Here is a 140906-nt window from a genome sequence, read left to right as displayed (position 1 = left end):
TCAGCCCGTAGGAAAATCGCTCTTCACTTGGAAACTTTTTCCATCGACCCGCCCTACTGAGCAGAGGTGAATAAAACTCAAAAGCTGTCACCTACGCAATGTCTAGCTGTCACCAATTTTTTTACAAGTCATCTTGAAACAGTAGATACCATATTTTTTTAGTTTTCTCATCACCTTTGTAGGCCTAATGAAATGAGGCCAGAATGTTAGAAAGAAACTGACCTTTCAAATTTCGGCCTCTGTGCATTACAATACATCACCACATTTCAGTGACACAACAACAACAACAAAAAATACTATCATCCAACTTACCTTACCTATAGGTCTGATCGTCTTCCTAGCTCGTCCTGGCTTCCTGATCCAGTTCAATCAGAACTCACGAAAGGATTGTCAGTCGTCACTTATTCACTTGCCTTCGCTTCAGTAGTCAGAACCAATTATCAACGCTCCTACCAAGTTTTCGGGACCGATGGTCATGGACCTCACCCCAGTTGTGGCCCAGATGTGACGTCCCCCGTCCCGTCGCTCGGTCCCTCCCTATCTCCGGCGGCGGCCAAGGCCGCGCCGGTCCCCGCCACCGCTCAACCGGCGACGAGCGGGGACGAGCTGTCGCGCTGTCGCCGTTTTTCCTGCGTTGTTATGGCGCTTCAGAACGCACCGGCTGTCGTACCGGCGGGATTTTTCAGCCGGAGCTGGCTACAAAGAGATGACGCTGTTAAATTTTTGTGCCGTGGTCCATAGTGGCCCTCTGTGGGAAGACAGCTCTGATTTTAGCGGAAACGGCCTAGTTATCTATTTTAAGTGCATCATCTGATATGCTCGAATTTGTCTCTTTATTCCTATGGCTGTCACCTACGCACGCAGGCGAGTAGCAGCTTTTTTTCACCTCTGTATCTGAGGTCACTGATACCAGGTCAGGTCACAGCGAGGTCAGGTCACCGGGGGTCACAATATGAATGTGTCGTGTGATACATGTTTTATGGTCCATTTTACATGACAAATGCGATTATGTGGGTTAGGCAGCCTTTGGGGCCAGCCTAGGTCACGTTTTTGTGAAGGTCAGGTCAAGGTCAGGTCAAATTAGGTCAAATTTCAAAGTTGATATTTTTGCATAAAATGGGTATCGATTCGATGCAGCTCGTCACGGGGAGTCTAATGGTGGTCTTCGTTTTGCTCTACGAGTTCTAGAATTGCCAAAAATTGAGTTTGAAAATTTGACGTCATCATTTTCGAACAGTTTTTTCGCTATAACTTGGCCAAAAAAAGAGGTATCGATCTGAAATTTGGTATGTAGATAGAAGACGGTAGGCACTATCACATATATTCCGGTTTTTTCGAAACTCAAAAACATTTTGGATTTTTTGGCGAATATATCCAAAAAAATGCTTTTTTATTTTTGGGGGTCAAAACTCAAAAATTTCAAAAATTCGAGATAGCAGTTTTGTAGCCCTGTCAATTCTACACCTTTTATGTCTTGATCATTTTTCTATATCTTCAAAGCTGTAGTCCTGACAGGTCTTCTCGTGAAGGTCTTTTTTCGGTCGAAAATGACAGAACATGACGTCACTCTGACGTCATTTGTGGCCAACCTATCATAGCCTCTGGAAAAATTTTTGGTCACAATGTGTAAAATTGATGCCCGGAGGGGTCCTGAAAGTTTGGTGGCAATATCTCCAGCCGTTTAGGAGATATCGACCGAAAAGGACAGGGGGGGCCGTTTCGGCCCCCCCTACGGGGCGCGGGTTAATTGGGACGCATAAAAATGAGGTATTGGGACAATATTTTTATCTCGAATTATTTATCTTTCTATGTCTAGGCAATCAATTGATAGGTAGTTGGAACTTATCTTCACACCATCTGCTTCGTTTAAGGCCGAGATTTTCTTTCACGATGATGATGTCCCCATAAAATGCACATTTTCTTACAAGAGTAAGACTTTTTGGTCTTAGGTTTGATGTATTTGTGGTGAGAGGATGTAGCTTCAACCCAATCCAAAATATTAAGGTAAAAACACATCTTTTTGCACCCATTTACCATTTTTACCACTTGGTGTCCCAATTCTCCCACAACACCGCCATATCAAATCACGCATTTTTTTGTCATTTATCAGTTACAGAGCGTGTTCATGCAAACTAGCAATCGCATAAAGACGGTGTTAACCCTATTAGTGGCAGGGGGGTTGTTTTCATCCACCCCTCAGGTTTTTCGGGAATATCTCCAAAACCGCTGAAGCTACGATGCTGAAATTTTCGGACTTTTCCTAAAACTAAATTGGGCACATTCCCTGAAAATTTCAAATTCATAACTTTACCAGGGGCGGCTCCAGAGCACTGGGAATTGGGGGGTCTTATTCGTGAAGCGAGTCATTTGGGCGAAGATCACGATGCTGATGTATTATAACTGTATGCACCAGTTTTACGAGCAGTGAATGAAAGGTAGGTATCATGTGATAACATATACAAAGTTATTGTGCATCCTCTTTTGACACGTTTTTGCTATAATAGGCGGATCCAGGCGTCCAAAAAGGGGGGTTATGTTTTACCTCCCAACATAGGTGCCCTGACACCGCCTATGCATGACCAATACCATTGTAGTCCTTCTCTCATAAGAAAATTGTAATATAACAAGACCATTACCACCCTTTTTAGAAACAGTACCAACAAAAACCTTATTTACTATACTTTTGTGTACCCCCAATCTCAATGATCTGTATCCGCCTATGATTTTTGAAAATGCATATTTTTAGGATCCATGTGAATTCCTGGTTCATTCTCTATCGATCGGCAAAAGTTGCGTTAAGATTGGTTCAGAAACCTGGCCGTGATAAACAGTCTAAAATGTATCTGCAATTTGCCCGTTTTTACCCCCCCCCCCCCTCTACCCCCCTATTGACATTTTTTTAATTTTTATTTTTTAGAAATGTAGATCCCGTTCAGCGAAATCGAATGCCGTTTGAATTTTGAAAATCGACCCGTTAGATCTCGAGATATCAAGGGGGGGTCGTAAACAGCCCCCCCCCGCCACTAATAGGGGTAGCCAGGAGCCTGCCACTAATAGGGTTAACCTGACCTTAGGTCACCGATATCGAAATTCTGAGATGAACATATTAGTGCATACATATTAGTCGCTTTCACGATGGTTTTGTTCGATTCGCCCCGGCTCCCGGTCCACACACTAGCTCTCGTGTCGGTCAACTGTATTGGCTCAGGAGGGGACGACCGGTCAGCCCCGGTGGCCGGCCGTGCCTCGGGCGATTAGAGTGGCCGAAATCAAACCCACAAGTCCGCACATAACACCTCCCCCCAGATAACTATCCCATCACCTCCCCCGCAAGACGTAAACACAGAGGTACAAAGTGATTAACGTCTAACGACATAGCAGGCACATAACGCCATTAACAGAAACAAAAAAAAAACTTCCAGAGGCGGAGGACGAGGTCTCCCGGCACCACGCAGGGTGTGGGATGACATATGTCGGACAGTAAGCGATGCTGTATCACGGTATCGTCTGGTATGACTTAGTGCCCCAGCTCACAGATAGATGTTTTGTGCGCTGGCGCTGCCGGTTGCTGCGTCGCGGCTCCGGTGCGTCCGCTGGTGCCGCGGGTGCGTCGGTGAGCGGTGCTGGGGGCTCTCCGACGCCGTCGACAGGCGGCAGCGGAGGCGCAGGCCGCGGGCTGCCGGCGGTCGCCTCTCCGTCCGGCCGGCGCGCTGGTGGTGGAGACTGGGGCTGCGGTGGCGGAGACTGGGAGGCGGCCACGCTCTGGGGTCGCAGGTATCGCCGATTCCGCCACATGAGTCGCCCGCTGGGCAGTCTGATGTTGAAGTCGCGCCTGCTCCCCACGCCGGTCACGGTGCCGGTACGGTCCCATACCTTCGTGATAGGGTCTTGCACTATGACCTTTTGTCCCACTCGGAGTGTTGGGTGTGCTCGCGCAGTCATGTTGTATCGCTCTTCGGTTTGGCTTCTCTGCTGTCGAGTTCTGGCATCACAGGTGTCCGCAGCCTCTTGCCACTGCGCCGCAAACGCGCGGTGGTGGGCCGGAACTGCCGACCTCAGCGGGTGGCCAAATAACACCTGCGCTGGAGAGCGTCCGTCCGCGCGCGGCGTATTCCGAAGCTCGAGCAGAGCGTGGACGAACTCGTCGGTGTCGAGATCACCGTGCTGCGTCGTTTTCTTGATGAGCCGCTTGACGTTCTTGACGGCGGCTTCTGCATGTCCGTTCGACTGTGGGAAGTGTGGCGTGGAGATTTGATGAATGACTCCCCATTTCTTCATGAACTCGCGGGTATGTCGCGCTGTGAACTGTCCTCCGCCGTCAGTTCTCAGTGTCTGTGGCACACCTGTGGCCGCAAACATCTTGCGGAGACATCTGGTGAGAGCTCTGGCTGATGCTTCTCCTCTGACGTGGTACACGGACGGCCAACCGGACAGTCTGTCGGCATAGACCAGGTAGGTCCGCCCGGCCCAGCTGAAGTAGTCGGCGGACACGGCTTGGAAGACGCGTGTCGGCAGCGGCTCCAGCATCAGCGGTTCCTTCTGCAGGCTCGGCAGGTGACGTTGACATCTGGAACAGGCTCCAACGAGGTCGCTGATGTGTTTGTCGATCTGTGGCCAGTAGACCACTTGTCTTGCTCGCCGCTTGGTCCTTTCGATCCCCTGATGGCTGGAGTGCAGACGCTCCAGCGTCACCCGTCTGAGTTGCTGTGGGATCACCAGTCTCTGGCCGCACAGGATGAGGCCGTTGTCGACAGTCAGTCGCTCACGACAGCCCCAGTAGGGCTGCAGTATCGGCTCCAGTTCTCTCCGATGGTCCGGGAAGCCGTGCATGATCGTGTGCTTCAGTGCAAGCAGCTCTGGGTCGCCGGTAGATGCAGCTCTTACTTCCTCTAGAGCGGCGTCCTTGAACGGGCTGGGGTCCGTTTCACTGTCTGAAGCGGTGAGGCTGCTTACTACGGACTGGACTCTCACGCTGATGTCGTGCTCAGCTGCTTCATCCTCTGCCGTCGGTCGCTCGACTGGGGCCCGAGACAGGGCATCGGGGATGGAGTGGAGCTTTCCCTGTCTCCAGCTGGTGACGAAGTTGTACGCGATGAGCTTTTCGCGCAGTCGCCGCAGGCGGGGATTGTCGATTTCTGCCAGTGTTTTCTTGTTCAAAACCGGAATCAGGGGCCGGTGGTCCAGAACCACTTCAAACGTCTGCATACCCCTGAGGTATGTGTCAGCTTTATAGCATGCCCACACGAGGGCCAGTAGTTCGAGTTCAATCACGGCGTAGCGGGTCTCGACATCAGTTAGAAATCGAGAGCCGCACTGTATCAGTCGCCAGTTGCCGTTCTCGTCTTGTTGTCTGAGGCAGAATCCCAGGCCTCCGAGACGTAATGCGTCAGTCTCCAGAACAGTTCTGCGCGTGGGATTGTAGAAGTCGAGAATGGGTGGCGACACCAGTGCCGTCTTCACCTTCTCGAACGCTGCGGTGTGCGCTGGTGTCCACAGCCATGCGTTGCGAGGTTTCAGCAGTTGGCGCAGTGGCTCAGCGGCCGACGCGATCTCATCTGAGAAGGCACCAAGTTGGTTTACCAAGCCTAGGAAGGCTCTTAGGTCTGTTATGTTGTTCGGCTGCGGGAAGTGCTTCACAGCTTGCACCTTCTTTTCATCCACGGTGTACCCATCTGAGCTGACTCTGTAGCCACAGAAGTCGACTGTCTTCATGGCGAATTGACACTTCGCTGGGTTTAAGGTGATGTTGTACTCGTCACATCTCTTCAGCAGCTTCCAGACGTGTAGCAGGTGGGTGGAGTAGTCGTCATCCCACGCTAGCATGTCGTCTACCACTTTCACTGTATTCGGGATGTCCCCCAGCGCTTGGTCACCGCGCCGGTTGTAAACGTCTCCCGAGTGGGTGATGCCCATCGGCATGCGCTTGTATCTGTACCTGCCCCACGGCGTGATGAAGCAGGTGAGATCACGGTCTTGTTCCCTCAGCGCCATCTGGTGGTATCCGGCTTTGCAGTCCAGTTTCGTGAAGAAGCTGGCACCAGTGGCGATCGATGACACGGCGTCTTGTGGTGTGCGACCAGGGTGCACTGGCCGCTTCACGAATCGGTTGAGTTTCGTGAAGTCCACTGTGATGCGGCATCCGACGGACTTGCCGTCAGGGTCTGTCTTGCCACAGGGCACAGTGGGTGACACCACTCTGTCGGATGTTCGACTGCTTCGATGACGTCATGTTGAAGAAGTTCGTCCAGCTGTCGGCGCACGTCGTCTCTCCAGTTGAATGGGATGTTGCGCGCGCTCGTCTGAGCGTACGGCGTCGCGTCATCCGTGAGCTCAATGGACATTGGCTCGCCGACCATCTCCCGTAGTCCTGATTCGATGTCAAACACCTTCGGGAATTCTGCCTTCAGAGCTGCGAAGTGTTGTTGACGGTGTTCATCCGGCGGTATGCCAGTGTGGCATCTCTTCATCTTGCTGATCCATGCCGGTGGCTGCCTCGTGGTTGCTGGGCTGGCTGAGCGGGGTCTGGCAGCGCGCGTGGGTGGCGCAGCAGCTGGCGAGCTCCGACTGCGCGCGCCTGCCGGCTCACTGTCCGGTCCTCCAGACGAGTGGTGGCTCTCCAGACGTCTGATCTGCCGAGGGAAACCAGACGGCAAGATGCCGAGCTTCACGCAGTCGTGCCACGACAGGAGAGGCGTGTGAAGTGACTCCATGACAGATATCTCGGCTAAGTGGCTGACGTCTCCAAGAAGCAGCGTCAGGTTACATGTCCCCATGCAGTGCATTTTCCGTCCATCAGCGGTCCACAGTGTCGTCTTCGACGGGCGCAGATCGTCCAGCTCGACGCCCAGAAGCCTGGCTTGGTCTCGTGATATGACCGAGACCTCTGCACCGGTATCAGGGGTCCAGGTGGTTGGAATCGGTCCCCGACCCCGATACACGGTCTCCAGTTCTATGCGTGGGGAGCGCTTCACGCTGCTGTTCTTCAGTCGCACATCTGAGACGTATACGTTCAACAGCGACGCTGCTGTTGAGTCTGCCTCTTCATCCTCCTCGCTTCCACTGACCAGATCTCCGTCTCCGCTGATGCCGGCCACCCGATTGCCGCCAGAGCTCCAGAACTGCTGGCGTCGCCGAGAGGTGGCGCTGGTTCTTCGAGCCTGATTACCATAGGTGGCGCTGTCGGCGCTTCTGGTTCCAGGGCCACGGCTGCGGCCACGCTCCGCGCGCGGGGGCGTGAGCTCGTCGCTCCGCGGTCGCTCATGGTCGTGGCGAATTCGCGGCAGACTGCTCCCCGTCGTGCGCCGCCCGCTGGCCCGGCCTCGGCAAGTGACCGCGAAGTGGTCGCGCTCACCGCAGCTGTTGCAAGCGCGGCCCAGAGCAGGACAGCGTCTGTCATCGCTGTGCTCCGCCGCGCCGCACCGGCGGCACCGGCTCAGCTGGATCGAGTCTTCACTGGCGAAACGTCGCCGGTTCTTCTCTTGACGGTAGCGAGATATCCGTCCGACCGTCCCTGACTGCGTGATCTCCTGATTGTTGTTGGTGGCGCATTCACAGGCACGACATATGTCCAGCGCTTTCTCAAATGTGAGGTCGGCTGTCTCTAGCATGCGCCTTCGCGCGTCACTGTCGATTGTGCCCACGACGATATGATCCCGGAATCGATCATCGGCACAGTGTTGGCAAAAGTCACAGCACGCTGCTATCTCTCTCAGGGCGCACACATACTCGTCGATGGATTCACCGGGCTGCTGTAGTCTGGCTGTGAAGTCCATGCGGTCGACTATGACGTTGCGTTGGCGACGCAAGTACTTCTGCATGGCCTCGAGGACGCTGTCCAGATCCGCGTCCGCGGGTAGCTGGAGCCCGAAGTCGACGATCCGTGTCCAGTCGTCGTCTAATACGGCGATGAGGGCGGCCTTCTGTTCCGCTGTTGTTAGCTCACGCACACGGGTGAGCAGACAGTATCCGTCGAATTTTCTTCTCCATGTGTCGAATTCGATGAGTGACGCTGATGAGTGCAGCCTGGGGACTGGCGTCCCAGTCGCCGGCAGGCAGATCCGTTGCCGGGAACCGACTGTAGGCGGCACAGCCGCCGCGGCGGCGACACTCTCTGTAACCGCGGCCGCCGCAGGCGCGCCGCCGCCGCCAGACGCCGTAGGCGCGCTGCCGCCACCCGCCGCCGCGGGCGGGCAACCGCCGCTCGCCGCCGCAAGCGCGCCGCTGCCGTCGACTGGTCGGGCGCCGGCAGCCGCGCCCTGCTGAATGTGTTGTAGAAGCATCGTTAGCTGCTCGCCACGCCTGGCCGCCAGCTCCAGCTGCTGCCCCAGAAGCCGAGTCAGCAGCTCTGTCGATGTCTCAGTCGCCGGTGCCGCGCCCGGCGGCTTGGCGTCTCGCTCCTCCTGCTCGCAGTCCGACATCGTCACACGTTAAACACTGAAACGCTTCACTCGGCAGCAAAGTACACACGTATCACACTTATCACATTAGTCCGAGTCAAATGAGAGAGCTGTGTCTCATATCGGTTCGCGTATCACTGCGACCGCGCCATGTTCGATTCGCCCCGGCTCCCGGTCCACACACTAGCTCTCGTGTCGGTCAACTGTATTGGCTCAGGAGGGGACGACCGGTCAGCCCCGGTGGCCGGCCGTGCCTCGGGCGATTAGAGTGGCCGAAATCAAACCCACAAGTCTGCACATAACAGGTTTATCTGGCTAATACACAAAGCTTGACCAAATCTCCACAAAACCATTTTATACCTAACAAATATCTTCATACTAGTTATATTATGAATTTATCTCGATGTTTTAATCGAAAATAACGTCTGGTATGTTGAAAAATCAGGTAGGTATTTAAGCAAATAGCCAAACCTAGCTGATAACAACTAAAAACACAATGGACCAACTTTCACCAAATCTGTATCAAATCTGCACCAAATGTGCACAAAGATACGTGAAAACGGCTATTGTCACTCCTGCCAATTGCTTAAAGTTTCAAAGCGATCCGTCCCTCGGTGTAGCTATACCTAAGCATTGAAATTTTTTCTTACATATGGTCACTTTACGTGACCTGGTGACCTAACTTTGCGAGACCTGGGTCTGAATTTGTACGTACATGTGCAAAAAATATATCCATGAAAATGGCGGCTACCGCACTGCTCCTTTTGAAATGTTCGCGAAAAAAAAAACGTAAGAAGGGGATGTTAAAACACGGCGTGGGTTATCTATAACACCATCAAGCATTCGGTATCCGGCCAGCCTCTGAAAAGTTGTCCCGCAATCATCTCTCTAGGTCGAAGTTGATCTGCCGGACCGTCCCAGACTTCCGACGCCCCGTGACGACTGGTCTGTAGATATGCATTGTTGCACGATCTGTTGTTCTTGCGGTATGCCAATAATAAGAGATCCCTGCTGGCCAGTGCAGTAGATGAAGCCTTCCTTCGCGGGAGGTATAGGTGATTGATAAAGTTGCCCTTGGATTCCATGAAGGCAGTCTCACCGAGTCACCTTATGATCAAAGATAGCCAAGGCAACACATCTCCCCTCCCCCTAACGTTGCGCCGAAAGGTGAGGGGTAAGTCCGGGAACTGCGGAGGGTGGTGATGGGAGGGGAGTGGGAGGGGAATGGGAGGGGAGTGGGAGGGGGATGGGAGGTGGTGGGAGGGGGCTGGGGATGACGGCCATATCGGTTCGTGGAAACGCAATGCATAAAGGGGGATCGCGTGTGTGCTCCTCATACCGTACGGCGTGTTTGGTCGTGGCTAAAAGGCCCAGCGCTGCAAATGTATGCAAAATACGCCAGCGATGCTTAGTCAAAGTCGTGGTTATTGATTAGTTGAGTCATAAAATGATGATTATGCCTAAATAAATGGTTCCGTCAAATGGAAATGCGGCAATAATTCCGGTTGATGGCATTGTTAATGAATACGTAACAACTGAAGCTCTCCATCGTTAGCAGAAATTTAAGTGTTGATAAAAAAGCAAAAGCATACCTGGGCCTAGACATAGGTACTTTGCAGTGTACCTACTAGAGATGTCAATCGGATACCAACTTTTTGGCATACCGATAACAAACCATTACCAACTTGGTATTTGGTATTTCAAGACTAAGGCATTCGGTATTTGGTTGGTATTATGAATTCTGACTAATGTAAACGAGGGTTTTGGTAAAAAGATGGTATTTTTCTCATTTTCTAAAGTCGGTTCTGTTCCGGTATTTTCTCATGGTTATTGTTGGTATTTTGTTTGGAATCGGTATCACGATTTTGCATCGCGGAAATTCATCTCCATGTGAAAACTTCCCTGGCACTGTGGGCGTTGCGAAGCTGCGACGTTTCAGGACCGTGCATAGGCTTACTTATGACGTCATTGGTCAGTGACCTGATCCGGCCTGAAAATGCAGTTGGTGTTGAAAGCTCCGGCTTGAATTAAAGATTAGGTATGCGAATTTTCAGCTCTATCGCAGGCGTGTTCCGAGCTATCGCAAAATTTTCCATATGGCGGGGGGCGGTGTACCCGCCTACTCCTCCCTCCCCCTCCGCTGGCGAGGTTTAAATGAACTTAGAAGGTGAACTTTAATTATTTAACCCATTAATGCCGCTTGGGTCATATATGACCCAAACGCAACATCTTAACATTTTTTCTAAATGGAGGCAAGTGGCACTTTGAGGAACTTGTGCGTGTGTTTAGTTGGATTTGTGGGTTCAGCGACGAGCGTCGGAGCCGCATAAAACTCGTGTGAGCTCGTCCACTGAAGTTTCTGGAGCCAAAGACGACGGGACTGCACAGCCGCCGGTCACTGGCAATGGCGCGCCGTCCCAAAAAGTAATATTATGTTATGTTTGCACTTTACTATCTATTGAATGATCGTCCACCTGGCATCTAAATTTGTCTGAAAAAGACATGATGTATATTTTTGCCCTTCTTGTCGCCATCGGATAACTTTTTTTCCTCGATAAATGTCCTTGGGTCATAAATGACCCAGCCGGCAATAGTGTTGTCAATTTTCTCGTATGTTGAATACAAGGGAAGCAATTGATGATTATACGATTATTTATTTCTGGGGGTTGTGATCAGATCACAGTGGCGGATCCAAAGGAGGGGGGGGGTCAAATGGGTCACTCATGACCTCCCCTGGCACCCGGGGGCACCACCGACCTATCAGGGGCACCACAGGCCTAGTGTTGCGATGTTGGGATATCATGAGCGGACCGGTTGTCCGGGGCCGTGACACGGGGCGGGCCGGCGACTCGGCCGGCCGAGGGGCACCACGGGCCTGTCAGGGGTACCACAGGCTTGTTAGGGGCACCACAGGCCTGCAGGAGCACCATCAGCCTAGCGAGAGCACCACAGGTCTGTCAGGGGGCACCACAGACCTGCCAGGGGCACCAGCCAGAGGCCTGCCAGGGGCACCATCGACCTCACAGGGGCACCATCAGCCTCGCACGTGCACCTTGGGCTTGTAAAGGGCTCCACGGGCCTGTCGGGGCACTTCAGGCTTGTCAGGGGCACCACAGTCCAGCCAGGACCCAGGGGCACCAGCGGCCTAGCAGGAGCACCACAGGCCCACCAGGGGCACCACAGGCCTGCCAGGGGCACCACAAACCTAGCAATGGCACCACAGACCTGTCAGGGGCTCCACAAGCCTGTCAGGGGCACCTCAGGCTTGTCAGGGCCCAGGGGCACCACAGTCCTTCCAGGGACACCACAGGCCCGTCAGGCCTATGGTGTCCCCTCTGGAGCACCAGAGGCCTAACAGGGGCACCACAGGCCTGCCAGCGGCACCAACGGCCTCGTCAATGAGACGTTGCAAAGCATTGCAATGCAGTGCCTCTTAATATTGTTTGGCTGAAACCGCTATACAGTATACACGATAAGGTATCTACTATCTAGCTAAATCGGTTTTCGTGATAACTCCTTATTTGTGACTATGCCAATGCCGGTTGGGTCATTTATGACCCACACTTATAACTTGAGAACCGATGGAACAATTTTTTTAAGCTTGCACAGTTTTCTTACTGGGGCCCGTGTGGCTAACATTTGTTAAGGGCAACTAAATAATCAAAAAATAAAAATTCCGGCATTAATGGGTTAATTAGTGGTTCATTCGATGCACATTGCCATGCTGAACTTGCTGGTTCTTTTAATTTTGATCTATCTTTATTACAACGAGCGTTATAAAATACAGACTAAATATTTAGCAGGGCCTCATGCGAAGTTTTTACATGCATGCCCCAACACTCCCCCAATTTACAGGGTGCGGCAGGTATATGAGGACAAAATAAGCACGATGCGAAAATCTCTTTTTTGTCCAAGAATATTAGAATAACAGAATGAAACTTTCTACACATGTTCTAACAACACTAACGTTCCGCTGATTTCACTAAATTCCCGTCATCAACGTTGACGGCCGCGTTACAGCTGCGGGAGTGACTGCACGCCCAGACCAGAAGTGCCTCTCGCAAATTACCCATCACGTGCACGATGACTGCGCCCAGGGACTCTTTGGTGTGGTGAGGATGTTCGTTAGCCTCTTTCTCAACAACGCCCTACGCCCATTCATCCATCAGGCGCAGGCCTGGGGAGATGGGTGGTCAATGTCCAGGGTCACGCGTGGCCGTTAGCAGTTTTGAGTAAGGACCTGGGTTAATTGGGCCCTGCGCACCGGCTACTGAGCCTCGCTGAATGACACATGACCTCTCGCGTGCTACGTATTCAATGCAGAATGTGATTCCATTCCCCATAAATACGATTGAGCCCACTTGTATTGATATTAGAATAGATACATTGGCGCTATAACGCAGATGCGACCGACGCGAGTTGACGAGAGGTGGAGCTCTGTCCCGTCACCTACGGTTCGTCGGTGGTGGTGTGTCGCACAGTTTGACCCGCGCCGTCCCCGGGAGCGCTCCCAGTCGGCAGACCCTGGCTTTGTGACTGGTCAGTCTGACCCGCGCCGTCCCCGGGAGCGCTGCCACTCAGAAGACTGCTCAGTCTGCCCCGCTCTGTCCTCGGATAGGCTGGCACTCATCAATACCCCTCTGCGATTGGTCAGTCTGACCCACACTGTCCCCGGGAGTGCTCCTCTGCCTCACAGGTCCCTCTGTGACACAGCGGCTCTAGCAGCCCGGTCTATTCCATTGTCCGCACTCACAGACTCATTAGACTCCGTCATTCAACTTTACCGGTTTAGGATCGCTCGATCCCTGGTGGCCTTCTAGATCTTGATCTCTTCTCAATCCCCAAAATCCGACAATCCTCACAATCCAGCAATCCTCACCCTCAATCCTTCCAGCCACCTAATCGGATCAACGTCCTAAGCTGTCGGACATTTCCGATCCACACAGCACGCTTAGACGAACCGGTTATCACCAGCTGAGGGGTCGTCAGGACCGGGCCGGCTGGGACCGTGGACCTAGTGCTCGAGAGGAGGTGCTGCGTGCGGCTGGTGACTGGGCTGGTGCCAGCTGAACGTCTGCACCAGGAAACTGCGACTGCCATCAACATTTAACAGGTAGGTATGTGTGTGTGTGCTTGGTAAACCGAAATGTTAGTATAATGGTCGGTGAAATTGTTTGCATTTTCTTAGGAATGGGCCGACAATACCGATTCCGCGAACCAATATTTAGGACACACATGTCTTCTGCGAACCCAACTTCCAAAGTTTGACTAAACGGTTATCATTCAACATGAGTAGCTCCTCAGCAGCACGTCCACGTGCGGTGGGGGTGACCGATTGCGCGACTGGGTGGTTTCGTGACTGAGCCTCTTGAGGCAGGCGCAGGCAGTAGGCAGCCACGACGGTGCACTACTGTCTTCGAGACACGTCGAGCGAATTAAACATAAAAAGTCAACTTATAAACTGCACAAGATGTTGACGTCATGACCAGACCAAAAACGGCCAAAACGCATCTCAGCGTCAATCGTTGAGCTGAAAATCAGCTGTCTCAATCGTTGAGCTGAACGTATTCAATGTGTTTTCATCGCCACAGCATGCCTCTACATCAAAAGCTATTGTCGAAACCTTGCTTATGATTTCAATTAATGATGGCTTTTTAAAACAAGCTCGGGGTAGGTATAATGTAAATCAAGGATGCAATCTTCTAATTCAATGTGCTCACTGCTCATATGAAACCAAAATTTTAGCGATGTTAAGATCGGGGCTAGAAGGTGTTTTGCTTAGCAGACATTACTTTCGTTTCAGTTTTTCCCACTGACGTAAAGGTCTTCGTAATTGACCTGGCTTTGGGTAACCAATATAATGTATTCAGAAACAACTTGCATCTTGTCACTCTGATCAAGCACCGAAATTTTCCAAGCCAGTCGTTTTCAGTCGATGTGGCAATGGCGAGCATTTATTTTTTCTCGAGATGAGGTCATTTGGCGTGATCTGGTGACCCGACATTAGATAACGTGGATCATATTTTTTATTGCCAGAAGGATAAACTTATTTCAAATTTTTGTCTAAAATGACGGTGCGCTGTTTCATTTTTGTCTGTAAAAAGAAACATTTAGGTCAGCTCAATAGCTTCTGTCATGGCGAAGAAGCTTGAAATGGAAAAGAAATATTCGTCTATCCTGTCAATGCGTGAGGTCATTTAAAGGTAGACTGCCACCTTTTTTCCACAAAACGGTTTTCACTAGAGCTGAGCCACCTATGTCCCAGACTGAAGTCGGTTTTCCGAAATTCGAACCCGTTTGCGAGAAATCGGAGACCAAAGTTCAGTTTGATGCCATTTTTTTAGTCCAAGAAAACCGACATCTCTACTGTTTATCGATAACTTTGAAACATGAATTTTCTTATCTTTTGGTAAATATATGCCAAAACTTTGATTGTTTCGAGATCAGAGAAGAATTTTGGAGTGTCAAAATAAAAGTTAAACTTATATATTCAGTAGTTCATTTTTTCCAAAAAAGTGTGGGAAATGGGGTTTAACATGGGCCAGACCCATTCCAAATGAGCCATGATTTTTTTAATGTTTTACGAACTTAAATGCAAAATAAATTAAACATGGCCAATTTCTCATGAAATCATATATTAGTAAATTATAAAATACCTTACTTTTTCAACTAAAATGATGATCTCTTATCACCTTGAAGTCTAGTGATGTGTAAACATTGTCGCTAGACATTAACCGATTGATAATTTTGTATGAAAATCGACAATTTTTTTCGCGATTCACGTGATGATACTTTGTCAGGTGAATTCTAAAATTTTGTTTTGTCCAGGGAATAAATCATAGGCCGATCTGAGAAAACTTTTTGAAGGTGGCAGTCTTCCTTTAAACCGGTTGCGGTTGTTATGCATTACAAGGTACGGAATTTACCGCCCAGGTAGGACTAAGGCCCCGCTCTGCCTTCACAGCTCGCGGACAGTTCTGACATTGCACCGCCAGGAGGGAAACAATGTCGAATAGCACGGCCCGACCGCCGCGCAGCGGGTACGACCTGCCCGTGTACGGGCTGGCCGACGGCCTGCTGCTCAACATCCACGTGCCGGCCATCCTGTGCATCACCATCAGCCTGCTGTGCGCCGTGGCCACCGTGGCCTGGTCGGTGCGCAGTCACTGGGTGCGCGGCCGCGGCGCGCGCTTCTTCGACTGGACCCAGGGCGAGCGCAACATCGTCTACCTGGCCGTGTGCGACGGCTGCTTCAACCTGGCGCACCTGTTCGACCACGCGCACTACCTGTTGCTGCGCGACCACGTGCGACCCGCCTGGCTGTGCCAGCTGTACGCGTTCGTCATCAGCGAGTTCATCTGCGCGCAGCACCTGCTGGTCAACCTGATCGCCGTCAGCGCGTGCGTCACCATCCACCGCGAGCGCATGGTGGAGTGGGGCGCGCGAGACTGGCGCCAGCTGCTCTATACGTTCGGCGGCTCGCTGCTCATCGACATCGGCTGTCTGGTGACCGGCGCGTACGGACCGACCGGCTCCTTCTGCTACTTCGACCCGGTGGCCGGCGTGGTGCCGCACCTGGTCTTCTCCGTGGCGCCCCTGGTGATCCTGTTCTCGATGAACGTGCTGCTGTACGTGCTCACGTTCCGTAAGATCCGCCAGGAGGAGCGCCGGACGCGTGCCGTGCTCGGCGCCACGTGCAAGCCCCAGGAGGCGGCGCCGCAGGCAGCGCGCACCGGCATGCTGTTCGTGTCGGCGTTCTTCATCCAGTGGTGGACGTCGGTGCTGTGGGGCCTGTGGCAGCTGTTCGAGCCGCCGCCGGTCCTCCTGCACCACCTGACCACCACCTTTTGCAACCTGGGCGGCGCGCTCAACTTCGGCGTGTTCTACATCCTGCGCCGGCGGCGTCGGCGGCGCCAACCGACCGACTCACTCCGTCAGCAGCGCAGCGAGGACCGCGGCGACAGCACGGCCGCGGCCGTGGCCGGCTGCCGGCCCAACTGGCTGAGAATCTGCAGCCACCAGCAGGGCGTCCTCTGCGGCGGCAAACCGTCGATTGCAGGCGAGCCGCTGCCTCCCCGCCGGACGACAGATGCTCCAGACGGCGCCAGACCAGCCGAGGCGCAGGTGGAGACCCCCGCACAACCAGCGAGCGCCACTCCGATGTCAGACACAACCCCACTGTCAGGCTCAGCCTCCTTGTCAGCCTCAACTCCTCTATCAGACACGGCCTTTCAGCCAACCACAGCCCCTATTCCTGCCGGAAACTCACAACCGACCAACGCTCCTCAGAAAAGAAAAAGCTTCTTGTCCAAAAAATCGCCTACTTCCTCGGCAGCCCGGTCGCCCGGCACCTCTCCTCCCAGACACACGTCGCCGCTGTTTGACGCCGTATCGAGATCGTCGACCACGCCGCTGTCCCCTGCAGAACTGCTGCTGGTGGCCCGCCGGCCGGACGCCTCCCGAAAGGTGTCGGTCGTCTCCCCGCGCTACGGCGGCCGGAAGGCGCCGCCACCCGAGACCTCGCCCCACAGTGAGGACGGGTCGAGCCCCGTCTGTGAGCGGGGCTGCGCTGGGGGCAGGCCGCACCGCCACACCCCGCCGCAGGTGATCATTAGTTCCGAGTGGGCCGGCGGCGATCAGGGCCGGGCACTAGGCAGGATCTGAGGCTACTTAACAGCTTCACCTAGCTTTGTTAAGCTTGAGGAGTTAGCAAAGTTGGGACAGGGCACAACACAGGATCTGAGGTTACCAAAGCAGGTTGTAATACTCTTTGTGAGGCTACCAGAGTGGGGCATATAATATGATCTCTGAGGTAGGATATTACATCGCAAGACCTGAGGCTACCGGTACAGGATATTACACAGGACCTGAGACCACCAGAGTAGGACATTGCACAGGGCCTGAGACCATCAGAACAGCGCAGAACACAAGACAGCAGGCAGGGGAAGGGCATCGCAAAAGACCTAAGGCTACCGGTGCAGGATTTTACACTGGACCTGAGACCACCAGAGCAGGGCATTACAATGCAGCACGTGTTACGTCTGCAATGTGTTCTGTAACATACAGTGCGGTACTTGATCACGCAGGATCCGAGGGGACCAGACCGGCGCATCTAGTAGGACCCGGGACATTTAGCGGGATTGAAGAATGAACCGATCCAATGATATTCATAGAGGAGAGATTTTGGAGCTTGAATGGGTTTGTAGCATGGCACTTCTTGTGGAAGCTTGACCTTGGCTTTTTTGTGTAAATTTGCTCGTTTATGGGATATGAATCATAATCTGTTTTCTTAATCTTGTTAGAATAACATGTGTGGCAGACGGAGTTAATTAGGTCTATATTTGACACCGAGCACATGTGTAATGTGTGTGCACGTACAAGATAATATCTATGGATCTTATCTCGGCAGATGATGTGTCCCTCTCACACGACTGACTTCGTCAGATAAACGTTCAACAGTGCAATAGTTTTCATAGCTTTTATTGTGTAAAAACCGTGAGCATTGTTCGTGGTGAGCCCAAAAGCTCAAGTGTTGTCTTGTTTCATCATAGCACAGTTTCTTAACACAATATGTCTCACATGAATGTAAACAATGCCTCATGTTTTACCAGAACTGGACGTTAGTTGCATTGCCGCAAATAAAGTCAGGGCACTATTTAAGTCCAAGAAAATCCAGCGCTGGCGAAATCACTGAAAACATCATTCAATCGCAGCTGGGTGGTCACCAAACATTATTGATTGATATAATGATTAAGTGCGAAATGTTGACTACAAAGTACAAGGCTATGATGTTCGGTTCAGTGAGCGCTGCAGTTTGCGATTCTATCGTTTATCTCAAAATCCCATGCGTCAGCCCATTTCCAGCCTGAGCGATAAGCTCAAGACGCGCATATTCCCGCTACTGTCACCCCACGTCCATACTCGTACATACATCACTAATACAGCGTGTCGGCGTCTTCAGCTCGTGTTTGCCGACCCTCTCTGATCTGCTTCGTGTCTCTGTCTGCGCACTATGCGTGTCGGCCTGTCGCCGTCGCGTGCAGACAGGGGTCGTCGAACACTGCTATGCTCCCGTGAGACCCGTGCGTGTCCCGAGCCCGTCTGATGGTCCCACTCGAAGGGTTCAGTCCGCTACTGGGACCACGTGGCGTCAGAGACGCAGGTAGAAATTCCACCCCGAAAGGAGGTCAATCTGCCGCATAACTTGGAGAACACACGATATGAGACTGTATGCAGATAATGATATAGCTTTTATTACGCTATTTTCAGTATTACGCTATTATCAGCCGTCGTGTAAAATCGGATTGGGTTTTGATGGCATAGATCAGTATTACCATAATAAATCATTATCATAATCATACTATCAGTAATATCATCTCTTATCATAATCAAATTAACTTCTAAGTGTTAAAACGTTACAGTAATTATTCCGATACAACCCAAATGCAGCCTCATAGCTCATTACCGATGGAGAACTCGGGGAGCAAATTACTATCAAAGCGATTCAAATTAAGACGGCAAGTTAATAACCATACTTCTGAGTGAATTATGGCTCATTTTGGCTTAAAATCAATCACTCAAGGAGGCCAACTCTAGTACCAGCCTCCGCGAGCAGGCTCGTCCAATATCCTAACCATTTGGCAGGTCAAGTGACACACCAAGGACGCCTGACGCAAAGCACGGAGGTGGGTGTAAAATAAATATCAGAAAAAAATTCGAATAATGATTATAGAAGAATGATCAACTCGATTCGTTTGGGTATAATACCTGCCTACATAAAAACGCATCTCAGATACATTGCGACATACAGCTTCATGTTTTCCATTGTAAGGCCTCGACATTCGCTAAGGTGATTTAAATATATATTTCGTAGACATTAAAACAGCAATAAAATATCACGAATGGCAGTCATCACTTGGGCGTACGGCTGTTGTGATGGCGGACGTACAGATGCTCGACAGCAAGGCCGACCACACTGGCGAGTGTAGCAGTCGCTAGGAAAACAAACGCTGAGAAGACGGACGACAGTGACAGGCCCTGGGGAGAGAAACGTAGAGCGGTGACAATAACAACACCACCAATCACCGGTGTGTCCAACCCGTCAGCCAGTCACATACACAGCACGCAATGGTCTGTCGTTTTAAAGACTGTCTTGCATTTATTTTTAAACAAAATATAAGATATATTCAGATGTGTCTTAAATAACGACCAGAGACGAATTGCGACGCATAACCATCACGATTTCGTTCAAGTGTTTAGGGGTCGACGAACGACCATCTTTAGTTAGCATGTCATTGCACATGTTCGTTGGTAAATATGCACTCAGGTTTGTACTACCTGTGAGTCGCTGCTCTTGCAGGCCTTTCTCGGCAAGCTTAGAAACCTTCCGTTCAGCTGATCCAGAATTCCCAGCTCCCGCATCCGTGCCAAACTGTCGAGGCGGGACGAGAAACGTTCGTTACTCAACTGCGAGCATCGGGTGTTTGAACAGCTGTTCGCTTCTGAGTGTATGTTGTCACGACTCACAAAAGAATGACTGGTCAAGAGTTTACGCGTGGGCATGCTTGCTTTAGCAAAAACATTGATTAAACCATTTGCTTCATTGTAAGTACAGTAGGTTTATTTGCATTTTGAGTTCAAAGAAAGATTATAGTGTGCAGCACCTGTCATGTTGCTGCGGTAGATATGTGCTCATAAGTAATTATCCAACAAATGCTCTCACAGACTTAATACCTACTGGCTTTATGTCAGCCGCCAACATTTAGAGACTCACTAGTAGTCAAAGAAAGCTCGGTAGGGCGAGTGCCGCTGAAGCGCCAGCGACGCCTGGCTGATCATGTAGTCATTACCGAGGTCGACCATGCTGCAGGGCTTATGGTTGGGGCCTGCAACGGTGCAACAAACGTGACAGCTGGATGCGCGCAGCGCAACAGAAGCTACGAAGTTGTACGATTTCACGACTTCACAAGTTAAAAAAACGAACAAAGTTCACAAGTTCTTATAAAGAAGACGCTGATTAAGATTGTTTGTTAGCATGCTTGTTTGATGGAGCCACCTACTGTGGACGTCAAACCGCGTGGGACGCGACTTTTTCGCAATAACTTTTGAATACGTTGCCTCTCAAGAACGAAACTTCGGCAATGGACATTTCAGACCCCGGCCTAATTTTTATTATTAAGGTTTTTTAATGTCAAATAAATATTTAGGGTACTTCCCGTTCACTCGTAATGCTAAGTGAAATATCAGCCCGGATGGCGGCTATCGTCAGGCTGCTCGCGAAGCCCCGCCTACTAACTACGAATTCCCTGCCATCTACCGTTCAGACACGACTGCCATCTGTCGGTCGATCCTCACTCAGAACCGGTTCTGCATGCTATGTGCGTCGGGTCTCAGATGGGCGGACATCTCGAAACAGAGATTGTTCAGTATGGCCTTTTACCAGGTTTTTTAATCCGAGAAAAAAACGAGATTGTTCAGTATGGCCCTTTACCAAATTAACTATACGAATTATTGACTTAGCAGCAGGGATGCAGAGCCTTGAACATTTGAGTCAGCTTCAGCCCCGGCTCCGGCTCCGAGTAAAATGGCAATACGGCTCCGGCTCCCACTCAGGGCAAAATATGACGGCTCCGGCGGATCCGGCTCCCCTCCGGCTATGCGTACCGGTGCATTACGGAAACATTTAAGTTGGGGCATATTGGGGCTTGGCAGGATAACACGAAGTGTACTAACGTTCCTGGCGGTTTGATATCTAGGTACAAGAACCTAAAATTAAAATGTTAATTAAAAAAATTAACTTGACTGTATAAATATATTATATTATTATGTATCTCATTTACGTAATTACGTTGACAAACTTATTAAATAATCATTTAATTATTTTCTGTTATTCTTAAATCATCGTAATATTTGGCGTACGCGTATAGTCTTCCTATCTGGGTGACATTCTTAGCGAGTCGAAGAAAATATTTCATTGATAGAAGAACGAACAGTCAACACTCGGTCCATTCTAAAAAGAATACTCTATGTTGGTAGATATTTGAGCCATCATTCGCCATGCACATTCGCCATGCATTCGCCGGGCAAGCATGAATAACGTACGCCATGCGGCTGGGTGTGTTGGCAGGAAGCACCGCGTACCAACCCCTACGGACCGCGACTGACCGGTCTCGGGTCAGGTAGCGCCTCAGGCAACGGCCAGCCGAGGCGGAGCTTAGCTCCAACGTCACACTATGGCTCCGCCCCTTGTGGAGTAGCCTCTGCTCACCGAGAGAGTTTCAGGAGCAAAATTTAACATTACGAGTGAACGGGAAGTGCCCTAAATATTGGTCGGACATTGAAAAACCTTAGTAATAAAAATTAGGCCGGGGTCTGAAACGTTCATTGCCGAAGGTTCGTTCTTGAGAGGCAACGCATTCAAAAGTTATTGCGAAAAAGTCGCGTCCCACGCGGTTTGACGTCCACAGTAGAGCTTGAGCCACGTAGGTCGACACTGCCTGACTGAGGGTGGCATAAGCAAAGACGTAGCAGTATCAACTGGCATAACACAAACCAGCCTGGGTTTCTGGCAAAGCAGGGCAGTATTTACCTAGCAGGATAGTAAGGATGCTCACCGAAGTATGTGGAGAAGACGGCAACGTTCTTTCCACTCAACAGCTGCTCCACACCATTAGTTACGGACCCCAACACAACTGAATGACTTCTGTAGACTTCCTGAAGAAGAGGCACTTGAGAATCCTGAAATGGGAATGAGGTGAGGTGAGCATTTCGGTGAATTCAGTATCACCTATTCAGGGATGATTCGCCAAATAATACAATTGTATCTCTTGCATCCACAATAAGCCTGTCCCGTAGCTCAGTTGGTAGAGCATTGGACTCCCGGTAGTGAGAGCCCGGGTTCGAGACGCTCCGGCGCTCGATATTTGAGACTCCTGACGGGGATGGTCTGCGGTTGGTGGGAGCAGCCGCAGCCAGTTGAAGTCAGTTGAGTGGGACAGGCCGTGTCCGGCTTTGAAGGGGACGTTAAACTTTGGTATCTAAATTCTCCCGTTACCCGGAATTGCGCGATCGGACGGTAGGGATCGGGGTCTACGCAACAAGCTCTGCTTAGCGTGGGCTCCGGCTCTGTCAATCCGTCCATTCAAACATTCGAGCTAAATTTATAAAAAAAAATAACACACTGGGACATTGGGCCAGCCTTTGGCGCATGATCTTGCCCTTCACACCCGCGGCTCAGTCGCCCGTGCGTAGAACAACTAGCATACCTTTGTGTTCTATATACTCTGGACATACCCTATCCCGCCTCACCTTGAAGAAATCGAGCAGTGCAGATGCGTCGGGCAGCACTAGTCGGTGTGTGTTGGTTCGTACCAGCCCGTGCAGGTCCTGGAAGGGCAGCGGGTACGTTCGTACCGCCAGCGAGGACACTAGTGTTGCCGAGTAGGCGGCTGACAGCGTCACCATCGTCATGTAGAACACCCAGAAGAAGAGCCGCGTGGCCAGCCCCGCCGGGGTGTCCTTTACACCTGTGACGTCATCAGTTCCGTCAGCTGTTCCGCCGTTGGGTTTTGACAGATGGACGTTGCTCATCAAACAAAAAGCATGTCAGAAATAGGAGCGTGAGACGTCACATCTACCCAAAGCTAGACACTTCATCACAATGTGCTTTACTCGAATGGTAAGAAAATACGCCCGGTTATATATGACAAGATATAACCGGTTTTTCCGCGACACTACGAGCGTCTTCTCTGGGGCGGCCCCGGAGCCGGGCCGACCTCTGCGAGCAGCGTTCGGCGGCAGGCGGGCGGCCGCCTGCGCCCCCGGGCGGCAAGGCCGCTAAGGCGGCGGCCTCCTCTGATTGGTGGAGCGACTCGTGTCACGTGACGGTGATGGCGCGGGGTTTGAGTGCATTTGCGTGGTCACTCTGTTCTAAGCCGCCCGGTCTGACGCAAGTCAGCAGTGTTCTCGCTCTGAAATGTTTTTGCGTTTACTGTGGTCGTGTTCAGTGGAAACTGGAAGACATCAAGGGAAGTATAAGTTCGGTTTTATATCAATGTTATATTGATTGACGAGGATGTTTTTTCCTTTCGGGGTTTTTATGTTTATTTTTTACTGGTTTGTTGTTTCTGTCTGATTTTTTTCCCATTTTCGGCATGAGGTTTGGTTATTTTTGTGCTTATGTTATGCTATCACGGTAAGAAGAGGGTCGATGAGCAAGGGGTCGGCAAATGCCCGGTATTATAGGTTCTTTGAAGGTTAGATGAAACAACGAAACTTGGACTGCTGGTAGAAATAGGTTTGGTGTGTTTTTCAGATTTTGGGAGATTGAGTGTAGGTATTTGCTAGGTGTAACATAGCTGTAACTGCTTTTTGTTTCTTCCCTGGAACGGAGCGCCGGACTTTGCCATTTACACTCCGTGTGAGTGAAATCAGCTCATGCTTTCTCGGTGTAGCAGCTCAGAGTGCACGGCCTGGCCGGCGTAGGGTTTGGTGGCCACGTGGTGTTGGCCGGTGGTTGTGCAGAGAGTTGGTAGAATTGCCGTTTGTGGTACCTGGTGTTGGTTGAACTGTGGTTCCCATACAGGTGAACGGTTACTGGCGTAAGGTGTGCCAGGTGGGCGTACCCCGTGGAGAATGAGCTGCTGGTGATGTTGGCTCTGTCCGAGCGTGTCCGAGCGGGGTCTTCATTAATGGGTTAGAGATTGTTGATAACAAGGGTACCAACTACCATAAAGGGTGAGACTTGAGAGGGTAAATGGAGTTCATTGTAAGGATAACCAATGCAATGGTATTTGTCTAAGATGGTATTGTTATCTGGTGTTGATAGGTTGGAATGAAAGGTTTAGTGGGTGATACAGAGATACAGAGGTGGTACAGTGGAACCCAGTTTGGGTATGATAAGTCTCGGCGGACTAGGATATTATGGATTAGATGGGGAATCATGTAAGGTGGTTTTGGGATGCATTAGCGATAGCCTAGGAAGTTACAGGCTATTACCCAGAGGAAGTTTTCACACCCATGTTTAACCCTCGCATGTGTAGGGGGGGGGGTCGGATGGACCCCCCCCATGGTTTTTCGCGAATAACTCGCGTAAAAAGCGGCCGATCGCGACGAAACTTTCAGTACCCTCGCATTGATCAATTTTACACCTACCCTGAAAATTTCATGACCCTGACCCAAATGACCTTTGACCTGTGACCTCTTTCCCGAGACCATGTTTGGCCGGAATCGCGATTTTGCGTATGTCGGCTCGCATTAGCCGCGCGTTTGCAAGCTTTTCGTGGTTTCAAACGTTCAAACATGTGATTTGATGTTGCTCCCATACATTAGGGTGGGTGTCAAGGTCACCTGAAGGTCAGGTCAGGTCATTGACCTTTGGTGACCTCGGGTGACCTCGGTTCACTTTTTCGAGTTTTACATGTTTATAGGCTAGTTTTTGGAGCTGAATTCGAATTTAGCAACCATTTGAACATTTACGAAGTAGTTTTGGTGACTTCGTAACATGTTACGAAGCTGTCAGAGGCGGTTGACACGTACTACGAATACCCGTCCCGACGCCTACTGGTTGACCTGACCTGACCTGACCCGACCTGGTCTAAATGCTTAAAGACATCATCTGTGATCAAAACTAACACAATATTCGTGATCAGCACCCCGAAAAACCCCTTAGCAGCCACACTTAACGACTTTCTAACAGGTCCCGATTTTCCCGATTTTGGGTCATTGACCTGACCTGGAAGGTCAACCAATGACCTAGGACCTTAAAATTGGGTATCATCGGCTTCCTCTCGTCACGGGCAACACGCTCGTTTTTTCCGCGAAGCTCTAGCTCAATCAGGGGCCAAACGGCAAGGGGGGGTCCAACCGACCCCCCCCCCCCTACACATTAGAAGCTGGAAAACGCCGCACACATGCGAGGGTTAAAGGCTGCAGTAGGTATGCCATTTTCTAGGATGCAGTTTGAGGGTAGCCCGGGATTGTGTGGCTCTCACTCTGCATTGAGGTACGAGTTAACTGAGTTTCGTTTTTTATGGTGTGGCGTTTGTAAATCGTTTTGTTTTTTTGCCAGAGTGAGGTGCCTTTCTTGTCGTTGGTCAATAGAGCATTGCCAAGGCATGCATAAGCGACATCTGCAATATGCATATCCTGCTGATATGTCATCACACGCATTGTCAGATAAATGGCTCCAGTATACTCGTATATAGCCCCTTTTGATACGAGATTTCGGCTAAAAATGGTTATGTGACACATTCTGTTTTTTTTTTCTTCCATGGCTTGGTGGTTGGCATCCGACTCTGAACGGCGACGGATCGGCACACTCGGCGGGGCCGGCCCGCTTTGCCAGTCTTCTTTGGCCGCTGGAGGATTCCTTCACAGCTCCCACGTCAGCTGGGGGAGTTCCGACCCCTCCCAGCTCATCTTGCTCCAGTGGTGCTGCCTAGCAGGTCTTACGGGACATCGTCAGGTATAGGCCAAGCTGGCCGGGGTTTTGAAAGGTACGTTATTCCATGTACGGGGCCCGATACATATCTGTTAATGGAGGTTCTAGGCGACCCGATAGGGTGGATAGTGAACGCTTGGGCATGGGCGATATCGGCATTTTTGAGGGGATATTTGGTTCCACCAATAGGGACATGAGGGCAATGCTGGTGGAAAGTAAGATACTAAGATAGTAATAAAATTGTGATAAAATCGTTAGGCGAAGTCCGGAGATAAAAATGAAATCTAGTCAACTCTAACGTTAGACGTGTTTTCAACCTTGGTTTGCTGCTGCTGCTGAGGGTTTTTAAATCGTCTGTAACTATCTTCAAAGCAGTCTATTTCTTAGCATATTATTTCTACTTAGAATATGATATGACCTTTCTCCTGCAAAACAGCGAATGAACATTGAACAATACAGGTCAGGTACTATCATCCTTAGCTAAAATGAAGTAAGTCAGTATGCGTTGTTAGGACTGGGAGTTCCCCTCAGTGTCCCAAAATTGTATTTTGGCTTGGGTGTCAAAGGAAAATTCCTAGGGGCCCGGGAACGATTTTCAAGGTGGGGGGGGGGGGGGGGCGAGCATATAAGATACCTCACATGATGCATATGAAACGGTGGCGTAGCTAGGGGTCTAAGGGGACGCGTACCCCACCTCCCCATCGGGTTCAAAGGGAGCCTCGGGTCCGAGGGGCCCTGTGGCGCCATTTGACCACTGGGGGTTAACAATGGCCATATAGAAGGGCCCCATGGGGCTCATTAGAGCACCTCATGGACCCTAAATTGTCACACTGATATCTCTTTAAGGGCCCCACGCCGGATTCTGAGGGCCTCTTGTGCCTTTTAAGGGCCCTTCAGTGGTCTCCAAAGGCCCCTTACTGGCCTCTGAAAGTTCTTACCGGCCTATGAGGGCCCAGTTCTAGGGGCATTTCCCGCCTGTGATGGTCCCGCAATTATTTTTCTGAGAGCCCTATAACGGCAACTGTGGGGGCCCTCGTCGGCGCTTATGAGGGCCCACACCGGTGTCTCTGAGGGTTTCACACCCCCAACTCTGAGTGCCTACACTAGTGCCTATTAATGCCCTATATCGGCGACTCTGAGAGTGAGGACCCGAATCCCTACCCAACACCGGCGCATCTAAAGGCCACCCACTGGTGACTTCTGAGGCCCCCCACACCGGTCCGGTGACTCTCAGGGCCCCACCGGCGTCTGATAGTACCATGCCGGTCTCTAAGGACCCCACAGAACTTCTTCTGCTGGCCTAAGGGCCTCTTGCCGGTCACTGAGAACCCCCTGCCGGCTTGTAGAGGGTTCGCGTCCGCAGCTCAGGCCCCACACCCGTCTGTAACGGCTCCACACCAGCGTCTATGAGGGCCCACAGCAACGCCTGTAAGGACCCTCACCGGCGCCTCTGAGAGAATCACACTAGCACCTCTTAGCGCCCACACCGGCACCTGCATGACATTCCCACACCAGTGCCTCTTAAGGCCCCTTACCGGCGGCTCTGAGGGCCCTACGCCGGTGATTCTGAGGATGCTAACGATAACCGAAGGCACCATACAAGCGCTTAGTGTCGCTGAGCTTTTAATCCCATACCGGCCTTCCAAGGGCGCCACGTCAGTGCACTCATTGCCCCACACCCCTTCCTTACACCCGGAGCGGGTAAACTGTGTACCTATAGCAACGATTTTACCACAGTTGTACGTTATGTATTTCTCAAAGTTGACTCAAGCTGGTGCAGTATAAAATCTGGCCTGCCAAACTTATGGCCAAGGTCAGGCCCAAACAAAAGCGGGATGACAACAGCAGATGTCAAATCGATACTGTAACAGCGGAAACCATTCAGATGGCAAGGGAAATGCCGTGTGTTTATGTTTAGATGTATAAAGGAAACAAGAAGTCCGGAAAAGGGAGGGAAGATCCTTTCTCGCTGCCTCAATGTTGAGGGGGCGCCGCCCCCTCGGCTCTCAGGTTGGGGGGGGGGCTGCCCCCTGTTTCCTGGGTCTATGAAAATTACTCACCAAATAAGGGATAAGGGTGGAAAATTGATGGTCAGATAAGGCCCAAAAGGAGTGGGAAAAGAATGTACAGCAAAATTTAATACAAGGCTGGTATGTGGAAAGTAAAATGGCTATCGATCCATGCAAATGTTTTTTCTTGGTAAAATTGGGAGTGGAAAATGGGCTTAGAAAATGGAGGCGAGTGAAAAGTCGTTTCCTACATAAATCAACAAATTTTGGGACACTGGAACGGGGAACCCCTCGCCAGCATCAGGGTTGACGTCACTCAGGACCTGCCTATGGTTGGTTGGTGGGTGAGTTACTGTACCTTCTATGGGTGACATTGAGCCAGCTCGGCGTTTGGAGGCAGTAAACACCTCCAAAACGTGTCGAACTAGGAAGCAACGGCAACCTTTATACCCATATTGGCCTGTTTACAGCGTCTGTATGCCGGTCATTTGGTCCCTGATCAATCCGGAGCTTCGCGGAAAGGCAAGCTTGTTGCCCGTGGCGGGTGATGCGGATGCTATCAGATTTCCAAAACGGGTATTTTTGGTATTCAGGTCGGGTAATTGCCCTGAACATTCGGAGAATCTTGGGATGCCCAATTCTGCAAGTCCCGGGTGAAGCTCGCTAGTCTGCCCGGGGGGTGTCCCCTTCTATACAACGACCCCGTGGCAGCTCGCTAGTCTGCCCGGGGGGTGTCCCCTTCCACAACGACCCCGGGGCAGCTCACTAGTCTGCTCGGTGGTGTCCCCTTCTACAACGACCCCGGGGCAGCTCGCTAGTCTGCCCGGGGGATGTCCCCTTCTACAACGACCCCGTGGCAGCTCGCTAGTCTGCCCGGGGGGTGTCCCCTTCCACAACGACGCCGGGGCAGCTCGCTAGTCTGCCCGGGGTGCCCCCTTCTACAACGACCCCGGGGCAGCTCGCTAGTCTGCCCGGGGGGTGTCCCCTTCTACAACGACCCCGGGGCAGCTCGCTAGTCTGCCCGGGGGCGGGAGGGGTGGCCTGTTTCTACAACGACCCCGGGGCAGCTCGCTAGTCTGCCCGGGGGTGTCCCCTTCTACAACGACCCCGGGGCAGCTCGCTAGTCTGCCTGGGGGTATCCCTTTCTACAACGACCCCGAGGCAGCTCGCTAGTCTGCCCGGGGGTGTCCTCTCCTACAACGGCCTCGGGGCAGCTCGCTAGTCTGCCCGGGGGCGTCACTTTCTACAACGGCCTCGGGGCAGCTGTCTGGTCTGCCGAGGACGTACTGGAGCTGGCTACCGCCAGGACGCCGGTACACTGTAAAAAAAATTCACTAGCTAATTTTGAAATTAGGCATTTTTTACGAGTGCCTCCCTTGCACCTCGTTACAACATATATGGACATTAGTAGTCAGAGTCATGCACGTTAACAATGCCCTTTGTGGAACAAATGCCTACGAGCGAGAGCATGTTCAGGAACCTAATTTTGCGCAATGTTAATGAACTACGCACAGCCTCACAGTGTTACCCGCCGTTGGCTTGTTCTCGGCCAGTTTTTGGCGTGTCCCTCAATTAGGTCATTTTGCTATTAGCTCAGCTGACGAGGCCCCGGCTGGCACCTACTAAACGGATAACCTTGCGTGCAACCCCGCTTGTTGTCACGAACGCCTGCAGCTGGTAAACGTGCTGGTAAGCTTGCGTGGTAAGCGGCTTCGGATGGCTATGAGGATGTGCCTCATAGCTATCCTCGTCGCATGTTACAACCTAGGAGTCTGTGGCTGCTTTCAGAAGGAGTCCCCCCCCCCGCATCCGGGAGCCGGCGTCCATTTTGTGTTGCGTCGCCATTACTGTGTGTGTCTGCCCAACTGCTCTTTGGCTTGATTGAAGGTGAGGCATCTTGTATCATTTGCTGTGTGCTCAACAAAAAGGTTGTCCATTTGTAAACAAAAGTTATTATGTTGTTGAGCTTCTTAGAAGATGTATAGTATCGCATAATGTTGCCCGTCGTTGGCAGAAGTGCGCCGGTATCGTCTATCCAAGTCAGAATAGCTATATGTTTGGGACTTACGCTAGCTTGTGGCAGGAATATATCACTTTATTCAACTTTAATTTTTAATCATTTTCCAGATTGGTATGCCTTATGATAATAATAATGTTAATATTGTTTTTTTTCACCCATTACAGATTTCTCTGGTAAAGAATGGGGCCATGTACATATGTCCTGGCCTACCTTCACCCCGCGACTGCCGCCGGTGCAGAGCTAATGAAAAATCACAAATGTTTGATTGTGGTTATTTAAGAAACCTGATTGCAAATTATTCAGTTAGTTGTTGTTGTTGTTGTTGTTGTTAAAGTTATAGTTATTGTCCTGGCGTTGTTATTGTTCTCGTTCTCGTTCTCGTGCCCGAATAAATGTGCTGCAGCGCTACTCAGTCTGTTTACTTGCGGGTGGCGGTCGAGAGTCGGGGGCACTGGGTTGACGGAATTCCGTCGACGGAATTCCGTCGACCAGTGCCCCCGACCCCGAAGGCCAGTAGTGGTACTAGTTAACTAGTGTCACTACTGGCCTTGAGCTAGTACCACTACTAGCCTTGGGGGCTAGTACAATTACTGGGTATGGATTAGTAGGCAGTGGCTAGTTGCCTTACCAGGCAGGGGCTATTATGACACCTAGTAGACGCACTACCCACGCTATTTACGTGCGTGTTGTCAAACTAGGTGGAGCACGGGGGTCGTATGCATACGAGGCACAGCCTTGTCGAACAAGCTTGTTACTCGGCAACTAGCCTAAAATTAGCCAAATTTACACGCTCCTGCAATGTTATTTTTGCGCTGAGAATTCCTCTACGAGGGGCTTGTAAGTTTTTTTTACAGTGTATAGCGCAGGCGTCATTCCGGAGGCTTAGAATGCTGATGCCGGCGCGCGCTGAGAGCTCTCCCCTTTTTACTGGTCGGCTATCTATGACCTGATTACCTATAGTCTCGTGGTCACTGTTTTAACCCCTTGCCAAGTTTTTAGGTAACATAAAACATTCATGGTCATCATTGCCACGTGTAGCACAGGGGCTAAGGTACTATTGGTCTCAAGATAAGGGTCCAGGCGGCCTGTAGGTTTGATGCGGTGAATACCCTCACCCTCGCCACAGCTGGAGTGGGGGTAGGGGAGGGGTTGCGTTCGGCCCGAGTCTGACAGCGGGGTCGCTCGCCACAGTGTGGTGTCCAGCGGTGCAGTCGGAATCAGGCGGCATTATGCCGGCGGCGGTAACCGGTCGAAGGGCCTGGCTCAGTCGCGTCTCGAGACGAGTTACCGAGCAGGGTGCCAGCGATAGATGAGAGGGGTGTGGTCAGGGCGCTGTTGGATCACCAAATCAGCATGCTGTCAGTGTGCTGGCGTTTCTCATCTTCTCATTGGTCATTGATAAACCACACGTGGTGTGTGCGATTGACCAATGAGAGACTAAGAGACGCCTGTAACTGGCTTCCATTATTGGAAAACCGACAGCAAGCAGAAACAACGACAGTGCACGGGGCGCACTAGCTTTGAAGGTCACTCCGCAAAAGCATAACTTTCCATGGTTGAGGTTGACGGGTGTTACCTACCCCAGACTTCTTGCGATTGCTCTCAACAAGGCAACCATAGAAAGCTGAAAATAGCACACCTGGCTTGATTCAAGCCGATTCTCTGGTGACACCAACGACCAATTACATTTTCAATTCTCGTCGAGTCACTGACCTTTGACGTCATAAAAGAATTCACTCGGTCCTAAAATATTGCGGCTTGGCAACTCCGTCATTGCTAGGTCAACTTTTGCAGATAAATAAAATTCACAGGACTTCATATTCTTCCGAGACCTTGCAACTTTTCTGTCTCGTAATTTTCTATAAAGTTCACGTAAATCTAGGTCAATGACGCGACCTCACCATCGTAATTCAACAACGAGCAAGGGACATATTAAAATTTGTTTTGATGATAAAAATGATTTATAAGACTATCGTTTGCATATGGAGTCGTGCTCGTATCGCTTCATTCCGTGCAAGAGAGATGCTCAACTTTGCGTTTTGAACCATGTGCAACGTCATAAACGACATTATAAAGATATTGAAGCTTTTTTGTCATTAATTACCGTTCCAACTGAAATACAGGGTGACTATATATTAAACCGCGAGTAGGTAGAACAAATCTTTTAAACGTCTCGCCTAACGGCTCGACGTTTAAAAGATTTTTTTTTTTCCCATCTATGAGCGGTTTAAAAAAAATTATCCCGTGCCGCCGATATCTTTCGGGTGCTTAATGGTAAAGAATTCATTTTGAATAAAAAATACGACATATTTCAGACTAGACGAAATGTCTACTCGACGTTTAACAGTTTGTTAATCCTCTAGACGTTTAACAAATCAGTTACACGACATCTGATAATTTTCTCTCTTTACACGTAAAGCAATTGTAAACGCTGTCTACGGTATCTTAGAGATGTCAATCGAATACCAACTTTTTGGCATACCGATACCAAACCGATACCAACTTGGTATTTGGCGTTTCGAGGCTAACACATTTGGTATTTTGTTGGTAGGTATTGTGAGTCCTCGCTAATGTAAAAGAGACTGTGACTTTGGTAAAAAGTTGGCATTTCCCTGATATTCCCAAGTCGGTTCGGTTTCGGTATTTTCCCACGGTTCCTGTTGGTATTTGGTTTGGTATCGGTATCACGACTTTCTGTAATTGACATCAGTAGTCCATATATTTAAAAACGCCTTCCCAGGGTTTCTTAATCCATTGCGGACGTGAATACTGGACAGATTATTAAAGAATTGCTAGACTCTCATCACATTCCAGCAACTGAACAAGATCCCAGCACCCCTGGTCACTCTGCAGTCTGGATTTTTCCTGCGTGGACTTCACCGTTTAACCTCAAGCAACTCAAGTTGCGGAGCGAATTCAAGAACCAAAGACCCTTGATGAACTGAACGCTGCCGTGTGTCGTCGAAGGCCTCGTCTGCACGATGGCCGGCGATCATTTGGGGCTCCAGCGGGGGCTTATTATTCGCTAATGAACACCCTGCACCTGTGCACGTGACCTGACCTCAGAGGTCACATGTAGCTCTGACACTTCTAACTTGATTGTGAATCGCTGGGTGTTGTTTTTGTTTGCAAGGCTTTTAGCTTAATTATGGGTGAAACGGCGGCGGGGGTCCAGCACCCCCCCCACACACACACACACTCTAGACCCCTCTCGGTATTCAGAAAGCCGATAGGTCCGTCGAGGAATAACGGATACAACGACAATGAGACACGTGCACTCTTGAAATATGTTTGTTCCGTGTAAATTTGATTTTTGAGAACGTTTCCTTGTCTTGTCTATAAGCTGAAATCGCCAATCAGCCTATATGCATTACCTAGCAGCATCGCTTCGAGTCCCATCGGTGGGAATGGCCAGAGGCGGATCCAGCTCAGAGTTTTTTTTTGGGTGGGGGGCAAACCATAACAATTTATCGATTCTTTCCATGCATCGTCCATAGGCGTAAAGTTAAAATTATGCCGTTTGGGGGGGGGGGCAAATGCCCATTTTGCCCCCCACCCCTGGATCCGCCACTGGCCGAATGGCTTCTATACTCTACACTATTAGTGCTTTCTTGGAATGATATCACGTTCGATAGAATTATAAAGCGAACACATAGCGAACGGGGCGAGAGTAACACTTAACATATTGTTTACTGGTTAACCCTGGCCGAAGCTTTTACAATGCAGCTATTGAAATGAACTGTTCAACAGTTGTTCAGCGCAATAAATGAAATTATATGAAACAACTTGGGAAATTAAAAGTTATGAAGGTTGAAATATGCAACCGTCAAGATAATGATATAAATAGTGATAAGTGACGTTGTCGGCGGTATGCCGATCATGACAACATTAATTGCTACGTCCTAAACAAACTGCCACGTCTTGCAATCTAAGGTGAAGCTGCAATGAATGACGTGTGAGCTACATGGTCCGGCATAAGTTGTATCCTCTTAAAAAATGTTCTCTCTAAGCTGCTACAAAGGGGACAGCGATTCGATCTTTACCGTTCAGTTTATTTCCCACGAACAGGGACTTACATACGAACGCAAATTTGCATGCTGGTAACTAGGTTGTGCAGTAAATACGGCTGGATTTTTTATCATGCCCGTTTGAGCTGTAACGACAAGGCGCCGCGGCTGGCCGCCGGCTTCTGTTTGTCCAGGTTCTGCTGGACGATAGCCTGAAGTTCGTCGATCAGGATGAGGTCCGAATGGCAGCCGGCTAGCATCTCTTTCCTTCAGAAGTCTGATAAGTTAAATTCGCACCACCGCTAGCTAGGCCTTGGCAGAGTGATGAGCTGGCGCGTCGTCCTGATTGAAAATGCATGTCAACATGTCATTGACCATGCGTTGGCTTAGTATTGGGCCGAAGGTAGGTAATGAGCCTCGGAGAGCTTTTCCAATAGCGTCTCACGGTCCTGTTTGGAGATGTGATAGCGCTTCAGCGCGAGCCGCTTGGCCAATTTTGTCGCTAACTACTGGCCCCTCTTCCCGGCTGCCTTTTTCAATGCGATTTATGTAACGTTTGAAATGGTAGGCGCACGCCGGCAAACTGGAACGATCAGCAACACTGCCAGCAGCCGCGTGCGTATCCCACCAACACCGGACAGTGCAGACAGTTCGCCCATAATTAAGACTTGCAAACAAAAACAACAGGCAGATGTCCCAACCAATCAGCTATGACACGCTGTGTCATTTCGGCCTGGAGCATGCCGACTGTCTGGTTCAGCTCCCTTGATAAAAATTTCAGACCTTCATTTAGCGACGCAGCCGTTCAGGTCGACAATCTCTGTGAAACTGGCCATATCTCGGTGATCCGTGACCCGAGGTCCGTTCGTCACCTCATGTTCTGCGGCCAATGACCGTGCAATGCAGGAGTGCAGCCTGAATCGTCATCCCTCAGGTGTAGACACGATTAGGAACCGGAAAGTGTTGTCATAAGTAGTGGACTTAATTTTTGCCGAACCTTGTAGTGTCGTCCTCATGCAGTGTCTTTCATTGTCAGCGAGGCGCTACATGGAGTTAAAATGGCGAGCGGCCCTCCCGGCGGAATGGTGAGCGTCCTTCTCTGTCAAACGCGGCGCTAGTTTCCGCCTAAGCTCCGCTGGCCCGCTCAACTGCTATGTCATGCGGTACAGTCTACAAGTACAGGTGACCGGTCGCGAGATCGGAGCTCCGTAGCACCGAGCGAGTGTGGCGAAGGTGGGGGTATTCACCGCATCAAACCTACAGGTCGCCTGGACCCTTATCTTGAGACCAATAGTACACGTAACAGTAGCTGCGGCCTCTGTTTTCAGTTGCTTAACAACCAATGGGTTTCCATGTTTTTTAAGGGGCGGCGCTAAAATCATAACAATAATAACAATAATACAATAATAACAATAATTATTAACAATAACAATAACAATAATAAAAGAAAAAGCAGCTCGCTAGTCTGCCCGGGGAAGCCGTTTCTCATGGCCTCGGGTGCTGCCCGGGATGCTCCATTCTTCCACCTTCTACAACGGACATGGGGCGGCTCGCTTGTCTACCCGCAGGTGGCTGCCACTAGGACGCTCGGTAGCGCGGGTGTCCTTACGGCGGCTTAGAGCGCTGATTCCTGGAGCGAGCTGAGAGCCCTCCCCTTTTTTTGCTGGGCGGCTGTCAACGTCCTCCGTTGATACTGTTCTAATCCCTTCAAAAGTTCTGGGAAAATTAATGGTCGCGCTGACAGGCATGTGCATAGGGTTCAAGGTAAAGGAAAATACAGCTTCTGTTGTCAGATGCCTCAGAACTCATGGATGGTTTTTTTCGGCGGGTATATCGAGGGCCTTTAGTTGGTGGAGGCTATCATCGCAGTAGTGGCTAATGCTACTGGTTGTTCGTCCTGCTGTAAGGGCTTCGGTATAAATGGCGTAATATGGTTGTTCAATGGTGACCGCTGTATCGCTCACATCCATGTTGGCAGGTTTTAGGGATCGTGGCGTTTCTGGTAAGCTTCGGGCCAGGTTGAGAAAATAATTACCTACCTTCAACCAAGCACGTATTTGGGTGGGTTTCCGCCACTGGTCTCGACACTGGCGGCGACTATAGGTCTTTTGTGTTAATTTGTATCCCACATTCGGTCTGCTGGTCTCGGGAAGGGGGTGTTTTATTTTGGCGCATTGGTGTCTGGGTGGATGTATTGAATGGGTGGGGACACCATTGCGCCGCGCGGGGGGAGGGGTGGCGGCCCGTTGGCAGGGCAGTCTCGGTTGAGACATGTATACTTGCTATAGTATGTTTGTGTCGTGTTCATTTGGGCTGAATATACCAATAGCCCCTTTTTGTACAGCTACAGTGTTTTCCTGGAGGGAGTTGGTTGTGAGGTTTGCGCTGAGATTGGTTACGCATAGCATAGCTAATTGTCTCTATGTTTGCTGGCAGCTCGAAGGGGAAGCGGAAAATACGCCCGGTTATATATGACAAGATATAACCGGTTTTTCCGCGACACTACGAGCGTCTTCTCTGGGGCGGCCCCGGAGCCGGGCCGACCTCTGCGAGCAGCGTTCGGCGGCAGGCGGGCGGCCGCCTGCGCCCCCGGGCGGCAAGGCCGCTAAGGCGGCGGCCTCCTCTGATTGGTGGAGCGACTCGTGTCACGTGACGGTGATGGCGCGGGGTTTGAGTGCATTTGCGTGGTCACTCTGTTCTAAGCCGCCCGGTCTGACGCAAGTCAGCAGTGTTCTCGCTCTGAAATGTTTTTGCGTTTCCCACCCACCCACCACCATTTTGGGGCTTTTTTTTACACGCACCACACTCTTAAATAAAGATGGGTTTTTCCACAAAATGTGGTTTTTTCCCCAACTAGGTCCCCCGGTTTTTTTCTAGTTAGGACTTTTTCCGGGGGAGGACACACACGACAGGGTTTCTAGTTTGGGTGGGGACACCATTGCGCCGCGCGGGGGGAGGGGTGGCGGCCCGTTGGCAGGGCAGTCTCGGTTGAGACATGTATACTTGCTATAGTATGTTTGTGTCGTGTTCATTTGGGCTGAATATACCAATAGCCCCTTTTTGTACAGCTACAGTGTTTTCCTGGAGGGAGTTGGTTGTGAGGTTTGCGCTGAGATTGGTTACGCATAGCATAGCTAATTGTCTCTATGTTTGCTGGCAGCTCGAAGGGGAAGCGGAAAATAAACTTATGTTTTATATGGTACAGCATGGTTCAGGCGTTGAACAAGAGAAACATATAACGGTAAATTTTGTGTTTGTTTTGTTTTCTTTGGGTAGACCCTTTCGGTCCAATGAGACCATTGCAGAGCCGGGAGGATGATAGGAATTAGAGGGAGGCATTGGTCTCGGCAGGAACCCTAGTGAGTTTTCGGGGCTAAGCCCATCTAAATGAACAGGCCGACCAGCCTCCCAAGTGCTCACTGCACCCGGATACGGGTGGGCTTCCTCAGGAGCTGCGGTGCCGCTCCAATGGGAGCCGCCCACATGGCATAAAGTTGCTGTCCACTGGCCAGCCCGGATCAGGGGTTGCGGCGTAGAGGACATGGGTTTGGTATGAATATTCTGGAGATGGAAACGACGCGCAACGGGTAAACGGTTAATGTATAAATTGTTGAAGTTCTTTAATGAGGTTAGTGCTTGTGCGTGGAACATGTTTATAAATAGTAGAAAATGTAAAAACATGACCTTTTTCCCTCGATAGTTATCAAAACTAATGCTGTAAAAATATATACTTTATTTGAAAGAATGTAATATTTCGACCACAGGTCTTTTTCAAACAGTTTCAAACTAGAAAAGATATCATTTCCATTTGCCGCATTTCCAACTGCCTTTCAACAAAATTTTATAGCTGAATCGTGCCCACTGGCTCACTAGCACAACCCATGAAATATTTGGCTTGATTTGGATTTGGCCAAATCGGATTTTGGAATCGGATTTGGATCGATTTGGCCAAAGATTTGGCCAACTCGATTTGGCAGGTCTATCTGAGTTCATTGGTGGCTTTCCCGACTCGCTAGCTCAATTTGATCGGGAGTTATTGACGAAAAATTATTATGACCCAAGTGACGTCATGAATGACGTCATGCAAGGTCAACAATGCAAAAGTGAAGCATCGGACTGTGCAGGGAGTACATGAAATCATTATTCCGTGTGCTTGAAATAGTTTGAGATCGCTCCCGGCGCCAAAATAGCAGTTTTAATTTTTCCTCATTGACTTATAACGGAGAGGTCACGTGACCGACCTGACCTCATGTAACCTTTAGGAAAAATCCGAGGGGTACAGATTGTGAGACCTCACGAGGATACTACACCCTGTAAGTTTCATCTCCCTGTGAAAGTTTCCTGGCACTGAGTGCGTTGCGAAGTTGCGACAACTGAGGAGCGTGCAGAGGTTCGCCTATGATGTCATAGGTCAGTGACCTGGCCTGGCCTGAAAACGCAGTTGGTGTCGCAAGATGCGGCTTGGATCAAAGATCAGGTATGCCAAGTTTCAGCTCTCTATCGCCGGTGTGCTCGGAGCTATCGGGAGAAAAAAAAACTATGGTGGCGGTACCCCCTCGATCGGCGAGGGTAAAATACTGAGCCATGCGGCACAGCATGCGCCAGGCGCTTGACGCTAGAGACATCTACCGTTAAATATATGAAGTACCTTGAGTTTTACGACACAGCATGCGTCAGGCGCATAGCGCAGAGACATCTAGCGGTAAGGATATGAAATACTGAGCTCTGCGGCACAGCATGCGCCAGGCGCATGATGGCAGAGACATCTAGCGGGAAGGATATGAAATACTGCGCAGTGCGGCACAGCATGAGTCAGGCGTAAAGCGTCAGAGACATCTAGCGGTAGATATATGAAATACTGAGTTCTGCGGCGCAGCATGCGCCAGGCGCTCGACCCTAGAGACATCTAGCGATGAGGTTATGAAATGCTTAGCTTTGCGGCGCAGTATGTCTCAGGCGTTTGACGCTAGAGACATCTAGCGATAGGGAAACTAAGCATCGAGTTTTGCGGCACAGCATGTGTCAGGCGTTTGACGTCGGAGACATTTAGCGGCAGATACTCGTATATGAAATACTGAGCAGTGCGGTACAGCATGCGTCAGGCGCCTACCATGAAAGCCCTCCATGTTAGGGATATAGGCATAAGGCATGTAGGTACGTACACGACTAATAAAAATACGGCGCGTAGAGTAGGGGGAACAGTCCCGGTAATCAGCGGCGTGAGCAGATATCACACCGCACTGTTTGCCAATTAGCTGGCGACTTTATACAGACACCTGTCTATAATTAGGTAATGTGATTACCATCCACATGTTGCAGCCAGCACTAGCGGATGATTTCATAAAACGGCGTCAAATACGATTGAGGCAGTTTCCTCCAATTTTGCTGAACTTAACGTCCAAACTGCTTCATAAAGCAAAATGTGGAAGTGAACATATAATGCTATTAATTATAATTTAGGTAGTGCATGTCGTAAAATACGGTGCCAGACAAACGGAAGCATCCAACTGGCGCATAACACGCCCCCCCCCCCCCTTCCCTGATCCTAATACCCGCTTCTAAAGGGTACACTACCAAGCTTCATGAAATCGGCCGCAGGACGCCTTTAGCGTACCCTTACCCTGCTGGGAGAGAGCGGCGATGCAGAACAGGGCCGCGTCCCGCCAGTGGGTGCCTCCGTGAGGTCCGGCCAGGTGCGGCAGGTGGCGCTGCTCCAGCCGGCAGAGCAGCCCCATTGCGGCGCCACCGAGCAGCACGCAGCCCACCAGCGCCGCCCACAGCGGCGGCGAGAACACGGCCACGTAGGTGGTCCAGCTGTACTCGAGCGTGGACGACTGGCGCACAAACACCCGGTACCTGACGGCGGGCCGGGCCGGGCGAGAGCCGAGTAAACAGACAAAGCCGGCATCGATCGGAAGAGAGGCTGCTGCAATGTCTGGATAAGTGATTGGTTCATCCACGCTACGGGATTAAGTGAATTTGCAGTAGCATTTGGAACGCGTTTTGCTGCTCATTGAGCTTGATAAGAAATGTATGTATATGCGCGGAGATGCAGGCCGTTGATGTGAGCGAGGTAAATGTATTTGATTAGGCTTTCGCATGCTATTTCCTGAATGCCATTTTTTTAACCCGCGCCCCACTGGGGTCTGTGTATAACACGCCCTACTGGGGGGGGGGGGGGCTATTCATAGCCCCCCTCCTAACTCCGAAACTACTGGGCCGATCGTCAAAATTCAAACGGCGTCTGATAGCCCCGGAAAACCTGTCGAGGGAAACCTAATTTCATTGACCTCGAGGACCGAGGTCACCGATGACGTCACAGGTCAGGTCAAAGTAAAAATTATTAGCACTTTGGCTTGTTCACACTTTGGGCTCTGGCCGCCGTCTTACAAGTCAGATCAGGCTCATTTTTGGTTTCCACACTCGTGAACAGATGCTCTAGATACCTTGAGGGTACCAAACTTGTACTTTGATTTTCAGGTCAGGGTCAGGTCATCACAGGTCACGAAAATATTATATCATGCGTCGGTCACGTGACACATGTTTTATGGTCCATTTAGGCCATAGATTTCGAATTTGATGTCGTCTGTGTCATTCGAGGTCATTTTGAGTCGAATTTAGCTTAGGTCAGGTCACTTTCAGGTCAAAAAAGGTCAAATTTTGAAGTTAAAATTTTTCAACAAAAAAAAGGTGTCTATTGGATGCAGTTTGAGCTCAGGAACACGATGGTGCCATTTATATTGGTGTACGATGTCAAATACGTACTGAAAAAGTGATTTGAAAAATTAATAATTGTGATTTTTTTTGCAATAATGCGTATAACTTGGCCATTTTTGAAGATATTTAGCTAAAACTTGCTAGAGTTAGTCATAATAATGCGTTCTGTCACATATATTCCGGTTTTTTCGAAAAGTCAAAAACGTTTTGAAAAAAAATATAAAAATATAAATTTTGAATATTATTATATACAATTTTCGAAATTTTCAAAATTTTGAAAATCCGAGATAGCAGTTTGATAGCGCGGTCAATTCTGAGTCCTTTCATGCAAAGAAATTGGATCTAGCTTAAAAACTAAGTTCTTGGGAGCGATTGCCGTGGTTCAATGTTTTGCGTCGAAATCGGACGAACATGACGTCACTCTGACGTCATTTCCGGCCGACCTATGGTAGCTACGAAGTTCAAATTTTGACACAATGTGTCAAATTAATGCAGCCGAAGGTACTGAAAGTTTGGCGTCGATACGTCAAGCGGTTTGGAAGTTATTGCAGAAAAACGGGAGGGGGGCTATAAATAGCCCCCCCCCCAGTGGGGCGCGGGTTAAGCCATGCCTAGTCGTGATGCCGTTTTTCCTCCCTTCATTTACAAGAGAAATGTCGCGTGGGATGCTACCCACACTTCCGTGTCAGGAGTCCACACCTGAGTGTCAGCAGTCAGTACATGAGTGTCAGCAGTCCGCACCTGAGTGTCAGCAGTCCCCTGGTGAAGCTGATGACGCGCCGTCGGGGCGCGGTGGATATCAGCGTGGTGACGCCCACGTCCACCTCCTGTCGCTCCAGCATACCGATCACGCCGTTCCAGGAGCCGTTGCCCAGCTGGGAGCCCCACTGGCCGTCTACTGAGAGGCGCGTCGTGTAACTGCCCACGCGAGAACGGGACTCAGTCGGCCGCAGATCGACAGCGAGTGCGGGGCTTGTGCGGGGCTACCACACACAGCTGTTGGTGATATATGCAATCAGTGTAGCTTGGTGTGCGATGGTTTATCGGCTTATTTTAGCGCTTAAAATTCACCCAAACATAAATTGATTTTTCACATATAAGCACTTTGGTAGTATTGAATTACATGACCCTATAGGAGCAATTTTGAAAATGCTAACTTAATTGTTCAAAAACGTTACTTCAGTATAATGTACGAATATCACAACTGACTTGAAGCGCAGAATGTCTGCTAGAATCTTCCAGGCGGTCCCGACGTAACCACCAACGTCGTCAGGAGGGCCGGGCTCGAAACTTATCAACGGTGGATCCTGCAAACAGAGGCGGCAACAATCTTTGCAACTCCTTTCCTCTAAAAAGAAAAAAGGAAGCGTAACAATTGTCAAGCGCAAAACTAAAATGTCCTCTTGGCTTCCGCCGTTTGTAAGATCTTTCTTAGATAATCAACTATCAACAACTGTTTATCACAAATCAATGAGGCTAATACACAGCCCTTCTTCAATCCCAGTCTCCTTCATTTATATATTAGCCATCCCAGAGCCAGAAAAGATTTGCTGGAGCAGATGGTCAGGGCCCGCCTAACCTGCTATTTCACTGGTGGGGAGGTCGGCATTCGGCAATGGAAGGAGTCGGGGAAAGGAAAACGGCTGTAAATCCTGCCCATGCTCTCCGCTCTCTGTGCTGACTCTCTCTCTCTCTCTCTCTCTCTCTCTCTCTCTCTCTCTCTCTCTCTCTCTCTCTCTCTCTCTCCTCTCCTCTCCCTCCCCCACCTACCTGGTTGGTGGCCACCCGTAGTGTCAGACCGCTCCAGTCGCCGCGTCTCTCATACAGAGACTCTCCGGTCCAGTCCCAGAGACCAGCCGAGGCGCTCCACCGGCCCAGACGCAGCCACCGGACAGGGTGACTGACACTCAGACGGTAGGTCTCCAACAGGTCAGCGCGGTCCAGGCTTCCGTCCGAGCCCGGCCACAGCTCAGCCAGCACCAGCTGGAACGGAGCCGCAGCGATTGAAGAGAGTGTAGGTATTCACCCAGGAACGGAAAGGATTGCGAGACTAGCGACACTGAGTCCTGTTCTCCCCGATACATTGACCCCAACGACTCAATCTATAGTAGGTAGTCAAAACCTTAGCTTCCGCGGCCGGCGAGTACTAACTACTAGCACCGATAGTTGCTATAGCAATTCACGTCATATGTAGAGAGAAAACGATTTGGAATGTGCCTCACCACACCTGCAGACCGTTACCTTTCAGATTATACCGACTCAAAGCGTTACCTGATTGTTGATTGGAAGGTACCAATCGGCGAGGGCGGCGCGGTAGTCGGTCCCGTTGACCAGCATCAGCAACTGGAATGACTCGTCCAAGCGGTGACTCCCATTCAGCTGTGGAATGTGAGTCGTGTGTGGTGACGCGCCGAGTCAACAGTCAGCCCGTGGCCACTTCTGATCATGCGTATTTCTGTTTTAGTGAGGATATTGTGAATTGTATGCATCGAAAATAATCTAGAACCACATTTCGTTTTGAATGGGGCGGCAAAAGAAGAAGAAAAAAACTTCGACGCATTTGCTAAAAGCTATTTTGTTACGTGCAACATATCGCATATGAGGTCCCTTATATCATACTGACATTGATCAAATGTGACTCCATAGCCATCCCAAAACATTTCGCAGAGGTCATTACCATTTAGTGTTGTCAAGGCATTGCAGAATTATGACCGCATAAGCTGAGCTCTTACTGCATGACCTCTACAGTTGACCGCATTATGAGCGCATATGGTCATAATGCGACAAACGGGGTGCTCCCACAAACCACCCACGGAGCGCCACTGACCCTGACGATAAAGTCCAGGCTGGTGTCTGTGTCGGCGGCCAGCAGCACCATTGTCTGCCCCTGGTGGGAGGTCACGGCGCCGTCCAGTCGCTCCAGCGGTGCGGAGGTGCTCAGCACAGTCTGGTACACCCCCACCCGCCGCAGCTCTGACGACCAGGTCGAACAGGAGGGCCACAAGGCATCGGCTGCAACACGGGAGTCTTCAGCATGCAGCAGTATCGTGACCCCCGAAACATTAATCAGCGGCCGGACACGGGCACTCAGTACTCACGTCCGGTAAAGGTGCAGACAACAGGCACGCAGACTCGGCAGCTGCCCAGGTTCCCAGTATCGTGCATGGAAACAACTCATCGTGTTTGCGCCATTCACATTTCTTTTTAGCATTTGCTGCTGCGATGGAAAGCCCATTGAGGCCAGCTGTATTTGTTCGGTGAAGATGGACGACCACGCAACACTCAATGCTACCATAAGATCGCCTTTGTTTCCGTCAGGACGATGTGTCATGCATTGTTTTTGTAGAATTTATACGACTTTAGCAACAATGTCACAAAAATAGGTACGCACATTGTACTTACGAGCCAGGCCACGTCCTAAACGTACCACAGGATGTAAGTATAAGGGACATGCGACTGTTAAAGCGTATGTCCACATACGTTTAACAGCGCATGTTGCGTATGGCAAAGTGTACATATTGCAACAACGTGGGCAATATTCAGAGATCTACTAGTCGTTTCATGGCTTATTTAGACTGCACGGGCCCAAGAAGTGTTTTACAGTCCTATGACAAACATCTGCAATTGGCCGTAGACGCTCAATATATGTAGAGGCGGGAAATGAAGAACCTTCCCTCCAAATGTGTTATGTTGAAGTTATTCCAAATGACCTTCCTCCAAAGTTAACCTTCCCTCCAAATGAAATTGACGTCTTCAGAAACAAAGTATTGAACCTATAATACATATTATTATATTATATTATATTATATTATTATATTATACTATTATAGCCCACAATGACGTCAAATGGTTGATTGTTGCAAAACTTATGCAAGCAGCTAAATTTCAAAGTCACAAACGTAACCTTAACACCGTTGCCAAAAAAAGAGCTTAACCCGGCACCGCCTGGGCTATTTCCGTACCCACGACAGCCTGGGGGGGGTCGGATCCGACCCCCCCCCTGTTATCTCGAGAACCAATGGTCGTATCGAGCCCCGCGAGGCGGCGTTCGAAAGGTCTCTACGAGACCTTCCCAAAGCACTCTTAAGATTTTAAGATTGAGGTCAACTTTCGGGTCAAGGTCAGGTCAAAGGTCAAATTCAGGGGTTTTGCATGAATCGGCTTACGGACAGCGGAATCGATAGCTGCTGCTCGAAACTCACCAAAAATGACCTCAAAGGCCTAGTGAAGGTGCCATGTGCGTATAGGGGTCATACTAGGTACAGGTCAAGGTCAGGTCAGGTCACGAAAGGTCACGGTTTTCACTTTCTGCTACATGGGCGTGCGACACATGTTTTATGGCTTATTTTTCACGCCGAATCCGATGGTAATGGTTATATGTGACCCCAAGTCACTGTGCTGGTGATAAATGTGCATTGAAAGCATAAAAAATCGTTTATACTATACATAACTAAACGAGGGCTAAGAAAAAAGGTCAATTTTTCAACTTTTTATTTTTGACATAAAAATGCACTTTTCTAGACGAGCTTTGTCCCAGGAATCTAGTGGTGCCATTTGTTTTCACATGCGATGTTCAGAAGTGCCTCTAATTCACGAAAATGCCTATGACGTCACCATGCCCTATGCATGTTGGAGCTATTTTTTACAATTTGGGGGTCAAAAATCAAGATAGAAAGTTGAAATTTGGGACATCTAATGTTCTAATAGAGCTCTACAACATATATTCCGATTTTTTGGAAATTCCCAAAATTTTGGATTTTATTAGCTGTTTTCCAAAAAATATAGTTTTTTGAATTTTTAGGGGTTAAAAACGCATTTTATGGAAAATCCGAGATAGCCATTTTAAAGAACTCGTTGAGCTGCGTCTTTTGATGTCCTTAATTTGCAAATTGCTTCAAACCCTGATTTTTTGGCGATTTTTTAAACATTTACCACTTTTTGACTAAAAACGCCATGTAGTTACGTCACTAAAATCGATATATCTCAAAAATTTTTGGAAATTTTTTCTTAAAAATTGCACAGGAGACGTCAAATTGATGGGGGAGAAGGTATGCCAAGTTTCAAGTAGATAGCGAAAGTGGTTCATGAGTTATTCAAGAAAAACCGAGGGGGGGGGTCGGATCCGACCCCCCCCAGGCGGTCGCGGGTTAAGAGATCAAGACAAAATACAAACATGCATAGCAATTGAACCTGAGATCACTAAAAAGTAACCATTTGAAACATAACCCTCGCTGGCCGAGGGGGTGGGTGCCGCCCCCCCCCCCTAGTTTTTTTCCCCGATAGCTCCGAACACGCTGGCGATAGAGAGCTGAAACAATTAACCCGGCAGGCGGTGGGCCTCCCGGCCACCTTCCGCGCGGTGGAAGGGGGGGGGGCATTTTTTTGCCCCCCCCCCGTATCTCCGAAACTAACGGACGTGCACTTAGTTTCTGGAAAAAGATTGATCATCCGTATCTTTAAAACTATTAAGGCTATCAATACAAACTTTCGTATAGTGAATATTCATTCATTTGGGAATGAGCATGCCAAAATTCAGACCAAACCGACTATTTTTTTCATACAGAAAGGAGCTTACAACTAAGTCATGAACGCGGAAAAGAGTGGCGGAATTTTCACAAAAATAACAAAAATTCCATAGAAACAACTTCTCTTCCCACTGGCGCTTTCTAGGTATTGCTAGAAAGAAAGCTTGTGCCATTAGAGGAACGGCACGAGCACGGGGAAGTGCGTGGCACATGCACAGTGTGCAGGTGTGTTGAATTGTTGATTCGTGGCGAAAGTGCCCCAGCAGAAGAGGCTCGTTCTGGAAAAAGGTATTCACCATCTTGTGAGCGTTCCCGATACGCTTCCCGTCCTCCCGTTTTCCATGTTTGTAAGAAAAAATTTAAATTGTGATATTGTATACCAAAAAGGGTAGAGACACCATGATCCAGCACTCGGCAGCCGATAAAAGCAGCAGAGGAGCAATGAGACATGGATCTGTAAGCTATCATATAAATGCTGAGTGCACAGACGATTCAAGCAATCACCTGTGGATGCTGGAATTAGATCACCTAAAACGGAAATTTTATGCAATGAAGATGGGGTAAAACACTACCTCGAGAAGCAAACGTTCACAAAATGTGGAACCTTAGCCTGTTGACCACTTTTGACGCGATCTCCTGGTCAGTGGACCGCCATATCCCCACGTGCGGTATCCAATCATTATGTTAGCCCTATGTAGCCAATGCCGACGTCGATATCTTTTGACAGCAGTGATTAAATAAAGAAATTTTGTCACATTGGGAACATCACTGCCCGAGGAAAGTATATATGTCATGATCACACCACAATGCAGTCACTGTGCGCGCGGAGCGCTGGATCTACGGGACGGCGCACATGTACCGTTTGTGAGCCGCGAAGGGAATCTCCTTGGCATATCTCAACGGCGACCGAATGGGGACTTTTGAAGACGATATAGTACTAAGGAAGATGTTAAAGGGACTATCCCACCTTCTAAAATGTTGTTAAAACCAGTTAAATTGTGCCCGACTTTATAGATTGGATGACCAGGAACACGGTTCTGGCATTTATTTTTCATTAAACATCTTAGGCTTCCCATATTCCAAACACAAACTTTCAAATATGTGACGTCACAGCCCAAAATTACCTCCTTCCCCGGGCCACATTTCTGTCATAAAGCTGATTCTTTTTGCTCTGTAGGCACCACAACAAAGTTCAGACCAAGTTTAAAGCGATTTTTCAACGAACAAACCCATTTAAATCAGAATGACTAAACGAGGTGACGTCACACTAACGGTCGCTCTATGTTGAAGATAGGGCCTTGCACAAGGCCCATTTTCAAATGAAGGGAACGAATTTCTTCAACACCAAGAGGCCGCGGGGGTTGCAACCTAGATAGATAGTGGTTTCTGAACCTCGCCGCAAACTTGGCTATCTCAACTCAAACCCCATGTTAAAGGTGGGATAGTCCCTTTAACCCTCGCATGTGTGCGGCGTTTGCCAGCTTCTAATGTGTAGGGGGGGGGGTCGGTTGGACCCCCCCCCCCTTGCCGTTTGGCCCCTGATCAAGCTAGAGCTTCGCGGAAAAAACGAGCGTGTTGCCCGTAACGAGAGGAAGCCGATGATACCCAATTTTAAGGTCCTAGGTCATTGGTTGACCTTCCAGGTCAGGTCAATGACCCAAAGTCGGGAAAATCGGGACCTGTTAGAAAGTCGTAAAGTGTGGCTGCTAAGGGGTTTTTCGAGGTGCTAATCACGAATATCGTGTAAGTTTTGATCACAGATGATGTCTTGAAGCATTTAGACCAGGTCGGGTCAGGTCAGGTCAGGTCAACCAGTAGGCGTCGTGACGGGTATGCGTAGTACGTGTCAACCGCCTCTGACAGCTTCGTAACATGTTACGAAGTCACCAAAACTACTTCGTAAATGTTCAAATGGTTGCTAAATTCGAATTCAGCTCCAATAACTAGCCTAGAAACATGTAAAACTCGAAAAAGTGACCCGAGGTCACCCGAGGTCACCAAAGGTCAATGACCTGACCTGACCTTCAGGTGACCTTGACACACACGGGAGTAACATCAAATCACATGTTTGAACGTTTGAAACCACGAAAAGCTTGCAAACACGCGGCTAGTGCGAGCCGACATACGCGAAATCGCGATTCCGGCCAAACATGGTCTCGGAAAAGAGGTCACAGGTCAAAGGTCATTTGGGTCAGGGTCATGAAATTTTCAGGGTAGGTGTAAAATTGATCAATGCGAGGGTACTGAAAGTTTCGTCGCAATCGGCCGCTTTTTACGCGAGTTATTCGCGAAAAACCATGGGGGGGTCCATCCGACCCCCCCCCCCCTACACATGCGAGGGTTAAGTGCATATTAGCCGTTTTCACGACGGAACTTTCGCAGAGGAATTTATTTGATACCTGAAAAGTACCTACTCTTTGAGGCCTTAACATCCCTCAAACTGAAATATTTTATGTTCAAAATAATTTTAGAAGTTTAAATCCGGGCATTCTTTGCCCTCAAATCACTTATTTATTTACAAACACAGCAATTTTCGGTTCTAGTAGCCCACCTTTCGACTATGAGGTATCAAATCAGCGTGGCAACTTGCTCCCTCTTTGCTCCCTCGGGTATCTAATTCCGGAATTCTTAAAAACAATGAAAGTATTTATCGAGTTCTCTTTTATACCTATTCAGTTATGTTTTAATGGTGATTAAAATATGACAAATTTTTTAATTAGGGTAAGGTGCCTAATTAGCGACCCTTTCCGATTTGCGACCTACCTCCCTACAGAAAAACTGGCAGGAGAAAACGGGGTAAAAACATCGTCAAAAGGTCAGCCAAACTTTGGTTATCAAATTAAATTACTTTCCGGTCGTCGATGTTTCTGGTGGGACGTTTCAGGTGAGTTTAAATAAAAATGACCAGTTTCTTATCCAAAACGTGTGTGTTTGGGCCCTCTGATGAAAAGCGATGCACATTAGGATGATGCACCCTTTTTATTCTGAATCGACATTCCTTTTTCAATGGATTGCCGTTTTCCCATAGTGAATCGCTCAACTGTGCACAGCATGGCGGTTAAAAATGTGTCGCAACTCATATTTCCTATTTGCGCCTGACATGGTCGCAAATAGCTCAAGAAGGGAAAGAAAGGGAAAAGAGAGAAATGAAAATGAGGTGTTGCTGAAGCTTGCAATGTGTGGCAGGGGATGCCAAATGTCGTCACCGACTGCGGCGGTGCCGAATTCAGCGCGGACCTCGAATATCATGCGAGATAGACCGCAAAATTTGGGTTTCCGCCTTCTTTTCGCCTTCGGTGCATTACGTGATCAGTTTTTACTTACGCAAATGTGTTGGATAAACGTCCCTGTTCGAGTGATTGAGTGCTTTGCGTAGTAGGTTACCTTTTTGAGATCATATTTTATCTTTTCAGGCGTCGCATTTTTTGCCATTTTTAATATGGGGAAACCCATAGACTTATTAGCGACCCTCCCCGGTCGCTAATCGGGAAGAGTTCCCTATTAGCGTTTTTTGCAATGGTTTGCCAAAATGCTCACTACAAATAAGTTAGTGAATATTGGGGCAGAAAATGACTATATCTTAATGGAAAAATGAACGATCTCTCCGAAAATCAAGCCAGTAATACAGTGGCACCCACAGAGCGTGAGCAATGACGGTTCAAATTAAGGGGGTCGCTAATTAGGCACCTTACCCTACATTTCACATAAGAAAAACACGCAAAACAATGAAACAAAAATAACTACGGTGGAAATAACCAATCAGCACCTCAGTAGGATATGACGTCATACAAGAATGGTGTTGAAGGCCGTTTGCAGTCCCGGCCGGTAGGTCACGTGACCGCCGGGAGCCTCGGGTCACGCGGCGGTCGGGAGTCGGACGCGGGACGTGGTCGCGGGTGGACGCGCGGGGCATCATGCTTTGCTTTGCTTGCTTTGTCAACTTAATATAACTTACGATCGCATACGTGTGAAACCCAAACACTGCTCAGTGCCCTTAGAAATTGAGTTTTGGAAAGCTCAAGTCCCTATAGCTCCTCAGGTCGGCAACAGTTGAAGCCTCATCTGGACTAGTGAAAAAAGCGAGGGTAAGGAACCTTGTGTTGCTTTTTCTTTTACCGTTATAATTATCTCAAACCATCACAATTTTGAGTTGCCACATTGTCTGGTTCACTACATTCGTGTAAAACTTGGTGAAGGCTGGTGGCTCAAAGAAAGGTGAAGATATTTCTTTAAGTGCCTAATCCGTGAAATATCCCGGCTTTACAAATCTACACTTTTCATTTTTTCCACGATACATTTTTTAAAATTGTTAAAATTTATTCAACATTTGTTAAAAGGGGCTTTGGTTTTGTGTAAACTAGATCATAAAGTTTACTATAGTTTTGTGCAAAACCTGGTGGCTGAAGAAAATAGTAATTTTGCTAAAATGATGTGCGGAAATTTGTTGCTTTCCAATTTCCAAATCAAATTACTCATACCTATATTTCATTCAAAATTAGGAGGCATTATTACTGTTTTTTCTTGCAACATGAACTGAGTTTGGGTACAGTGCTCCGGAAACGTTGTGGAACTTTAAGCTAGCTAGAGCAGTTTCCATAAAAATTGTTTAGATAGTTGACATGGCATGTTGACAACGGTTTTGCTGTTTCTAAAAAAGTGAAAAATATTTTCCTGCATTAAACAGACACTGCATGTTATTCTCATAAGCTATCGAATGTGTGTGCGTGTGTGTGTTTTTTTAAGCTGTCAATTGTAACTTCAGTTACTTCACTTTAGAACATATTGCCCAGAATGCGTCACTGATCATGAGCTGGTATATCATATCATATGTAGCAAGTACATAAATGGGAATAGTGTGTCATGAATTTTTGTGCATGCTTCTGGATCATCTGTAAATACATCAAAGGCTCGGCTCAAGAGTGTCCTGCCGACCAGCTTATGCCCAACCCTTTCTGTCCGCAGAACGTCTTCCGTCGCCTGCGACTCCCGCACGCCGTTTGCGCCCCGGCCGTCCGTACCGGTCTTCGCGCTGCGAGCCGCGCTGCTGGAGTTCGCGGCGGCGTCGTGGAGCTCCCATCGGGACAACGTGTGATGCCCGCGTCGAGCTTATAAGCCGTGAGCTTCGATTGGCGGCTCACGCGGTCACCAGCTGTATGTACAGCCTCGGCCCCGACGACCCCGCTAATGGCCGAGACCGGCATACCCCCTGCATGGGTCCGCTGTCCGGCGCAGCGCTGGCCGCCCGCATGTTACGTTCGGCCGTATCGCTGCCCAGCGGGAGCGCGCTCCACGCTGCGGTAGAGGTACACGTTGCGACCCGACTGAGGACCGCAACCGGATGGTGAGACGTCGGCCTCTGCGCCCTGGCCGGGGTAGGCGTGACCGACGTCACAGTGGAGGAACACCCAAACAAGACCAGCCCACCGTCGGAGCAGCATGGAAATATCATGTTCTGCCTGGACGTCGGACCCGGCGGCCGCAGAGCACCTGCACACGTGCGGAGAGGGGCGCTGGAGGCGCGGCTTCTGACATCCCGCGGCGCGGCTGCTGGCAATACCTGACAACGGCGGCAATGGAGGCGGTTGGGAACAGCTGCAGCAATGGTGATGGCGGTGATGGCGACATGGCGGTTTGGGACTTCATCTCAGCGCGGCCGCCGCCCAGGCGCCGCTGCGCCCGGCTGCTCAGCCACCTACCGGATGGCGGGGTGGCCCTTACGGCCCTCACGCCCGTTCGGTCTGCGGCCTCGTTCTGGGGTGGCGGTCGCGGGGTTAGCGGCGTTGGACTTCGTCCTTTATCCAGACTGCACCGTACCATCTGAACGGATGGATCTGCCAAGAAAGATGACATCCAAGGCGGCTATGAGGCGATCACAAAGCTTCAGCAAGGGCTTCTCCTTCATGGGGCCGGCCGGCCGTTAAGTCGCAACACCGGCTGCCGAGTGCCAACAGCTGCGTGCGCTGGCGCCGACGCGTCGTGGGCCGCGCTGCTGACGCTCAAGCTGCGATATCAACCATCTATGAATAAGTGGCAGCGGTGGCGGCTTGTCAGTTGTTAACGTGCCTTTGCAGACGTTGTGAATAGCCCGCGTTGGAATCGCATGGTTGGCAACACCACGCAAGCTAAAATGGGCTTCCTTGATGAACCTACTTTTTAAGCATTGTAGCCTTTGTAATTTTTTATGTTTTGCTGTAGGTATTATTTTCTACATATATACTATATAGGCACTCACGTGCTTTGAATCGCGCAATGCAATTGAACCATGGTAAAGACAATGATAAATGAACTGAGAGCTGACATGCCCCATGCTTTGTGTGTGTGTGTGTTTTTTTTTTTTTTTTTTGGCGAGTCGATAAAAGTGGTTTTGGACACTGGATGAGTTTTTAGGGGTGTGGTGAGGGGGAATGTAATTCCACAGACCTTTTGTCAGATTCACCAATGCAGTAGGTCTGTGCGGTATTTAGATATCGGAGCATTCTTTGAAAGTCGTGAATAGGGCAACTGAGTACCTACCTATAGCCGTGATATTCCCTCACAAAAACTTCTTTTAAATAACCGGGGATAAGTACATAAGCAGAGTAATTGCTATTACGAACACCTAGGTATCACAATGCTGAGCGAATAGGAAAATCTATAGATGGAGAATTGTGCCGCGTTACGGGTGCTCGGGCGCAGCCAATCCAGCGTTACCCCAGCGGTGACCTTGACCCGCATCGTCTGTCTCGGCTCCAAAGCCAAACCGGCGTGGAATGGGGAGCGCTCGAGCACTCATGGTCCAGCGCAATTATCCACCTGAATCCATTCCTGATACACATTTGCTTGCTCATAGTCATGTAACCCCGGTAAATTCATCTAACTTTCATATTGGTCGCTCCATAGACAGATGGCCACAGATATCAACTTAAAAGGCCATTGTTGCATTCATTTAGTGGAGATCATTAAAGAGCCGTGATAGGCCACAAGTCGCGTGACATCATACGTGTAACAACCAATGACGTCGGCCTGCAAAACCCAATGGAAGCGGCTAGCAGCGTGCAATAAAACAGGGCGCTGCTTTCTAAATGTCTGTCGTGCGCCATAAATGAATATATCTTTTGTAGTGTGGCAACTCAGTATCTTTTTTTAACTATTGTACTAGTATTTAATAATTTTCATAATTTTATAATTGTGCTTACGCTTTATGTTGATGTTAGTTACGGAGCGAGCGAAGCGAGCGGAGTCTCATTACGGAGCGAGCGAAGCGAGCGTAGTCTTTCCTTAGATTAACGGAAATTTCTGAGTATGAGCGGCCGGCCGGCCGGCCGGCCGGCCGTGGTCACGCTTTTGCGAGGCTTATATCTCAGCAACCACTTGACCGATTTACACGCGGTAATTTTTCTAGGGTAGCTTCATTCCTTCTACCAAGTATTGGACTATTCCCGATGCATGTGGGTGACCCCTTATGCACGTGCCACGTGCAAAACGAAGAGGTGTCACTTTTGTAATTGTTGCAATATCTCCGTAACTACTTGGCCGATTGCGCTGAAAGTTGGCATGTAGGTAGGCACCCACTAGGCAATGTATATCCATGTGCCAGAGTTGGGGTGCTGCTGCACGTGCGCACGTGCAGGGGTCGATTCCAGATCTCGAGAACGGCTGGACCGATGGCGCTCAAATTTGGTACATGGTTAGGGACCGGTTAGTAGGGTGCCGTGCAAAAGTCAGTTGGGACCCATTTTGCACGTGCGCACGTGCAGGGTGCCGCTTCGAGATCTCGAGAACGGCTGGGCCGATTGTGCTCAAATTCGGCAAATCGCTAGAGACCGGTTAGTAGGGTGCCGTGCACAAGTCAACTGGAGGTACCCCTCGAAATTTCGCACGTGCAAGGCTCACCCTCTCGCTCGCTCCGTTAGTCGCCCCAAAAGGCGTTATACTGGTACTGAATTAAGGGAAAATCCTGAGTATGAGCGGCCGGCCGGCCGGCCGGCCGTGGGGACGCTCTTCAAAAGCTAATATCTTAGGAACGGGACATCCGATTGACAAGCGGTCTTCTTTACTGAATGTCACTTGGACGTAAAAGTTCTGTGGTGTGATGGCCACCATGCGTTCTTGCCAACCACCGCACGTGGCGCGTGGTAAAGTTGGACATTTTTTAAGAACCCCCAAAATTGCAACCTCAATAACGGCACAACGGCTGGGCCGATTGAATTGAAACTCGGTACACAGTTAGGTCTCCATCAGATAATTCATCTGCATGTGTTAAGGTTGGGGTGCTGCTGCACGTGCGCACGTGCAGGGGTCGTTTCCAGATCTCGAGAACGGCTGGACCGATGGCGCTCAAATTTGGTACACGGTTAGGGACCAGTTAGTAGGGTGCCGTGCACAAGTCAGTTGGGACCCATTTTGCACGTGCGCACGTGCAGGGTGCCGCTTCCAGATCTCGAGAACGGCTGGGCCGATTGTGCTCAAATTTGGCACATCGCTAGAGACCGGTTAGTAGGGTGCCGTGCACAAGTCAGTTGGAGGTACCCCCTCGAAATTTCGCACGTGCAAGGCCCACCCTCTCGCTCGCTCCGTTAGTCGCCCCATAAGGCGTTATACTGGTGATAAATCCTTAGATAAAGTAAATCGATGTGATATTTAATAGAAAAATAGCAAACTAACGTGCCATTCATTCGAAAGCTGGTAAACCTACTAAAAAGAACTACTAAAATTCCTGAGGAACCAAAGGATTAAATTGGTATCAAATAGATGCCTGCTATTCCGTCGTGAAAACGGCCATTAGCGGATCTATTTGAAGTCCATAACCCGCTAGCCATCGCCACACCTGAACCCGGAGATGCCGCGCAATTTCAACAGGGAGCGTCTGTATAGCACGTGGGCTGTAGACCGCCTGGGAGGAGAGAGCGCCTAATTCTTTTGACAACTCTTAACTATTGCTGCAATTTATATATGTGCCAAATATCATCTTAATCCAAGTTCAAACACTAAAGTTAAGGCAGCACAAACTTTTTCCAGAAACTAAGTGCACACCCGTTACTGGACGGATCCGGAAAATTCAAACGGTGTTCGATAGCCCTGTCAAATTTGTCGAGATAAACCAAATTTCATTGACCACGGAGACACCTATGACGTCACAGGTCAGGTAAAAGATAAAATTTTCGTATATCGTTGAGAGCTGCTGCGAGGAGCATGATAAATGTAGGAAGTATCATTAGAATATATGACCTTATTACGAGCGAGCGAGCGCAGCGAGCGAAGTGAGTCTTTTCAATATAACGGAAAAATCTCAGTATGAGCGGCCCGGCCCGGCCCGGCCCGGCCTGTAACGCTTTTGAGAGGCTTATATCTCAGCAACCGCTGGACCGATTGGCCTGCGGTCTTTTTTGTTGGGTAGCACCATCCCTTCTACCCCGTAATTGACTACTTTTGATACATCTCAGTGACCGTCGTGGCACGTGCCACGTGAAAAGTCAAGGGTGTTCCAGCTGTTTTGCAAAAGTAGTGATTTTGAGAGGCTCATATCTCAGCAGCCGCTTGGGCGATTGACTTGCGGTAATTTTTGTAGGGTAGCAGCATCCCTTCTACCAAAAATAGGATACTCTCGATGTATGTGGGTCACCCCCATTGCACGTGCAAAATACAACAATAAGAGGTGCCAAATTTGTTCCCATTTCAGTAACTCGGTAATTACTGGGGCGATTTCGCTGAAACTTGGCATACAGGTAGGCACCCACCAGGCAATGCATTCCCATGTGTTGCGGTTAGGGTGCTACTGCACGTGCGCACGTGCAGGGGGCGTTTCCAGATCTCGAGAACGGCTGGGCCGATTGCGCTCAAATTTGGTACACGGTTGGGGACCAGTTAGTAGGGTGCCGTGCAAAAGTCATTTTGGACCCCGTTTGCACGTGCGCACGTGCAGAATGCCGCTTCCAGATCTCAGGAACGGCTGGGCCGATTGCGTTCAAATTTGGCACACCGCTAGCGACCAGTTAGAAGGGTGCTTTGCACAAGCCCGTTGGAAGTACCCTCTCGCCCTTCCGCACGTGCAGGGCTCACTATCTCGCTCGCTCGTTCTTCGCCCAAAAGGCGTTTTACTGGTATGATATATATGATATCTTAGGGGAGAGTGGGGTGGGTTGTATCAGTTTTTACTCCGAGACCCATAACCTCGTAACTATCCGTGATAAACTCATTATTTCCTTACTATCTCCTTCCTTGATTCTTCTGCTTTTTTGTGCAAAGTAACTTTTTCGCTACCTCTACCAGTTTTTCTTCTACGGTCTGCCGAATAAAACAATGTTTTTGATACAACTTGCCCCATGGCTTGGGTGAGTTGTATCACATGGTGGGGTAATTTGTATCACTAGGTATTTCACGTTTCAGGGAGTGTGCTTGCTACTGGCTTTGAACATAACAACAACATTAAATGGGGTTAATACAATGTATATGCTCAAAGGCTTCACTTTTATTAGACCAAACTTAGGTCAATGCAATCCGAACGAAACATCGAAACGAACGAAACATCAACAGACTAGATGCAAAAGTGTCCCGTTAAGAGCAAAGAAGCCAACACATTGTGCCGAAATGGAACGAGTATTGACTAGCTACCTACAAACGCGAGACAGGGCTTAGCTTTCGCGATCAAAAGCAACGTACTCATGCATACATACCTACATGTTACAACATACCCCACCCGGCTCTGATACAACATGTACCTCGCCGCCATCTTGGAAAAAACATCTTCGTGCTCAAAAACAGCGGACAGCTGGAGAAATCCATTTTCACTAACGCAGCCTTAGAACCTACCCTCACCACCGTTACAGAGATCTTTCAAATTCGTGCACATCTAAATGCCCAAAACACACATTTTCTTGCAACTCATTTTTTTAGAATGGCATTAAAAAAAAAAACATAAAATCGGCTCTCACCTCGAGACGCGTCCACCCAGCCACACGACAGAACAGGGAAAGATGGCGCCCGGAAAACCTCGTCGGCTGGTCGTGTCACGAGCGCTATCTATTGGATAAGTTTGGCACAATTCGCCCTGATACAACTTGGACATGATACAACTCTCCCCGCTCTCCCCTATATGAATATATGATATATGTCTTTTGCCTTGTACGATTTAACGAATTCGATTTAGACGAAGGTCTGTGACCGAAATATTATCAATTCATCAATAAATAATCATTCTCATTCATTTGGTCATTTTTCGAGGAGAAGGTCATATATTCTAATGATACTTCCTAAAAGATAAAATGTTTCACCGTTCACGGGGTTTCTAGGGAAAGCGCTATAACACCGAGTAAAACGCATTTTGTCGAAAATCAGCGATAGGGCGTCAGTTGTCTAGTACAAATGTTGCTATTAGAGGTCACTGGTCATACCAGGTCAGGTCACAGGTCAGGTCACCAAAGGTCACCAAGGGTCACCACATGAACCCACCTTTACTAAGGTTGTGCGATGCATGTTTTATGGCCAGTGTTTCATTTCCAACTCGATGGTGTTGGTTATAAGACCATCAGGTACGGTTTGGGTCACTTTCTGGTGGAGGTCAGGTCAAGGTCAGGTCAAAAAAGGTCAAATTTCAAAGTTGATATTTATGCATAAAAATAAATGGGTATTGATTCGATGCAGCTCGTCACGGGGAGTCTAATGGTGGTCTTTGTTTTGCGCTACGAGGTCTAGAATTGCTAAAAAATTGAGTTTGAAAATTTGACGTCATTAATTTTGAACAGTTTTTTCGCTATAACTTAGCCTAAAAAGAGGTATCGATCTCAAATTTGGTATGTAGATAGAGGTCGGTAGGAACTATCACATATCTTCCGGATTTTTTTTCGAAATTCAAAAATCTTTTTGGATTTTTCGGCTATTATATTCAAAATCTATTTTTATTTTTGGGGGTCAAAATCAATAAAATTTCAAAAATCCAAGATAGCAGTTTTGTAGCCCTGTAAATTCTACACCTTTTAGGTATGTCTGAAACATTTTTCTGTATCTCTAAAGTTGTAGGTCTGACAGCTCTTCTCGCGAAACCTTTTTTTGGGGTCGAAAATGGCAGAAATGACGTCACTCTTACGTCATTAGCGTCCAACCTATCAAAGCCTTTGGAAAAATTTTTGGTTACAATTTGCAATAGCTATTCACGGGAGGGTACTGAAAGTTTGGTGACGATCGGCTCAGCGGTTCTCGAGATATCAAAAAAACTAAAGGGGGGGCAAAAAAATGCCCCCCCCCCCACCGCCTGGAAGGCTAATATACCTGACCTTTAATTCAAGCCGAATCTTCTGACACCAACCGCATTTTCGAGTCAGGTCAGGTCACTGACCTATGACGTCATAAGTGAACCTCTGCACGGTCTTCAGATGTCGCAACTTCGCAACGCCCTCACTGTCAGAGGAGCTTTCACAAGGAAATGAAACCTGCAGGACCTATTATCCATTAGGAGTCTCACAACTAACATATCTCGGATTTTTCTTAAAGGTCATATGAGGTCAGGTCATTTTCGTGACCTCACCCTTAAGTCATTGGGGAAAAATGAAAACTGCTATTCTGGCGCCGGAAACGATCTCCAAATATTTCAAGCACACAGAATCATGATTTCATGCACTCCTTGCAAGATTCCATGCGTCACTTTTGCAATGTTGACCTTGTTTGACGTCATTTATGACGTCATTAGGGCCGTATTAGTTTTTCGTTAATAACTCCCGATCAAATTGAGCTACCGAGTCGGAAAAGCCACCAATCGACTCAGAGAGACCTGCCGAATCGAATCATATGCGACATGACCTCCTTCGATCAATTTCGTGACCTGGAGGCGCTGACCTGACCGTGACACGAGGTCAACGCAATAAGTTGACCTCACCCAAGCAAAAAGTAGGTACCGTAAACCGGGGTGAGTTGATATGGATTTTGAGGTTATTCTAGATTTCTTTAAAAGCCACATTCATTTACGGAATTCTTTTTGTGACAGTTTCATGGCACATGCCTTGGGGAGGCAATCAGCAAAAATGAATAAAAAATGTATATATTAAGCCCCTTTTTTAAAACGCCAAAGTTCATATCAACTCACCACCCCCTAGGGGGTGAGTTGATATGATTTTGGATTTTTCAAAATTTCTCGGCTAAAGAAGCTCAGAGGTGAGTTGATAAAATGCCAGTGTTTAAAAAAAGGATGAGAGAACACATCCTGAAAGAAACCATTAGAAAAATGATAGTAGTTTGGCAGCAGACCTCACATTCATGAAAACGCAATCATGTCCAACACAGCGCTATAAAAATGGCTTGATTTTAGCAGCATCATTTTTTCGCTTTATGATACTTAGTTTTACTTAGAACATTCTGAACTTGGCTAGTCACGTGTCCTCAAGCCAACGGTATCAAAACTGGCAATATATTTTGGAATTACAAGTGTACTTTCTTGTAATTAAAACACATTGTCAGTTGCGGGTCAAGGTTGATATGCCGCTGACAGAAATAATGGATTAAAATGAAAGAATACATATACTTCTAAGCTTTTGTGGACTGGTAGTCAACAAAATATTTATGAAGTGATTTGAAGCGAATCTAATTCGGACTGTATTCTATCAGGTGAAATAAGCGACATAAAACAGAATTCGGCATCAAAAGCCAAAATTAACCCTCGCACTTTTAGGCGGGCGAACGGACCACCTCGGCTTTTCGCACATAACTCGCGCAAAAAGCGGCCGATCGCGACGAAACTTTCAGTGCCTCTCGAGTTTATCATTTTTACACATGTTCTTAAGATTTCATGACCCTGACTCAAATGGTTTTTGACTTGTGACCTGATTCTCGAGACCATGCTTGGCCGGAATCGCGATTTGGCGTAGTCGGCTCACATTATCCGCGCATTTCCTGTATTTTTGTGATTGTAACGTCCAAACATGTAAATGATGTTGGTCCCATGCAGTATTGTGGGTGTTAACTGTCAAGGTCACCTGAAGGTCAGGTCATTGACCTTTGGTGACCTCGGCTCACTTTTGGAGTTTTACATGTTTCTAGGGTAGTTTTTTTCGGGCCGATGTCGAATTTAACATGCATTTGATCATTTACGAAGTAGTTTTAGTGCCTTCGTAACATGTTACAACACCGTCAGTGGTAGTTGACACCTGACACACTCCCTATGGATAGCCGGCAGGACACCTACTGGTTGACCTGACCTGACCTGGCCTGGCCTAAATGTACGAAGACACATGTGATCAAAACAAACATGACATTCGTGATCAGTAACAGCCAAAAAATAATAACCTCGCTTTACGAACTTCAAATAACCCCTTATTTTCCCGACTTCTGGGTAATTGACCTGGCCTGGAAGGTTAACCAATGACCTAGGACCTTAAAGTTGGTTATCATCGGCTTCCTCGCGTCTCGGGCAACACGCTCGTTTTTTCCTCGAAGCTCTAGCTCCACCAGGGGCCAAACGACGATGGGATTCCAACGGACCCCCCCCCCCCCCCTTATACGTTAAACGCTGACAAAACACGAATACAGGCGAGGGCTAAAACACCAGTCAATTTCTTTATATTGTTTGTTCCATTTCATTTTGCCACTCATTCTCGGTTGGCAACTGCCCAGCAGGAAAACTAATAAGTTTCACGAGATCAGAATTCCCGCGCTGTTAGCCATACAGAAACGACAGTTCTGTCATTTTCGAAACCACGAATAATAAAACTTTTTTTTAATCTGTATGTATATAGGTGTTCTATAGTGTTCCTTTGTAGCTTGTAGGGAGCCATCTTGAGACTTGACAGGGAGTTGTGCTGACTGCTGTGCCTTTTTCATGTTAGGTATGTCCACAGAAAAAAAAACTTTGGGGTCGCTGATGTTAGTTGTCGGACCTTCGTCCCCGTCTTGAGTTGAGAATTGAGATGTTAGTTTCAAACGTTTCGGCCAGTTACTCTCCGGCCGTCGTCACTCGTCAGGTGTTCTTAGAAGGACCTGGATGTTGGTGGCGTTGCGCCGTACGCGTCCAACCGTTCGAAAGCTCCTGTAGTCAGCGGGAATCGAACTCGGGTTTTCCCGGTGATGGTCCACGGTTCTAACCACTCCACTATCGAGGCAGATTTGACTATGGCGGGAGAAGTTACTTGCTGAAACGTTGTGAAACTAACATCTCAACTCAAGACGGGGACAAAAGTCCGACAACTAACATCAGTGATACTAACAGGCCTCGTCTCAAGCATCCAGAAAAAAAAAAAACTAAAGCTTTTGGGGGTTGATGGAATGATGTGGGGAGAGAAAAGGAGAAGAGTTGGTCTAATTGACTTTGTCTTACTTGCAGACCCATATTTCATGCTAATTTGCATGCATACCAGCCTGGTATCAGCTTTTATCATGCATATCAACTCACCACTTGATGGCATATCAACTCACCACCTGTCACTTTTCTTAAAATTATAAAAAAGCGTTGTTATAGGTGAAACCCAAAACTACCTGGGATCAACAGTAAATTGATGGTAGTTTCTTTCCCAGTGCATGTTGTTCCATGAATATCCACCGTCTTTGCTGTAGGGTGGGGACTTTTCCTTAGTTTCAAAATCAGAAGAAAAAAAGGACTTTGAAAAAAGTAATGTGTTAAGAAGGCACTGCACCACATGCATGCCTTTCTCAGCTCAATGCATCCCTTATTGGATGCTTCACTTCACAGAGAAATAAAACTAAAAATTGGTTTACAAATGGATGAGCAGCACACATTTTAACATTTTTCGAGCAATTTATATCAACTCACCACCCCATATCAACTCACCCCGGTTTACGGTATATCATTCCACGCGCCTGAGCGAGGCGAACACGATACTGCCAAAATCGTGGCTCTGCGACCATTTTTTGCGAAGTTATTCACCAACAACGGAACCGTACATACCTTGGGGCACTTGACTTGACCTCAGAGGTCACCGGCTGACCTAGGCCTTAAAATCGGGTATCAATCTCTGCGTCTCGTAACGGCGCACACGCTCATTATCTTTTCGCGACGCGCTGGCTCCACCACGGGCGAAACGGTGAGGGGGTCGTAACCGCCCACTCCCCCCTCGGCCGACGCGTACGTAGAAAACCAATAGGTCCGGCGAGGGTTAATATCTGAATGGAATATTGAAAATAAAGTGTGTTCACTACTACTCGACCTCGACCCTGAGTTAGCAATATAAATGGACGTGGTCACCATACTTTTAGCTACGTTAGAAATGTTTCCTGACAAACATTCCTATAATGAGCTGTTTTCCATGACTTCTTTAATTACTTAGTTAGACGAAAAGCTAAAAGAGCCCCCTCTTCGGGCCCTGGTGATCGGGATTGCTCCCGTGCTCAGCGGGGCTAGCGGTAAATAAAACTTTAGAAAGGTTATGGAGCATTAGTGGTGACTGAAGGCTCTTTGGCGGGTGGTGGACAGTGGTGACTGCTAGATGGTGATTCGCTGGCGTGACCGGCGGGTGGTGACTGGTGACTCACCGGCTGGTGATGAACGGTTGCGACTGGTGACTCACCGACTGGTGATCGGTCGTGCACCAGCACCAGGTGAGACGCGTCCTGGGCGCTCAGAAGGTCCCACACCAGTTGCTGCACGCCGCTCCAGGCGGAGCCGCACGCCGCTACTCCGGTCAGCAGAGAGCAGAGCAGGAGCGGCTGGCAGAGCCACACAGCGGCCGTCATACCGCCCAGCTCAGACCGGGTGCCGCCGGCAGCAATCAGTCGTTACTTATTATGGCGAATTCGCAGCAGTGCCCAGAAAGGGAGCTGGAAACTGAAAGGGTCCAGTAAAAAAAGTATGTTTTAACGCAACAAATATACAACTTAATGTTAAAAAATCATGTTCACATTAGCAAAGGCCCAAACCATTGCTGACGTGGTACAGTATGTTTGCTGTTTAAATAGGTACCATTGCTGTACCAGGTACCTATATATCTGTGTTTCACCAATTTGCCGGTATTTTGCCTCCTCGAGTATTTTCAGTAGATATCTCCGAAATGTCTATTACTGTTCTCTATTTCTATTTGCCTAGTTCACCAAAAATGATATCTGAGGCCAGATTTACCAACAGAAAAATAGCCGCCTGCCGGAATTTTTTGCCTGAAGACCGCTTCACATACGGAGCGTAAGCGCTGGGCCCGTAAGCGGATAGGGCTTCACCGTTTACGCTCCGTATGTGAAACAGTTTTTAGGCCAAAAATTCCAGCAGGCGGCTATTTTTCTGTTGGTAAAACTGGCCTCTGATCTCGGTGGTTCATGGATATATTTTTCTATAGACGATAGCCTTCGCCAGTCTCACCTTTTCACCTTGGATGGAGCAGCAATTCTGGATGGAGCTGGATGGATTGCGATGGGCGCCCACCGCTCGGTGGCGGGCTGCGCTCTGAGGGCCGTCAGCCCAACTGGTCGGGTGCCGGTCGGCCGACGGGCCGACGGGCGGCTGGCCGATGACTAGGGGGGGGGGGGGAGCCGTGCAAACGGCCGCTCCCAGGGCACCAGGCTTGGGGCTGGCCTTCTCTTCTTCGTGAGAGTCTCCAGCGGCGTCGCGTAGTGGTGTTCATACAGCCTTTGGTCATCGGCAGTTTTCATATGTGCTGCTGAGCATCGAAGCCCAATCATGCATCTCGTGGCATAATACAAGTAGGTTTTCGCGCTATTCCCCCGTGATTTGTAAATTTTGAAGACAAAAAAATGTTGTCATATATCGAAACGTAATGTCAAATCTGGAAAAATATGTTATCTGACTATACCTACATACTATTGTTAAAATTAATCAAAGTGCTGGCGAGTGTTTTGCTGCGATGTTGTCGTTCAGTTAGTTTCACCTCAGGCTCTAATAAGTCAAATGGTTCAAAAATGTCAAATCAGGAAATTTTGAACTTGTCTACTTTCAGAGCCCTTTGATCTGAGCCCCAAGAATGGCAATAGTACAGGTCTTGCGCGTTTTAGCGGTAGGTTTTGCACCTATAAAATTGAGTGTACTTCAGGCTATATCTTCGTCGTCTTAAGCTTTTAAGTGTTGAAGATGCGATCGACTTGTTAAGTAACAAGCCGGCCATGATCGTGTAAAATGGCTTCATCGTAGATCGATTAGTTTCTGAGATATAACCGGAAATGTAAAAGTGCAAAACTTACCGCTTAATCTATGTACTTACGTCCTCGGTAATCTTCCAGATTTCGGAACATTGTTAGCCGCTGGACGACATGCGTGGGGGCCGGGTCAGGTCAGGGAGTGGATGCCGAATTAGGTCCCCGTGCAATGTTCCAGCACACGCTCACGCCTCGAGTTGTTACGATGTTGCACCGTCACGGCGCCGGAAGAGGGGGCTAAATTCCGTGCTGCGAACTGATTCAAATGTCTGCGACCACTCCCGCGGCTCCTCGGCTCTGCTACAGATGCCTCGCTGGCACAAAATGACCTACATGCAGATATTGGAAATTGATCGATTTAAAGATCCACGACTAACACCACTTAGGTACCTACCTACTTCCCAATGTTCAGGCACCGCATTTTTTTTAGTATGTGCTTACAAATACTACTCAGACGCAGCTCCTTCATCTCCATCGCATCACTTTGTCGCTTTGCACGTGCGTCGTTTTATGTGTCGGAAAGTCTCAGACCTTGTGTTTGTATGTACACAAGACTTATCGCAGCGCGCCGCTCCTCGCAGTGAATGCCGAATTAGGGCCCCCATTCAATGTTCCTGGGTGCCTCTAAGTGGTATTATTGTAACTTGCATGAGCTGCTCATCGGACGTTTACCGTTTTCGTTTATGAGGGCCATAAATCAATATTGCCATGGATCCTCATCGTAGAGTAGATAGGCCTTGTGTTTTCAAGGCATCCAGGCACCTATGTAGATATACATCAATTTTATTCTTCGCGCCGGACCTATCGAATTTCGAGAAGGAGGGTGTGGAAATCTCTTGCCGTGTCATCCTATCGAGCAGGAGGCTCGCGGAAAGAAAACATGTGTATACGCTTGTTAGCGACACATATATGTACCGTTATGAGCCGGGCGATTGCTTTGCGAATTTAAGATCTAAGGTCAGCTGGTGAATTCTGAGGTCAGGTCAAGTTGTTATTTAGTAGGTGTTCGGTTTTGGTAGATATTCTCACCACAAAAGGTGGCAGAGCCGCTTTTTTGGCCGAAACAGAGCCACGCAGAGACCATCGTGTATGTACTTCACGTCCTGGCGCGTCGAATGCTAAATTTTTAGCTTGGGTGAGGTCAAGTTAGAGTGCTGACCTCGGGTCAAAGTCAGGTCAAAGTCACTCAGGCCACAAAATTGGTCGAAAGCGATTATGTTGCGTATCAAATGGGGAGGCCATGTCCTCCTGGCCTACTCCGGATACACCACTCCCTCAAGCATTTTGGTTTCGGGGGACGTGTCCCCTCCGACCTCCGACCCCGCGGTGGTCGGAGGTCGGAATGGGAATTCCATGGGAATGGCGCGTGTGATTGTGAGCATTCGTCAGTACACTCTCGTTGATATAGCGAAAGAGAAAATAGCTGTCGATATGGACGTCTAAAAGAAAACTGAAATCCGTGGCGTCCAAAACAGTAAAAAGACCCCAAAACAGGGTTGTATACCAATCAAGTCGATTGAATTGATTGATTTGATTCAACGCGTATTTTGAGTTGATTGGATTGAGTCGATTGACTTTTCAAGATGACTGGTTGACTGACTCGTTTGACTTTAGCGACTGGTTGACTGATTTGATTCCCGAAAATTAGAGTGACTCGTATGATTGAGTCGATTGAATGGAAAGTTCAAATAAGTTTTAGTTACGAAAAATAATGACACCAATTGATGACATCAAAGATCACAAAACTACACTGAAAACTGCTTGTCATCACAAGTGCAATATGGGGTAGATGGCCAAATAAAGAACAGGGCCTAAACATGAACAGCCAACTTTGACTTTCAACTGCAATAACTGCTCCAATCCTGGTGACAGAACCTGGTGATGCACCTACCTACCTTTCTGCACTCAGCAGGAAACGTTTTTTTTTAATCCAGATGATAAAGTGCAAGGCCCTATATACTAATAAAGTGTGATTAATTAATAATTCACATCTCCACATCTCCTCAGAAACAACCCACTGAACTCTATAAATATCTGAAACCCACGTTCGTATAATTGCATGCAGATTGATATCAATCTCGTACATGCAGATTCCGGACAATTTCAAATCGGCTCAAAATGGGCATATAGACCAAACAGGATACGCTGATCACGAATCCGAAGTCCGTTCCGCGGCACATATGAAACTTTTCCCGGAATTTCCGAATCCCGAATCTGCATGCGGATTCCGGACAATTTCAAATCGGCTCAAAATGGGCATATAGACCAAACAGGATACGCTGATCACGAATCCGAAGTCCGTTCCGCGGCACATATGAAACTTTTCCCGGAATTTCCGAATTCCGAATCTGCATGCAGATTCCGGACAATTTCAAATCGGCTCAAAATGGGCATATAGACCAAACAGGATACGCTGATCACGAATCCGAAGTCCGTTCCGCGACACATATGAAACTTTTCCCGGAATTTCCGAATCCCGAATCTGCATGCGGATTCCGGACAATTTCAAATCGGCTCAAAATGGGCATATAGACCAAACAGGATACGCTGATCACGAATCCGAAGTCCGTTCCGCGGCACATATGAAACTTTTCCCGGAATTTCCGAATCCCGAATCTGCATGCGGATTCCGGACAATTTCAAATCGGCTCAAAATGGGCATATAGACCAAACAGGATACGCTGATCACGAATCCGAAGTCCGTTCCGCGGCACATATGAAACTTTTCCCGGAATTTCCGAATCCCGAATCTGCATGCAGATTCCGGACAATTTCAAATCGGCTCAAAATGGGCATATAGACCAAACAGGATACGCTGATCACGAATCCGAAGTCCGTTCCGCGGCACATATGAAACTTTTCCCGGAATTTCCGAATTCCGAATCTGCATGCAGATTCCGGACAATTTCAAATCGGCTCAAAATGGGCATATAGACCAAACAGGATACGCTGATCACGAATCCGAAGTCCGTTCCGCGGCACATATGAAACTTTTCCCGGAATTTCCGAATTCCGAATCTGCATGCAGATTCCGGACAATTTCAAATCGGCTCAAAATGGGCATATAGACCAAACAGGATACGCTGATCACGAATCCGAAGTCCGTTCCGCGGCACATATGAAACTTTTCCCGGAATTTCCGAATCCCGAATCTGCATGCGGATTCCGGACAATTTCAAATCGGCTCAAAATGGGCATATAGACCAAACAGGATACGCTGATCACGAATCCGAAGTCCGTTCCGCGGCACATATGAAACTTTTCCCGGAATTTCCGAATTCCGAATCTGCATGCAGATTCCGGACAATTTCAAATCGGCTCAAAATGGGCATATAGACCAAACAGGATACGCTGATCACGAATCCGAAGTCCGTTCCGCGGCACATATGAAACTTTTCCCGGAATTTCCGAATCCCGAATCTGCATGCGGATTCCGGACAATTTCAAATCGGCTCAAAATGGGCATATAGACCAAACAGGATACGCTGATCACGAATCCGAAGTCCGTTCCGCGGCACATATGAAACTTTTCCCGGAATTTCCGAATTCCGAATCTGCATGCAGATTCCGGACAATTTCAAATCGGCTCAAAATGGGCATATAGACCAAACAGGATACGCTGATCACGAATCCGAAGTCCGTTCCGCGGCACATATGAAACTTTTCCCGGAATTTCCGAATCCCGAATCTGCATGCGGATTCCGGACAATTTCAAATCGGCTCAAAATGGGCATATAGACCAAACAGGATACGCTGATCACGAATCCGAAGTCTGTTCCGCGGCACATATGAAACTTTTCCCGGAATTTCCGAATTCCGAATCTGCATGCAGATTCCGGACAATTTCAAATCGGCTCAAAATGGGCATATAGACCAAACAGGATACGCTGATCACGAATCCGAAGTCCGTTCCGCGGCACATATGAAACTTTTCCCGGAATTTCCGAATCCCGAATCTGCATGCGGATTCCGGACAATTTCAAATCGGCTCAAAATGGGCATATAGACCAAACAGGATACGCTGATCACGAATCCGAAGTCTGTTCCGCGGCACATATGAAACTTTTCCCGGAATTTCCGAATTCCGAATCTGCATGCAGATTCCGGGCAATTTCAAATCGGCTCAAAATGGGCATATAGACCAAACAGGATACGCTGATCACGAATCCGAAGTCCGTTCCGCGGCACATATGAAACTTTTCCCGGAATTTCCGAATCCCGAATCTGCATGCAGATTCCGGACAATTTCAAATCGGCTCAAAATGGGCATATAGACCAAACAGGATACGCTGATCACGAATCCCAAGTCCGTTCCGCGGCACATATGAAACTTTTCCCGGAATTTCCGAATTCCGAATCTGCATGCAGATTCCGGACAATTTCAAATCGGCTCAAAATGGGCATATAGACCAAACAGGATACGCTGATCACGAATCCGAAGTCCGTTCCGCGGCACATATGAAACTTTTCCCGGAATTTCCGAATTCCGAATCTGCATGCGGATTCCGGACAATTTCAAATCGGTTAAAAATGGGCATATAGACCAAACAGGATACGCTGATCACGAATCCGAAGTCCGTTCCGCGGCACATATGAAACTTTTCCCGGAATTTCCGAATTCTGAATCTGCATGCGGATTCCGGACAATTTCAAATCGGCTCAAAATGGGCATATAGACCAAACAGGATACGCTGATCACGAATCCGAAGTCCGTTCCGCGGCACATATGAAACTTTTCCCGGAATTTCCGAATTCCGAATCTGCATGCAGATGGATGGACGGACTTCGGATTCGTGATCAGCGTATCCTGTTTGGTCTATATGCCCATTTTTAACCGATTTGAAATTGTCCGGAATCCGCATGCAGATTCGGAATTCGGAAATTCCGGGAAAAGTTTCATATGTGCCGCGGAACGGACTTCGGAGTTGTGATCAGCGTATCCTGTTTGGTCTATATGCCCATTTTGAGCCGATTTGATATTGTCCGGAATCCGCATGCAGATTCGGAATTCGGAAATTCCGGGAAAAGTTTCATATGTGCCGCGGAACGGACTTCGGATTCGTGATCAGCGTATCCTGTTTGGTCTATATGCCCATTTTGAGCCGATTTGAAATTGTCCGGAATCTGCATGCAGATTCGGGATTCGGAAATTCCGGGAAAAGTTTCATATGTGCCGCGGAACGGACTTCGGATTCGTGATCAGCGTATCCTGTTTGGTCTATATGCCCATTTTGAGCCGATTTGAAATTGTCCGGAATCTGCATGCAGATTCGGAATTCGGAAATTCCGGGAAAAGTTTCGTATGTGCCGCGGAACGGACTTCGGATTCGTGATCAGCGTATCCTGTTTGGTCTATATGCCCATTTTGAGCCGATTTGAAATTGTCCGGAATCTGCATGCAGTTTCGGGATTCGGAAATTCCGGGAAAAGTTTCATATGTGCCGCGGAACGGACTTCGGATTCGTGATCAGCGTATCCTGTTTGGTCTATATGCCCATTTTGAGCCGATTTGAAATTGTCCGGAATCTGCATGCAGATTCGGGATTCGGAAATTCCGGGAAAAGTTTCATATGTGCCGCGGAACGGACTTCGGATTCGTGATCAGCGTATCCTGTTTGGTCTATATGCCCATTTTGAGCCGATTTGAAATTGTCCGGAATCCGCATGCAGATTCGGAATTCGGAAATTCCGGGAAAAGTTTCATATGTGCCGCGGAACGGACTTCGGATTCGTGATCAGCGTATCCTGTTTGGTCTATATGCCCATTTTGAGCCGATTTGAAATTGTCCGGAATCTGCATGCAGATTCGGAATTCGGAAATTCCGGGAAAAGTTTCATATGTGCCGCGGAACGGACTTCGGATTCGTGATCAGCGTATCCTGTTTGGTCTATATGCCCATTTTGAGCCGATTTGAAATTGTCCGGAATCTGCATGCAGATTCGGGATTCGGAAATTCCGGGTAAAGTTTCATATGTGCCGCGGAACGGACTTCGGATTCGTGATCAGCGTATCCTGTTTGGTCTATATGCCCATTTTGAGCCGATTTGAAATTGTCCGGAATCTGCATGCAGATTCGGAATTCGGAAATTCCGGGAAAATTTTCATATGTGCCGCGGAACGGACTTCGGATTCGTGATCAGCGTATCCTGTTTGGTCTATATGCCCATTTTGAGCCGATTTGAAATTGTCCGGAATCTGCATGCAGATTCGGAATTCGGAAATTCCGGGAAAAGTTTCATATGTGCCGCGGAACGGACTTCGGATTCGTGATCAGCGTATCCTGTTTGGTCTATATGCCCATTTTGAGCCGATTTGAAATTGTCCGGAATCTGCATGTACGAGATTGATATCAATCTGCATGCAATTATACGAACGTCTGAAACCCCTACAAAAATAACTGAAACAAAAGCGCCGTTTTCGTCTCGCTAATTACGTTTACTAATTTGCTGCATTGTTTAATTTGCAGCAGAACGTTTGTTGATCCTTTTCTCCTGAGAGCCTAAGCATAACATATTTAATACATTTCATTTTCCTTAAAATATTTTACCGAATATTATTAAGTGGTTCAATTTCAAATGAAATAATAATTAAAACGAAATTGGTGTTGTACAACCGATTTATTTTATGATGATCTACCATACTACATGATAATCAATGACGTCATCTTACCAAAAAATCAAAAGACGTAGAATAAGGATTTATAAAAGCTTAGCATACTTATTGGCGAAACGTTTTCTTTGTATTTTTTTCGCAGTCGCACCGTGCCGTTTTCGCGTTTTAATTTTCTTTTTTCTTCTTCCTTTGTCCTTAACTTATCCTGTGGTTCCAGAGTCCCTGTCCTCTCCATTTCCTTTTAAATATATTTTTGATGCTCATCCCTATCCCCCAGTCCTAACAGTTTCAAATTGTATTGCAATAAAATGTTTTGAATTCTTCACACATAACCTATCTACCTTCGTTGGTACTGTTGGTAGCCGGTGACACATCTAGGGGGTAAGTAGGTACCTACCTGCTTTCCGGCTGTCTTCATAAAGCATACCTAATGAAGTCAAATTTGTAGCACATTGACATTTTCAACACCTTCATATGGTGTCAGTGTGGCGTGAAACCTAGCTAGGTTCATTATGTTCAGGGTTCAATTCAGAGGAGCTCCGCATAACTCACATAAGAGGCAGACAGGGGCTTTACATGGGGTAGATGGCCTGATGACTTAGCTGGAATATGGCCAAAATTAAATTGACAACTTTTAGGTGAAAGGTGGTCATTTGGGTTAAGGGGCGTTCAGTTTGTTGAAGTCAACTTAAACTACTGGGTTATTTTGCACCCATTAAATGAAACTTCTGCTCCAGCCTCCAATTCTACCCATTGAACCTCAATATCATGATCCACCTGTCCATCACTAGGTATCCTTCCTTATTACATAGAAACTTTGAATGGCATGGCAATTTATAATTTTAAATGGCAATATTTTTATGTTTCTTCTGTAGGTAGGTAGGCAGGTAGGTAGGTACACCAGACTGCTATGGACACTTTTCCAAGTTGGTGGGGCAAAAACCTAATGTATGTCTTGGTTTGAGTCGTTTGATTGAGTTGATTGATTCCTTTCATTGTCGCGTTTGAGTCGATTGAATCAATTCCCGAAAACTGCTCTGACTTGATTGATTTGATTGGTTTCCCAAATTTGTCGTGATTGAATTGATTGCTATTGATTGAATCGTATACAACCCTGCCCCAAAAGCACAGCTAAGATAAAACCACCGACAACATATTTCGCGTTACGATCAGTATTTCTTTCTTTGGATAATTTATGCACCTTCCCTCTGTTTTCGATGTTAGAAAGCCGAATTGATTCCCCTACCTAGAGCGGATTATGGGGGGGGGGGGACAAGAAACAGTACGTCCCCCAGCATTTTAGTTGGATGGGAGGGGGACACGTTGGCAGATTCCTTGCTGACTTCTGTTTGTGCGATGCTAAATGCCTAAGATCATTCTAACGATGGACGTTTTATGTGTTAAAACATACAGACATTATGATATGGTGTACAGATATTATATATACACATGCTTCCCGCTGGGCTAGTTTTTTGGTCATTCTTTATTGATCACCCATATCACCGCAACCGATCAATAAGAAGCCTCCGACACATAGTGATAGCTTGAACGATGAGAAGCTGAGGACCAAGGCCCAGGAGCTCCAACCCTGCAGCTCCCACACCGGTGCTAGACGGTGCGGTGCTGCCGTGTGTACAAGAAGCGGGCAGCGTCTGGCGATGGCCGTCACCAGAGTCGCCGGATGGCGGCCGCCTCCTATGGTCGCCCCGGGGACATCCGGAGCGGCCCAGGTACACCCGGTGTAGGTGTTACGGCGGCGGCACGGGTGTCGCGTGGTTCAGATCCGAGTGACAAGGAGGCATCACAACAAGTCTTTGTGAAGGTGGAGGAACGTGTTACTGATCTGAAAAGCATATCATCACACAAAGAGCATGCACGCACATTTACTATAAGCCAAATGCGTCGCATCATGCCACCTTTGAAAGCAATGTTCACACGGGGACGGTTTCTATGTCCTTTGCTGGGCTGCACTCTGGTGGCGACATTGGCAGGTGAAAGTGTGCCACGTACGCCGACAGGAGGCACCAAGCCAAGAAGAAAATGAAGCAGGCAACACCAGTTTGAGCGTAGATGACGGGAAACAGGAGGCCGATGAAACAGTTGGACACCCAGATCGCAGCTGAGCCGGCGGAGACGGCTAGCGCCCGCGGACCCTGCTCGAACAGCTCTGAAAACAGGAAACTTTATATCAGGGGCATAACGTGAAGCACAGCGAAGTGAAGTATTTAGATTCTTTAATATATAATAAAAGGACTCATTATATAAGATGACTTTAAAGTCCCACTATTTAGATTCTATATTTATTGACACAAGAAAAAGTGTAAACAAAAATTCGGGCCACTGTGCTTCTGGCCAAAAACGGCCATCGAGTAATCGGGAGCGAAACGCCCGCTCTCCCTTTTTGTCGATTACTTCTAAAGTATTGTAGATATCGTTACCAAACTTTCAGAACACATCCGGGCATCAATTTTGCGCCTTGCGGTCAAAAACGTTTCCAGAGACTTCGATAGCTTTGCCACAAATGACGTCAGAATGACGTCATGTTCTGCCTTTTTTCAATAAAAAAAAAGGTTTTGCAGGAAGAACTCTTAGCACTTACAGCTTTGAAGATACAAAAAAAATGCATCATTAAAAAAGGTGTAAAATTAGCAGGGCTACTAAAGTTATCTATCAAATATTAGGAAATTTTGGTATTTGATCCCCTCCCCCAAAATAAATTATTTGTTTGACATAATATCCTAAGCATACCAATTTTTCAAACTCTTGCAAAAAAAAAATCAGAATATATGTTATAGAACCCAAGGGCATCCATCGGTCACCGATTGTTTATATTATCGTTTGTATGGCACGTAAGGGCAGCATGTTCAAATTACCCCACGGTGGAGCAATTTGAACACACCGTGACTTGGTAAAGAAGTGAGGCTATACTATTCAAGATATGCTCGGCTCGTCCAAAAATGAGGTATGCATGTGGTTAAAGCAAGCAACATTTGCGCTACTGGAACAGTTTTCCTTCATCCAGGGCTGAGCTGGAATTTGGTACGACGGAGAAAACTTAAAGATATGATGTTCAAATTACCCCACCCTACCCTTGCCATCAAGATCACCACACAGCCGATGGCGAAAGGACCCGAGGCTTTGCCCTTAGGCTAACTGAACATGGACGCCTTTGTCGGCTGACCTACCGGTGCCGAGCATCCAAGGAATGGTGCCAAATCCGGAGGCGAACGACATGACGAACGCGATGAGGAAGATGACGGCACAGGCGGCCGCCCAGTTGTACCACTCCTGTGAACGGTCAGCAGCGGGACTCAGTGGGCGGAACGTTTGAAGAACTTAATTTGAAGAAGTCGTGCTTGCAGAATGAGTGTGAAGTTACGCACTTAGCTTTGCTTCTGTTTAATTGATTTGTTGTGGATATATGGATCCTGAGAAGAAAGAAATTCAGCCTGAGAAGAGTAGCCTTTCCTTGGGAGAGTCAAATGAATAAACGGCATGTCTTCACATGCTATTACCTACTTGCTGCTACTGAACACTGAACAGCCGTGTGCATAGCATGGAAAAATATTAAATAGTATCTAGGTATACTGATTGGTGCCCTTGCAAAGAGCTTAGTTCTAAAAATAGGAATAAAACCGAATAAATTCATTGACTTTTCCCCCAAAAGTTTATTAACGAAACTAATTAATTCGAACAACACCCAGCTTTTGGTTGTAACAAAGATAATTATCACAAACACTTAAGAGTGGTTTTTGAAGAACTTATCACGGATTGGTGTCTTACAACCAGTGAGAGATAGGAACAGAAGCCGCGACTGGGCATGCAGCTGCGCTCGGCAGGCGCAGCGTCCACTGACCATAAGGCGGAGCGCTCCAGCGAAGGCGGCCAGGCAGACGGCGGAGCCGAGGCAGCTGGCCGTCAGCAGACGCTTCAGCGGCACGCGCGCCACGCCCAGGCCGAGCAGCAGCGTCAGCGCCACATTCGCCACGCCGTAGCCCACCGCGGCGAGCGCCGCCTGCGACTGGCTCAGGCCGGCCCGCTGGAAAATGGCCGTGGAAAAGAAGAACACCTGCCGACAAATTAGGGCTAGTCAGAGGCGTTCAGGGGTATCGTGGCAGTACTTAACCCGCGCCCCACTGGGGTCTGCGTATAACACGCCCTACTGGGGGGGGGGGCTCTTCATAGCCCCCCCCCCTCCTAACTCCGAAACTACTGGGCCGATCGTAAAAATTCAAACGGCGTCTGATAGCCCCGGAAAAACTGTCGAGCCAAACCTAATTTCATTGACCTCGAGGTCACCAATGACGTCACAGGTCAGGTCAAAGTAAAAATTATTAGCATTTTGGCTTGTTCACGTTTTGGGCTCTGGCCGCCGTCTTACAAGTCAGATCAGGCTCATTTCTGGTTACCACACTCTTGAACAGATGCTCTAGATACCCTGCGGGTACCAAACTTGTACTTTGATTTTCAGGTCAAGGTCAGGTCATCACAGGTCACGAAAATATTGCATCATGCGTCGGTCACGTGACACATGTTTTATGGTCCATTTAGGCCAAAGATTTCGAATTTGATGTCGTCTGTGTCATTCGAGGTCATTTTGAGTCGAATTTAGCTTAGGTCAGGTCACTTTCAGGTCAAAAAGGTCAAATTTTGAAGTTAATATTTTTCAACAAAAAAGGTGTCTATTGGATGCAGTTTGAGCTCAGGAACACGATGGTGCTATTTATATAGGCATACGATGTCAAATACGTGCTGAAAAATTGATTTGAAAAATTAATAATTGTGAGTTTTTGCAATAATGCGTATAACTTGGCCATTTTTGAAGATATGTAGCTAAAACTTGCTGGAGTTAGTCATAATAATGCGTTCTATCACATATATTCCGGTGTTTTCGAAAAGTCGAAAAAAATGAAAAAAAATGTAAAAATATAAATTTTGAATTTTATTATAAAGAATTTTCGAAATTTACAAGATTTCGAAAATCCGAGATAACAGTTTGATAGCGCAGTCTATTATGAGTCCTCTCATGCAAAGAAATTGGATCTAGCTTAAAAACTGAGCTCTTGGGAGCGATTGCCGTGGTTCAATGTTTTGCGTCGAAATCGGCCGAACATGACGTCACTCTGACGTCATTTCCGGCCGACCTATGGTAGCTAAGAAGTTCAAAGTTTGACACAACGTTTCAAATTGATGCAGTCGAAGGTACTGAAAGTTTGGCGTCGATACGTCAAGCCATAGACCACTATATATCACCACCAGATATATATTGACCAGATATATATTGACCAGACCAGATATATAGTGGTCTATGGTCAAGCGGTTTGGAAGTTATTGCAGAAAAACTGGAGGGGGGGGGGCTATGAATAGCCCCCCCCCCCAGTGGGGCGCGGGTTAACTACTTACAGCACGAGGAGGGCCCGTGGTAATATGATACCTTAGTCGCGGAGGCGATTGGCCTGCCCAGATCGCCTCCGCGACACCTCGGAAATCCACCGTCCCCCAGCTGGGTCGCCTCCCCCCCCCCTCGGCCGGACTCACGGCCGTGATGCCGGATGAGGGCTGGCCGACGCAGATGACCAGCAGCGCCAGGAGCCGGCGCCGGCACACGGCGTCGGCCAGCAGTGCCCGCAGCGTCCAGCGCGGCGTCTCTGCCGTCAGCTTGGCCTCGGCCTGGTGGTCGCTCAGCTCGGAGGACAGCGCATGAGGCGGCAGCCCGCGCAGACGGCTCAGCGCTGCCGGAACGGGGGTGGTCGGCCGCTCGACAGATTGTACAGTCGCGTACAGATTGATTCATAGGTACTCTATACCCACTACCCACTGGGTCAGATTGTACAATCGCGTACAGATTGATCGATAAGTATTATAAACCCATCGGGTACTTGTCGCCCCATCAGGCGCATTACTGGTAGTTTTGGTTCATGGACTTCATGGTTGTAAGGTCATACACAGTTGGGCTGATCTTAGAGGGGTGTTCGAAAGAGAGTGTTCAAGACCTCCCCTAACAAGGCGTAGAAATCCAGGAGGCTCAGCGGGGCTAAAGGTAAGACAGACTGATGAATTCACGTGATGTGATCATGGTACATATTAGTGGTGTCAATCGGAACTTGAAACTTCGGAATTCCGATTTTGTCCAATATGTCCAATTCGGAATTCGGTTGGACAATGACAGCAGGCTTTGGACATCTTTGGACAATCGCTTGCTACACCTCAACATTTTTATTAATTAATCATGTTCAACATTGATTGGCTATTAGAAAGCTCTGTTTTCGATATGATAACACTTTTGAGCTGGTAACGGTACATTAAAAGCAAATTAAACATCAGTGTTGAGCGTAAACTATTACTTAGGTGTCGGACATCTTTGGACAAATGGCTGGCTTGGGCATTTTTGGACGGACAGTCGACGTAAGTGCTGGACATTGGACAGATATTGGACACACGTTTTCTGAAATTGACACCACTAGTACATATACATACTGACGGCCTGAGCCCATGCACCCACAGCGAGGCAAACAGCCGAGCCGACCCTATACAGCTCAATGCCTGCGCGAGGCCCTGTTCACCGAATTGGCGCGGCCAGTCAGTGGCAGCGTCAGTTCTGCCCACCTGAGAGCGCGTCCGGCTCGCTTCCTTTGTTGACGAGCAGGTACTTGGGGCTCTCGGGGCAGAAGGGCAGGAGTGCGGCGGCGCCGAGTGTGGGGATCAGAAACGCCACCAGCAGGTACTGCACCGTGTCCGGGCGGCCTGACGGGTAAGATAAGATAAGAGAGTACCTACATGAGAGCATTTCATCCTTTTCGCATGTCACATAGCAATCATTGCGCCTTGGGATGGCCGTAGCCAAACCGCGTTTAACCCTATTCCTGGCGGGGGGGCCTCAGGAGCCCCCCCCCCCCCGAGGTTTTTTGGCTATTTCTCCCAAACGCTTTGAGCTAGGAAGCTCAAATTTTCTGACTTTTCTCAAAAGGCTTTTACGCAACATTTCTAAAAAATTTGAGTTGATCTGACCTCAGGTCAGGTCACCAGAGGTGGTTTAGTGACCCTACCTCAGAAAAGTTTGCAATCACGCCACAGCTAGAGTTTTTGACCGATCAATTTCTTCTCTTCAGGCTTTAGTTAGGGTACCAGTATGTGCAATTTGTATCTCTCAGAATTTTCATATCTGTGACCTGAGGTCAGGCCAGACTCGTGACCTTTACATTGCAAGCCTATGGGAAAATATTGAAACGCCTCCTGCTTCGTGTAAACGAGTCAAAACCACCCAATTCTTTCAGTATTATGGAAGATTATCTCATCGGTGATGATCCTGGTGCCGCTAATTGACAGGGGCACCGGCAAAGGTCATCTGAGGTAATGTGACGTCATAAATCGTTTTTCTGTCAATAAATCACGACATGATGGTGCTAAAGACTTGTAAGTGGTACCAAACTGCTCGCCTGGTCAAGGCGCGTCGTTTGGTATGCAGCATGACCGACCATACCCCACAACTTCATTGATGAATGACCTGACCTTGACCTCAGGTCAAATTTCAAATTGACCTGTGAAGGTCATCACATACTTATTTCGCATCGCCTCGGCGAGAGCAACAAAAAATGTATTGGTTTTATGTCTCTATGTTTCTTAGTTTAAAAGTTATATAGGTAACTAGTTCCAAAACATTTTATCGTTGATGACCTCTGGTGACCTCAATATTGACCTGACCTGAAAATGTTTTATGTAAGAGTTGTAGATCTTTAAACGACCTATCAAATGCCGTTCACCGTTTGTCGCTGCGATGTGTAGTTTTTGAGATCTGAAGGGAGGCCGAATCGCCAACCCCCCCCCCCCGCCAGTTTCTTGTCCCGGCGGAGCCCGCCAGGAATAGGGTTAAACAAATGAATGTTTGAGGCAGTTACAACTTCTGTTGGGAGGCTATTCAACAGTTCAACACATCGTCGGGAAAGAATCGCTCAGGCAGATATAAGCGATTTTTCGCTTATCGCTCCGAGCGATTAGAGAAAAGAGCGCAAAACTTTTAGTAGCGAAAGCAGCACGATTGTACTTCCGTGCTTCAGCGTCTCTCATTCTCTCTCTCTCTCTCTCTCTCTCTCTCTCTCTCTCTCTCTCTCTCTCTCTCTCTCTCTCTCTCTCTCTCTCTCTCTCTCTCTCTCTCTCTCTCTCTCTCTCTCTCTCTCTCTCTCCCTCCCTCTCTCTCTCTCTCTCTCTCTCTCCCTCCCTCTCTCTCTCTCTCTCTCTCTCCCTCCCTCTCTCTCTCCCTCTAGCCGTCTACCTGGAAAGCTTGGTTTCTCTCCTACATTTCTCCGTTCCACAAGTGTACAGGGACCCCTCGCCCTTCCCTGACCTACCGAGCACTTCGGGCAGTCCCAGAACCTGCGCCAGCAGGAAGCCCATGCAGAAGCCCAGGTTGGTCACGATGCCGAGCACACTGCGCAGCCGCGGAGGCGCCACCTCATGCACGTACAGCGGACAGACAGATGACGTCAGACCTGCCGGTACAAAGCGATGACGTCAGCGGGGCTCAGTCTGGCGCTTAGTGACCCAGTAAACATGCCGACGTCGGCCCGACATCGGCTGGACGTCGGATATGCCCGCATGTTCCGACGTCCAGCCGAAGTCCAGCCGACGTCGAGCCGACGTCGGGCCGAGATCGTTTGCCGAGGTTGACGAGATCGTTTGTCGTTGGACCGACGGGGCCGACGTCGGCATGTTTATCGGGACAACGCGCCAAAAATATCAACCGGCGGCGGGATTCAAGCCCCCAGTCGCCCACGTCGGCATGTTTACTGGGACAACACGCCAAAAGCATCAGCCGGCGATGAGATTCGAACCCCGTGTCATTCGAAAGCCAGGTTAGTGCGCTAACCACTACACCACGCAGCCAGCTGACGATTTCGGTTTGTTTTGTTGGGTTATGCCCTTTCGGTCTGACAAGACCATTTCAGAGCCGGAAGGATCATAGGATGGAGACATTGGTCTCCTTCTTGGCGAGCACCCTGGGTCCAGTTCATATAGAGTCCCTGGTCCCATTGCTGTTACGTGACACTTATTGGAAAGGGCGACACCACAATGGATTCATATAGCCACTCTTACACACCTGCACCAACGTTTCCCAAAGTGTCCCTTGGCACTTTGGCAAAGTGACACTTGCCGACTGGCCTTTCTATATGAACTGGGCCCGGCCCTGGTGAGTTGCCGGGGCTGAGCCTGACCAAAGGAGCCCCCAAGCACTCACCGCACCCGGCTACAGGCGAGCTCGGCTTACGGGCAATCCCAAATGGGATAAAGTTTCCCGTCCAGTCCGGATCAGGGGGTTGCGGCGTGGAGGAAGATTTGAGTTTCCTGAGGATATTTTGAATAGGTACAGAAGTTCTTTATGAAACATGAAACATGCATTTTATATTATTTAACGGTCAAAACAGCGGGGGCATTCCACGATAGATCGTATCACTTTTTTCCAATTTGACACCCTCATCTCTCGGAATTTGACGAGAATTGGTCTCAGGGGTAATCAGGGGCTCTGAATCCACCTGTAACAATTTCAGGCTTATCAGATAAGTATTTTTTGAGTTATGGTGTATAACATTTTTTGGATCTTGCTTTGCAGCGCTCAGTTTGGCGGGCTGTAACTCTAAGACGGATTATTCAAATGCCAAATGTTATATAACATTGAACTTGCAATGAAACAGAGATTAACATGTATTTTTGAAATTTCGAAAAATACGTTATTTTTGATATATGACATATCGAGTTTTCTTTCATTTGTATTTTTTGGACTTTGGGACCACATTTTTTTGAATTCTTATTTCTTTAAAAAAATACTTGGCTCATTGTTAAGAGGTATGCAAAAAATTAGGAAGGTGTTCTTTCTATAAATGTATTTATTTTACGTCACGATAACGGTTTCGAATAGTGATTTCGGGAGGGAGCTTACAAATGGCGTGGTAAAGCTGCCTAGTGACATCACGGGTTACTGAAATTTCAATTGAAGTCTGAGTCATCTGAAAAAAAAAAGTGAAAAGAGGGTTCATCCAACCCTCTTTCCTATAAGCGCGAGGGCGAAAAAGGCTGTTTGGTTCTGACATTGTTTTGGACGCCAATGACCATAGCTGTCCGAGATGAAAGTTACAGGACGCATACATGGTGTCCTCCAGAGGTCTCACAACTTGTATATCTGGGATTTTTTACGGTTACATGAGGTCAGGTCGGTCACGTGACATCACTGTTGTAAGTCAATGGGGAAATATAAAAAACTGTTATTTTGGCGCCGACAATGATCTAAAACTATCTCATGTACATGGTATCGTGATTTCATGCACTCTTTGCAAAGTCCAATGCTTCACTTTTGCATTGTTAGCCTTGCGTGACGTCATTGATGATGTCACTAGGGTCGTACGAGTTTTTCATCAATAACTCCCGATCAAATGGAGCTAGAGAGTCGGGAAAGCCACCAATGGACTCGGGAAGACCTTCCAAATCGAATGATATGCCATATGATACCCTTTGCCCAGCTTCGTGACCTGAGGGGCTCTGACCTGACCTTGACCCGAGGTCAACTACTTAAGTTGACCTCACCCTAGCAAAAAGTATACTATTCGATGCGCCTGAGCTAGGCGAACACAATGATGCCAAAATCGCGGCTCTGCGGCCATTTTTGCGAAGTTATTTACTAAAAACCGAACCCGTAACTTCAGTCACTTGACCTGACCTCAGACCCTACCGGTTAACCTGAGACCTTAAAATCGGGTACCAATCGCTGCGACTTGTAATGGCACACACGCTCGTTTTTTTCCGCGAGGCTCTAGCTCTATTAGAAGCGAAACGGTGTGCTGGGGTCGTATCAACCCCTCCGAAACCCATTTTGTTTGCGGGAAAATGAGGAACTTATAGGAAAGAACACCTTTCTAATTTTTTGCATGTCGATTTGCAATGACATGAAGTTTATTTTGAAAAAATAAAAATGTGAAAAATTTTGGTCCCAAAAGTCATTAGAGGCAAATGAAAAAAGATTAACGTTTTTGCTCAGCAATGAAAATTTTTCTTTGGAATTTTTAAAAAGTGATATTAATTTTTGATTCATCGCAAGCTTAGTGTTGTTTACTGTTTGTTGGTTGCTTAACACGCGCAGTGGAAGGGGGGGGGCGGATTTCGCCCACCCCTCCTGTTTTTCGCCAATAACTCGCGCCGCAAGCATAATATCAATGTGAAATTTCGGTTACCTGTCCAGAATTGAATTGCGGATCTTCTCGTGCAAGAAGTAAGAAAATCGGTTCACAACTTTTCTAGTAATAGCGGTGTAAAGTCAAACATCCTGCCGCCGCCGCGGCGCTGCGGCGCGGCGGCCGGCGCTAGCCGTTACGCGCCGCCTGAATTGTAGACTGTGCCGGGGCGGGACGGTTCCGTCTTTACATCGCGCTCCTTACCGCTGATTATATTAGATTCGCGTCAAATTCGGTGAGAAGACTGAGAAATGTACAAGCAATCATATGGTCAAAGAATTTTGAAAATCGGCCGGTAACAACTTGAGTTATGAGTGTGTAAACACAAAATTGTGATTGCCGCGTTTCCCGCGTCGGCCGATGCCGCTTCAGCCGGCGACATCTTACCCTTAGCAGGCTTCTAACTGCCATATTTATTGTTGGATTATCTAGAAATTCACCATACATACTCACAAATGTTTGCTCTTTCGTATAGTGAAAGTTTTAAAAAAATCGGCCGGTAACTTTTTGAGTTATCGGCGTGTAAACGCAAAAAAGTCGCTTATATGGCAGATTTGACCACATTTGACCTCATTTGACCTTGAAGATATTGACCTAGGGTCATGAAATTCACACACAACAGAGTTCCCCATGGCCCCCACCTACCCTCCAAATTTCGTCTTTCTAGCTCCAGTGGGAGCTGAGATCTTAGGGGGGGCGACATCCGCCCCCCCCCCTTCCACTGGGCGTAGTACTCGCAACCCTTCCACTGCGCGTGTTAACCCGTTCTTGAGTTATAGGCCATCAAACTCACCGTTACAAACCGAAGGTAAAAAAATGTAATGCAATATAACTCAAAAAGTTTTGATCTGAGAAGTCTGATATTTTGCCAGGCGTCTTTGGAGCCTATGATTACCCCTAGGACCGATTTTCATTAGAATCTGAGAGATAAGGGTGACGGGCCTGGTACGATCTATCGTGGAATGCCCCAGCGGTCAATGTCGGTCCGACGTCGCACCGACGTCGGCCCGACGTCGGCTGGACCTCGGCTGGACGTCGGAACATGCGGGCATATCCGACATCCAGCCGACGTCGTGCCGAGGTTGGACCGACGTCGGGCCGACGTCGGCATGCCGATGCCGAGTTGCCGACGTCACCCCGACGTCGGCCGACGTCGGGCCGACGTCGGCATGTTTACTGGGGACGTCAGCTGAAGTAGCTCTGGGAACAAGTTTTCAGGCTCCGGGAGCCGTGCAGTTTCAGGCTCCGAGAACGCAGTTTCAGGTTCCGGGGAAACACAGTGTCAGGCTCCGGAAACACAATGTCAGGCTCCGCGGGAACACAGTGTCAGGCTCCGGGGGAACACAGTTTCAGGCTCCGGGAACACATTGTCAGGCTCCGGGGAAACACAGTGTCAGGCTCCGGAAACACAGTGTCAGGCTCCGGGAACACAATGTCAGGCTCAGGGGGAAATGCAGTCTCGTTATGCGCCATCCGCGGCCATCGGTCAGGTGGTACCGCCTATTGGCTACTCTAGCAGATGAAAGTCGAGCTTTGAATGAAAGCCGCTCAATGTGGAGACCAAACTATCACTAGTCTATTATTTTTGGTATGTGGCCCTTGCAGACGTAAGAAGAGACCGAATCGCAATGTTTCGGGAGTTAACCCTCGCACGACCAGGCCATTTCTCATAACACGAACGACCAGGGGGGGGGGTTGTTACGACCCCCCCCTGGCGTTTCGAAACGGAAGGTCGTAGAGCTTAGCGGAAAAAACCAACGGATTGCTCTCAACGAGATCTCGCAATTGGTGGTATATTTTTTGGTCCTAGGTCAACATTTGACCTACCTTTGACCGGTCAAAGGTCAAATTTTCGGAAAAATAGACTTTTTTCAACTTTCGGTGGCGATAGCGGCAAAACGGTGGGAGATATCGACTTGAAACCTTCACTATCGTGTTCCTTGATCAATTCTCTATCGTTTGGTATGTATTTCGTTTCCCTAGCTCTAAAAATGGCGCGTTGGGAGCACCGGAAGTCGGCAAGGTCACAGTCGGCGGCAGAAATTCGAAAAATCAAAATTTAAATTTTTGAAATCTGATTGTATTTTTGGATTTGGGAGGTCCATTTGCTCCCTATAGAAGCTAATATTGCTGCATATTCCCATTGAGGTGACAAGAATTAGCAAAATAGTGGTTCGGGCGCTTTTCAAAAATAGTACCGGACGCTGTTCCTCTTGTGACGTCATAGCTCCGTGACCTGACCTGACCCGGTCAAATTTCTTATACCATATGATAGCCAATACTTGCTCCAACATGCATGGGAAGTTTCATCACGATCCATCAACTGATGTCCGTACCAACGGCAGGAAACCTCGGGCGTTGGCACTCAGTTTGTGAAAATCCGGCCGGAGGCTGTACCTCTTATGACGTCATAACTCCGTGACCTGACATGACCCGATCAATTTTTTTCGGCAAAAGATGCGCAAAGGTTGCCCCAGAGGGTATTGAAAATTTCAGCCCGCTACGACAAGCCGTTTAGCGTGCACTTTGAAAAAACCTCAGGGGGGGGTTGATACAACCCCCCCCCCCCCTAGGCGTTCTAGGGTTAAAACGTGCAACTCGAGACACGGAAGACGAAGACACCAAGCGGTCCGAGAGGCATCCCCCGATTCGTGCTCAAATTAGTAGGTAACCTACACCAGGAGAAAGGGTTTCAAATAAAATTAGTTCGAGTCAAAGTGGTGAAATCGCACAGAAGTAAATGTCCAGCAAATATGAAAAATGAAAGAAGTCCAAATGTTCCAAGATAGCTTTATGCATTATAACGTTTTACTTTTTGACATATTTAGTACAACACCATGTTTTTTGCTATTTGTACCTTCTGGCAGACAGCGATTGTCGCTCACCGGTCCCCAGGTAGAAGAAAGGGAAAAGGCACACATGCCTGAAGCAGTTATTGTATATGCGTATCTAACTTTGTTTGTATCTTACCTGTTGCGAAACCCCCGATGATTCTTCCCAGGAAGAACCAGTGGACGTGCTTCTTTTCGTACCCGATGAACAGCAGAATGCCCGAGGTGGCAAGCACTATTTCAATAACCACGATCGACAGCTTGCTGTAAAAGGAAAAAACATTATATGTGCCAAAAAGCCTTACACATCTAACCATGCTTATAAAATTGTACCACTCACGGGACCCATTCATCATCGTCATCATCATTCTTAATTATGTAGTTTGCACCACTTTTACAGCGACAAATACAATGTATTATGCCTATACATTTGTCTAAGCACAAGCAGAGAAGCTTTAGTAGTCGCTTTACAGGTTCCTTGAAGGACCAGCCGAATGCTGTCCTTCAAGCTGTCCTCCAACCGCGTAGCCCGCACACGGTCAAGGTCCATCGGCCCACCGGTCGCCGGCTCCATTACCGCTCGGAAGTCCCTGCTGTTCAGTTCATACACTTGTAGGGGAAGTGAACCCTCCAGGTCTCTGCGGCACATGGCCAGCTTCACTATATAGAAGTGATCATGGTCTGTTCAAAGCGATGCTCCGCTACCATCGCTGACTTGAGAGCAGAGAATATTGCACATTTCAACAATTGTCGAGCTGGTGCCAAACCGGCAGCCGCCAAGAGGGCATGGTGGTGTGCAAAGCGAGGCATCCCAAATACCACCTTCGCACATTCGACTTGAAGGGCTTGAACATTCGACTTGAATGCGGTCCACCTCGGCTGGGCGGAGAGGAGCTGTGCTACTCCCATACATCAGAGTAGGTAGAACAACGGCTTGCCCTAGGGGTAAGCTTTTTCTGCCGGGCTTAATGGCCAGTTGGTGCTAGGCCATAAAAGGCAATGGCCTGAATGGTCTGAATGGTCCGGTCATGACCTGAAAAGGCCATGCTGCACATCAATCGACGCGTCATGGTTGTTAGTGAAACACGCCTCTGATCTAGTCAGAGCAATGAAACTACCGCCAAAATAAGAGCTGTTTTTTCAGACACATAAGCTACCTGGTCCTTCTGCAATTATCAGAACACGCGTGAAGCGATTCAGCGCTCCCTGACGTTTGCTCAACTGATTACCGTCCGATACGATCTGCGACGGAGCCACCGACCATGGCGCCGACCGTGGCGCCGGCGAAAACCACGGTCACCACAGCCCCCCAGAGGAGGTCCAGAGAGCTGGCGTCCAGCACGACGCCGAAGTCCTCCGACACCGACGCGTTGGCCATCTTCATCAGAACCTGGGGTGTCAGCAAACACAACAGTGTGAGCATTTCACTGATGCCCAGCCAGCCCAGCCTCAAACGGGCTCCGCCCAATCTTACCAAATGCCGTGAATGCGCATTCACGGCATTTGGTAACATTCAGAACTATTCCACATTCACTTATTCATTCGTTCAGGAATCATTCACGCTATTAAAATCATTGGACAAGATTAGCTGGATGTAAATAAAAAGGATATCTTTGATATCAGTGCCGTAAACTCCGGCCAGTGCTGCCAAATCCTATTTACGGCATTGGTAAGATTGGGCCCTGCTGGAACCCAACACTGACCACCTGGGCTAGCGCAGGTTTTGAGGCCCTTATACTGTTTTTAGTCCCCAGGACAGCTTCAGATGGTCCATGTCATCTCCAAAGCCCCACCTTATTTACCTACCCGCGACCGCCTGGGGAAAAGGAGGTAGATCCGGCCCACTCTCGGTTTTTCTTGAAAAACTCACGAATCGTTAAAGGTAGTGTGCCAGCTTTCCTGGACCGTATGGAGTTAATGGCCCAGATAAGGAGAACCGGATTTTTAGAACTTATCCATACCTTCAAAACTCATGGAAACGTCTTAAATTCTTCAAATTTTGAGTACCCCAGTGCGAAATTCGCCCCGACGGGTTGTCGGTCGTACCCCAACCACATTTCACACCACTATGAACAATAAATGCACACACTGAAATCGCTATTACCGATATGCTCATCCAATCAAGTTTCGATAAACCCGTTCATCATCAGCTCCTGCGGTTTCGAACACGCCTGTTAGGCAGTGCGGTAGACCGCGCCCAAAGCCAGGGCCCCGGTAACGTGAGGTAGCCGAGTCAGGGCAGCGTGCGCTGACCCAAGCCGGAGCCGCGCGTCCTCCCGGTGTCATGTGATAGCCCGGGGCTGCCCGCGGGGATGCGGTAGACCGCGCCCAAAGCTGCGGCCCCGGCTTGAGTCAGCGCACGCTGCCCCAACTCGGCTACCTCACGTTACCGGGGCCCTGGCTTTGGGCGCGGCTTCTGCTCATACTTTGTGGTGCGGTGGTGGTGCGTCGGGCCGCGCGCTCTGACTTCGGCCAAGAAAAATGCGTCAGCTGATCATTGTCATTTCTGCCACTTGCGTGCGGTGAAATGGGGTCATAACTTATGAGACGTCTTTTTCATATTAATTATTTTACATAAAATCATATTTCAAACCATAAATAATGTTCGACAGCCAAATAAAAGAAACAATACCAATACAGGCTTACAGTTTAAGGCTCGACATTGTGTTGTCTACGATTAGACAGCTGATAGCTCATTCCCGTACGTCGTATGGTCGTAACACTATAATGACCTTTGCTTATTGTCACATGTGCGCCGCATTCGCGATTGTTGCCGACGCCTGTTTGCAGGTGAGCCCACTACAGTTGTTATACATATCTAAAAACCGATAAACTTTTAGGCGAAAAAGGCACTATTCCAGGCTCATTTTTGATTTTTTTTTTGCGATATTAGGTAAAAACAGAAGCTTCTTATCCTAGGAAAAATAAAATGGGAAATCTTTCAAAGGTGGCACACTACCTTTAAAGCTAGCAACATAAAACTTAACACGCATTCTTCAACATTAACCCGCGACCCGTAGGGGGGGGGGGCAAACGGCCCCCTGCCCTTTTCCGTCGATATCTCCTAAACGGCTGGAGATATCGCCACCAAACTTTCAGCACCCCTCCGGGCATCAATTTTACACATTATGACCAGACAATTTTCCAGATGCTATGATAGGTTGGCCACAAATGACGTCAGAACGACGTCATGTTTTGCCATTTTCGACCGAAAAAAAGATCTTCGCGCGAGAAGAGCTGTCAGGCCTACAGCTTTGAAGATACAGAAAAATATCCAGGCATAAAAGGTGTAAAATTGACAGGGCTACAACACTGCGATCTCGGATTTTTAACATTTTTGTGTTTTAACCCCCAAAAATAAAAAAAAAACATTGGTGTTATTTGGTTTGTATGCATGGTCAGAAACGTAATGAATATTGCCTTCAAAATGTTGACGCCTACCGACGAATAATCGACCAGATTGTAGAAACATATAACTTTGCCATTTTGAATAAGAAGTAGGCAAAAAGTTTTCTGGAACTATTAATATTTATGTGTTCTTTCATCGATAATTCGGGTTAAAAAACTAATAATGTAAAGAAAAAATGTAAATAAGAAGGTTGCAGCATATCACTCGACGTCATTTTCAGCCGTTCTGTTGGGGTGTCCGCATTTCGCTCTATCAGGATGTAGGTATGCAGAATTGATGCCCCGAAAAGGGTGTGCAAAGGTTGACGACCCTAACCAGCCTTCGTTTAGGAGATATGGAGGAAAGAAGGAGGGCGTTTCGCCCCGCACTACCCCTCTCCCACGGGGCGCGAGTTAGTCTCGTATGACCTCCAGCGCACGTTGTGATTTTGGTTTGAACAAGTCACAACGTGCTTGTTTTTGTTATTTTTGTACCTCCGACATAGTATTGTCGGAGCTGGTCAATTCCTTCTGTTTGTCGGTCTCACCTGCTGAGGGGCGTTCAGGACGACAATGCTGTACCCGCAGCTGACGAGACAGGCCAGTGCAACGGCCACACTGGACACCAATGTCGGCGTCCAGTCCCGCCCAGCGGTCTGAAAAATCGCCCGGGCATGGTACAGGCGGGCAGGGTCAGCGGGCGGCAGCAGATGTCAGCAGCACACGCGGCAATAATCGCGATAATACAATGCATAATTATATCACAGACATAAGTGCTTATTCGATTATGTCCTCGCTGACACTGAAAAACCGTTACCAATTCATAAAGTTTGTTAGCTCCTTGTGATACCGTAAAGATATTGGGTTCCAGTTTTTCCATGTGACGTCATTATAAAGAAAAATGCCAGTCACAATTTCTACGTAGGGTGGCAGGTGGGACACCCCCTGTGCTTATTCGCGAATATTTCATGAACAGCAACGCAAGACGTCGCTGTTTTTTCTTCTGTGTATCATACACCTTTTCTGCAAACGTTAAAGAAAAAATCCAAGTCAGGCTACTCAAGATCAGGTCACCAGGTCACGTGACCTTACGTTATAAAAAGTGTCAAGCTTAGCATAGCTATACACCTACTGACCAATTGATTTCAAAATTTTGGTGATTGATAAGAGAAGCAGTATTTATAGAGCCCTATCTCGGAATTTTTATAGCGGTGTCCGGTGATTTGTGATTTGTGAGGCCTGGTCAATTCTGCAACCAGCCGTCGCTAGTCAATGGGGAAAATTAACTGTGCTTCTTTTGAGAGAAAGTCATTGAAAGTCAAATCGACTGGTAATTACTCTTAAACATCCGGTTACAGATGAAAATGAAGTACTGAATATAAAAATCACGTCCGTGACCAATTTTTATGACCGTGAGATCATCTCGGGTCACGCAAGGCCCCAGGAGCTTTCAGCTATAAGTTTTGATAGTAACAAGGCAGAGCGATGAAAACACATATGGATGTGTTCAGGTCATCGATACGACTTAGCTGATATAATTAACTCTTCCAGTCAGGTCATGACCTTAACCTTAGATCAAATATTCAAGCTGGCCTTTTAACCCTAGAACGCCTAGGGGGGGGGGGTTGTATCAACCCCCCCTGAGGTTTTGTCGAAGTGCACGCTAAACGGCTTGTCGTAGCGGGCTGAAATTTTCAATACCCTCTGGGGCAACCTTTGCGCATCTTTTGCCGAAAAAAAATGATCGGGTCATGTCAGGTCACGGAGTTATGACGTCATAAGAGGTACAGCCTCCGGCCGACAGTTACCAAACGTGTGCGCCGAATCCCTAGGTTTTCTGCCGGTGATACCCACATTGTTTGATGGATCATGATGAAACTTCCCATGCATGTTGGGGCAAGCATTGGCTATCGTGTGGTGCAAGAAAATTGACCGGGTCAGGTCAGGTCACGGAGCTATGACGTCACAAGAGGAACAGCGTCCGGTACTATTTTTGAAAGGCGCCCGAACCACTATTTTGCTAATTCTTGTCACCTCAATGGGAATATGCAGCAATACTAGCTTCTATAGGGAGCAAATGGACCTCCGAAATCCAAAAATACAATCAGATTTCAAAAATTTAAATTTTGTTTTTTCGAATTTCTGCCGCCGACTGTGACCTTGCCGACTTCCGGCGCTCCCAACGCGCCATTTTTAGAGCTAGGGAAACGAAATACATACCAAACGATAGAGAATTGATCAAGGAACACGATAGTGAAGGTTTCAAGTCGATATCTCCCACCGTTTTGCCGCAATCGCCGCGGAAAGTTGAAAAAGTTTGATTTTTTCGGAAAATTTGACCTTTGACCGGTCATAAGTAGGTCAAATGTTGACCTAGGACCAAAACATATACCACCAATCGCGTGATCTCGTTGAGAGCAATCCGTTGGTTTTTTTCCGCTTAGCTCTACGACCTTCCGTTTCGAAACGCCAGGGGGGGGGGGTCGTAACAACCCCCCCCCCCCCCTGGTCGTTCGTGTTATGAGAAATGGCCTGGTCGTGCGAGGGTTAACCCGCGCGGGGCTGGAGGGTAAATTTTACCCCCCCCCCCTCGCGAATTTTTGCAATATCTCAAAAAAGGCGGCGCGCATCGCCGCCAAACTTTCAGTACCTTTTTTTACATCAATGTGAGGCCTTCCCTGAAAATTTGAGCGAAATCCGTTGGAAAATATTTGAGAAATTGACGTTTTAGTGACGTCATGTTCGCCATTTTCGCCTCAAAAACGGCAAAATTTCAAACGCCGCTAACATCTTCATTTTTAAAGGAATCAAGACGTATCAAAAAGGTTACACGTAATTCTACTTTGTCTATCCAATGGCTATCTCGGTTTTTTGAAAAGTTTGGATTTTGGCCCAATTTTTTTCTCAAAAAACTGACTTTTTTGGGAAAATAATTATAAAATCCAAAATTTTGAGTGTATTTAAAACGGAATATATGTCAGAGAAGTGGTCTATGTGCACCTACATACCAAATTTTAGAAGAATCAGTTCAAAAATGTGGGAGTTATTCAAAATTTTATGACGTCACGACACACAATTTTTTTTAAATGGATTTTTTTTTGGAAGTTCTAGACCTCGTACGGAAACAAAAATAGCACCATTCGATTCGCCGTGAAAAACTACATCAGATAGACAACTTTTTAGGCCTTAACAGCCACCTTCAAAATATGACCTCACTTGACCTGACCTTGACCTGACCTCGACCTGAAATTCATCCAGAGGTGGTCCATATCACTTATTGAGTGTGCCTATTGAATTATATGAGCAAAATGACCCATAAAACATGTGTCGCACATGCCCTTTTCTATATTTTGTTTTTGGTGACCTGACCTGACCTGACCTGACCTGGACCTTGACCTCTGAATGATATTGTATGCAACGAATATTGTCTTGGTAGCCTAAGAACACGTTTTGGGCAATCAGTCTCAGTCCATGACTCCATTCTTCGGCAACTACTGTGCAAGGCCGATACTGTAGAAACTTGCAATTTGTACCCTTGACCTGACCTTGACCTTGACCTCAGACTTTAAATTAAGTACATGTTTTAATTGTTCATGATGAGATCTTTCGATTGGCGTTTGAATTTTCCAAATCGGACCATTAGTTCGGGAGATAACAGGGGGGTAAAATTTACCCTCCACCCCCCCCCCCCCCCAGCCCCGCGCGTTCGGCTGGAGACCCCAGCCCCGCGCGGGTTAAGGTTAACTGTAGTTCATTCGACACCTTTTGACGAGAGAAACACGCTGTCGGTAAACGTAATACAGTGCAAGTTATTGCAGAAAAGCTATTTCCGCAAAAAGTCTTTTGGCAGCCTTTGCCCTCTGCAGGCTTAACCTTAGCTGAAATCTGAGGAAGGTGCACAGAGAAAACGTAGGGCTACCTATTATAATGTGCGTTTCTGCGTTGCTGTAGCTCTAATTGTTCAAGAGTTATTCGTCGCTTTGTTGAATATTGTCGAAATAGGCTAAACCTGACCTTGACGACCTCTGGCGAAGGCCTTTACTCCTGACTAAAAATGACCAATAAATTCGTCATGATGATATGTTAGCAAATGTGTTTCACTAGGCTGGACCTTATTTGTAAGAAGAATTTGAAAATTGAACATTTAAACGAGCGAAGTCCGAAATATGGGGTTAAACCATAAGGAAACACCTCCTGTTTAGTGTCAGATCGATCGGATATGTTTCAGAGCGCAGCAGCATGAAACAATTAAGCCGTTGCCGCGCGAGGGGCAATTGAACACTCCCCTGTGGTTTTTCGCAAATATCTCAAAAACAGCAGCGCGGAGCACCGTGTGGAGACTGGAGAAGGAAACGTAGGGCTCCCACTCCCCGATGGAGGTCCCAATTCCTTATCCCGCGCCCCACTGGGGGGGGGGGGGCTATTCATAGCCCCCCTCCCGTTTTTCTGCAATAACTTCCAAACCACTTGACGTATTGACGTCAAACTTTCAGTACGTACCTTGGGCTGCATCAATTTGACATCTTGTGTCAAAATTTGAGCTTAGTACCTACCATAGATCGGCCTGAAATGACGTCAGAGTGACGTCATGTTCGGCCGATTTTGACGCAAAACATTGAACCTTGGCAATCGCTCTCAAGAGCTCAGTTTTTAAGCTAGATCCAATTTCTTTGTATGGAAGGACTCAGAATTGATTGCGCTACCAAACTGCCATCTCGGAGTTTCAAAATTTTGAAAGTTGTGAAAATTTTATATAATAATATTCAAAATTTATGTTTTTTTATGTTTTCAATTTTTTTTTACTTTTCGAAAAAACCGGAACATCTGTGACAGAACGCATGCTTATGACTAACTCTAGCAAGTTTTAGCTAAATATCTTCAAACATGGCCAAGTTATACGCATTATTGCAAAAAACATTCACAATTATTAATTTTTCAAATCAATTTTTTCAGTACGTATTTGACATCGTACACTAATATAAATAGCACAATCGTGTTCCTGAGCTCAAACTGCATCGAATAGACATCTTTTTTGTTGAAAAATTTTAACTTCAAAATTTGACCTTTTTTTACCTGAAAGTGACCTGACCTAAGCTAAATTCGACTCAAAATGACCTCGAATGACACAGACGACATCAAATTCGAAATCTATGGCGTAAATCGATCATAAAACATGTGTCACATGACCGACGCATGATATAATATTTCCGTGACCTGTGATGACCTGACCCTGACCTGAAAATCAAAGTACAAGTTTGGTACCCTCAAGGTATCTAGAGCATCTGTTCACGAGTGTGTAAACCAAAAATGAGCCTGATCTGGCTTGTAAGACGGCGGCCAGAGCCCAAAATGTGAACAAGCCGAAATGCTAATAATTTTTACTTTGACCTGACCTGTGACGTCATCGATGACCTGGAGGTCAACGAAATTAGGTTTTGTTCGACAATTTTTCCGGGGCTATCAGACGCCGTTTGAAATTTGACGATCGGCCCAGTAGTTTCGGAGTTAGGAGGGGGGCTATGGAGAGCCCCCCCCCCCCCCCCCAGTAGGGCGTGTTATACGCAGACCCCAGTGGGGCGCGTGTTATCTCGTCTAGATCTCTTTTTACCCATCTGGTTTACTTTGCCTTCTGTCTGGGTGTCTCGGGCGCCCAGTAACACTGGGCCGTCGGCTCTTGGACGTCGGCCACCCGGTCACGTGACGGCGTCCCGACACCCCATAAAAACCTATGTTTCTGTGAATACACACGCTCACTTCTCTACCGACTGTATCGCCAACACGACCAGCGGACCACGGCTCCGACGAGGGCGGTCGAAATGGGCGGCCCACAGCCACCGTTTTGGCGCATCTCATTATACACCTTTTCCGCACTTGTTAAAATTTCAGACCAAGGTCACGGTCAGGTCACCAGGTCACGTCAAGTGACCTCACCTTATAAAACGTTCAAAGTGACCATCCCACCTTAACATTAGTTTTTAACCCGCGACCTGGTGGGGGGGGGCTATTTTTTGCCCCCCCCCTCCAGACTTTTCGATATATCTCCAGAACCGCTGCGCCCGATCGTCACCAAACTTTCAGTACCCTCCCGGACATCAATTTTACACATGGTGACCAAAAATTTTTCCAAAGGCTATGATAGGTTGGCCGGAAATGACGTCAGAGTGACGTCATGTTCTGCCGTTTTCGACCCAAAAAAGGGTCTCGCGGGAAGAGCTGTCAGGCCTATAGCTTTGCAAATACAGAAAAATGATAAAGACATAAAAGCTGTAGAATTGACAGGGCTACAAAACTGTTATCTCGGATTTTTAAAATTTTTGGATTTTGACCCCCAAAAACCAAAAAATAGATTTTTTGGATATAATGATCGACAAATCCAAAAAGTTTTTTGAATTTCGCAAAAACCGGAATATATGTGATAGTCCTTACCACCTTCCATCCACATACCAAATTTGAGATTGATACATACCTCTTTTTTTGGCGAAGTTATAGCGAAAAAAAAACTGTTCAAAATTGATGAAGTCACATTTTCAAACTCAATTTTTAGCAATTCTAGACCCCGTAGCGCAAAACAAAGACCACCATTAGACTCCCCGTGACGAGCTGCATCGAATCAATACCTTTTATATGCAAAACTATCAACTTTAAAATTTGACCTTTTTTGGCCTGACCTTGACCTGACCTTGACCTGAACTTCACCAGAAAGTGACCTAAGCCGTACCTGATAGCCTTATAACCAACACCATTGAGTTGGAAATGAAAAATTGGCCATAAAACATGCATCACACAACCTTAGTAAAGTTGGGCTCATGTGACCTGACCTGTAACCCTTGGTGACCTGACCTGTGACGTGACCTGGTATTGTCAGTGACCTCTAATAGCAACATATCTACTAGGCAACTGACGCCCTATCGCTGATTCTCGACAAAATGCGTTTTCCTCGGTGTTATAGCGCATTCCCTAGAAGACCCGTGAACGGTGAAACATTTCATCTTTGACCTGACCTGTGACGTCATCGGTGACCCCGAGGTCAATGAAATTTGGTTTCCTTCGACAAATTTGACAGGCCTTTCGAACGCCGTTTGAATTTTGCGGATCCGTCCAGTAGTTTCGGAGATACGAGGGGGGGCAAAAAATAGCCCCCCCCCCCCACCAGGTCGCGTTATAAACAGACCCCACTAGGGCGCGGGTTAATTGAAATAGCCAAAATGGGGTCCCTGGCTTGCACTTACCGGTCTGAGCACTCACAACATCGAGAAATGCATCAAATAGAAAATATATAATTTCAAAGTTGCAGCACTTTGAATTCAGAGGGGCTAATGCATTTGAATGCCCCCTCTGAATGTGTGACGTCAGCGCAGATCTAACGATTTTAAATCTTTTACTAAAACGTTTGGTAGCACGCGGTGGTATATGCTGCTTTGTGCGCAACGAGTACCGCACTTTCAGCTGCCAAACTATTGCTTCCAAATAAAGTCGCTAAGAACAGCTGAGATCCCAAAAAATAAAAAAGTAAAAGTCTAATATCTTGAAAACCGTGAATATTTTTCGGTGAAATTTAGTACATATTCCTTTTCGCTCTTTCTGAACCGAGCGACATCACCTTCATGCCAATTTATCAACTTTTGTAAAGTTGGGAGGGTCCCTTTAAATGCCTGCCATAGCTGAACCGAGTGACCGATTGCTTTGAAATTTTCAGCAATTGATCAGAGCAACAGTATGTCCAAAGAACATCGCGGAATTTTGATATCAGTGACCTAAGGTCAGGTCAATTTTGCGACCTCTCCATTATAAGCGAATGAGAGAAAATAGAAATTCTCCTCTTTTCGACGAACGTCATTTTTAAACACTTTCAAACACCCAGAAAACCTGACACATTGAAACGGAAAATGTTACCCGTGACCCCTCGTTATGTCCATGAGGTCACCACAGGTCACGAATGGGGTCAATGTGAAAACAATTTTTCGTTAATAGCTTCTGATAGATGCATGCTAGAGCGATGAAAACGCCTTAGATGAGTTCAGTTCGACAATACGGATCGACGAACATACTGCATGACCCTTTTCGGTCAGGTCATGACCTTGACCTAAGGTCAAATTTTCAAGAAGACCTGTTAAGGTCAAGTTATAGTTCATTCGACGCGTCTCAACGAGAGGAACACGATGCTGGCAAAATCAATGTCGTCTTCAGTCAAAAGTTATTACAGAAAAGCATTTTTCGTAAAAACAAGTAACAACTACTTTTCGGGTTTTTGCCCCTGGAGGCTAAACGTTGACCTGAGTTCAAATCTGAAGACAATAGTCAAAAAGGCCTGTGAAGGGGCTATCTAATGCGCTGTTCCGCGGTGCTGTATAGCTTTACTGGTTCCTTACTTATGTGCCGGTGATTCGAAAATGTTGACAGGCAAGCAGAGTGTGGGTTAAATTAGCTTTGGGGCACCCCTAAACTATTCCCGATTGATGTGAAAACTCACAGGAAGCGTTTTTGTATAGTTTCACACCATATCCATTATCCAGGCGTTTGCTGGTGATAAATCAAAGGTTAGAAAATAGGTAATGGCCACCCTAATGTTCACTCAAAATATGTTTAATCCGCGCCGGGCCGGTGCTCTGAGATTCCGCGCCGGGCCGGTGTCTGAACACCCCCTTCTAACTCGGCTCCTGGGCCACGTAGCGACACGCGGTAAGCGGCATTCGAAAGAACGTCCAAAATAAGGACGAATACATTTCGCTCATTTTATGGGTCAGGTCAAAGGTCAGGTCAGGTCACCAGAGGTCACCAAAGGTAAAATGTTGACTATTTCAACATTTTGGAGACTGCCAACGGTTATCTCGGGAACCGATAGAGCTACAGCGCCGCAGGAAAGCGTATTCGATAGCCCTTTTACAGACCTTTCTGATTAATGGTCTCAGATTTGACCTCAGGTCAACGGTTTAGCCTCCGCCCTCCAGAGGGCAAAAACTCCAAAAATAGCCGTTTTTACGAAAAGTGTTTTTTTTTTTTGGCAATAACTTTTGACTCAAAAGAGCCATGTCATTACTTTTACCAGCATCGTGTTCCTCTCGTCGAGACGCGTCGAATGAACTATAATTTGACTTTGAAAGGTCAACTTGAAAATTTGACCTCAGGTCAAGGTCATGACCTGACCGGAAAAGGTCATGTTGCATATCAGTCGATCCGCAAACGTCGAGCCGAACACATCTAAGGCGTTTTCAGCGCTCTAGCACGTCTCTATCAGAAGTTATTAGCGAAAAACTGTTAGATTCTGTTCGTGACCTAAGGTGACCTCGGGGACATAACGAGGGGTCACAGTTGCCATTTTCCGGTTCGGTGTGTCAATTTTACCTACATCTCGATGTTTGAGAGTGTCTAGAATAGCATTCGTGCAAAACAGACGCTTTTTAATTTTCTCTCATTGACTTATAATGGCGAGGCCGCAAAATTGACCTGACCTTAAGTCACCGATATCAAAATTCCGAGATATACATTTTATATATAACTGTTGCTCTAATAAATCGCTGAAAGTTTCAAGGCAATCTATCAATCGGTGTAGCTATGACGAGCATTCTTGTTTTTTCTGAGGTGAGGTCACTTGGCGTGACCTGGTGACCTGACCTATGGCGACCTGGGTCTGAAATTTTCACAACATGTGCGGAAAAGATGCACGAACAGGTGTGCCAAAAACGGCGGCGCTCCGCGCCGCCGTTTTTGAGATATCTGCGAAAAACCGCAGGGGGGGTGTTCAAACACCCCCCCGGCCCTGCGCGGGTTAAAATGTCCAGTTTCATCCCGACACCCACCGAGCACGTGTGCTGCATTTTCATGATGTCCGGTCGGTGCTGTTTGACGGCTGGCGTCGGCTGTTGTCTGCTGGTTTCGGCTGTTGATGTTCCTGGGCCGGTCCGGAGAGCTGCGCTGGTCCCATCGCAGCCTCGACTGACCCTCAGCCGTGTGCGCATCGGCTCGGCGCCTTATATCCGTGTCTCGCCAGCGGCGTCGCCAGGAGCGTCGGCGGGGTGACGGCCGACGGGGTCGGAGACGGACTGGCGGGGGGGGGGGGAGGGCGCCGGCCGAGGACGGACGGTTGGACAGCGTCTAACGACGGCCCAGTGCACCAGAGGGTGCTTTGAGGGCGGCTCAGTTGGACAGAGGGTGTTTGAGAAGATGGCTCAGTTGGACAGAGGGTGTTGTGGGGACGGTTCAGCTGGACGGAGGCTGTTGTAGGGACGGCTCAGTTGGACAGGAGATCTTTATCTTGCCTGAAACAAATATCTTGCCCTTGCGCGCCTCCAAGATCTTACATTGCAAATAGGACTTTATAGATAATTATGCATAACTATAAGCAGGTTGTGGCGCAGCCGTTGTCTTCTCATTTTTCGCTGGAAATGCTCGTCCAAAACAGAAATATTGCCTAAGCTTCGACAAAATCTTGTATGAAATAATCAATGAGATCAGCGCCTAATATTTTCAAGCAAACATGTGAGGGGTATGAATTTGAGCCATGCGAAAGTTACTCTGACCCCGGAGTCGTACCCTGGAAGATTTTGACGACTCCAACTCTGACTCCAACTTCAGGCAAAACTGTCGACTCTAACCGACTTCGACTCGGACTGTGCCACCCTGTCCCAGGGTGTTTGGGTCAAGTTCAAGGAAGGTTCAGTCCTATAAGTGTAAGCGTGTTTTCAAGGACATGCCATTCCTTGGCGGCCATCCGACCGCTGGTACACCTGCTGCTGCAATAATCGAGTGCGGGCACACAGACACACATTAAGACGGCACAATAAGGGGCCACCAGGGCCCACACAAGGTCGCACCACATGAACATCCCAGCGTATGTGGCAGCATACCCATTCGTGGTTCTGCGACCTTTGAAGCACTGACAACAGCGTCAGGAATCAGGATATCGATAACACACGTGCATTGCGTTGCATTGCATTATCTGTCCTGGCCCTGGGACCATTACTCTTATAGTGATTTGTTGTACTTTCTCAGTAACAGCAAATCACTATATGTGCGCAGGTGACGCCGCCGTTTTCCCAAATGCAGAAGACACTAGAGATGTCAATCGGATACCAACTTTTTGGTAATATACCGATACCAAACCGATACCAACTTGGTATTTGGTATTTCAATCCTAATGCTTTTGGTATTTTGTTGGTATTATGAATGCTCAGTAATGTATAAGAGGCTGTAAATTTGGTAAAAAGTTTGTATTTTCCTGGTATTCCCAACTTGGTTCGGTTTCGGTATTTTCCATGGTTTTGGTTGGTATTTGGTTTGGTATCGGTAACCTCACTTTCTGTAATTGACATCACTAGAAGACACTCAAGCCTTAGTGAGCGGCCGAATCGACGATCTCAGATAATTTATCTCTCGTATAGAAGCATCCCTCGCATCGATCAGTGATTGGTTTAGTCTTCACGCTCTCAAGCTAAACGGAAACAAAACACAGCTCGTGGTTTTTGGCAGCAGATAAAATTTTCGAAAAGTAGGTACCTGACTTCAGCGTCTCTCTTCATGACTCAGTGCCTGCTTGCTAACGGCCATGCAAGCAAGCGGCCTGTCCGGGGAAATACATGCGTCCGAGCTCAGTCGTCGGTGTACTTAACCCGCGCCCTGCTGGGGGGGGGGGGTGTTTGAACACCCCCCCCCCCCCCTTGTGGTTTTTCGCGAATATCTCAAAAACGGCGGCGCGGAGCGCCGCCGTTTTTGGTACACCTTATCATACATCAATTCTACACATGTTGTGAAAATTTCAGACCAAGGTCATTCAAGGTCACGTCACCAGGTCACTTGAAGTGACCTCACCTCATAAAAAGTTTCAATGTCTGTCATAGCTACACCGAGTGACCGATCGCTTTGAAACTTTCAGAGCTTGCTAAGAGCAACAGCATGTACAAAATGTATATCTCAGAATTTTGATATCGATGACCTAAGGTCAGGTCAATTTTGCGACCTCCCCATTATAAGTCAATGGGAGAAAATTGAAATGCGCCTCTTTTGGACGAAAGACATTATGAACACTCCCAAACACTGAATTACAAGTGGTTTAGACACACTGAACATGAAAATGGTGTCCGTGACCCCTTTTTATGCCCTGAGGTCATCTTAGGTCACGAATGGTATCTAACAGTTTTTCGCAAATAACTTTTGATAGAGGCATGCTAGAGCGATGAAAACGCCTTAGATGTGTTCAGCTCGACGATACGGATCGACTGATATGCAATATGACCTTTTCCGGTCAGGTCATGACCTTGACCTGAGGTCAAATTTTCAAGTTGACCTTTCAAGGTCAAGTTATAGTTCATTCGATGCGTCTTGACGAGAGGAACACGATGCCGGTAACAGTAAGCTCGTACAAGGCTTGGGTCAAAAGTTATTGCAGAAAAACTGTTTCCGAAAAAATCGGCTATTTTTGCAGTTTTTGCCCCCTGCAGGCAAAACCGTTGACGTTAGGTCAAATCTGAGAAAATTACTCAGAAAGGGCGTTAATAGGGCTATCGAATGCGCTTTTCCGCGGCGCTGTAGCTCTATTGGTTCCCGAGTTATGCTATGGCTTCTTGGAAATTGTCGACATTCGACCTGGAAATCAGCGAAATTTTGCCTTCAATGACCTCTGGTGACCTGACCTTTGACCTGAGCAAAAAAATGACCGAAGTGATTTCCTCATTATTTTTGACGCTCTTTCGAACGCCGCCTTTCGCGTATCGCTACGTGGCCCAGGAGCCGAGTTAGAAGGGGGGTGTTCAAACACCCCCCCCCCCCCAGCAGGGCGTGGAAATCCAGGACCCCCAGCCGGGCGCGGGTTAATTGTTGATCGGACAGTCTCATGCACGAGATTGTCTCCCGGACCGTGTAATTGAATATTCTCTTTCTCAAAACCACCTCTTTTGGACGAAAGTTATTCTAAACACTATAAAACACTGTACGTGACTTTGACACACTGAACATGAAAATAGCATCCGTGACCCTTTTTTATGCCCCTGAGGTCATCTCAGTTCACGAATGGTATCTAACAGTTTTTCGCGAATAACTTTTGAAAGAGGCATGCTAGAGCGATGAAAATACCTTAGTTGTGTTTGGTTCGACGATGCAGATCGACTGATATGCAACATGACAATTTCCGGTCAGATCATGACTTGAACCTGAGGTCGAATTTTCAAGTTGACCTTCAAGGTCAAATTGTAGTTAATTTGATGCGTCTTGACGAGAGGAACACGATGTCGGATAACAGAAAACGCTTGCATTGGGCCTTGGCTCGTGCAAGGCATGAGTCAAAAGTTATTGCAGAAAAACTGTTCCTCCAAAATCGTCTTTTTAGTAGTTTTTGCCTCTTGCAGACAAAACCGTTGACGTTAGGTCAAATCTAAGAGAAATAACCAGAAAGCATGCTAATATGGCTATCAAATGCGCTTTTCCGCGGTGCTGTAGCTCTAATTGGTTCCCGAGTTATGCGTCGGCATCTTGTTAACTGTCGATATTCGACCTGAAAATCGGCGAAATTTGGCCTTCACCATGATCTGACCTTTGACCTGACCAAAAAAGTGGCTGAAGTAATTTCGTCATTATCATTTTACGCTCTTTCGAACGAAGATGGATTATGGGGTGTAAAAAGATATGCTTGCCAATGTACAGTCCGCAGCAGAAGTAATGTGCGGTTTCAGTCATGGGTATGTTCTGCTTCTGAAGCTTAGGAACGATTAGTCAGACTACAATGAAACTTTGAATGTAGCCATGGGTGTCGATTTGTATACCTTTGGGGGTGCTGCAGCACCCCCAATGCTCAAATGAGCACCCCAATGGTTTTCCGGGCACCCCCAAATTTTCCAGTTTAGCATCCCCAATGATTTGGTCCCTCAAAAACTCCCACTAACTCTGCTTGAGGAAAATAATTGGTTCCGCAGTCTTTCACTACTAAAAATAAAACAATTACGCAATTTACAATGCATGAAGTAAAGATGTACTAGAAAGTAAAAGTTAGTCTAAAGAAGAAGGGCGTAAAAAGACGTTAAGTTGCAAAGACACTGGTGTGGGTCCGTCGTAGACGGGTGTCGGACCCTTAGAGCTGATGGCGTGTACCCTTTACAAGCCGGCAGGGGGCTCCAGAGACCGGCGACGGGCCCTCAGAGGCCGGCAAAGTGCCATCAGAGGCCGGTGGTACCTTCAGAAACCCTGTGGGGTCGTCTCTAGAGACCGGCACGGGCTCAGATGCCGATGGGGCCCTCAGAGTCGCCGGTGTGGGGCCTTCAAATGTCACCGGTGGGTGGCCATCACATGTGCACTTGTGGGGCCTTTAGAAGCGACGATGTTGGGCCCTCAAAGCCGCAGATATAGGGCCTTAAGAGGCACTAGTGTGGGGCCCTAATATATGGCAATGTATGGCCCTCACAGGCGCCGTTGTGGGGGCTCTCAGAGACACTGGTTTAGGGCCATCACAGGCGCGCGTGTGGCCCTCAGAACTGCTGTTACGGAACGGACCCTTCATAGGTCGACAAGAAGATATCAAGAGGTCACCGGTGCCATCAGGAGCCTTGTGGGGTTCTCAGAGACCGGCATGGCGCTCTCAGACGCCGCTGGGACCCTCCGAGTCACCTGTGTGGGACCGTCAGGGTCGCTGATAACTGACAAGGGCCCTCAGAACCGCCCATGTGGGTTTTTTAAATGCATTGGTGTGGGGCCTCAGAGTTAGGGGTGTGGGCCCTCAGAGACGCCGGTGTGGCGCTCAGAGGCGCCGGTGAGGGCCCTCACAGTCGCCGTTATAGGGGCCCTCAGAGAATGTGTAAAAATGCAAGTGTCAGCAAGGCCGTTCCGTCGCTCAATACGTTGTAAAAAAACACCTTAACTCCTCTGAGGGAATGTAGCCCTCAGAGAAATAGGTGTGGGGCTATTACAGGTGGGTGTGGAGCTCCCAGAGAGCTCCCAGAGCCCCCTAACCCAGCCAGCAATTTGGTTCGGCGCAAGTCCGTTTTGCCCCGGCAACTCCGACATGCCAGACTCGGGCCGGTATAAAAGGAACGCCGTCAGAGCCGGGGTTTGGGTCGATACGGCTCTATTCCGGTTAGCCAGTCTTGGCCGTAGCGCTCCCGGGTTGGTATGGTTCCGGACCGCCAAGTCTGGCTCAAGTCCGGCTCCCTGCCACGGCTCAAGTCCGGCTCCCTTACGACCAGTCCGGCTGCCTCATAGCTGCTCTGGCTTACTGTGGCTGAAGTACGGTGGAGGTACGGCACGGCTGATGCGGCATAAGTCCGGCTGTGGTGCGGGCGAGCTCCGGGATCGTGTCAGCTCCAGTAGAGCCCCAGACCTTGCCCGTACTTTAGCCGGAGCAAATGCCTGAGCTATCCAGAGTAAAACCAGCTACGGCCAAGGCCAAATTTGCTGGCTGGGAATAGGCCGGTTAGGACCCCCAGAGTCCAGCAAGTGGCCCTCCGAGGCCGGTAAGGGGCCCTCAGAGGCTGGCTTGGGCCCTTATGGAGATCTTATTGTTGATACTTGTGGACCCATGAGGTGTTTTTTACGAGCCCTGTGGGGCCCTTCTGAATCCAAATATGGTCAACATGGACCCTTATCGGCCAATTGGCGCCGCAGGGCCCCTCAGGCCCGAATAACCCGAGGGGACCCTGAACCTGATGGGGGGGGGCACGTGCCTCACGGGCCCACCTGGCTACGCCACTGAGGAAAATCGTAAACCTGTAAATATCCAAATGCGATCACCCTTCATTTTTTCAGCGATTATTGTGATCGTCTAATTACTGCCAGAGCATCGTAGCTACCGTTGTCTCCGCGCAATGTCCGCCCCTGCGGACCGCAGCGACTGCTGCACCGGTGCTAATCGCCCTCATCGGTTTCTGTCACCTTTTAACAGAGGTACCGGGGCTGCTGCCATACTGCCGGCAAATATACGACTTTTTCGGAAAGATGTTTATGTAATAAGGTAGCCAAGTACTAGGCCGAGCGGAATGATTTTCAAGAAGAACGTTCTGCCCTTGGGAAATATTAGTGGAAATCTCGGCATTATCAGTATTCAGTACCTTATGGGGATAACCAACCCTATACGGTTGTGCCTCATGGCAAAGCTGCAATCTTTCACCCGGTGCAGGGGTTGAGCACCCCCAACCATTTTGAAAAATCGACACCCCTGAATGTAGCTTATATGTATCGTCACTCTTGCAGCTGCAATTTTAGCTATTGACATCTTCTTTTCGATCACTCCGCATTAAACAATCTCCAGTCAAAGCCAATCGTTGAGATTGGTAAAACCCTACATTACTTTAGCGGTGGGCTGTACGCCTATGTTTTTGGATGGAAATTGAGGGTGCAGCTGCACACCGTGCACTCCCTCTTCCGCCGCCCCTGATTTCTTGCCACAATCGTCTTCAACCGCTCCCGAATGAAAGAATGTACGTTAATATTGATATATTCTCATTTTGTGGAGGTTGGGCAAAGCCTGACCACTAGGTACTGGGGCATTCCTCGACTCTACTGGGGCATTTGCCCCAGTAGTTAACATGTTAGCCGAGGCCCTGTTTTGAGGTCAGGTCAAAGTTCAGGTCACCAGAAATATTCAAAGGTAAATGTTGTATTTTAACTTTTTTCTCTCGGAAATCCGGCGAATAACTCGAGGACCAATAGTGCTAGAGCGCCAAAAAAGCGCATTCGATAGCCCTCTTAACCCGCGCACCGACGGGGGGCGGTTATCCCCCCCCCCCTGAGGTTTTTCGCGAATAGCGGGAAAACCGCGGCGCGTAGCGTCGCGAAATTTGATATGACTAGGTATTCTCTCATCAATTTTACACATGGTGTGCAAGTTTGAACCTCCTAACTCTTAGGGTCAGGTCACCAGATCACTTTAACCCGCGCCCCGTTGAGGTCTGGCAGGTTCCACGTCCTGTTGGGGGGGGGGGGGCAAAGGGCCCCAGTCGTATCTCCGGAACCAATAGCCGGGTCGGAACAATTCCAACGGCAATCGAAAGAGCTCATCGAGATGCACAAGATAAGATATCGATGACCTTGATATTTGACCTGTGACGTCACAGGGAGGTCAAATAAGGTCAAATCAGTCCAACTAACAATGACGAGAAGTCGGTCATAAAAATGAAATCGAAGTTTCCAAAATGAGTCCTGATATGATGTATATGATAGATCTGGCATGTGGATAGTCACCTGAGTGGATGATGATCTGTGACGTCACAACGGGGGTCAGCCTCGACCAATCAGAAAACACTCTGGTGAATCGTAAGGAAAGGCACAGGAAAGTCATGTTAAATTCTGAATATTCGAGTCTTTATGAAGACATGTCATATATATGCATCCACAGGAACATCCTTGGCCATTTTTTCTTGGACCTATGACGTCACAGGAAGGTCAAATAAGGTCAAATTGTACCGGTTTACAACGAAAAACATTTTTTTACGTACAAGTGATTTTAGTCACGCAAAGGAATAAGGATCATATTCAGTTAGCAAGAGGTCGATTAGAATCATAAATATTACCTACTCCTGACTGATTTCAAGCACAAATACCGAAAATGTTGTGACGTCATAAGAACAGTCGCTACTTTTTCAGTCATTCAAATGGCTGTATATCTTAGGCAGTTTTAGAGATATTTTGTTAATTTTTGACGTGTGTAAGGCCAGTAGGTAACGGGTTCTCTAACATACATTCCGGTTTTTTGAAAATTTCTCCAAATTTCAAAAATATCTCAAGAAATCTAAATTTTGAGTTAGAAAATCCCTAGATCTAGAGATTTCTATATATTGGAAATTTCAAGATAGCCATTTTGTTTGCCATACTTTTTTATACCTACGGTTCAATTTTTGAGTCGCTAAGTTGAAACCCTGACTTCCTGCGATTTTTCTCCGTGAACAACTTTTTCGACGAGAAATCGCCGAACATCACCTCAGTTTGACCTCTATAGCTCGTGACCTGAGATGACCTGGGACCTCATTTTTTCAGGGCTTGTGTAAAATTGATGCCCGGAGAGGTACTGAAAGTTTCAAGTCGAAATTCGTAGCCGTTTTTGAGTAATCTCCGAAAAACCACAGAGGGGCCCTTTGGGCCCTCACCCCCAACGGATCGCGGAGGTTGGGTCCGCGGGTCGCGGACCCAACCTCAAGTCACCTTTTTGCAACTTTGTCACCGTGTCAGAGCTACAGTAGATGACGGAGTCCTTTGAAAGTCGGAGGATGTTATTTGGTCGTTGGTAGCTACAATTTGTTTATCTCGGAATTTTGATATCGATGACCTAAGGTCAGGTCAATTTCTCGACCTTCCATTAATAAGTCAATGGGGGAAAAATCAACACCCTATTTTTCCACTAAAACCCGTCAGAATGGCCTCATATACCAAACATGACTTCATATACGATCAACCTTCACTACCTACCTACCTTGCGGCCTGTTTTGCTGATGGGCAGTTGTAAGGTCATGTGACGTCATCAAAGGTCACCGACGATTTTTTGCCAATAACTCCTTACAGGAACAAGATACAGCCGCGCAGATGAACTCATTGTGTTCAGCTCGTCAAGGCGCATCGAATGATATACATGATGATCTCGAGGTCTCGTGACCTGACGTCAACCTTTGACCTTGACCTTTCGAGGTCAACATATACCTATATGGTTCGATGCGGATTGACGAGAGGATCACGATGGTGCCCTTAGTTTGTTCCTAGCTTGACCAGTTCGAAAGTTATTCGAGAAAAACTCCATATCTAGCGCCGCCGTTTGGACTTTTTTGACCCCTGTGACGTCATCTTTGACCTGACCTGAAAATTACCTTTGCAAAAATTGTAGACGTTGTCCGTGCGTACCCCATGTCGTTTACCGCTTGTCGCTATCTTGCTTCGTTCTCGAGATCTCATGGGGGGGGGGCGGTCATTCGCCCCCTCCCCGTCGGTTCTATGTAAGTTGGCGCAGACCCTCGTCCCCTCGCCGGACCTATTGGTTTTCTACATACGCGCCGGCCGAGGGGGGAGCGGGTACGACCCCCCTCGCCGTTTCGCCCCTGGTAGAGCTAGCGCGTCGCAGAAAAAAACGTGCGTGTGCGCCGTTACGAGACGCAGAGATTGATACCCGATTTTAAGGTCCTAGGTCAACCGGTGACCTCTGAGGTCAGGTCAAGTGCCCCAAGGTACGGTTCAGTTTTTGGTGAATAACTTCGCCAAAAACGGTCGCAGAGCCGCGATTTTGGCAGTATCCTGTTTGCCTCGCTCAGGCGCGTCGAATGATACACTTTTTGTTTGGGTCAGGTTATTTTAGGGTGTTGATCTCAGGTCACGGTCAGGTCAGCGCCCTCAGGTCACGAAGTTGGTCGAAAGAGGTCATGTCGCATATCATTCGATTCGGCAGGTCTTCTTGAGTCCATTGGTGGCTTTCCCGACTCGCAAGCTCAATTTGATCGGGAGCTATTGACGAAAAACTAATATGACCTTGATGACGTCATAAATGACGTCACACAAGGTCAACATTGCAAAAGTGACGCATCTAACCTTGCAAGGAGTGCATCAAATCACGATTCTGTGTAGTTGAGATAGTTGGATATCGTTTCCGGCGCCAGAATAGCAGTTTTTATTTTTTCCCCTTGACTTATACCTAATGGTGAGGTCACGAAAATGTCCTGACCTCATATGACCTTTAGGAAAAATCCGAGATATACAAGTTGTGAGACTCGTAATGGATACTAGATCCTGCAAGTTTCATTTCCCTGTGAAAGTTCCTCTGGCAGTGAGGGCGTTGCGAAGTTGCGACATCTGAAGACCGTGCAGAGGTTCACTTATGACGTCATAGATCAGTGACCTGACCTGACTCGAAAATGCGGTTGGTGTCAAAAGATCCGGCTTGAATCAAAGGTCAGGTATGCCAAGTTTCAGCTCTCTATCGCCAGCGTGCTCGGAGCTATCGCGAAAAAAATATATGGGAGGCGGCCCCCAATAGGTTTTTAAGGACCCGATTTTGGGCCGAGGGGGCGGCGCCCCCCCCCCCCCCTCTCCGGCCGGCGAGGGTTAATCAGTCGGAAGAGCTCTACAGTGACCGCCTGAGGCCTCTCAAGAAACGATGGAAGAAGCTTGTGTAGTAGGTAAATGTGTAGCAAGATAAAAAAGGTGAAAATATTGCATTGGCAGCTGTAAATTTTTAACGGCATCTCCGTAGTGCGATATTACCCCTGGACGCTGCCCGTTCATATCGGAGACTGTCGAGCCCGGTTCGCTCGGTCATGGAACGTGTTGTGTCCTTACTCGCTGCGTTTATGCAGACATGCAATGTTGCATGAGTGTTCACTCATGCCCGTACGCAGCGCATCAGCTGCAATGTCTTTCAACTTAACACTACCGATATAAATGTGTTCATATTATTATTAGGCGCACTAAGCCACCATTCAGTCCCATACTTGATACTGCCCTGCGTTATAATCGTTCAGGTGACGGATGCGGTATTTTATTAGCATTGCCAGCTGTGCTCAAGCATGGAAGTGAACATGACATATGTCTCGTATGGAGTCCGCCTTTCTGTGCTCTGTCCGACGGTTCGAGACAAGTTTTCAGACGGTCCGAAGACCGGGAAAAGTCTTGAACTGGGGATGCCCGCTCGCAGGGTGCCGCAGTCTGGGACCCGGGGAGTGCGGCGTTCTCAGGCCCGGACACGGGGAGCGCGGCGTTCTCAGGCCCGGAGCGCCGGTTTGGCCGCCACCGGGGAGGTCCACTGGTCCAGCGTGGCCCACACGCGGCGCATGGTGTCCAGCGCGGCGTCCCCGAGCCAGCAGTGCTCGCCGGCCGGCTGACCGGCCGCCGAGAGGGTGGCCACGGCGCGCCGCCAGCCCGGCTCGCCGCCGTCCACCCCGGCCACCCACGGGCACCAGCACCGGTGGCCGTCCAGCGGACCGACCGGACGACGGCGCGCCCGCTTCACTGCAGAGTCACCCGCCGTCGGCGAGTCGGCCGGCCGCTTCCCGGGCCGCGCCTGCTGCTCTGTGAGAGGCGTGTCGTCGGCGGCGATCGGGGTGCTGAGCGCGGCCGTGGTGGCCGTCTCGGCCGCGTGGCTCGGGTCCTCGGAGGCCGTCGGAGTGGTCACGGTGGCCGTGGGGGTGGTGTTGGCCGCCGCTGTGGGGGTGGTGAGGATCGCAGAGGGCGGGTCGACGCTGTCTCTCGCTGCTCCGCTGTCCGACGGCTCCGGTATGCGCGTCTCTTCCCCACTGTCAGATGAGTCCTCGGAGCGGCTCTCCTGAGACGACTCGTCGGTGCAGCGGTCACCCACCGGCGGCTCGTCCCCTCCCTGCGAACCACCGTCCCCGTCCGACCCCGGTGCCGCCTCTGAACCACCATCCCCCTCCTCCAAGCGGTCCGACGAGACGGACTCGTCCCCATCGTCGACAGACACCGCCGGCAGCTCCTCCTGCTCGCCTTCCTCCGTTGCTGGCGACCCACCCTCCTGCTCCCGCAGCGGCGAGCCGTCGGACACCGACCCTGCTGCCTCGCCCTCTACCGACCCCGCTCCCTCGCTCTCTACCGGCTCCGCTCCCTCGCCCTCCGCCGGCTTCGCTTCCTCGCCCTCTACCGGCTCTGCTCCCTCGCCCTCTACCGGCTCCGCTCCCTCGCCCTCTACCGGCTGTCCGTCGCCGCCGACCGGTTCCGGGGAGCCGTCAGACCGGTCCCTCGGCGTGTCCGGAGAGCCGCTCGCGCTGCCGACCTCTGGGGAGCGCTCCGAGCCAGACGGCTGGCTCTCGTCGGGAGAGGCCGGGGTCTCGGCGATCGGCGAGCCCGACTCCTCGCTCCCCTCCGGCCGGGCGGGGGACGGGGCAGCACCGCCCCCGGCCGAGGTCGGACGGTCACTATCGCCCCCGGCCGTCAGCTGAGAGCTGGTATCGTCATCCTCAGCATCATCAGTCTTTGGATGGTCAGTACTGAACTCGGCAGCAGAGACTGGCACGGACACAGCGTCTCCGGGTGTAGCCGAGTCGCCGGCTTCGGCAGTGACAGCCTGGGTCGGGTCAGGGCGCTCTTCAGCACTGCCCTGAGCCTCGGGGGACCGGGGGCCGTCATCCGATCCCAGTGCACCACCGCCCTCCACCGCAACATCTCCTCCAGCACCTTCAGGCCCCTCATCACCACTGTTCGCCTCCACTCCCCGCGTGCCGCCGGTGTCACCCTCCTCCCTCTGGTCCGGCTCCTCCGACATCTCAAAGTCCAGCTCCTCCAGTCCACACTCGTCCAGCGCGTTCTGAATGAGGTCGTCACCGGCTGCGGGTGTCTTCTGACCTCCAACAGCAGCGTCCTCTGGCGACGGTCGGACCGAGGTGTCCCACGTGCGGCAGCCGAAGGTGCAGCGAAGAAACCTCTCGTTGGACGCCAACTCCCAACCGGCCAGCCCATAGCTCAGCGCAATCTGGAACGGTAGAACAGAACCGGATGGGGTTAAGTAAAGCATGTCAATGAAACACAACGACGCAGTATTTTCAATGGCAGCGTAACAATATTGAACTGAAACAAATAATATCACCCGAAGCGAGCGATTCGCAAGAATACTGTGTTCAACGCTTTAATGGCGACGGATGAACAATTTACCAACGGAACCGTAGTTTTACATTTCAGCAAAAGACAAGTGTTCTCTAAACGTCACGTTTCGAGCAAAATGATACTCATCGGCGTCAAACACCATAGTGAGATCAAAACCCAGTTCCGTCTGCCTTCAATGACTTTGAACTCTACGGTGACACGGTCAGCTCCCACAATGACAAAACACTGGCAGTACCCTGTGACACCCAGCAGTACCCCGGGGCCGTATACCACCCCGCAATGCACCAGCACCCTACACAGTACACATACAGTGTCCCGGGACCGCCCCAGCTCTCACCATTTCTCGCTCAGAGTGCGGCGGCTCGGAGCCGAGCGCCTCGGTCAGCAGCGCGGCGCTCCGCTCCGGCTCCAGACTGGGCTCCAGCGGCGCGGAGTCGGCGGGCAGCGGGACGTCGGCGGCCGCCAGGCGCGCCACCGCCTCGGCCAGCCGGCGCCGCTCGGCGGGTGTCTCCGGCAGCGGCGGCCGGAGCTGGCCGGCCGACAGCGGCGCCGCCGACCACCGGCAGCCGGCCCGGTGTCCCTCGGCCACCAGCCGGCGCAGTCGCGACACGCACTCAGCGCGCAGACGGTGGCGGCCGGCGGACGGCAGACGCGCCGGCACGGCCGCCTCGCAGGCGGCGCAGCGCAGCAGCGGCCCGGCCTCCAGGCGCCAGCCGCGGCGCGCGCACTCGAGCGCGCTCAGCGGCTCTCCGGGCCAGCGCGCCGGTGTGAAGGTGGCCAGCCGCGCGAGCAGCTCCTCGCGGCCGCGTGACGTCATCCTGAAACCAGCGCAAACGTCCAGCTGTCCGCAGGCGTCAGCGGCCGGGCGCGGCGACACCAACCTCCTCGGTCGCACACGTCACCAATCCTCACCCACCCATATCCACCAGCCACAGACGACTTAATATTCCCCACAAACACAGCAGCAGAGCTTGCAGAAGTCGCATTTATTCAGCCTAAAATCAACGGAAATGCGTTTCATGTATATTTGTTAGCGATAACAGTACTTGAAGAAGCATAGCTCAACACTTCGAGCAAGCTCCATCAATTCCGAAAAATATAAAAATGCCACACCCGATATCACGTAGCGACCATCGCAGATCAAAACAGGATATCGTTTCCCGAACGGACACCCGCGTACAGCCCGCAACACCGCGCAGACTACGACAGATGTTGCCGTGCGACATCCCACCGACAAACCGGTCCCTCAACACGTCAACATGTGCACAGACAGACCGTCCGGTCCGGCGGTGGACGGACTCACTCGGCCCGCCGCACCGTCTCTGGCCCCTCCCGCGCCCGCACCTCGCCCCATTACGATATGCTCTCGATGAGGGTGTCGCGCATGCCGCTCATGGTGGGCGCCGCCGCGTCGTCGCGCAGCTTGAAGATGCTCTCGATGACGTTCAGCTCGGTGGAGGTGGTGTCCAGACCGGCGAACGCGCACCAGTCGTTGACGACCAGGCCGGCGCCGAGCACGTCCGAGCCGCGGTTTACGGTGCCGGCCACCAGCGGCACCTGCAGCAGCGACGACAGCTCGTCCAGGTCCTGGCTGGTGGTCTTGGGGTGCACCAGGCCGCCCTGGTTGCTCAGGCAGCTGTACGAGCCCACCAGCAGGTTGTCGGCCAGTGTGTGCCGGAACACCTCCACCTTGAGCGTGTCGGCCAGGATGTCCTCTGTCTCACGGTCCAGGTCCGGGTGCACCAGCGCCACGTAGTCGTTGCAGACGATCACGTTGCCGAGCGCCGAGAGCCGCTCCTCGACGCGGCGGATCTGCACCGAGTCGGGCAGCGAGTTGCGCAGGTGCTGCAGCTCCTGGTCGGTGGTGGTGCTGGGCACCAGCAGGCCGTGCCGGTTGCCCACGCTCAGGTTGCCGACGATGCGGCAGCCGGCGATGGAGGCGTGCACCACGGGGATCTGGTCGGCCAGCTCCGACTCGAACAGGCTGTAAAAGTTCTCCGAGCCGCCGATCCCCACCAGGCAGTAGGCGTTCGTGAGGTTAGAGAACACGCCAATCTCGTTGTTACCCTCGAATTGCGTACGCACCGCCATTCTGCAAGGCAAGAAGAGGCGTGGCACTGCCGGTGCCACTCCGAGGCCCCACGTGGCTCCTGCTCCATGGATCATGCATGGCAACCACTACATTAATTTCATGATTACTTATCATGTTTAAAGGTGATAGTTGATTTATATAGGTATCTCACAAAACAAAGGACTTCCTTCCATTTGGGGAAAAAATATTGAAACCATGGACTTTTCCTCTTTCTAAAAGATTTAATTAATACTATTGCTTGAGTTATCAGTATTATTCCAATTATATGGTGTCCTTCTCAAAAGTTCACTTTTATAAATGCAAAGGCTATTGCACACTACCTTTGCGAACTTGGTAATGGCAGCCACACTATCAGCCCAGCCAGGGTTAACTGGTGACAAAAAGCCAGAACTGTAAGCACAGGAGCTGATTGTGTATTCAATCCTTCTAGCAGATTGTATGTGACTGTGTGGATAATGAATAGTTATGTAATGTCTGACTGAATTTAATGCCACTGAATAGAATCAATCACTTCATACAAAACATACCTCCTATAGAGTTTTGAATTACATGCCTATATATAGCTTGCAATCAGGTACACTTCAGAGGTAGGAGTTTTATTTATCTATGCTTTTGGAATAGGTAGTAGGTGCTGCCAAGTGCCAGGGCAGTGCTTACCAAGTGCCAGGGCAGTGCTTACCAATGTTTTTCAGAAAGGTCATAGGCATCATAGCTAAGGCTGACAGCCCAGAAAGGGCACCTGCAGTTTGTCACTGCTGGTTTTAAAATGGACCCTCTCAAAATGAGTTTAACTCTACAAGTTTTGGTATATGTGAAGATGAAGTCCAAATGGTATGTTGTAGGCTGGTAGGATGTAGGTTGGTAGGTTGTAGGTTGGTAGGTTAGTAGGTTGTAGGTTGGTAGGTTGTAGGTTGGTAGGTTGGTAGGCTGGTAGGTTGTAGGTTGTAGGTAAGTAGGTTGTTTGGCATGTTAGTAGGTAAGGTTTGGTAAGGTTAGATTATGTTTATCTAATGGATATCATCTTCATATTTACTTAAGTTTTTGATAACTAGGTGTTAATGATAGCATCTTGTCAGCAATTCTATGATTATCATAAAGGCAATCATACTTTGCAATGTTCAAATTCTAAACCATTTCATTATTTTTCATGCAGTTGGTAAAATATCAATGTGATTCATAAAAACCTCAGAATTCCATTTTGCCAGTAGGCACAAACACACCACACTTGAACTTACAGCAGCTTTTCACATGTACAATCTAGGCACAACACAACTTGAACTATCTCATGATGCATAAGAATATCCATGATGAAACAAGTTCAGGTGTAAACTAGCTTCAAAAGCATAGTAACAGCTCTGGGCCATACTCTTTTCTGGATAATTTGCCAGCTGGCGCTGTATGCTAGTGCTACTAGCAGAGCTTGTTATATATCAATGCTTGATATAAACAACCTAAGATCTATCTATCGATTTTTCTGAGTGCCATTTTACGTGCTCATGTCCATCTACTACCATGTTTATATTATTAAGCACCATAGCTATCGTGCCTCGCCAGCTGGCCAGCCAGCAGAATTTATCCAGTTGTTAGTAAGGCCCACAGCTCTCCTCCCCACAGATCTCAGCAGTCGGGGAAACCACGGTAAAATCTGCTATTTTTAGCAGTCTGCTATTTTTAGCCGAAATCTGCTAAAAATGGGTACGCATGTGACGTCATCGTACCCAAATATAGCAGATTTGGGTACGGCCCCATACAAAAGCAGATCTGCACCCTAGTTGAAGCAAATGCGCATCAAATGCCTGGCAGATTCATGATTAGAATAGTGCTGAGAATGTCCTCTGATATTTTTGTTCAGATCCGACTATTTTCAAATAATGAATTTGAAAATAGTCGGATCTGAACAAAAATAGCAGAGATCACTCTCAGCACTATTCTCATCATGAATCTGCCAGGCATTTGATGCGCATTTGCTTCAATTAGGGTGCAGATCTGCTTTTGTATGGGGCCGTACCCAAATCTGCTATATTTGGGTACGATGACGTCACATGCGTACCCATTTTTAGCAGATTTCTGCTAAAAATAGCAGACTGCTAAAAATAGCAGATTTTACCATAGTTTCCCCGACTGTCAGAAAACGACCTTTCGGTAAAACAGCTTGAAAATGATGATTGATGGATGACTCCGGACCTTGAATAAGCTGCGACCAAGCCTTAGCAACCAAGCACTTAAACATGGGAGAAGGTTGGAAAATAGAACAGTAAGAATAGCAATAATCTCATGACTTACCTGGTCACTAAAAGAGCTTTGATTCTTCACAGATAGAAATGCTTGCACTTTGTACCGTTATCACTTCAAAAATGAAAGGAATAGGTGCTGTCGCCCGTCACTAGGTGCAAGGCTAACTAGGTGCCTACTGATTTGTGACTTGTTCGAGTAACTAGCTCAAAAGCGGTGAAAATATTAGATTCTCTGCCGGCCACTGGTAACAAACAGAAGAAAACTCTCTCGCGTGGACAACTTCAAGCTTTGCGGAATTAGGAATTTGATTAAAGCTGAAATAAATTTTTAAGTTAGGAAAATAAATGACGTCACTAGACCAATTTTATTTTATGCTTTCTTGACCTTTGTTATGGTAGTTTTACTGTAAATGCGAAAAATTAAAATGTTTCAGCAACATCGCCATTCTTAAACTCGAAAAACAATTATTCCATACTATCTAAAACAACTCAATAAATAGCCCTTATGGTCAACAGCTCTAGATAATTCATCCCATTGGCTGTTCAAAGATACGTCATAAGACAAAAACTTTTCCCGATTGAATAAAAAAAAAAATCGCCGTTTGCGCGGTTGCGGGTGGTTGTGCAACGTGACGTCGACCTCGCTCTCGGCATTGAAAAAAAAAAATGAAAAATCCACAACTGGGATGATATTGCTCACAGACGGTCAAATGACAAGTAAATGCCCGCGAAATTTTCTGCAGGCAGGCGCGTAACCACGAGTCTGAAGTTACTGGGGACCACATGGAGGGCCACGAAGACCAAATATGATATTTCAGGATCAGCCTTCGCCGGAGTGTGTGTGTGTGTGTGTGTGGGGGGGGGGGGAGAGTGTGTGTGGTGTTTTTGGCCACACCTGCCAGCTTATTTTACGCGTGTAAAGAAAACCGAGGCGCGCACCGCCGTGAAACTTGGTATAGCTTATGATACCTCAATTTCGCATCGTGTGTCAAAATTTTGACCCCAGGTCACCTAAGGTCAGGTCACCAGGACAAGTAAAGTAACCATGCCTCTAAAAACTTTGTGACTGTCATTCCTATAGCCTACATCCCAGAAGTTTGAACCTCGAGCTTTTACTTGAGGAAATCAGCATGAAAATTTCGTATACCTATCCCAAAGCTTTCACATCGGTGACCTAATGTCAAGTCATAGATAACATGAATGACCCCTTTGACCCCTTTATGCCCCTCAGCTCATCTCAGGTCATGAAACATCTCCAACAGTTTTTTCCCCACAACTTTATGTAGTAACATGCTAGAGCGCTGAAACAGTATGAATGTGTTCAGCTCAACAATGCCAATCAAATGACATGCAACATGACCTTTTCCGTGATCTGGAACAGGGGTTAAATTTTGAAGTTGACCTTTTCAGGTCAACTTATAGTTCATTCAACGCGTCTCGGCGAGACAAACGCGATGCCGGTAAAATCAGCGTCATACAAGCTTTAAGTCCAAAGCTATGATGCAAAAACCTTTTCCGCAAAAACGTCAGCCTGGAAGCTAAAACGTTTATCTTAGGTCAAATCTGAGAGCATTTCTCAGAAAGGCCTTTGAAAGCGCTATCGAATGGGCTTTCCCGCGGCATTGCAGCTCTATTGGTTCCTGACTTATGCGCGTATTTGTGAAAAGTTGTCCAAATCGGGAATAAAATTTCGTGAAAATTTTACAATTGGTGACCTGTAGTGACCTCAGCGGACCTGATAAAAAAAAAATGATGTAGGTACTTCTGAAAGATACTGTAGCGAGTTATCTGTTGCTTTTTACCTCGTCTTTCTAGCTTGCTTACTTTCCGAGATAACCTGGTGTGGCCAAAAAGCCCACACCATTTTGGCGAAGCTGGCTGAGAGGCCCACCCGGGCGCTGGGTAAACAAAACATCCATAGTTTTGTCTTACGTTGACTACATATTACTCCTCACGTTGATTTAGAGACAATATTTCGCTATTGTAGCAAATTGAGGTCGTCAGTTTTACTGGGGACGGTCCCCAGTAACCCAAAAGTTACTGGGGACCGGTCCCCAGTGTCCCCAGTGGTGGTTACGCGCCTGTCTGCAGGAGTGTATAGCGACAAAATGACCCCTTCCTCGTTCGAGTAGATCAAAACGAGTGATTTTCAGTAGGTACATACCTAACTACCGAAGTAGGTACCTACCAATTGAATAAGGTGATGAAATTGACTAATTAGTAATTTTCATACTTAATTTCAAACAACCAAACGGTGAACCTGGGTCGTGAACCAGCACATTGAATCTCTGTTGCCCCGGTTTATCGATATAACCCCATGCGCATCCCCGATTGCTTTGCGTCAGTCGCCAAATCACCATCACCCGAGGCCGAGCCGAACCCAACGGCAAAACAACCGTATCTGAGGTCCTGTACGAGCGAAAGGAGCGAGGAGCATCGACGCGATGCAAGAAACATCTGTATAAAATGTCATTTATCACGAGCCATGTGTCATCGGTAACATACAAGTTACTCAGCACGATCATCCAATTCAATATTGCGGCGCCGTTAACACTCTGTCTCAACACCCTCGGTACCCGTGGGAGGGATCGATACATCAGGAACAAAAGCACATGCACCTAAAATGCTACATCACAATCCTAAAGTTTACCCCGTAAGCGACTTTCCGGACCTGAGCGACCTACCCATTGAATACGGGACGTCGTCCTGCACAAGGCGTCGAGAGCTCCAACAACGACCGTACGACGTTCGCTAGCACGTTGAGCCGTCCCTGCGCTGCAGTTACGGTCCACGATCGCCGTGCCACGCGGAGCTCTCGCCACCGGTACCGCGCAGCGACGAGCCGTCACTACCACAGCCATTACGACGAGGCCGCTGAAACACGAGCCGACGCCGGCCGAGCGCCGTCCGTGCAATCAGTCGCAGCGGCTGTCGTGGTGGACGGACATCTCGTCGCAGCGCTGACACGTGGTGAGCACGTCACCAAACTCCTCCAGTACCTGGTGAATCTGCCAGCGGCGCACGTTCTCCCGGTACATTATCTCCTCCAGGTGGTGCGTACCGTTAAAGTACTGCAGCAGCCTGGCAGAAAACGGAGAGCGGGGATGTCAATCGGACGTCATCATAGCGAGAGGACGTCACAGACGTGTGGCTGATTGGCCAACCGGCAGTCGCAAAGCACATCACAGCCCTGCGACCTGCGTCATTCGCGGTCATGAAACATTTCCCCTTGAACAGCACACATGAACAAATCACCCAGACTCAGTACGGACCTGGTGAAGAGCCGGAGTTTGTCGGGGTCCTTGGCGGCGGGCACCTTGAGAACGGCCTCTCGCTCCGGGTCGGTGAGCGAGGCCAGCGACGCCTCCGCCAGCTGGTCCAGGGAGGGGGCGCTCACGGGCGGCGCGCCGTCCGCCACTGGGCACAAAGGGCACGGGTCAGGTCACAGACGACCGGCACATCGAGAAACTAACTCAGTGGAACCCATGACAAATTTATACAGTTCTTAGAAGTCACACATAACTGCTCAGGCTAGGTATCGCGTTAAACAGTCGAATCCTCAAACCAATAACATTTGCTGAGATTATCCGTTGAGTTAGACCTTGCTGTATGTGAAAACGGCAGCATATTCGCTCGTTTCAGCAGCCCGTTATTCGACAGCATGCAGCAGACATCACGCCACTGACCGGAGCTGGTGTCGGAGGCGGTGTTGGCGGCGGCCGACAGGCTGTCCGGGGTCGACTGGCGGCTGCCCGGCGCCGGCCCGCCGCTCGGCAGCCGCATGGTCGGCGTGAAGAACACATAGCAGTGGAGCTGCATGAGCAGCCGGCGCTGCAGCAGCCACACGAGCACCTGCACCTTGGTGGGCAGCTGGTGGTGCGCAGAGAACGGCGTCACCTTCTGGCTCAGCGTCGACGGCATCGAGTACTCGGACAACACCTGGTGCAGGTTCTGGCCAAACTCCTCCGCAAAGTCGCTCGCCAGCTTCGAGTTCCTGCCATAAACGGGTCCGAGAACTTAGTAACACATCACGAATACGTTTAGAGGCATTGCTTTCATGCCACAAGATAAGAGAAAACGGGCCCACCGAGAAGCGGGCAGCCCACATCAATAGTGTGACGGTTACAATGAAGTTGGTGAACCTTCAGCAAGCTGCTGAGTGCTGATACGAACCTTCATTCATATCTTCTAACATTTCTAGACATGAAATGGTTGCTCGGCAGCTCCATTATTTATAAAATGTAAACGTGAACGACTCGAACACTGGCCTACCACGCACTAGCTACGATAAAAATGCACATCAATTCCATCGGAAAATTAGAAGCTCCATTACACAAGTGTCAGCCGACTCACAGTTTGGTGGGTGCGTGTGGCGAGATGACGTAGATATTCTTCTCACACAGCGGGTAGATAATGGTCGCCTTGGCCCAGTACACCAGCTGGCTGGTTAGCTGAAAACGCACGGAATATCGGTCATCATTCACAACTCCGGACACGTTCAAACATCAAACAATGACCATCCACAAAGAAGATAGCACGCCACACGTTATTTTAGAAGGTCGAGCTGAAGCCCCCGCCCTGCCGGAGTGACAGCCTCACCTCGAACACGTGCCTCAGTGTGAGGTCGGCGTCGGCGGCCAGGTGCTGCAGACTGCGCACCGGGTTGGCGACGCGCACCAGCCGGCGCAGCGTGGGCGACGAGTCGGGGCTGAGCGAGGCCACCAGTTGGCGCTGCTCCTCCAGCAGCAGCAGCGTGTGGAACGGCTGCAGCAGTCGCACGCACCGGTAGATGTCCTCCGGCTGCCGGGCAGAGGGCGCAGACTGCAGGTTATATGTGGGTCAGCGGCACTCGGTGGAGTCGGACGTGGTATGTCATTCGCCTTCGGCCTGATGGGGAGCTTGGGTAGCACTAGACTGTTTGAATGGCGATCCATCAGCCTAAGTACTCGCCTCTAACACGCACTGCGTAAAGCTCTGAATATGGTATCGCACATCAAGCTAGTGGATATATTGTGTGAATCCACGCCCTCGCGGACCATTCACAGTGGCCTGTGCGATGTGAAATGTTCGCCCACCTCCACTGTGCGCTCCTCCAAGTGCAGTTTGTGAATCTTCTGCGGCAGACAGAAGCTGACGTCGATCCAGCCGCCGATGCTCAGGTGCACGGTGCCCGTCTGCACCAGCCTAGGGACACGTCCGGGCAGACAGTCGCTGAATGGTACCGACACCCGCCGCGGGACGAGAAACGACGGGTGCTCTGCTACGGGCAGACGTGATCGGGTGTAACCTTTGCTAAGCTGTGGCGTTTTTTCATTGAACTTATGGCTGGTGCGGTGAATTCAAGGAAAAGGTTAAACTTCTCTTTACAAAAAAAAAAATCCCAAAAGATAGGTCAGTGACAGCCGGCGTATGGATCAGGAAAAATCAGACGGCAACTGGCCAAAGACAACACATTGCATTTCCAGAGGAACAAAGGCTGAACGAGAGAACGAACATGAGGTCAATGTCAAGTCAATGTCGAGGTCAAGCTTCAATGCATGCAACCTAACTCTAATCTAACCTAGCCTTATGATTCAGTTGTCCGTGTACCCTTAACGATTTCTCACTCGCATCCCTCATAACCCCCCAAATAGTCTTAGTTTGCCCCCTAACTGCCCCAGCGCCTAGTGTCGCGGACCAGTCCCACCAGCGGAGGTGCCGTACCCATCATAGACGGCCTTCAGCTCGCGCGCCAGCTGACTGGTGGCCAGCACCTGGGCGAAGGGCGACTCCCGGGGCGAATCCTGCTGCGAGGAGGCGTGGTCGTCGTGCACGGCTGTCGGAGAGGGAGAGGGCGCCACGTCAGACACTGCTCGGGCGGTAGGGGAGGCGGGTGGGAAAATTCGTCAATCGGATAACTCACGGCAGATATACGGAAGTGAGCAGCGGAATTTTAGCTAACAGTCGTACTTTTGGGCATCCTAGTCCGGTCCTCAAAGCTGTTGATTGATCAGTAGTAAGCAATTCGAGTACAACAAAGCCGTGTAATTTACAGACCTATCGGGAGCGCCGCCCACCTAGCATCTTTTTGGCCTGTTTGGTGATGTAGCGGCACCGCTTCTCCTCGTGGTACACGGCGATGCCGACGCGCCGACTCAGGTCATGGTAGCAGTTCACCACGGAGTGGTTCGCCTTAGCCTGCGGCACGCGGCAGCTGGGTCAGGTTTCTGGGGAAGGATGGAGGAGGGAACTCAGACAACTCTGTATCAGTGTCCCAAAATTGAGTTTTGTCTTGGGTGTCAGAGGGGAAAATTTCCCACCAAAAAGAGGGGAGAGAGTGAAAAACTGCTGATTTGATTAGATCCAAAAAGAGTGAAAAACGACAAAAAGCATTATACTTTATTCTACGTTGTAGGCTGCTTGATGCTAAACCTGGCATCCACACAACTGCTCTTTCTATAGGTAAAAAATCTAGGTTTTCTTGGTTGGGAGTGGAAAATTGTTCTTAAAAATTGGTGGTGAGAGTGGAAAATGAATTTCATTTGGATGTCGTTTCCCACCCAAATCGACAAATTTTGGGACATTGCTCTGTATACGAAGTCTTATACAGAGGTATAAGGAGGTCTATGCTGGGTTTACATAGAATTACGCAATTTCAGTTCAGGCCAACTACGATTAATAATCGTTGGACTGCTGGAAGACCAAGTGTTGCAGCGACCGTCCCGAGGCTGTTCTCACCCAGAGCGCGAACACGATGTGGAACAGGTGGATGGTGGACTTGTTCTCGTCGTTAGAGGTTCGCCGGTGGTCGGCCTGGATGGAGATCGGGTGTCCGACGAACCGCACATCGTTCACCTTTACCTCGAATTTCTGGCCGACCAGGCGCGACTGGACGGCGCACAGGTTCGACAGCACCTGACGGGCACGGAGCCGGGAATATCTGGTCAGGGGGACCGCGAGAGCGATCATAGGTAGCTGTCCCCGACTCCTGTTCACTACAAACTACCGACGGGTGAAACCCAGCCACATAGGTACCTCAGTGAGTAGACTGCCTAAACACCTCGCACAAGTGGCGTTCGGAAAAGTGACAATCAAATGAAAATAATATTTGTCTACATATAAGGACACCACTCCCAGTTTATAGCAGCATGAATGTTACTTTTCATTACCTTGTCCGTGAATCCGACCAGCCGGTGGTTGCTTATGTTAGAGGAATGACGAGTCCGTATCGCAAAGAGGTCTTCGGTCACATCCAGCGCATACGGGTTCTGACGGTAGCCTGTGGAAAAGGTTAGTAATTATCTTCGCAGCAAATAAGACGCAATACATTACGGTAGCAAAAACAGCAGTAGTCTCCAACAGCGAGCAACAGCAGTCCGTATCAAGCAGTGACTGTTGAGACAAGTGGTTCCAATGCAACGGTCGCGACCCCGACTGAGAAAATGTGTCCATTTTGAGGGGTAACAGACTAGGAGCGTCAAAGCTAAGCACACACGACCACGACACAAAACGATACAGGCGTTCAATGAAATGAATGAAGTTGAAAGGAAGGACGGGTTAACAGATCGCATGCGATGCCACGGCCGGCTCGATTTCAAGTCAATAGTTCTGGAGGGCGACAAGGGCGACCACAGAATGGGTCAGAAAATGAAACCAATGTCTCACAGCTGCAGGACGCTAGTCTGCTCACCGGACAGATAATAACTATCGAGACTTGTCCCGCCCGACAGGAAGTTTTTCGTCTCAGGTAATTACGAGCTCGTACAGTGGTGCCTCACCTATGCCAGAGCCTATCGAACACAAACACGAGATGGCTATTATGTTGGCCTCTAACTGATAACTGACGGGCCGAAACGTAGCACGAACAATGAGATTGTATTCTACAGCTGACCAGAGCTTCTGTCAAGAGCCCAAAACTCTTCTGATGCCGTCCACCTCTAATCTTCATGCGGAGCCAGTGCTTCCTAAGCCACCGCTCTCTGCCGTCGACGGACCATTCACGCTGCTTTCAGAGCCAGTACTGCTTCTCTATCGATAGGTTTCCGGAATGCGGTAGGCGACTGAGGTACTGAAGCACCTCAGCCAGGCAGTACATCAAGTTGCCGGGCTGCCGCTCGCCGTGTCTGGTTCGGCGGGCCGGTCGCCTGATCGATCGGCAGTCATTCTGCCCGTTCTACCTGGTCGAGGGGAGTCCGGACTCAGCCTCAAGTACCGGCAGCGCCACTACTACCCGTGCCGCCACATGTGTCCAGTTTCCAGACTACAAGGGATTCGAAATTTCGACAAGGTTTCGGGAGTCGGTAACATTTTGTTGTGGATCTCTCTAGGGCTGTCACAGGACCAAGTGGACGAGGGGAAAAGGTTCCATGCCAGTCTCTTTCGAGGGTCCATGTGGCCTAATGCAGGCCCCTGGTGTCCCAGCATCTTAAGTAGGGGCCCACATCGACCTTTAAGACCCCATGGTGGCTGCCATTGACCCAAACCGACTTCCGAGGGCCCACACAATCCTCTGAACTCTGAAGGCCCCACAATTCAGCCTTGACCATGCGACCTGAGGCACAGCCTCTGAAGGGCCATGCAGACCTCTCTGGGTCAGCTGGAGGCCCACATTAGCGTCTAATGGTTTCTATCAGCACATGTGAGTCACTCAAGCCTGGAGGGTCTCACATTCATCTGGTCTTGTCACTCACTTGCCCAAAAAAGGCTCCATGTGTATGAAGGCCAAACACATGAGGCGAGCATGAGCTAGGACTTAGGAACCAGACAAAGACTTCTGTTCTGAGCTCCATTCTGAGGGCCCCAAGCAGTCTCTAAGGGGCCATATGGATCTCTGAGGATTTCAAACTAGCCAGTAGCCACAGGGCACAACCTAGTCACAACCAAGTGACACATTCCAGGGGTGCTGAGAGGTGTTACTCCTCACTATTGATATTCAGCCCACTAGTTATGTTGCAGGGAAAAGTCTACAATAGTCACTGAAGCAAGACCATTTGTGAACATATACATAATATTTGACCATGGTACTTTATGTTATGATTGGTAGACACACATAAGGTGCCTTATGACTTGAGATCGTTTTGCTTTTGGGTTAGAATTCCTTGAACTGGCTTAACTTTGGTGAAACTGACCCCACAGTCATGAACCATGAAGATGAGTAAACAAAAACTGAGTGATACCTTCAACTCGTAAACTGAGTGATACTTACTTTTGGTGGTAGATTTGGTTGGTTCGCTGCATGTATATGGGTATCGAAACAGCAGCCTGTCTCCCTTGCTTCCATTTTCAACTAATATTATGCTAAGTGGATTTAACTCTGCCATGTCAGGTTGACAAATAGTAGGTAGGTACCTATCTACATATCAATATTACTGCAAAACTCTGACATGTAGTCTTGCTTAGTTCTGTTGTCATTCAATCAGCAGACTTTTGCCCTGCGGGAAAGAATCACAGTTAACATACCTATATGGGTAGATACCTAGGTAGGTGCATAAGTAGGCACCTACCTAATTGTAATCAAGGAGTTCTATAGCCTTGAATCAAACACAATCCAAGTTTGAAGTCACCAATAACAAGTTTGGTTGGTATGATATCGTCTCATGAACATAATCTGAATCATCAAAATAGTATCATAGACACTTAAAACAATCTAATTTGAATAAGTAACTGTCAAATGTCAACACGAATATTGCATTTCTATCACTGAACTCTATAATGATTTCTATAGATGGCCTTTTGCTTTTGCACTACTCAGTGTTAGTAACCATTTATAACCATTTCTAGCGATTATGTTCAGCAAAAGCAGGTTATGTCCAGGTTGCTTAGCAACTTGCGCGTTTTAGATGAATTTTCTGTTTGTGAAGGGGAGTTGCCTAGTGATTTGCAGTTGACGCTTTTGCGGCATTCAATGTGGAACAGATAATTTTGTCGTTTCTCACTTTTGAGTTTTGAGCATTTCATTGCTTTGATTCGCGGATAGCACGTGTGTTAGTGGGCTCTCTCTATCGTCTGGATAAGTGTGGGGGTGAGCGGTTTGGAGTGGTGGCCGGGAAGTTGTTAATTATTTGTATATGTCATCCTTATTAACCGTTATAAATTTTCAGAACCTTCCCTTTTTTGAAACATTGTTTGTCCATTTATTTTTTATCTCAATTTGCATCGGACCTCACTCCCTGACCCCCAAAGTGAAACCACAATGCAAATACACTACACATCATCAGCATGATGGGGTAGCTTAAAGCTTGAGCCAACAAATCACAGCACATGGTCTAGGAACAGAGCCATATAATTTTGGTTCTGTTTAAACCATTGAAAAACCCACATGCTTAAACCCTCGTCCGTAGTGGTGTTTTGCAAGCTCAAGCTGCGAATTTTTGGGGGGAAGGTCCGTTGAACCCCCTTGCCATTTGGCCCCTGATCAAGCTAGAGCTTTGCAGAAAACGAGCGGTTCCTAAGGTCCGAGGTTAAGCTTCCTGGTCAAGTCAATGACCCAATATTCAGGAAAGCCGGACTTGCTAAAGCTATGTAAAGTGATGTTGAGTGTTTTCCGGGGTGCTGATCATGAATTTTATGCTGGTTATGACCACAGGTGGAGGTGATGCATTTGGGCAGGGGTGACAGGTCAGGTCATTGGTCAAACTGCAGGGGTCCTGCCGGGCACAGCCACAGGCTGTCCATAGAAGGTGTCAACCACCACTCACCACTGACCACTGATAGTTTGTAATATGCTACAAAGCCACCAAACAAATGTACAAAAGTGTGCCAAATTCAAAAGCAGCTGCTACTGCCTACTACCCTAGTGTAAAACAAAAAAAGTGAACCAAGATCATCAAAGGTCAATGACCGTGACCTGACCCTCAGCTTCATGTGACCTTGACACCCACCATAATGCATGGGATTGGGACCAGCATCAATTCACTTGTCTGAATGTTAACAATCATAGGAAGATTGCAGTAAACATATTTGCAAAGCAGTGAAGCTATTTGTTACAGCTGTCAGCTGTTCTATATGCTAGTTATCTGCCCTCTTAACTAGCCATTTTGATCCACGTATTATCCTGGGGTGAGGCAAGGCATGTTGCTTGACTGAGTGCTGTGGTAGTGACTTTGTGCAGGTGCTTGGCAGTTGGAGTTGAGGCTGTAAGCTCCCATTGTGATTGCTCCTCAAAACACACTCAACACTTGGGTACCTTAGGTCAACCCTATTGTAATCAACCAACGTTGTATGCATTCTTATATGCTTACTGCTTTGTCTGCATGAATCAAATGGATTGGTGATTGGTAACATGTGTTTTGTTTTGCAGTGCTTCTTCTTTTGAGTCTAAGTGCTAGATAATAAAAGATTATGGCAGAAGCCATCCAAAAAAAGTTTCATACAGAAGTTGAGAAGTTCAAGCAACTACAGAAAGGTGAGAGAAATATTTTTGGCTCATGCAACGTAGAGCAGGCCAGTGGGCACCACCTATATTTGCCTAAACATTGCTAGTGGTCAAGTAGTCACATAATAGTTTAGTCAGTGGAGGCACAGCAGGTGTCCATATCACTCCAATCATTCTAGAGTTGGAGAAGCAAGTCTCGCATTTGTACACATACACAATAAGAACCCAACTGACATGTATGCTCAAGCTCGTCCATGTTTTTGTTCCTGATCACATGTTTTGAGCACTACAACGTAAGCTGGAGTTCAGCGTAATTAGTCCCACCATTCCACAAAAATTGTAAGAAAGATCCAAGTCTTCAACTGGTGAGTAGCATGTCCTGTGATTGGAAACTTGATTGATGAGATTGGCCAGATTTATAAGACCTTTATTCAAATCAGGCACAATTGGTCATTGAGATTAGGGTATTAGATCACAATTGTGATAAGGGTTCCTGCGACCAGGACAATTACTTTTCCTGCAATTAATGTCCCCACACTGTCTTGCCCCCTTTCATTGGGAGGTGTGGGGGGAGTGTAGTGAGTGCATTTGGTCCGAGTTTGATTGCTCGCAGCTGCTATCCAAACTACTGGTCGGTGGAACCATTATCTTGAGACAAATGCACAGTTGAGAACATAGGACAGACAGGTCTAGCTGAAAAATGTCATGCTCACTGGTAATAAGACACTCACCTACCATTCATGTACTTTTTCAGATTACCAAAAAGCTTTGGCAGCTCGACAAACCCTCGATGGCCAGATGAATGAAAATGCTTTGGTCAAAGAGGTATGTAATGTTTGAAGTTGTTGTTAATAGCTCAATTCAGGGATACAAGTACATTGCAGATCAATGAAGGTATGACAGCGGTGTGCTCACGCCACGGAGCAAAATGTTTTAGTTCAATGTGTATGATGAATGTGAAAACTTTGTTCGTTACCGTTCTTATCGTTTTCCGTGGTTAAATATTAGACTCTCGAGTCAGTGTTCGTCAATCTCACGTCAGTCCGTTTTTGATATTTGACTGGTAATTCATGCCTCCCTCAGGAGATGTCTCTTCTAGAGGACGGCGCCAAAGTTTACAAGCTGATCGGCCCGGTACTGGTCAAACAGGACCCGGAGGAAGCCAGCCAAAACGTGGCCAAGCGACTCGACTACATCAAGGGAGAACTGTGAGTCGCCGTCAACTTTGCTTTTTATCGTGACGTTCTTCGCATTGTACGTTGCATTCGTACTACAGGGCATTGCATTATTTCTGTGGGATTTCCTTGTCTTAGATAATATAATGTGTACTGCGGCTGTATCCTGTTTGTGGTTGCCAAACTCGCCATCTACATTCTACTAGCCATTAATTATTGACGTTTGAAAGCGAAAATGAACATTGCAAACTTCTACTAACGTCTGTCCTGGGGCCACCATCCCCTTTATTTCGCTGTCGGTGCCAGAAGCGGTTCCTCACGAATCCCCTGTGTGCCCCGCCCAGGAAGCGGCACGATGACCTGCTGAAGGACCTGGAGTCGAAACAGGAGGCCAGTCGGGAGGCGGTGGGGAAGCTTCAGCTCCAGCTGCGGCAGACACAGAGCAAGGGCTAGCCGACGGACGGAGACGCGGTGCGTGTGGTGAGACGGGCGGGCGACCCGAACTCGGGGAGCCGCCCGGCGCGGGAGGGAGGGACACAGACTCGGTGGGCGGAGCTGGGAGCTCGGAAGGTAACTACTAATCAGAGTTCCCCCCGATGGTGACACTGTGTTCCGTCGGCTGGTGCGTGTGGTGATCCGCTGGTGTACTTGGATTGTGACGTGGACACAGATGTGGTCAGTGAGGGGTGGGCTTCATTCTCCGTCTCGCGTGAATGCCGTGGGAGTGTCTACACTGATGCCGATTTGGTTGGTCTCATGCGTCCCGTATCGGTGGTGAAATCCAGTCTCACCTTGGTCACAGTCCCCGGCCCTACACAATAACTCTGGCAAATGTGTTCTCATTGCACAGGAGTTGTTATTAAAATATTGGCTCCTTTTTGCTGCGTTAAGAATTTGTTACGCTTTTTTGCATTGAATTGTCCTGTTAACATGTTTCTAATACAAGCAATGACCATGCATATAGTATTTGATCAGCGTGGTCACTGGTCATGTTTGTGCCATGAGCATATAGACGTAATGCCGTTTAATTTATATTGATGTGTGGCCGTAAAGACATACCGTTTTAGCACAACCCTGAAAAGGTACTCATTGGGTAGGTCAAAGTCATTAGTGCTAGACCTCAGCTCGAAACGAATGCATTGTGAAAACATGGAAGGGTTCTATGTCCTGGTATGTACCAAAGCCAAAAAACATCACTCACTCGGTAAAACCCACTCCATCAATTAAAGTTAGGACTTCCGCATTGTTCAGTGAATTGTTATTCCGCATCGATCAGTGAAAACTTTATGTTGTCCGGGAATCGTAAGTCTCATCAAACCAATGAGTATCGCACGATGCGGGAAGCAGTTCAACATCGAAACTGATAACAAGACTGATCAGAGTGACTATAAGAGTAGCGTGGCGACACAAATAAAAGCAAATATAGCCAGCGGAGACTGTACATACATAACCAGCACTGAACACACGTTGATGGATCGTTTCAATATCATTGTTAATGACAAACTAATACAGCATCTATCTTAGAGAAAAAATAACAGTAACATCGAAATGTCTTCCCAATGGTTCATCTATCTCCTGGAACCACCGCACAGTGCGCGGCATTGCCTCACTCTCTGGTGTATGCTAATTCGTAGATTCAGCATGGCCCACGAAGATGACACACAGATGGGTTGCACGTATCAGTGGGTCTATCACATCGTAAAACATCGGTCAAGTACACCCACGTCGGCTGAATAACGTCCTTGCGCAACAATTATCGATCGACCAGCGCACGATTTAGCGTTACAGTACACAGTGGCACCCGGCTCTCATCGGAGATGGTTAGTTGTGTCTGAGAGTAACAGTGCCTTTCAGCATCCATTTGTCTATAATCTGTGTGGGAGTTCAATACCCCAGCGCACGGCAAACCTAAACTAAACAGCTAAGCTACGCGCGGTTGAAAGGTTTTCAATATGCTGCCTGTCTTCGGCATAACGAAAATATCTGCCTAGTGTTAGCACTTAGCAGCTAAAATTGGTCTTTAAGGACTAGTGAGTAGTGACCCTAAGATAACAACATCATGGTTCTCCTTGTTCACATTGTTATAACAGCTACTTGTGAACAAGTGAACGTACAAACGTTAGTGAACTAGCTGCTTGGTCGGCCTCCCGTCGGCCGGTATCTCGCGTAACAGCCATCACAGTGTCGGTCTCTGCGCGCGTCCCGCGGTCGGGCGGCGCGTCTCAGGGCACCACCACGTCGGCCAGCGCCGCCAGGCCGGCCAGCCGCTCCCTGAACGTGCCCTCCTGGCACACGGACACGCCCAGACACTGGCTGAAACAGCAGCGCTGCGGCGCCGGGCAGTCGGCGCTGGCCGAGCAGCCGCGTCGGCGCCGGCTCAGCAGCGCGCAGTCCGGCTCCGGGCGGCACTGGCCGCCGTCTGAGGGGACGGAGACCGCCGGCGGCCGCTCGGTCCGCTCCTCCGTCACCGCCGGCGGCCGGCCCGAGGAGAACAGCAGCGGCCGCTCCGAGGAGGTATCGAGCACCTCCCGGTCCGGCTCCGGGAACGGGAACCGGAACGGGGCGTCCGCGTCCCCCGCGCCCTGGACCGGAGTAGCTGAGGAGCCGCCCGGGAACACGAACTGCGGGCGGGCGCCGGTCAGGCCGGCCAGCAGTGAGTCGCCGACCGGCGGACTCTCGGTGAATATCACCGGCCGGCCGGTGAGCGGCCGCACCGTCGGGGCGGGGGCGGCCGTGGGCGGGGGCGGTGGCGGCGAGGGGACCGCCAGCAGCTCGGCCGTGTCCTGCCTGTCCACGGGAGTGGCCGCCGCCGCCGCCGCCAGCGTCTGCAGAGGCTGGTCGGGTGGTGTGAGCAGCTCGGCGATCGGCGTGGACTGGTTGACGCTGCTCAGAACGGACGGCACACCGGGCCGGGGGATGGACACGACCACCGGCGAACCTGCGGGAAGGGAGTAGGTCACACTCTGGGACGAGGTCACCCCGGGGGTGGGGTGGGGGGGGGGCACTCCGGGGGTGGTCACACTGCCCCGAGAGCGAGAAGAGACATGAACACTGCCAAAAGATGACACGAGTTACAAGGCGCGACCTCCAGCCGGGAGTCGTGATCAGCGGCTTACTGTTCGGCTGTGTGATAGCATGCGATGGTCAGATGGACGACGCTCTACGCTCACTATCTATTCTGTTTTGACGACCCTCTCAAGGACTTTAGCTCCCTGGCATACCATTACGATCAGTCCATGCCGTTTTGCAAGGCCAGATTTATGTAGCTTTGCATTTATGAATCGGTATTCGAATCCATATCGGCGCCTATCTCCGGCATTGACACGCTTTGCCGGTGGTATCTCCTGTTTGGAGACAGCAGTGCAAACCGACTAGGCCGTCCTACGGATTGCAGCGGAATATCAACATTGACAATCGAACCCGTTCTAAGGCAACCATCGCTACGCGGCCGATATCACTCCATTTAAGCAGAGAGAAAGGCTGTCGCGGCGGTCGTAAAACAAACCATGAGTCGCTGCCGGCGCCGCACCTCACCTGCCGAGCTTGGAGCGATGCCAAATGAGTGGATGACGTTACCCGGAAAGAAGAAAATTCCGCGCTCTTCCAGGGACAGATCCTCGGATGACGAGCTGACGTCGTCGACGTTAGCGAGCTTAACGAGTTCATTCTCAACAGATACTTTATTTGCTTCTTCGTGACTCGTTAGAAACTGATTTGCTGGATCAAAGTAGACCGATTTGATTTCACCCTCTTCTTCCTTGTTTACATTTCCGCCTCGTGGCGTCAGGGTTTGCCCTTCTCCTCTCTCCGTGCCGAGACCTGACAATCCTGCTGTGCCTCTGTCTCCCCGCTCGTCCACCACTGAGAGCAGATGGGACGTCGAGCCGTCGGCGGCGCCCTCCAAGTCCTCTGTGGTGGTCTCAATCTCATTCAGTTCGGCATCCGCCTCTGTACCTAAGTAATCCACCAGTTCACCGTCTTCGTCAGCGACCACTGCCGCGGTCCGTCGCCGCCCGGACCCGCCCTCGGGCTCCCCAGTGGCCGCCGACCGCCGGCCATCGGTCGCGTACAGATCCAGGGTCTGGCCGTCACCGCGCACGATGTAGACGTACACCACGTCGGGACCTTTATCGGACTGTCGGCTGGAGAGCTCGGTGACGGCCGGAGCCGCGGCCGCGCCGTCCGCCCGACCCGCCGTCTGGGGTTCGGTTCCCAGCTCGACGTTCAGCCCACTCAGTCCGGGAAGGTACACAAAGTCCGTGCCGAGCCGCAGCAGGTCGGCCAGGTACTCTGGCTGGCGGGCGGGGGGCGCGCCGAGCCGCCTCCCCTGGCGTTTGTCCTTCGGGACGGCCTCCACCTCCTCCAGCAGCTGAGCGGACGCAGAGAGCGGCCGCGGACTGTAGGAGTCGGGCTCCTCCACCGGCGAGGGGCTGAACGAGCCGGGACGCTCCCCTGGCCGCGGGCTGAACGGCTCAGTGTCTGACTGAACTTCCTGCGGCAGCGGTCCGTGGTAGAACAGCTCCTCCTTCCGCATGGCGCCGCCCCACACCGTGTCCTCTGCTTCCTCAGCGGCAGGCGGCTCCGGCGAGCCGGTGAAGCTGGGCAGGTCGGACCAGTAGGGCTCGTCCGCCGGCCCCGCGTCGTCCAGCGCCGCTCCCGGCGAGCGGAGACCAGCCCTGGCCGCCGAGTCCAGCAGATTGGAGCTCCAGTCCTGCGCCTCGGACTCCCTGTCCCGAGGGGTGAAGTCTGCGACTCGCGGACGGACGGGCAGTCGCTCATCGGCCACCGGCAGACCCCCGCCGAGACCGGCGCCTCCACGCGGGGCCGTCGCTGCGTCCGGGTTCGCCGCCACGGCCTCAGGTGTGCGCGGCCCGACCCGCGGCCGGGGGCCGGTACGCGCCGCCGCCGCCGCTCGCAGTGTCTGCTGGGAGCGACCAGCCGCCTGCGTCAGCCGCACCTGCTGCAGGTACTCCTGCAGGTGCGCCATCCCATCCTCGGCCTGCGGCGGTGGGGACGGGACCGGCGGAGGGAGGAATGGTGGAGACGGGGATGGCGGGGAAACTTGGGGAGCCGGGAATGCCAGAGGAGACGGCGGGGATGCTTGGGGAGACGCAAATGCCAGAGGAGACGGCGGGGAAGCTTGGGGAGCCGGGAATGCCAGGGGAGACGGCGGAGATGCCAGAGGAGCCCGCGGGGATGCTTGGGGAGCCGGGAATGCCAGGGGAGATGGGGCTGGAGACGGCGGAGAAGCCAGAGGAGACGGCGACGGCGGAGGGCCGGCGCGGCGCCGGGAGGCCGAGAAAATGAGCCGCTCCGGGCTGAAGATGAGCCGCCCAGAGGAGGCCCTCAGTGAGTCGCCCGCCGTGTTGGACGCCTGGAATTGGAGCCCATCGGTCCCGTCAGCCGGGAGAGGCTGCAGGAGGGGGCCGTCCGCGGTAGGAGAGGGGAATATGAGTTGGCCATCCTCGTCCGCGGCTGGCTGGAGCGGGCTGTCTCCGACAGAGGACGGAAACTGGAACTGGTCGGCTGTCTCGAGGACTGGAGAAGGTGTGGATGACAGCGGCAGCTCCCCGATGGAAGTGAACGGGAAGCTCTCGGTGTTGGCGCGCCGGCTCGGTGAGAACACGAGCCGCTCTTGTCGCTGCTGGGGTGCGCCGGTCGCCGCGGCGAGCAGCAGCAGCAGCAGACCGCAAACTGCCGCACCCATTCCCGTCCGACCGGCGGTGTCGAGCAGAGTCAGACGGCGCACCGACTCCGAAACACGGCACTGACCGCAGATGGCCGCTGTATTCACAGTCCTCCCACAGTTCGCAGGGCCCGGTATCAGTCCGCTACTGCAGCACGCTACTCAGTTCCACTGCCGGCGCAGCACTGTAGGGGTGAACAGTTCAGTCCTCGCAGATTATTGTCAACGGTTTTCAATCAAAAGTCTTCTCGTCTCGTTTCCTCGAACAGCTCCGGCACTGCCCTCGTCTCGTATCTTCCAACTCTCAGCGTGCCCGTATCCGCGTCTGTGCACGCTCTCCTCACCCCGGTGAGCAGAACTCGCGCGACCGAGTCACCGCCCGCAATCGGTCACCGTCCGTCATGAACTGAGCTGAGTGGGGCCGGGAGAAACTGCTGGCCGCCGCGGCGGCGGCAGAGGCGTGGGCCCGATCCGGGTACGGCCCACAGTCGGGCGCACTTTCTCTACAACCGACGTAGCCGCGGCGTGCGCGGACGTTCGCGGGACGTGCTCCGGACGTACCCTTGGCATTGGGTCGGTGAACCAGTTGGTCTCATTTTTGTCTCATATTTGAAGCTACTTATCGTTCAATATGGTGACAAAAGCAATTGTAGTTGAATGTCTAATATCAATGTTTTGACGATCCAATTCTATGCATGCCTGTGTACCATGCTTACTAAAGACATTAACCGCAGAATGTTAACAAGCTACATGTTTACGAGAAATTTCATTAAAGAATTACCTATAACATAGATCTCAGAGCTCAGTAGTACAACGAAGCAAACAGTGTTTGTAGCTGAACTTCTTTTATTTCTTTTGATGGTACCTACACATGAGCGTTAATACATTCCTGCCCGGGGCTGGGAAAATTTAATGGTGTCACCGAGTTTTTTAATTGAAAGTACCGAGGGCCGGTAGGCCCGAGGTACTTTCGATTAAAATACGAGGTGACAACATTAAATTCTCTCAGCTCAGGGCAGGAACGCAGGAAGCTAGTTCCCATACATGCGTAGCATGGAAGCGTTGCAAATTTTTTGGAGGAACCAAAACGCCCCAATTTCAACCTTGTTGAGTCTTTCGTGGCTTTGGTTTGTTGCGAAATAGCGTCAAAGTTTAAGTTTTATATGGTGATGTTTCACTTTATTCATGACAAATAATAAAATCCTTGCATCAAACACAATGTAGGTAGGTATATCATAAGCCACTCAAATAAAATGGACGATAGATAAAATGAAGTTATAAGGAGCAAAATGACACCCTTCAACTTTATGATGTGACGTCATTCATAATGACGTCATACATTTGAGAGGTGCAGGAAAACGTCGAGGGGTGCAGGAAAACGTCGAAAGGTGCAGGAAAACATATTTTCCTGCATGTCTCGGAAACCAATCAGCATTGACTTCTCGTATGTTTCAAAAGTGCAGTATAATGCACGTGCCATTTTAATGCCTGGCTTTCTCGATTTAAACGTGCAATGTTGCATGTATGGGAAAAGCTTCGAATGATTCACATATAAAGGCCGGAGACCGCTACAGCACACATAATTTTAACACCAACAGCACTGTAAAGAAAGCCTTTAACGATTCACAGAAAACAGTTTGAGACTGGAGACTGCAACAGCACACATAACAATAACACCAACACTCAGCAGCCCTGTGAAGACTCGAACGATTCACAGAAAACAGTTGAAGACTGGGGACTGCAACAGCACACATAACAATAACACCAACACTCAGCAGCCCTGTGAAGACTCGAACGATTCACAGAAAACAGTTGAAGACTGGGGACTGCAACAGCACACATAGCTCGGCGGCCGCTGGGCGCTGGGCCCCCGCGCCACGCGACCGGTCAGCCGCTGCATGGGGTGGGAAAGGGGTGCAACTTGTTGTCCCCTTTACCTACTTCTCCGACTCCGACGATATAGATCGTCGTAACGCGTGGAGGTAGGGAAGCGAAACTTTGCACACATATTATTGAATAGGCATCCGTGGTTGTGTCAAAATTTGGTGACGATCCCATTTGAAATGACGTCACAGTGACGTCAGAAGCCTGAATTCAATCGGATGCGATTTTAAATAACGTCACAGTGAGGCGAGAAATCCAATTATAGTTGGATTGACGTTTCTTGGTTTCGCTTACAACTTACCTGCTATACAGGACCGAATTTATGGGACCGATATCTGGTCAGGAACTAAGTGTGAAATTAGATGACAGCAGGTGTTGTTAAGTTCAAAGGTACCGTTATGTTTCATGCTCAGTGACATCAGAACCGCTTCATATCGGAAAACGACAAAACTTTATGATGTCACAGGTCACTGCGACGTCGACTTAAGAGCTGAAACCACCAAACTTTTCTCAAATGTGACAGATATACCTACATTTGAAGCTATACCAAATTTCAAGTTCATATCTATCAGGTTTCGGAAATAGCACGCAAAACGTAAAGGGGGAGCAACTTTATGCCCCCGTCCCCCAGCACTTCGTGATATAACGATAAAGCCAGAAGCACCTTGAAGACTCCAACGATTCAAAGAAAGACAGCCCAATGCTAGAGACTGCAATGGCACACACAGCCATAACACCAGCAGCTGCGTGAAGATTCAAACGATTCACATAAAAAGACCGGAGACTGCAACAGCACACATAACGAAAACACCTGAAGCATGGTAAAAACTAAGACTAAGAAAACAGTCTCAGACCGGAGACTGTAGCAGTACACATAACCGTAACACCAGCAGCCTTGAAAAGACTCCAGCGATTCGCAGGAGGGCTCAACACCGGAGACTGCAACAGCACACATGGCCATAACACCAGCAGGTCCGTAGACTTAGATACACGGTTCACAAACCAGTCTAAGATCGGAGACTGCAACAATTCAGACAAGCGTAACACCATTAGCTTTGTTGAGACCGCAACTGTCCACAACAACCTTACAACCGGAGACCGCAATAGCACATATTACCATAATACCAGCAGCTCCGGACTTTTACAGCTCACATGAAAAGACTGGAGACTACAACAGCACACATGACCGTAACACATCTCAGCAGCTTTATACGGGCTAAAACGGTTTACATAAAACAGCAATCACACTTGCATCAATCGTACGCACTTTTCTGCGTAAGATTGCTGCGAGAGCAGTTCAATATAGGATAGGTACGTAGGCAACTACTTAAATAAAATCGGAGACTGCAACAGTACACATGACCATAACACCAGCAGCTCCGTGAAGACTTAAACGATTCACATATAACAGTCCAAGGCGAAGGCCAGAGACTGCAACTTCCCACATAACCACAGCCTTGTGAAGGCTCCAGTGGAAACCAACAACGTAAGACAGGGGACTGCAACAACACATACCTGTAACTTTAATAACACCGGCAATTTTATGAAGACTTCAACGGTTCGCATAGAAACAACATAAGCCAGGGGCCCGGGAACGATTTTCAAGTTGGGGGGGGGGGGGAGGCGAGCCTAAAATGCCTGACATGATGCATATGAAACAGTAGAGTAGCTAGGGGTCTAAGGGACACGTACTTGCCCCCACATCCCCCCCCCACATCGGGATAAAAGGGACCCTCGGGTCCGAGGGCCCCTGCGGCACCATTTGACCGCTGAGGGTTAACGATGGCCATATTTCTACTCGGAATGGCCCCATGGGGCTCGTTAGAGCACCTCTTGGGCCCTAAATAGCCACACTAAGATCTCCATAAGGGCCCCACGCCGGCTTCTGAGGGCCTCTTGCGGCTTTTAAGGGTACCTCGGTGGTCTCCAAAGGCCCGTTACTGCCCTCTGAGAGGTCTTACCGGCCTATGAGGGGCCAGTTCTAGGGGCATTTCCCGCCTGTGATGGTCCCACACTTATTTTTCTGAGGGCCCCATAACGGCAACTGTGGGGCCCTCGTCGACGCCTATGAGGGCCCACACCGGTGTCTCTAAGAGAAAAAATCACAAAAAATCATCAGAGAAAAATGAGGGTTTCACACCCCCCAACTCTGAGTGCCTACACCAGTGCCTATTAAAGCCCTATATCGGCGGCTCTGAGGACCCAACCAACACCTGTGCATCTAAAGGCCACCCACTCTGGTGACTTTTGAGGGTCCCACACCGGTGACTCTGAGGGCCCCACCGGCGTCTGACAGTACCATGCCGGTCTCTAATTGGACCCCACAGGACTTCTTCTGCCGGCCTAAGGACCCCTTGCCGGTCACTGAGACCCCCTGCCGGCTTGTAGAGAGTTCGCGTCAGCAGCTCTAAAGGCCCCACACCCGTCTGTAACGGCTCCACACCAGCGTCTATTAGAGTCCACAGCAACGCCTGTAAGGATCCTCATCGACGCCTCTGAGAGAATCACACTTGCACCTCTGAGCGCCCACACCGGCACCTGCATGGCGGCCCCACACCGGTGCCTCTAAAGGCCCCTTACCGGCGGCCCTGAGGGCCCTACGCCGGTGATTCCGAGGGTGCTACCGATAACCGAAGGCACCACACAAGCCCTTAGTGTCCCTGAGCTTTAATCCCATACCGGCCCTCCGAGGGCGCCACGGCAGTGCACTGATTGCCCCACACCCCTCCATCACACCCGGAGCGGGTAAACAGAAGTCCGGAAAAGGGAGGAAAGATCTTTTCTCGCTGCCTCAATGTTGAGTTGAGGGGGCGCCGCCCCCTCGGCTCCCAAGGTGTGTGGGGGGGGGGGGGGGCAAGCGCCCCCGCTGCCCCCCTGTTCCCGGGTCTATGACATAAGCAACACCTTATAGCAGCATCATGATAATTTGTACGCAAAAGATGCATCATAAAGTACACCGAAAACCATGGAACTTTTTAGACGATTGCGGAAAACTTATGGAAATGCGGATAAGCCCCCTCCTCCCTCCCACCGCGTCACCAAGCGTGGGTTAAATAAATTGCAATGTCTCCTTGGTCGGCTGAGTTGGTCATAAACCCGTGTCGGTCATGACCCTCCCCCAAACGGTCCCGTCCAGTCCCCCGGCCCTCCCCTCCCACGACACGTGCCGCCTGCACAGCTCCAGCCGCTGCCTCAGGCGCTCGGCCGGCTCGAGCAGATCAGTCGTTTATCGTCGCCCTCAGGCCGGCAGAGGAGCGCTTTAGGGCGGGGGCGGACCCGCCCTCGGTCACTCTCTCCGCCGCCCCCGTCCGGTGACGTCACAGCTCCGGCGTGACGTCATCACCTACCGACTGGCTGACTGTTGCCCGGCCAGTTCATGCGCAATGCCCAGTGTTGTTAGCGAATTGCGGAAATCATGACAGCATACGCATATCAATGATCATATTCTCGTTCTGACTTGCGAAATTACTGTTCGCTAATCAGTCTGGTCCTGGGGTACCTACCTACGCGGAAAAGTGAGCTATGTGCCAATCATAACGCCAAATGAATGGCTGATAAAAGTAGGTACACATTTGGGTCAAAGAGCAGCACAATGTTCAAGGATCGCTGGCTACAGTCTTATAGTATTTCGCTTATTAACCCTTGCCGGCACAGGCCGGGGGGGATTGATGCAACCCCCCTAAGGTTTTTCGCGAATAGCTCGCGTAAAAGCGGCCGATCGCAACGAAACTTTCAGTACCCTCGCATTGATCAATTTTACACCTACCCTTAAAATTTCATGACCCTGACCCCAATGACCTTTGACCTGTGACCTCTTTTCCGTGACCATGTTTGGCCGAAATTGCGATTCGGCGTATGTCGGCTCTCATTAGCCGCACGTTTGCAATTTTTTCGTGGTTTCAAACGTTCAAACATGTGATTTAATGTTGCTCTCATACATTAAGGTGGGTGTCAAGGTCACCTGAAGGTCAGGTCAGGTCATTGACCTCGGGTGACCTCGGTTCACTTTTTCGAGTTTTACATGTTTCTAGGCTAGTTTTTGGAGCTGAATTCGAATTTAGCAACCATTTGAACATTTACGAAGTAGTTTTGGTGCCTTCGTAACATGTTACGAAGCTGTCAGAGGCGGTTGACACGTATTGTAAACTTAGGGAGAGAGACGGTCGTCCCAGTTTACAGTCATCCGATCGTGGTGATCGGGAAACGTGTTCCTTTCCGAGCACTCGTCAGCCACCAGGGCTCTTCATGTTGCCCTCGCTTCCTCGTCTTCCGTCTTCCTCCAAAGCCTTGGTTTGATGAGTAGAGAAGTGTGTATTTACAAAATTTCAGATTTTACTAATGTACAGCACACACGGACGTTTGACGGTATACAAAAACTACGCGCATGCGCTAGACGGTCTATCTAGTAACATGCGACATGCGCAGCGTGTGTGCGCGGATATACGAGTATACGAATACATAAGCAATGGCGCACCGACACATGCGCAGCAGGTGTGCGCGGCTGTAGGGAACTCCTACACTACCCCCTCCCTAGACGGGTCGCGAACGCGACGCGTCGAGATCGGTCTGGAGGCCGTACTTCGCGATCGGGGCGCGAGCGCAGGATGGATCGCAGCGGAGCTGGTTCCGGTGTTGCTGCCCTTGGAGATGGGCGTTCTGCAGGCGGCGTGTCTTGCGGCAGCAGCTCCATGCTGTCCGACTTGGCAGCTAGTGGTGGCAGAGTCGCAGAGGCAGGAGACTGCTGCGTAGGCTGGTGTGGCGTCTCTTCCGGAGACGCAGGCTTGCAGTGGTCGATGTTGCTGGTTGGCGCGCTGGCGGCTACCGGTTGCTTGTTGGGTGGAGCTGGCGTCGGCGTCGGTCGCTTCGGTAGGTTGCCACGAGGAGATGCGCTGAGTGAGGCGTCAGCGTCGATCTGGTGCTGCTTGGCAGTCTTCGTGTTCCGCACGAAGAGAAGTGTTGCGGCGGCAGATGCTTTTGCCCGGCTGCACGGAGGTTCGCAGCGGCGGGCCTTGTTGCCGAAACGCTGGTGGTACCAGCAGACAGAGCTGTCTGGGTACGTCGGCGTCGGAGGGCGTGACGGGCGAGGCGTCTGACGGCTGCGATGTCGACCTTTGTTGCGGTGGGAGAAACTGCACGGCGCTTTGCAGCGACGCGCTCTGGCACCGAAGCGCTGGTGGTACCAGCAGATCTCGTAGGTTGACGGATGCGCTGGCTTTAGAGGGCGGTTTTCATGGCGTCGTTGATGCTGGCTTCGGCCAAGTTGCGATGCTGCGCCTTTGAGTCGACGCTGGGTGGCCTCCATTTGCTGTACTCGGACGATGAGGGTCGCGATGGTGGCTAGCAGGGCTGTGAGCCGACCTGCTGCCTCGGGTTCGGGTGCCGGCGAGCTGAAGCTGGTTGCGGGAGGAGCGGTGTGCTGCCGGGTGGCATCGCTCGACTCCATGGTGTGGTCCACGAGTAGTCCGGATCACGTCGGGGTCACCAGTGTAAACTTAGGGAGAGAGACGGTCGTCCCAGTTTACAGTCATCCGATCGTGGTGATCGGGAAACGTGTTCCTTTCCGAGCACTCGTCAGCCACCAGGGCTCTTCATGTTGCCCTCGCTTCCTCGTCTTCCGTCTTCCTCCAAAGCCTTGGTTTGATGAGTAGAGAAGTGTGTATTTACAAAATTTCAGATTTTACTAATGTACAGCACACACGGACGTTTGACGGTATACAAAAACTACGCGCATGCGCTAGACGGTCTATCTAGTAACATGCGA

General features: G+C 49.2%; 6 protein-coding genes across 10 annotated transcripts; 1 reads left to right on the top strand and 5 right to left on the bottom strand.

Annotated features, from left to right (window-relative positions):
* Positions 1 to 19242: 19242 nt before the first annotated feature.
* Positions 19243 to 62855, bottom strand: LOC122391792 (probable glutamate receptor). The gene is made up of 12 exons (XM_043386037.1): positions 62599 to 62855; positions 43417 to 43601; positions 42861 to 42968; positions 42360 to 42572; positions 41799 to 41896; positions 41331 to 41507; positions 39493 to 39728; positions 22704 to 22921; positions 22010 to 22133; positions 20170 to 20281; positions 19734 to 19827; positions 19243 to 19433 (listed from the first exon to the last, which is right to left on the bottom strand). Exons 1-12 carry the CDS (start codon positions 62762 to 62764, stop codon positions 19308 to 19310), a joined length of 1857 nt encoding a protein of 618 aa, XP_043241972.1. The 5' UTR covers positions 62765 to 62855; the 3' UTR covers positions 19243 to 19307.
* A 9394-nt stretch (positions 62856 to 72249) lies between these two features.
* Positions 72250 to 98350, bottom strand: LOC122391791 (solute carrier family 2, facilitated glucose transporter member 1-like). Its single transcript, XM_043386036.1, has 10 exons — positions 98016 to 98350; positions 88767 to 88874; positions 86061 to 86221; positions 84971 to 85095; positions 79130 to 79270; positions 77391 to 77528; positions 76323 to 76516; positions 74641 to 74853; positions 73970 to 74072; positions 72250 to 72951 (listed from the first exon to the last, which is right to left on the bottom strand). Exons 1-10 carry the CDS (start codon positions 98172 to 98174, stop codon positions 72716 to 72718), a joined length of 1578 nt encoding a protein of 525 aa, XP_043241971.1. The 5' UTR covers positions 98175 to 98350; the 3' UTR covers positions 72250 to 72715.
* A 10278-nt stretch (positions 98351 to 108628) lies between these two features.
* Positions 108629 to 111627, bottom strand: LOC122391790 (sialidase-like). Its single transcript, XM_043386035.1, has 2 exons — positions 111059 to 111627; positions 108629 to 110590 (listed from the first exon to the last, which is right to left on the bottom strand). The coding sequence occupies exons 1-2, from the start codon at positions 111536 to 111538 to the stop codon at positions 108869 to 108871; spliced, it is 2202 nt and encodes a 733-aa protein (XP_043241970.1). The 5' UTR covers positions 111539 to 111627; the 3' UTR covers positions 108629 to 108868.
* A 60-nt stretch (positions 111628 to 111687) lies between these two features.
* LOC122391788 (eukaryotic translation initiation factor 6-like) lies at positions 111688 to 115340 on the bottom strand. The gene is made up of 2 exons (XM_043386034.1): positions 115097 to 115340; positions 111688 to 112813 (listed from the first exon to the last, which is right to left on the bottom strand). The coding sequence occupies exon 2, from the start codon at positions 112810 to 112812 to the stop codon at positions 112075 to 112077; it is 738 nt and encodes a 245-aa protein (XP_043241969.1). The 5' UTR covers position 112813; positions 115097 to 115340; the 3' UTR covers positions 111688 to 112074.
* Positions 115341 to 117505: 2165 nt separating this feature from the next.
* Positions 117506 to 124794, bottom strand: LOC122391795 (GATOR complex protein NPRL3-like). The gene is made up of 12 exons (XM_043386043.1): positions 124732 to 124794; positions 124232 to 124457; positions 122196 to 122305; positions 121765 to 121941; positions 121104 to 121224; positions 120751 to 120862; positions 120123 to 120231; positions 119647 to 119847; positions 119401 to 119498; positions 118734 to 119041; positions 118320 to 118464; positions 117506 to 118128 (listed from the first exon to the last, which is right to left on the bottom strand). The coding sequence occupies exons 2-12, from the start codon at positions 124344 to 124346 to the stop codon at positions 117963 to 117965; spliced, it is 1662 nt and encodes a 553-aa protein (XP_043241978.1). The 5' UTR covers positions 124347 to 124457; positions 124732 to 124794; the 3' UTR covers positions 117506 to 117962.
* Positions 124795 to 124970: 176 nt separating this feature from the next.
* On the top strand, positions 124971 to 128534 carry LOC122391796 (prefoldin subunit 6-like). 5 transcript variants are annotated; one of them, XM_043386046.1, is made up of 5 exons: positions 124971 to 125047; positions 126326 to 126430; positions 127155 to 127225; positions 127484 to 127608; positions 127920 to 128534. In XM_043386046.1, exons 2-5 carry the CDS (start codon positions 126367 to 126369, stop codon positions 128026 to 128028), a joined length of 369 nt encoding a protein of 122 aa, XP_043241981.1. In that variant the 5' UTR covers positions 124971 to 125047; positions 126326 to 126366; the 3' UTR covers positions 128029 to 128534. The 5 variants fall into 5 exon arrangements, with proteins under 5 accessions (XP_043241981.1, XP_043241980.1, XP_043241982.1 ...); XM_043386045.1 differs by having other exon boundaries at positions 124979 to 125009; XM_043386047.1 differs by having other exon boundaries at positions 124983 to 125005.
* Positions 128535 to 140906: the final 12372 nt, after the last annotated feature.

This window comes from Amphibalanus amphitrite, unplaced genomic scaffold (assembly GCF_019059575.1).
Source record: "Amphibalanus amphitrite isolate SeventyFive unplaced genomic scaffold, NRLGWU_Aamphi_draft 000454F_arrow, whole genome shotgun sequence".
Lineage (NCBI taxonomy): Eukaryota > Metazoa > Arthropoda > Thecostraca > Balanomorpha > Balanidae > Amphibalanus > Amphibalanus amphitrite.
This window is presented reverse-complemented; position numbering and strand designations above follow the sequence as displayed.

Coding starts and splice junctions, on each gene's coding strand:
- LOC122391792 (XM_043386037.1), bottom strand. CDS start 62,764: ATGACGGCCGCTGTGTGGCTCTGCCAGCCGCTCCTGCTCTGCTCTCTG. Junction 43,602..62,598: donor GCACGACCGATCACCAGTCG/GTGAGTCACCAG, acceptor CCCGTGTTGCAG/CCGATGCCTTGTGGCCCTCC. Junction 42,969..43,416: donor GCCTGGACTTTATCGTCAGG/GTCAGTGGCGCT, acceptor CACATTCCACAG/CTGAATGGGAGTCACCGCTT.
- LOC122391791 (XM_043386036.1), bottom strand. CDS start 98,174: ATGCGCACACGGCTGAGGGTCAGTCGAGGCTGCGATGGGACCAGCGCA. Junction 86,222..88,766: donor TCCTGAACGCCCCTCAGCAG/GTGAGACCGACA, acceptor CTGACACCCCAG/GTTCTGATGAAGATGGCCAA. Junction 76,517..77,390: donor CGAGCCGGACGCGCTCTCAG/GTGGGCAGAACT, acceptor CCGTTCCGGCAG/CGCTGAGCCGTCTGCGCGGG.
- LOC122391790 (XM_043386035.1), bottom strand. CDS start 111,538: ATGACGTCACGCGGCCGCGAGGAGCTGCTCGCGCGGCTGGCCACCTTC. Junction 110,591..111,058: donor CGCACTCTGAGCGAGAAATG/GTGAGAGCTGGG, acceptor CTACCGTTCCAG/ATTGCGCTGAGCTATGGGCT.
- LOC122391788 (XM_043386034.1), bottom strand. CDS start 112,812: ATGGCGGTGCGTACGCAATTCGAGGGTAACAACGAGATTGGCGTGTTC.
- LOC122391795 (XM_043386043.1), bottom strand. CDS start 124,346: ATGGCAGAGTTAAATCCACTTAGCATAATATTAGTTGAAAATGGAAGC. Junction 121,942..122,195: donor TGGTCGGATTCACGGACAAG/GTAATGAAAAGT, acceptor CGTGCCCGTCAG/GTGCTGTCGAACCTGTGCGC. Junction 121,225..121,764: donor ACATCGTGTTCGCGCTCTGG/GTGAGAACAGCC, acceptor CGCGTGCCGCAG/GCTAAGGCGAACCACTCCGT.
- LOC122391796 (XM_043386046.1), top strand. CDS start 126,367: ATGGCAGAAGCCATCCAAAAAAAGTTTCATACAGAAGTTGAGAAGTTC. Junction 127,226..127,483: donor AAAATGCTTTGGTCAAAGAG/GTATGTAATGTT, acceptor TGCCTCCCTCAG/GAGATGTCTCTTCTAGAGGA. Junction 127,609..127,919: donor GACTACATCAAGGGAGAACT/GTGAGTCGCCGT, acceptor TGCCCCGCCCAG/GAAGCGGCACGATGACCTGC.